General features: G+C 40.8%; 3 protein-coding genes across 10 annotated transcripts in view; 2 read left to right on the top strand and 1 right to left on the bottom strand.

Moving 5' to 3' along the window:
• The first annotated feature begins 41,880 nt into the window (after positions 1–41,880).
• LOC132537561 (sorting nexin-3-like) lies at positions 41,881–43,038 on the top strand. The gene has a single exon (XM_060188159.1). The coding sequence runs from the start codon at positions 41,900–41,902 to the stop codon at positions 42,386–42,388; it is 489 nt and encodes a 162-aa protein (XP_060044142.1). The 5' UTR covers positions 41,881–41,899; the 3' UTR covers positions 42,389–43,038.
• Positions 43,039–54,985: 11,947 nt separating this feature from the next.
• Positions 54,986–106,263, top strand: UBE2K (ubiquitin conjugating enzyme E2 K). 4 transcript variants are annotated; one of them, XM_007526984.3, is made up of 7 exons: positions 54,986–55,259; positions 79,536–79,629; positions 86,908–86,966; positions 91,823–91,905; positions 100,318–100,417; positions 102,469–102,597; positions 103,587–106,263. In XM_007526984.3, the coding sequence occupies exons 1-7, from the start codon at positions 55,197–55,199 to the stop codon at positions 103,659–103,661; spliced, it is 603 nt and encodes a 200-aa protein (XP_007527046.1). In that variant the 5' UTR covers positions 54,986–55,196; the 3' UTR covers positions 103,662–106,263. The 4 variants fall into 4 exon arrangements, with proteins under 4 accessions (XP_007527046.1, XP_016045444.1, XP_060044139.1 ...); XM_016189958.2 differs by lacking the exon at positions 79,536–79,629 and having other exon boundaries at positions 55,076–55,259; XM_060188156.1 differs by lacking the exons at positions 79,536–79,629; positions 91,823–91,905 and having other exon boundaries at positions 55,076–55,259.
• An 11,510-nt stretch (positions 106,264–117,773) lies between these two features.
• The window catches only part of PDS5A (PDS5 cohesin associated factor A), a 140,881-nt gene continuing 114,475 nt past the window's right edge, over positions 117,774–144,179 (bottom strand). For 4 of the 5 annotated variants that reach the window (XM_060188161.1, XM_060188163.1, XM_060188162.1 and 1 more), the window contains 5 exons: positions 140,115–140,177; positions 138,093–138,238; positions 135,352–135,460; positions 134,194–134,546; positions 117,774–120,717 (listed from right to left, as the gene is read on the bottom strand). In XM_060188161.1, the coding sequence (XP_060044144.1) occupies positions 120,714–120,717; positions 134,194–134,546; positions 135,352–135,460; positions 138,093–138,238; positions 140,115–140,177 (675 nt within the window). In that variant the 3' untranslated portion in view covers positions 117,774–120,713. Of the gene's footprint in view, positions 120,718–134,189; positions 134,547–135,351; positions 135,461–138,092; positions 138,239–140,114; positions 140,178–144,179 lie in introns of those variants that run through there. The other variant, XM_060188164.1, reaches the window with a different exon arrangement.

Raw genomic sequence — 144,179 nt, 5'->3', positions numbered from 1 at the left:
GATCACTCTAAAACTCTACAAGAATGGTGTTAAAATGTCTTCAGTCTTTGATATCAATAAATGTCAATGGCCTGAATTCACCTATTAAAAGACACAGAGTAGGAAGATGGATCAGAAAATACAACCCAACAATATGTTGTCTACAGGAAACTCACCTAACCCAACAAGACAATCACAGACTTAAAGTGAAAGGATGGAAAACTATCATACAGGCCAATGGCCCACAAAAAAGGGCAGGAACAGCTATTCTCATATCTGACATGATAGACTTTAAAATAGATAAGATTAAAAAAGATAGGAATGGACACTACTTAATGCTCAGAGCATCAGTCAATCAAGAGGACTTAACAATTATTAACATCTATGCACCCAATGAGAAGCCATCTAAATACATCAAATGTCTACTGAAAGAGCTACAACAATATATTAACAGCGACACAGTCATAGTAGGGGACTTCAACACCCCACTCTCTCAACTTGACAGATCATCCAGGCAAAAAATCAATAAAGACATAAGGGAGCTAAATGAAGAGATAGATAAACTACAACTATTGGACATTTTCAGAGTCATTCATCCCAAGAAACTGGAATACACATTTTACTCAAATCCACATGGGTCATTCTCAAGGATAGACCATATGTAAGGCCACAAAGAGCATCAGCAAATTCAAGAGCATAGAAATCATCCCAAGCATCTTCTCAGACCACAGTGGAATTAAACTAACACTTAACAATCAACAAAAGATTAGTAACAGTCCCAAAATGTGGAAACTCAACAGTACACTTCTTAACAATTTCTGGGTCAAAAAGGAAATAAAGGGAGAAATCAAAATGTTTCGAGACTTCAATGAAAATGAAGACACAAGCTATCAAAATATTCGGGACATAGCTAAGGCAGTCCTAAAAGGGAAGTTCATAGCTATACAAGCACACATTAGGAAACAAGAAAAGGCACAAATAAACAGCCTGATTGCACATCTTAAAGACCTAGAAGAAGAACAACAAAGGAATCCTAAAGCAACCAGAAGGACAGAAATTACTAAAGTTAGGGCAGAAATAAATAACATTGAGAATAGGAAAACCATACAAAAGATCAACGAAAGTTAATGTTGGCTCTTTGAAAAAGTGAACAAAATTGACAAACCTTTAGCCAGACTCACAAAACAAAAAAGGGAGAAGACCCAAATAAATCAGATACTAAATGAAAAAGGAGTTATCACAACAGACACTGCAGAAATTCAACATACCATGCGAGGCTTCTATGAACAACTATATGCCACCAAGCTAGAGAACCGGGAAGAAATGGATGATTTCCTAGATACCTACCAACTTCCAAAACTAAGTAAAGAGGAAGTGGATAACATGAACAGGCCCATCACAGCTAAGGAAATTGAAACAGTTATCAAAAATCTCCCCCAAAATAAAAGTCCTGGACCAGATGGTTTTACAAATGAATTCTACAAAACCTTCAAAGAAGTAATACCTCTACTTTTAAAAGTCTTCCAGAAGATTGAAGACACTGGAATACTCCCTGCCAGCTTCTAAGAAGCCAACATAACTCTGATACCCAAAACGGACAGGGACACAACCAAAAAAGAAAACTACAGACCAGTATCTCTGATGAACATAGATGCTAAAATATTGAACAAAAATTCTAGCTAACCGGATACAGCAGTATATCAAAAAGATTGTTCATCATGACCAAGTGGGGCATGCAAGGTTGGTTTAATATACGTAAATCAATCAATGTGATCCACCACATCAACAAAAGCAAGACCAAAAACCACATGGTCATATCAATAGATGCAGAGAAAGCCTTTGACAAAATACAACATCCCTTTATGATCAAAACACTACAAAAAATGGGAATAGATGGAAAATTCCTCAAGATAGTGGAGTCTATATATAGCTAACCTACAGCCAACATCATACTCAATAGTGAAAAAGTGGAAGCATTTCCACTCAGATCAGGTACTAGACAGGGCTGCCCACTATCACCTTTACTATTCAACATAGTGTTGGAAGCTCTTGCCATAGCAATCAGGCAGGAGCAAGGAATTCAAGGGATACAGATTGGAAGAGAAGAAGTCAAACTCTCCTTATTTGCAGATGACATGATAGTATACATGGAAAAACCTAAGGAATCCAGCAAGAAGCTTTTGGAAATCATCAGTCAATACAGTAAGGTGTCAGGCTATAAATTTAACATTCATCTCAGGCAGAAGTTGAAAAACAAGATCAGAAGAGAAAACACAAGTAGAACCTGAAATGGAATTGGCGTATTGCACCAAAGTAAAAGACTCTGGGGTGGGTGGGTGGGGAGAATACAGGTCCATGAAGGATGATAAATGACATAGTGGGGGTTGTATTGTTAAATGGGAAACTGGGGAATGTTATGCATGTACAAACTATTGTATTTACTGTTGAATGTAAAACATTAATGCCCCAATAAAGAAATAATTTTTTTCTTTTTTTTTTAATAAAGAAATAAATTTAAAAAATAATAAATTTAACATTCAAAAGTCAGTGGCATTCCTCTATGCAAACACTAAGTTAGAAGAAATTGAAATCCAGAAATCAATTCCTTTTACTATAGCAACTAAAACAATAAAATAGCTAGGAGTAAATCTAACCAAAGAAGTGAAAGACTTGTATACTGAAAATTATGAGTCACTACTCAAAGAAATTGAAAAAGACACAAAGAAGTGGAAAGATATTCCATGTTCATGGGTTAGAAGAATTAATATCATCAAAATGAATATATTACCCAGAGCCATCTACAAATTTAATGCTATCCCCATCAAGATCCCAAGCACATTTTTAGGAGAATAGAAAAAATGCTACAAATGTTTATCTGGAACCAGAAAAGACCTAGAATTGCCAAAATAATCTTGAGAAAAAAGAACAGAACCGGAGGCATCACACTCCCAGATTTCAAACTGTATTATAGGGCCATTGTCATCAAAACTGCTTGGTACTGGAACATGAATAGACACACTGACCAGTGGAATAGAATTGAGAGCCCAGAAGTGAGCCCCCACACCTATGGACATCTAATCTTTGACAAAGGTGCCCAGACTATTGAATGGGGAAAGCAGAGTCTCTTCAACAAATGGTGTTGGAAACAATGGGTTGAAAAATACAGAAGAATGAAACTGAATCACTGTATTTCACCAAATACAAAAGTAAATTCCAAGTGGATCAGCTACTTAGAGGAAAATATTGGCAGAACTCTTTTTTTTTTAAATTTATTTCTTTATTGGGGAATTAATGTTTTACATTCAACAGTAAATACAATAGTTTGTACATGCATAACATTCCCCAGTTTCCCATTTAACAATACAACCCCCACTATGTCATTTATCATCCTTCATGGACCTGTATTCTCCCCACCCACCCACCCCAGAGTCTTTTACTTTGGTAGCAGAACTCTTTTCCGCATAAATTTTAAAGACATTTTCAATGAAACAAATCCAATTACAAAGAAGACTAATGCAAGTATAAACCTATGGGACTACATCAAATTAAAAAGCTTCTTTACAGCAAAAGAAACCACTACCCAGACCAAGAGACCCCTCACAGAATGGGAGATCTTTACATGCCATACATCAGACAAGAGTTTAATAACCAACATATATAAAGAGCTTGCCAGACTCAACAACAAGACAACAAATAACCCCATCCAAAAATGGGGGGAGGACATGGACAGAATATTCACCACAAAAGAGATCCAAAAGGCTGAGAAACACATGAAAAAATGCTTCAAGTCTCTGATTGTCAGAGAAATGCAAATAGAGACAATAATGAGCTACCACTTCACTCCTGTGAGAATGTCATACATCAGAAAAGGTAACAGCAGCAAATGCTGGAGAGGGTGTGGGGTCAAAGCAACCCTCCTACACTGCTGGTGGGAATGTCAATTGGTCCAGCCTCTGTGGAGAACAGTCTGGAGAACTCTCAGAAGGCTAGAAATGGGCCTACCTTATGACTCTGCAATTCCTCTCCTGGGGATATATCCTAAGGAACCCAACACATCCATCCAAAAAGATCTGTGTACACATATGTTCTTGGCAGCACAATTTGTAATAGCCAAAACCTGGAAGCAACCCAGGTGTCCAACAACAGATGAGTGGCTGAGCAAGTTGTGGTATATATACACAATGGAATACTACTCAGCTGTAAAAAATGGTGACTTCACCGTTTTCAGCTGACCTTGGATGGACCTTGAAAAATTCATGTTAAGTGAAATAAGTCAGAAACAGAAGGATGAATATGGGATGATCTCACTCTCAGGCAGAAGTTGAAAAACAAGATCAGAAAAGAAAACACAAGTAGAACCTGAAATGGAATTGGCGTATCACACCAAAGTAAAAAACTCTGGGGTGGGTGGGTGGGGAGAATACAGGTCCATGAAGGATGATAGAGGACGTAGTGGAGGTTGTATTGTTATTTGGAAACTGGGGAATGTTATGCATGTACAAACTATTGTATTTACTGTTCAATGTAAAACATTAATTCCCCAATAAAGAAATAAAAAATAAAATAAAAATAAAACAGTTAAAAAAAACTGGAGACACTTCAGGCCAATTCTAAAGTTCATCTTGCCTTTGGATTTTTAGTCTAAGCAGGTTTATAGCCAAAATTACTGGTTTATATCACATCTAAATAGGTCCTTTGTGCCTTGGAGCTAGGTCAGCCTGTTAGAACAGAGTACTTTCCTCCTTAAAGGCTTTCCTTTCAACCTCCACAGAATAGTGCAATGGATTCTGCAGGAATGAAAAATAATAACAACAAAGGTAAATTATAGAAAAGGTAGGCTGGAAAGGCAGTATAATGGTTATGCAGAGACTCTCATACCTGAGATACCAAAGGTCCCAGGTTCAATCCCCAGCCCCACTATAAACCAAAGTTGAGCAGTATCCTGGTAAAAATAACAAATGATAGGGGGCTGCATAGTGGTGCACCTGATTGAGCCCACACATCATAGTGCCAAGGACCCAGATTCAAGCCCTATCCCGAAATTCAGGAAGGAAACGTATCAGGTGTTAAAGCAGTGCTGCAGGTCTCTTTCTCTCTCTTTCTCCCTCTCCTCCCTCTACTCTGTTTCCCTTTCAATTTCTCTCTGGTTCTATCCAAGATAAATAAGTATTTAAAAATATTTTAAAACAAACATTTTTGAAATGAGCAGGAGAGATAACATAATGGTTATGCAGTAATAATTATGCCTGAGTCTCCACAGTCCTCAACTCAATCCCCCTGCACCACCAGAAACCAGAGCTGAACAGTGCTATAGTCAAAACAAACAAACAAACAAAAGAGGCAAGGGTTGTACTATCCATGCATTTCTGGAGGAAAAGCACATGAAAATCTTTGAGGATCCTTTAGAATTAAAGGCATTCCTTGGGATTTTCCTGCATCCTGACAGGAAACTCCAGGCCTTTTTTTTTTTCTTTGCCCCCAGGGTTATCACTGAGTCTCCGTGCCTAATCCAGGAATCCACTGCTCCTGGAGGCCATTTTTTTCCATTTTGTTGCCCTTGTTGTTGTTATTGTTGCCATTGCTATTGTTGTTGGATAGGACAGAGAGACATAGAGGAGGGGAAGACAGAGAGGGGGAGAGAAAGATAGACACCTGCAGACCTGCTTCACCGCCTGTGAAGCGACTCCCCTACAGGTGGGGAGCCCTGTCTTTGAGCTTTCCACCACGTGTACTTAACCTGCTGTGCTACTACCTGGCCCCCCAAAACTCCAGGCTCTTATGTGGGCCCCTACCGCTAAACACATTTTCTTCAAGTGCTCACTCCAAAAACCCCACGAGTATCAGAAGCTGTGAAGGGGAGCTCCTACTACTATTCCTACTGGAAGAACTTCTTTTCCATAGACCCTTCTCCCTCTATCTACCCTACTTTAGGCCCACAATTCCTTGCATCACCATAAACCAGAGCTTCTCAGTGCTCTGGTTAAAAAAAAATTTTTTTAATTAAATTAAATTCCCCTTCTCTAATTCAGAGGTGGACACCAGCCTCAATTCTGTGCTTTGGATTCAGACATGTCTTCTTGATAAAAGGTGAAAAGGCCATTGCTAATAGTTAATTTCCCATTATAAGAGCACATCAATGACAACAATAGCTAAAAAGATTAGGAGAGGGAGTCGGGCTGTAGCGCAGCAGGTTAAGTGCAGGTGGCACCAAGCGCAAGGACCTGCATAAGGATCCCGGTTCGAGGCCCGGCTCCCCACCTGCAGGGGAGTCACTTCACAGGTGGTGAAGCAGGTCTGCAGGTGTCTGTCTTTCTCTCCCCCTCTCTGTCTTACCTCCTCTCTCGGTTTCTCTCTGTCCTATCCAACAACGACATCAATAACAAAAATAATAACTATAACAATAAAACAACAAGGGCAACAAAAGGGAATAAATAAATATAAAGTTAAAAAAAAAAGATTAGGAGAAGACAGGGCAGGGGTAGGTAGCATAATAGTTAATGCTCTCATTCCTGAGGCTCCAAAGTCTCAGATTCAATACCTTGCACCTTCACAAGCCAGAGTTGAGCAGTGTTCCGTTAAAACTAAAATAAAGTAAATAAGAAATTAGGAAAAACCATAAATGAATATGTACCAGAGAATGTTTTCATGTTCATCAATTTAACTACCATTTACTGAATGCCTGCTTCATGTCAGGTATGGTGGGCACAAAGGCAAGATGTAAGACCTGATTCTGTGAGAGCTCATATTGAAAAATTGTGGGCTCAGTTTTTTTTTTTTTACTTTCATTCTTTTTTTTTTTATTTTTTATTTAAGAAAGGATTAATTAACAAAACCATAGGGTAAGAGGGGTACAATTCCACACAATTGCCACCACCCAATCTCCATTTCCCACCCCCTCCCCTGATAGCTTTCCCATTCTCTATCCCTCTGGGAGCATGGATCCAGGGTCATTGAGGGTTGCAGAAGGTGGAAGGTCTGGCTTCTGTAATTGCTTCCCCACTAAACATGGGCATTGACTGGTCGGTCCATACTCCCAGTCTGCCTCTCTCTTTCCCTAGTAGGGTGGGTCTCTGGGGAAGCTGAGCTCCAGGACACATTGGTGGGGTCTGCAGTTTAGGGAAGCCTGGCCAGCATCCTGATGACATCTGGAACCTGACTGAAAAGAGAGTTAACATATGAAGCCAAACAAATTGTTGAGCAATCATGGACCCAAAGCTTGGAATAGTGGAGAGGAAGTGTTAGGGGGGTACTCACTGCAAACTCTAGTGTACTTCTGCTTTCAGGTATATATTTTGCAGTAGTTTACGGATACATGTGAACATATGCTCTCTCTCACAGAAACTGGTGTATATCTAGGTTATGGGACTTTGTTAGAAAGTGAACCACCTGAGATGGAATTAGAGTATACTATGAAAGGAAAGGTCTCACCCTAGTAATGAAGTTGAAGGGTTGTCATTCCACACGTGAAGTCTCTGGACACAGTCTGAAGTGAAGCATGTTGAGGTGGCAATCGTTGTGTTGGTTAGGTTGTGATTGGCAGATGCAATATTATTTCATAAGGATGTCTCGAAGTTTTTCAAAACACAAACTGAATCTTTTCAATATATAGGCTGTGTAATTAATATGCAGACTCTCTCAAAAGCCTAGACCAAGTAGATCAGAAGCAACCAATAGCACAGCTATATACAAGATACTGGGTACTGTACAGCAAACCCTAACAAAAGGACTTTTCAAAGTTAACCCAGTTACCAAATAATGTGATGATAACATTAACTATCGATTGTCTTTTTGAACCGTAAGACAGCAGGAACCTCACATCTCCACTAGAGAGCCTCTACTTCCCCCAGTCCTGGAACCCTTGGATAGGGCCCACTTTCCCGTATGCCTCTCCCAATCCATATCAAATAATATTTAACTTTCATTCTAAGGTTCAGTTTGCTGAACAACCACTTTGACTTTCTTTTTTTTTTAATAAATATTTATTTTATTTATTTATTCCCTTTTGTTGCCCTTGTTGTTTTATTGTTGCAGTTACTATTGTTGTTGTCGTTGTTGGATAGGACAGAGAGAAATGGAGAGGGGAGGGGAAGACAGAGAGGAGGAGAGAAAGATAGACACCTGCAGACCTGCTTCACCGCCTGTGACGCAGCACCCCTGCAGGTGGGGAGCCGGGGTTCGAACTGGGATCCTTATGCTGGTCCTTGTGCTTTGCGCCACCTGCGCTTAACCCGCTGCGCTACAGCCCCACTTTGACTTTCTTTTTTTTTTTTTTTCTTTTAAAATTATTTATCTATTTACTTTTTTTTTGCATTATTTTAATTTTTTTTTATTTTTTATTTTTATTTAAGAAAGGATTAATTAACAAAACCATAGGGTAGGAGGGGTACAATTCCACACAATTCCCACCACCCAATCTCCATATCCCACCCCTCCCCCGATAGCTTTCCCATTCTCTATCCCTCTGGGAGCATGGACCCAGGGTCATTGTGGGTTGCAGAAGGTAGAAGGTCTGGCTTCTGTAATTGCTTCCCCGCTGAACATGGGCATTGACTGGTCGGTCCATACTCCCAGTCTGCCTCTCTCTTTCCCTAGTAGGGTGGGTCTCTGGGGAAGCTGAGCTCCAGGACATATTGGTGGGGTCTTCAATCCAGGGAAGTCTGGCCGGCATCCTGATGACACCTGGAACCTGGTGACTGAAAAGAGAGTTAACATACAAAGCCAAACAAATTGTTGAGCAATCATGGACCCAAAGCTTGGAAAAGTGAAGAGGAAGTATTAGGGAGGTACTCACTGCAAACTCTAGTGTACTTCTGCTTTCTTACTTTGGTGCCATACTCCAAACTCAGTCAATTTCTGCTTTGCGTTTCTACTTCTTCTTCTTCTTTTTTTTTTTTTTACATGCATAACATTCCCCAGATTCCCATTTAACAATACAACCCCCACTATTTCATTCATCATTTTTCATGGACCTGTATTCTCCCCACCCACCCACCCACCCCTGAGTCTTTCACTTTGGTGTAATACTCCAATTCCATTTCAGGTTCCACTTGTGTTTTCTTTCCTAATCTTGTTTTTCAACTTCGGCCTGAGAGTGAGATTATCCCGTATTCATCCTTCTGTTTCTGACTTATTTCACTCAACATGATTTTTTCAAGGTCCATCCAAGATTGACTGAAAATGGTGAAGTCACCATTTTTTACAGCTGAGTAGTATTCCATTGTGTATATATACCACAACTTGCTCAGCCACTCATCTGTTGTTGGACACCTGGGTTGCTTCCAGGTTTTGGCTATTACAAATTGTGCTGCCAAGAACATATGTGTACACAGATCTTTTTGGATGGATGTGTTGGGTTCCTTAGGATATATACCCAGGAGGGGAATTGCAGGGTCAGAGGGTAGGTCCATTTCTAGCCTTCTGAGAGTTCTCCAGACTGTTCTCCACAGAGGTTGGACCAATTGACATTCCCACCAGCAGTGCAGGAGGGTTCCTTTGACCCCACACCCTCTCCAGCATTTGCTGTTGTTACCTTTTCTGATGTGTGACATTCTCACAGGAGTGAAGTGATATCTCATTGTTGTCTTGATTTGCATTTCTCTGACAATCAGAGACTTGGAGCATTTTTTCATGTGTTTCTCGGCCTTTTGGATCTCTTCTGTGGTGAATATTCTGTCCAAGTCCTTCCCCCATTTTTGGATGGGGTTATTTGTTATCTTATTGTTGAGTCTGGCAAGCTCTTTATATATGTTGGTTATTAAACTTTTATCTGATGTATGGCATGTAAAGATCTTCTCCCATTCTGTGAGGGGTCTCTTGATTTGGGTAGTGGTTTCTTTTGCTGTGAAGAAGCTTTTTAATTTGATGTAGTCCCATAGGTTTATACTTGCCTTAGTCTTCCTTGTAATTGGATTCGTTTCATTGAAAATATCTTTAAAATTTATGCGGAAAAAAGTTCTGCCAATATTTTCCTCTAAGTATCTGATAGTTTCTGGTCTAACATCCAAGTCCTTGATCCACTTGGAATTTACTTTTGTATTTGGTGAAATACAGTGATTCAGTTTCATTCTTCTGCATGTTTCAACCCATTGTTTCCAACACCATTTGTTGAAGAGACTCTGCTTCCCCCATATAATAGTCTGGGCCCCTTTGTCAAAGATTAGATGTCCATACGTGTGGGGCCTCATTTCTGGGTTCTCAATTCTATTCCACTGGTCAGTGTGTCTGTTCATGTTCCAGTACCAAGCAGTTTTGATGACAATGGCCTTATAATACAGTTTGAGATCTGGCAGTGTGATGCCTCCGGTTCTGTTCTTTTTTTCTCAAGATTGTTTTGGCAATTCTAGGTCTTTTCTGGTTCCAGATAAACATTTGTAGCATTTTTTCTATTCTCCTAAAAAATGTGCTTGTGATCTTGATGGGGATAGCATTAAATTTGTAGATGGCTCTGGGTAATATATTCATTTTGATGATGTTAATTCTTCCAACCCATGAACATGGAATATCTTTCCACTTCTTTGTGTCTTTTTCAATTTCTTTGAGTAGTGACTCATAATTTTCAGTATACAAGTCTTTCACTTCTTTGGTTAGGTTTATTCCTAGATATTTTATTGTTTTTGTTGCTATAGAAAAAGGAACTGATTTCTGGATTTCAATTTCTTCTAACTTAGTGTTTGCATAGAGGAATGCCACTGACTTTTGAATGTTAATTTTATAGCCTGACACCTTACTGTATTGCCTGATGATTTCCAAAAGCTTCTTGCTGGATTTCTTAGGTTTTTCCATGTATACTATCATGTCATCTGCAAATAAGGAGAGTTTGACTTCTTCTCTTCCAATCTGTATGCCTTTAATTCCTTGCTCCTGCCTGATTGCTATGGCAAGAACTTCCAACACTATGTTGAATAGTAATGGTGATAGTGGGCAGCCCTGTCTAGTACCTGATCTGAGGGGAAATGCTTCCACTTTTTCACCATTGAGTATGATGTTGGCTGTAGGTTTGCTATATATAGACTCCACTATCTTCAGGAATTCTCCATCTATTCCTATTTTTTGTAGTGTTTTGATCATAAAGGGATGTTGTATTTTGTCAAAGGCTTTCTCTGCATCTATTGATATGACCATGTGGTTTTTGGTCTTGCATTTGTTGATGTGGTGGGATCACATTGATTGACTTACATATATTAAACCAACCTTGCATGCCTGGGATAAACCCCACTTGGTCATGATGAACAATTTTTTTGATATACTGCTGTATCCGGTTGGCTAGAATTTTGTTCAATATTTTTGCATCTATGTTCATCAGAGATATTGGTCTGTAGTTTTCTTTTTTGGTTGTGTCCCTGTCTGCTTTTGGTATCAGGGTGATATTGGCTTCATAGAAGCTGGCAGGGAGTATTCCAGTGTCTTCAATCTTCTGGAAGACTTTTAAAAGTAGAGGTATTAGTTCTTCTTTGAAAGTTTTGTAGAATTCATTTGTAAAACCATCTGGTCCAGGACTTTTATTTTTGGGAAGATTTTTGATAACTGTTTCAATTTCATTAGCTGTGATGGGCCTGTTCATGTTATCCACTTCCTCTTTACTTAGTTTTGGAAGTTGGTAGGTATCTAGGAAATCATCCATTTCTTCCAGGTTCTCTAGCTTGATGGCATATAGTTGTTCATAGAAGCCTTGCATGATATGTTGAATTTCTGCAGTGTCTGTTGTGATTTCTCCTCTTCCATTTACTATCCAATTTATTTGGGTCTTCTCCCTTTTTTGTTTTGTGAGTCTGGCTAAAGGTTTGTCGATTTTGTTTACTCTTTCGAAGAACCAACATTTACTTTCATTGATCTTTTGTATGGTTTTCCTATTCTCAATGTTATTTATTTCTGCCCTAACTTTAGTGATTTCTGTTCTTCTGGTTGTTTTAGGATTCCTTTGTTGTTCTTCTTCTAGGTCTTTAAGATGTGCAATCAGGCTGTTTATTTGTGCCTTTTCTTGTTTCCTAATGTGTGCTTGTGTAGCTATGAACTTCCCTCTTAGGACTGCTTTAGCTGTGTCCCAAATATTTTGATAGCTTGTGTCTTCATTTTCATTGAACTCTCGAAACATTTTGATTTCTTCCTTGATTTCCTCTTTGACCCAGAAGTTGTTAAGAAGTGTACTGTTGAGTTTCCACATTTTGGCACTGTTACTAATCTTTTGTTGATTGTTAAGTGTTAGTTTAATTCCACTGTGGTCTGAGAAGATGCTTGGGATGATTTCAGTGCTCTTGAATAGGCTGATGCTGTCTTTGTGGCCTAACATATGGTCTATCCTTGAGAATGATCCATGTGGATTTGAGTAAAATGTGTATTCCAGTTTCTTGGGATGAATGACTCTGAAAATGTCCAATAGTTCTAGTTTATCTATCTCTTCATTTAGCTCCCTTATGTCTTTACTGATTTTCTGCCTGGATGATCTGTCAAGTTGAGAGAGTGGGGTGTTGAAGTCTCCTACTATGATTGTGTTACTGTTAATATATTGCTGTAGCTCTTTCAGTAGAAGTTTGATGTATTTAGATGGCTTCTCATTGGGTACATAGATATTAATAATTGTTAAGTCCTCTTGATTGACTGATCCTCTGAGCATTAAGTAGTGTCCATTCCTATCTTTTTTAATCCTATCTATTTTAAAGTCTATCATGTCAGATATGAGAATAGCTGTTCCTGCCCTTTTTTGTGGGCCATTGGCTTGAATGATAGTTTTCCATCCTTTCACTTTAAGTCTGTGTTTGTCTTGTTGCGTTAGGTGAGTTTCCTGTAGACAACGTATTGTTGGATTGTGTTTTCTGATCCATCTTCCTACTCTGTGTCTTTTAATAGGTGAATTCAGGCCATTGACATTTATTGATATCAAAGATTGAAGATATTTTAACGCCATTCTTGTAGAGTTTTAGAGTGTTTTGAGATATGTCCTATTTGTGGTGGTCTGGTTGTTTATAGGAGACCTTTCAGAACTTCTTTCAGGGCAGGCTTGGTGATGGTTGCTTCCTTCAACTGTTGCTTGTCTGAGAAGGTTTTGATGCTTCCATCTAGTCTGAATGACAATCTAGCAGGATATAGTATTCTTGGCTGAAAGCCTTTCTCATTGAGCACTCGATAGATATCTTGCCATTCTCTTCTGGCCTGTAGTGTTTGTATGGAGAAGTCTGCTGCTAATCTTATGGGTTTTCCTTTGTAGGTGACTCTTTGTTTTTCTCTTGCAGCCTTGAGGATCCTTTCTTTATCCTTATTCCTTTCCAATCTAAGTATGACATGTCTTGGTGTCTTTAGGTCTGGGTTAATTCTGTTTGGGACCCTCTGGGCTTCTTGAATCTTTATGTCTTTGGTGTTGTCTAGACTAGAGAAATTTTCAGCTATTATGGCCTGGAGAACGCTTTCTTCCTCCCCTTCTCTTTCTTCCTCTGGTAAGCCAATAATGCGTATATTGTTTCTTTTGAAGTCATCCCATAGGACTCTGTTGTTGTTTTCAGTATCTCTTAATCTCTTTTTGAGATCTCTTACTTCTTTTTTAGTTGTCTCTAATTCATCCTCAATCTTGCTAATTCTGTCTTCAGCCTCATTGATTCTATTCTCTCTGCCCTCTACTGCTTTCTGGAGTTCATCTATTTTGTTGCCCTGCTCTGATACTGTTTTAGCTTGTTCAGCTAGTTGCCTTCTTAGCTCAGCGACTTCAGCTTTCAGCTCTCTAATAACCATGAGATAATTAGAATTTTCTTACATATTCTCATTTGTTGTTCCTGCATTTCTGATTACAATTTTTTCAAATTCTTTACTCACTCCTGTTATTATTTCCTTAGCTAATGTTTGGATGTTGAACTCGTTGTTTTGTGCTTCACCCTCTGGAGGACTTTATCTGGACTCTTGTCCTGGTTCAAGTCTCCAATATTTTTTCTTGTTGTTTTAACCATTTTATATAAGTTAACAGTTTTTTCAATCCCTGAGTTGGAGTTCAGTGGTGTAAAAGCCTTTTTTTTTCTTTTCCCCTGTAGGCTATGGGAGCCTGAGGGCTTTTAAACTATCAATAGGCTTCTTAGCTTAATCACTGACTCCTGACCAAGAGATAAAGCAGGGTGTGGCAGAGATAATCCAGTGGTTATGCAAAGAGACTTTCACAGCCCCTCAGCTATGCCACCGAGGTATAGGTCTTCTCCTGAGTTTCCCGGTTAGATCTCTGTACCCTGGTGTCCCTCCCTGTTGCTGCTCCAGATTCTGAGGGTAGTAGCAATGGAGACTCAGAGTTGCACTTGGTGAGTCTCTGGGGAGTCCTTTCCTCCCATTAGCTGTCCCCTTGTTGGTGGAGCAGACTGGAGGTGGTGTCTCCACTGACAAACTGTCGAACTGTTAGCAGTCACTTAATCTCTCCTTAGGCCCCTCTCTCCTCTCTGTCACCAGCCACGCGTGTTTGTACTCACGGGTGATTTACTGGGTTTCTGTGGTCATTCTAGTCCTGTCTTGTTTCGGTCCGGGTGTTCTCCTTTGGTATTCCTAGTTGATCCGGGAGAGGAGAGGAGACCACTTTGACTTTCTTATCCTCAAAGCACTGTTAGTAAAATTTGCGGAGTCTTGAGGCACAGTTTGACAACTTGAAACCCTAAGTATTCTGAGATGCAGTTAACAAACATGAAGTACTTGGTTTGGGACAATCTGTGATTTTCTTTCTTTCTTTCCTTCTCCCCTAAGTTCTCTTAGTGAAAGAGAGAAAGAGAAAGAAAACTAGGTCGACAGCCATACCACCCTGAACACACCCGATCTCTTCTGATCTCAGAAGTTAAGCAGGGTCGGGCCTGGTTTGTACTTGGATGGGAGAAAACCAGAGTATAACTGTGGCATATGTGACATCAGGGTGAACTCAGGAACGCTGCTTGAGTCTAGCACATTATCCACTATGCCACCTCCCAGGCCAAAACAAACACACTCATACAAAGAGATCTATGTTTATAGCAGCCGTTTACGTTGGAGACTTTAATAGTCATCACCAAGACTGGGGATATTCCTCCACTCGTGCTGACGGCTCTATCTTAGCCGACTGGGCTTCAGCGAATGACCTCTCCCTATTATACGATCCCAAACAGCCAGGCTCTTTTCACAGTGCTAGATGGAATAAAGACTCGTCACCCGACCTGTGCTTGATTAGCACAGTCAACGGCCAAGCCTTTCCCGCTACGAGACAAGTTCTCAAGATCTTCCCGCACAGTCATCACCGCCCAGCTATCATCCACATTGGTCTCCACCTCCCACTGATTCTGTGCTCGGAGAAACTAAGATGGAACTTTCAGAAAGCAAACTGGCGTCTGTTCAGTGATCTTACCAACAAATCTATTCCTGCAATTCCAATTAACTCTATCCCCTCTGAAGATTCCTACAGGCACTTCCGCCAAGCCATCTTCAAAGCAGCTTCCCAAGCCATTCCTCGTGGGAGACGTGCTAACTATACGCCTTGTCTTGATGCTGAATGCGAGCAACTACTAAAGCAGTATGATGAGTCGGGCGACCCAGATGTGGCTGACCATCTCATTGCCTCCCTGGATGCAGCACGCCAAGCCCGCTGGCAACAACTCACGGAAAGTCTGAACTTCACCCACTCAAGTAGAAAGGCCTGGAAGCTTCTTCACAGACTGGGTGCTGGTAGCCAACCCCCTTCCGTCTCCCATCCTCCCGTATCTCCAAACTCAGTGGCCAGTCACCTAACTCAAGTTGGACGTGCTAAGATCCACCCAGTCTGGAAAAGAGAAATTTCCCATGAGTGGTCATCCCACTTCCGGTTATCTTGTCCATCTCCAAAAATCTCTCCCTTTACACTGTCTGAACTGGAAGACGCTTTGAAGAGGGTTAAACTGGGAACAGCTGCTGGCTATGATAACATCACCCCAGAACTCATTCTTAACCTGGGCCCCGCGGCAAAGAAGTGGCTCGCTTCATTCCTGTCCCACATCTTGGAATCTGAGTCTATGCCCAAAGTTTGGCATTGTGCGAAGATTATAGCGGTTCTGAAACCAAAGAAAGACCCAACACTGGCTGCCAGCTATAGACCAATTTCTCTCCTCTCCGTGTGTTACAAACTCCTTGAGAGGCTGCTTCTGTCACGTATTTCTCATCTTACAGAGAAATTCCTATCACCCACCCAGGCTGGTTTCCACCCAGGAAGATCTACCTGCGAACAAGCCCTGGCCCTCTCAACTTACATTGAAAATGGATTCCAGAAGAATTTAAAGACAGGTGCTGTCTTTGTTGATCTCACAGCAGCCTATGACACGGTCTGGCACCGTGGTCTCCTGGTCAAGATCTCAAGATGCCTGCCCCCATGGGTGGCCAACACTACATCGTTTCTTCTCCAAAACAGAAGATTCCGGGTACATCTGGGTGACAAGTCTAGCAGATGGAGACTTGTCTCAAGTGGCCTCCCCCAGGGCTCTGTTCTGGCTCCTACGCTATTTAATATTTACATCAATGACCTCCCAGAAACTTCTTCAAGGAAGTTCATCTACACCGATGACATCTGCTGTGCAACTCAGGCATCAAAGTTCGACATCCTTGAGGAAACACTCACGAAAGACATGTCTCTGATATCTGATTACTGTAAAAAATGGCGACTAATCCCTAGCACTGCAAAAACGGTATCATCTGTTTTCCATCTACACCATGCCTCGGCCTCACGTGAGCTTAATGTGCAGCTTGGCGATACGAGAATCCGGCATGAAGCCCAGCCAGTCTATCTTGGCGTTACTCTCGATCGCACTCTGTCATTTCACGAACATCTCATAAAAACTGCAGCAAAGGTGGGTGCGAGGAATAACATCATTGCAAGACTGGCCAGCTCCTCATGGGGCGCGAGCGCTTCCACACTACGATCATCCTCTCTGGCATTATGCTATTCCACTGCAGAATACTGTGCCCCAGTATGGTTCCGTAGCCCCCATGTCCACTTGGTCGATTCCAAATTATATTCCTCCATGAGGATCATTTCTGGAACCATCCGTTCCACCCCGGTTCCATGGCTGCCAGTTCTTAGCAACATCGCCCCGCCAGATATTCGTCGGGATGCGGCATCATCTAAGTTCATTTCCCACGTCTACTCTCAACCGGACCTGCCAATATACATGGATATCTTCGCCCACCCTGTTCAACGCTTGACGTCTCGTCACCCAATCTGGTCCCCTATGCCTACACTGAACTTCTCTGTTCCAGTCTCTTGGAAACAGAGTTGGCAGTCAGCTGAGGTAAAGAACAAACACCTCATCACAGACCCCTGCAAGCGTCAACCCGGCTTTGACCTAGCACGTTATGATTGGGCCCTCCTCAATCGCTATGGAACAGGCCATGGCCGGTGCGCCGCTATGTTCCATCGCTGGGGAGCCAGAGACGACCCGAACTGCCCCTGCGGCTACAGACAGACTATGACCCACATAGTCAACGACTGCCACCTCTCCACATTCAAAGGAGGTCTCGAAACTTTACATCAGGCTCAACCTGATGCTGTTGACTGGCTATGGAAGAAGGGCAAATGCTAGAAGAAGAAGAAGCAGCACAATTTGTAATAGCCCAAACTTGGAAGCAACCTAGGTGTTAAACAACAGATGATGGCTGAGAAAGTTGGGATATATATTACTCAGCTATTAACAATGATGAAATCACCTTCTTCAACTCATAATGGATGGAGTTTAAAGATATTATGTTGGGGGGGACAGGCAATAGCGTAGCAGCTCAAACGCACGTGGTGCAAAGTGTAAGGACCTGTCTAAGTATCTGGGTTCGAGCCCCTGGCTCCCCACCTGCAGAGTCTTCGTTTTACAAGCAGTGAAGCAGGTCTGCAGGTGTCTATCTTTCTCTCCCCCTCTGTCTTCCCCTCCTCTCTCCATTTCTCTCTGTCCTATCCAACAACAAGACATCAACAATAACAATAATAACCACAACAAGGCTACAACAACAAGGGCAACTAAAGGGGAAAAAATGGCTTCCAGGAGCAGTGGATTCATGGTGCAGGCACTGAGCCCCAGCAATAACCCTGGAGGCAAAAAAAGGGAAGGGGTCTCCAGTAATGGAGTCGGGCAGTAGCGCAGTGGGTTAAGTGCAGGTGGAGTAAAGTGCAAGGACCCGCACAATGATCCTGGTTTGAGCCCCTGGCTCCCCACCTGCAGAGTCTTTGTTTTACAAGCAGTGAAGCAGGTCTGCAGGTGTCTATCTTTTTCTCCCCCTCTCTGTCTTCCCCTCCTCTCTCCATTTCTCTCTGTCCTCTCCAACAATGATGACATCAATAACAACAATAATAACTACAACAATAAAACAAGGGCAACAAAAGGGAATAAATAAATAAATAAATATTTTTTAAAAAGATATCATGTTAAGTGAGATAAACCAGAAAGAGGAGGATGAATAAGGGAAGATCTCACTTATGGGCAGAACTTAAGAACAGAGTGGTTTGGGAGGTGGCATAATGGATAAAGCACTGGATTCTCAAGCATGAGGTCCTGAGTTCAATCCCCAGCAGCACATGTATCAGAATGATGTCTGGTTCTTTCTCTGTCTCTCTCCTTCTATATTCCTGAAAAATAAATAAAATCTTAAAAAAAAATGAAAAGAAACAAGAACAGAAAGGGGAAACACAAAACAAAATTCAGACTAATTTGGTGTATTGCACCAAAGCAAAGGGCTCTGAGGAGGGAGGATAGGGGTGAGAGGGGGAAGGAGAGAAGGGGGCTTTCATGTCTTTATACATGATGGTGGAAATGGACCCAAGTTGAGGGTGAGAGTGTTTTGCTGACACCTATTATGTTCAGATGAGAAATTGTACCCATGTGTCAAGAACTGTACTGTAAACCATTAAGCCTCTCAATGAAAAAATAAATAAAATAAAAAGAATTAAAGGTGCAGGAGGCATTTCTTCAGAGAAAGAAAGAATAAGAATTACTGAGGGCTGGGGAGACAACATAATGGTTATGCAAAAGATTTTCACCCTTGAGGCTCTAAAGTTCCAGGCTCAATCCCCAGCACCACTATAAACCAGGGATGAGCAGTGTTCTGGTCTTGCTAACTTTCTCTGTCTCTCTCTGATCAAAATACAATACAGTACAATACAATACAATATTTTTTAAATGAATTCAAATTATTGTTTCAAAGTTTTAAAAAGTCTCTAACCCAGTGCAAGTATCCTGATTTGAGCCCCAAGTTCCCCACCGTTAGCAGGGTCATTTCACAAGCAGTGAAACAGGTCTGCAGGTATCTGTCTCTCCCCCTCTCTGTCTTCTTCTCCTCTCTTGATTTCTCTCTGTCTTATCCAACAACAAAGAGCAATGACAACAACAATAAAGATAAACAACCAGAGCATTAAGAGGGAGAAAATAGCCTCCAGGAGCAGTGGATTTGTAGTGCAGGCACTGAGCCCCATTGATAACCCTGGAGGCAAAAAACCCAGAGTCTCTAACCAAAAAGTGTAGGTCAATCTAGTTCTCTATCACTCAGAATCCCTTTCCTTCCTTCCTTCCTTTCTTTTTTTAAATTTTTAAAAAATATTTTATATTTTATTTTTGAGAGCGGTGCAGAGAGAGACAGAGAGAAACACCAGAGCACTGCTCAGCTCTGTTTTATGGTGGTGCGAGGGATTGAACCTGGGACTTAGGAGTCTCAGGCATGAGAGTCTGTTTGCATAACCATTATGCTATCTACCTGCCCTCTTTTTTAAATTTAAATTTTATTTATTTACTATTGAATAGAGACAGAAATTTAGAGGGGAGGGGAAGCCAGAGAAGAAGAGAAACAGAGACACCTGCAGCCCTGTTTCACCACTTGTGAAGCATTCCTGCTTCAGGTGAGAACTAGGAACTTGAACCTGGTTCCTTATGCACTGTACTGTGTGAGCTTAACCAGGGGCACCACCGCTGAGCCCCCAAATCCCTTTCCTTTCTAGGTTTCATTTAGGCAGGGCATATGTCTACTTTTCTTCTTACTATCAAAGCAGCATTTTTGTTTCCATGGCAGCGCCCATCTTTGACCATTGTCTCCCTTTACTATGGATCCTGCTGCTTTCCCAGTATCTTCCCTACAAGGTAGAGTTGGAAGAAATGGGATGGATTAGAAGGTTGGAAAGGAAAGTCAGTACAGACTTTGAGAACCACTGGTTCATTGGTTCATTATAAATTAGCAGTTTTCACTATAACAAAGAGCTACAACGTGGAAAACAATTCCCAAGTTTTTTGTATTATAAAAAGAAACAGGGGGTCGGGCGGTGGCGCAGTGGGTTAAGCGCACGTGGCGCAATGCGCAGGGACCGGCATAAGCATCCCGGTTCGAGCCCCCGGCTCCCCACCTGCAGGGGAGTCGCTTCACAGGCGGTGAAGCAGGTCTGCAGGTGTCTATCTTTCTCTCCCCTCTCTCTCTGTCTTCCCCTCCTCTCTCCATTTCTCTCTGTCCTATCCAACAACAAAGCAACGTCAACAATGGCAATAATAACCACAACGAGGCTACAACAACAAGGGCAACAAAAAGGGGGGAAAATGGCCTCCAGGAGCGGTGGATTCATGGTGCAGGCACCGAGCCCAGCAATAACTCTGGAGGGAAAAAAAAAAAAAAGAAACAAACTGGGAGTCGGGTGGTAGCGCAGCAGGTTAAACGTATGTGGCGCAAAGCGCAATGATCCGGCATAAGAATCCCGGTTAGAGTTCCCGGCTCCCCACCTGCAGGGGAGTGGATTCACAGGCAATGAAGCGATCTGCAGGTGTCTATCTTTCTCCCCCTCTCTGTCTTCCCCTCCCTCTCTCCATTTCTCTCTGTCCTATCCAACAACAACGACAACAATAAAACAAGGGCAACAAAAGGGAATAAATAAATAAAATTTAAAAAAAAGAAAAAACATACTTTGACCTCATTTCCTTTCTCCTTTATCACTTTTTGTAGTTTTTGGTTTCTGTCTTTTATTGGATTTACATTTTTCATTGTGTTCTTTATCTCACTTTCCCAGTCTCTTTACACTTTTCAGTGCATTAATAAAATGTATGTTTTTAGGACAGGGGTAAATAGCATAATGGTTATGCAAAGAGACACTCATGCCTGAGGCTCACAAGTCCCAGATTCAATCCCCTGTACCACCATAAGCCAGAGCTGAGCAGTGCTCTGGTAAAAAAAGAAAAAAAAATGTATGTTTCTAAATTTGTCATGCTTCACTTTTTGTTCTTGAGTAGGAATTGGACAAGAAAAAAAAAGTGTGTTATAGTAACTTCCTGCCTCAGTAGAGAAATAGTGCCTTCTAGTGTTTGCACTAACACTCTGTATTTACATTTCCATTTTTCTAAAACTTTTGTAGTTCTTCTTCTACATATATTAAATATACACATATCATTATCCCTATTTAGAGATTTGAAAGTCAAAGTGATAAAACATCTATTTAATGATGAGTTGATGATAACACTTAATGTTTACATGGAAGGTTTAGAAAAACATATTCCTTTGATGTATTGAACCAAAGAAAAAGACTCTGGGGTGGGTGGGGAGGGAGAGTACAGGTCCAAAAAGGATGACAGAGGACCTTGTGGGGGTTGTATTGTTATGTGGAAAACTGAGAAATGTTATGTACAAACTATTGTATTTACTATCAAATGTAAGACATTAATCCCCCAATAAAGACATTTTAAAAAAGAAGGAAAAGCATATTCCAATTAATGCATTCTCTATTCAGTAGTCATTAGTCACTGAACAATGAAAGATCATAAAAATATGATTCAAGGACTGGGGAGACAGCATAATGCTTCTGCAAATGGCTTTTATACCTGAGACTCTGGGCTCCCAGGCTCAATCCCCAGCTCCCCAGCACCACCATAAGCCAGAAGTGAGCAATGCAAAAAATTATATATAGATAATTATTCATGTGGTCCAGGAGGTGATGCAGTGCATAAAGTGGTAAACCTTTTTAAAAACATTTTATTTATTTATTTTAATGAGAGAGACGTAGAGAGAAAAAAACAGAGATACCAAAAGTGGTATATCTTCAAACATGAGATCCCGAGTTGAATCTTGGACAGTGCATGTGCCAGAGAAATACCTCACAGGGAATCAGGCGGTAGCACAGAGGGTTAAGCGCACTTAGCGCAAAACGCAATGGCCGGCAGAAGGATCTCGGTTCAAGCCCCCGGCTCCCCACCTGCAGGGGAGTCCCTTCACAGGCGTTGAAGCAGGCCTCCAGGTGTCTATCTTTCTCTCTCCCTCTGTCTTCCCCTCCTCTCTCCATTTCTCTCTGTCCTATCCAACAACGATGACATCAGTAACAACAATAATAACAACAACAATAAATAACAAGGACAACAAAAGGGAATAAATAAATATTTTTTATTAAGAAGTACTTCACATAGATAGAGTGTGGCTTTGTCATGAAAAACAGCACATTGAAGAAAACTTTGATGCTTTCCCCCTCTGCCTCTAAAACAGTAAAAGAGAGGCTGCGATAGCTTAATGGTTACACAAAGAGACTCTTCGGCCTGAGGCTCTAAAATTCCGGGTTGAATCCCCCACACCACCATAAACCCCAGCAGATCAGTGCTCTGGTAAAAAAAAAAAAAAAGAGAGAAAAAGATTCCTTAGCTTGTCAAGTCTACTATAAAGATGCCATAGCTAGAGAATTGCAAAAGTTGATGGATTGCAGGCACTATGAACAAGAAATGCTACTTAAGAATTGTTTAGGGGGCCAGGTGGTGGCGCACCTGGTTGAGCGCATGTATTACAATGAACAAGGACCCGGGTTCGAGCCCCCGGTCCCCACCTGCAGGGGGAAAGCTTTACGAGTGGTGAAGCAGGTCTGCAGGTGTCTCTCTGTCTCTCTCCCTATCACCCTCCTCCCTCTTGATTTCTGGCTGTCTCTATCTAATAAATAAAGATAATAAATAAAAAAATATATATATATATATATAATTTTTTAAACTTCTACAACTCAAAGTCAACACTTGTTACTTATGTTAATTTCTTCCCTTCCTTTCTCTCTCTTCTCCTTCTCATCCTCCTCCTCCTTCCCCTCCCCACTTCCTGTGTCAAGGATTTACCTCCTCAGTAAGATAGATCTCTTTTAAAGGTGATTTGGTTGGTCTCCGCCTGCAGCAGGGAAGCCTCATGAGTTATGAAATAATACTGCAACTCTCTCTCCTTCCTTCACTCACTCTTTTTAAAGATTTATTTTATTTTATCTTCATTGCCACCAAGGTTATTGCTGGGGCTCAGTGCTTGCACAAGGCATCTACCACTCCTGGAGGACATTTTTTCCTTAAAAAAAAAAAAATCCAGGGATTCGACTTCCGGAGGCGGAGCTACGAGCAGCAGATCGCTTTCTCTCCTCTCCTCTCCTCTCCTCTCCCGGATCAACTAGGAATACCAAAGGAGACCACCCAGACTGAAACAAGACAGGACTAGAATGACCACAGAAACCCAGTAAATCACCCGTGAGTACAAACACGTGTGGCTGGTGACAGAGAGGAGAGAGGGGCCTAAGGAGAGATTAAGTGACTGCTAACAGTTCGACAGTTTGTCAGTGGAGACACCACCTCCAGTCAGCTCCACCAACAAGGGGACAGCTGAAGGGAGGAAAGGACTCCCCAGAGACTCACCAAGTGCAACTCTGAGTCTCCATTGCTACTACCCTCAGAATTGGAGCAGCAACAGGGAGGGACACCAGGGTACAGAGATCTAACCGGGAAACTCAGGAGAAGACCTATACCTCGGTGGCATAGCTGAGGGGCTGTGAAAGTCTCTTTGCATAACCACTGGATTATCTCTGCCACACCCTGCTTTATCTCTTGGTCAGGAGTCAGTGATTAAGCTAAGAAGCCTATTGATAGTTTAAAAGCCCTCAGGCTCCCATAGCCTACAGGGGAAAAGAAAAAAAAAGGCTTTTACACCACTGAACTCCAACTCAGGGACTGAAAAAACTGTTAACTTACATAAAATGGTTAAAACAACAAGAAAAAATATTGGAGACTCGAAGCAGGACAAGAGTCCAGCTAAAAGTCCTCCAGAGGGTGAAGCACAAAACAACGAGTTCAACATCCAAACATTAGCTAAGGAAATAATAACAGGAGTGAGTAAAGAATTTGAAAAAATTGTAATCAGAAATGCAGGAACAACAAATGAGAATATGTAAGAAAATTCTAATTATCTCATGGTTATTAGAGAGCTGAAAGCTGAAGTCGCTGAGCTAAGAAGGCAACTAGCTGAACAAGCTAAAACAGTATCAGAGCAGGGCAACAAAATAGATGAACTCCAGAAAGCAGTAGAGGGCAGAGAGAATAGAATCAATGAGGCTGAAGACAGAATTAGCAAGATTGAGGATGAATTAGAGACAACTAAAAAAGAAGTAAGAGATCTCAAAAAGAGATTAAGAGAGGCTGAAAACAACAACAGAGTCCTATGGGATGACTTCAAAAGAAACAATATACGCATTATTGGCTTACCAGAGGAAGAAAGAGAAGGGGAGGAAGAAAGCATTCTCCAGGCCATAATAGCTGAAAATTTCTCTAGTCTAGACATCAAAGACATAAAGATTCAAGAAGCCCAGAGGGTCCCAAACAGAATTAACCCAGACCTAAAGACACCAAGACATGTCATACTTAGATTGGAAAGGAATAAGGATAAAGAAAGGATCCTCAAGGCTGCAAGAGAAAAACAAAGAGTCACCTACAAAGGAAAACCCATAAGATTAGCAGCAGACTTCTCCATACAAACACTACAGGCCAGAAGAGAATGGCAAGATATCTATCGAGTGCTCAATGAGAAAGGCTTTCAGCCAAGAATACTATATCCTGCTAGATTGTCATTCAGACTAGATGGAAGCATCAAAACCTTCTCAGACAAGCAACAGTTGAAGGAAGCAACCATCACCAAGCCTGCCCTGAAAGAAGTTCTGAAAGGTCTCCTATAAACAACCAGACCACCACAAATAGGACATATCTCAAAACACTCTAAAACTCTACAAGAATGGCGTTAAAATATCTTCAATCTTTGATATCAATAAATGTCAATGGCCTGAATTCACCTATTAAAAGACACAGAGTAGGAAGATGGATCAGAAAACACAATCCAACAATACGTTGTCTACAGGAAACTCACCTAACGCAACAAGACAAACACAGACTTAAAGTGAAAGGATGGAAAACTATCATTCAAGCCAATGGCCCACAAAAAAGGGCAGGAACAGCTATTCTCATATATGACATGATAGACTTTAAAATAGATAAGATTAAAAAAGATAGGAATGGACACTACTTAATGCTCAGAGGATCAGTCAATCAAGAGGACTTAACAATTATTAATATCTATGCACCCAATGAGAAGCCATCTAAATACATCAAACTTCTACTGAAAGAGCTACAGCAATATATTAACAGTAACACAATCATAGTAGGAGACTTCAACAACCCACTCTCTCAACTTGACAGATCATCCAGGCAGAAAATCAGTAAAGACATAAGGGAGCTAAATGAAGAGATAGATAAACTAGAACTATTGGACATTTTCAGAGTCATTCATCCCAAGAAACTGGAATACACATTTTATTCAAATCCACATGGATCATTCTCAAGGATAGACCATATGTTAGGCCACAAAGACAGCATCAGCCTATTCAAGAGCACTGAAATCATCCCAAGCATCTTCTCAGACCACAGTGGAATTAAACTAACACTTAACAATCAACAAAAGATTAGTAACAGTGCCAAAATGTGGAAACTCAACAGTACACTTCTTAACAACTTCTGGGTCAAAGAGGAAATCAAGGAAGAAATCAAAATGTTTCGAGAGTTCAATGAAAATGAAGACACAAGCTATCAAAATATTTGGGACACAGCTAAAGCAGTCCTAAGAGGGAAGTTCATAGCTATACAAGCACACATTAGGAAACAAGAAAAGGCACAAATAAACAGCCTGATTGCACATCTTAAAGACCTAGAAGAAGAACAGCAAAGGAATCCTAAAGCAACCAGAAGGACAGAAATTACTAAAGTTAGGGCAGAAATAAATAACATTGAGAATAGGAAAACCATACAAAAGATCAATGAAAGTAAATGTTGGTTCTTCGAAAGAGTAAACAAAATTGACAAGTCTTTAGCCAGACTCACAAAACAAAAAAGGGAGAAGACCCAAATAAATCGGATAGTAAATGAAAGAGGAGAAATCACAACAGACACTGCAGAAATTCAACATATCATGCGAGGCTTCTATGAACAACTATATGCCACCAAACTAGAGAACCTGGAAGAAATGGATGATTTCCTAGATACCTACCAACTTCCAAAACTAAGTAAAGAGGAAGTGGATAACATGAGCAGGCCCATCACAGCTAATGAAATTGAAACAGTTATCAAAAATCTTCCCAAAAATAAAAGTCCTGGACCAGATGGTTTTACAAATGAATTCTACAAAACCTTCAAAGAAGAACTAATACCTTTACTTTAAAGTCTTCCAGAAGATTGAAGACACTGGAATACTCCCTGCCAGCTTCTATGAAGCCAACATCACCCTGATACCAAAAGCAGACAGGGACACAACCAAAAAAGAAAACTACAGACCAATATCTCTGACGAACATAGATGCGAAAATATTGAACAAAATTCTAGCCAACCGGATACAGCAGTATATCAAAAAGATTGTTCATCATGACCAAGTGGGGTTTATCCCAGGCATGCAAGGTTGGTTTAATATACGTAAATCAATCAATGTGATCCACCACATCAACAAAAGCAAGACCAAAAACCACATGGTCATATCAATAGATGCAGAGAAAGCCTTTGACAAAATACAACATCCCTTTATGATCAAAACACTACAAAAAATGGGAATAGATGGAAAATTCCTGAAGATAGTGGAGTCTATATATAGTAAACCTACAGCCAACTTCATACTCAATGGTGAAAAAGTGGAAGCATTTCCCCTCAGATCAGGTACTAGACAGGGCTGCCCACTATCACCATTACTATTCAACATAGTGTTGGAAGTTCTTGCCATAGCAATCAGGCAGGAGCAAGGAATTAAAGGCATACAGATTGGAAGAGAAAAAGTCAAACTCTCCTTATTTGCAGATGACATGATAGTATACATGGAAAAACCTAAGGAATCCAGCAAGAAGCTTTTGGAAATCATCAGGCAATACAGTAAGGTGTCAGGCTATAAAATTAACATTCAAAAGTCAGTGGCATTCCTCTATGCAAACACTAAGTTAGAAGAAATTGAAATCCAGAAATCAGTTCCTTTTTCTATAGCAACAAAAACAATAAAATATCTAGGAGTAAACCTAACCAAAGAAGTGAAAGACTTGTATACTGAAAATTATGAGTCACTACTCAAAGAAGTTGAAAAAGACACAAAGAAGTGGAAAGATATTCCATGTTCATGGGTTGGAAGAATTAACATCATCAAAATGAATATGTTACCCAGAGCCATCTACAAATTTAATGCTATCCCCATCAAGATCCCAAGCACATTTTTTAGGAGAATAGAAAAAATGCTACAAATGTTTATCTGGAACCAGAAAAGACCTAGAATTGCCAAAACAATCTTGAGAAAAAAGAACAGAACTGGAGGCATCACACTGCCAGATCTCAAACTGTATTATAGGGCCATCAAAACTGCTTGGTACTGGAACATGAACAGACACACTGACCAGTGGAATAGAATTGAGAGCCCAGAAATGAGGCCCCACACATATGGACATCTAATCTTTGACAAAGGGGCCCAGACTATTATATGGGGGAAGCAGAGTCTCTTCAACAAATGGTGTTGGAAACAATGGGTTGAAACATGCAGAAGAATGAAACTGAATCACTGTATTTCACCAAATACAAAAGTAAATTCCAAGTGGATCAAGGACTTGGATGTTAGACCAGAAACTATCAGATACTTAGAGGAAAATATTGGCAGAACTTTTTTCCGCATAAATTTTAAAGACATTTTCAATGAAACGAATCCAATTACAAGGAAGACTAAGGCAAGTATAAACCTATGGGACTACATCAAATTAAAAAGCTTCTTCACAGCAAAAGAAACCACTACCCAAATCAAGAGACCCCTCACAGAATGGGAGAAGATCTTTACATGCCATACATCAGATAAGAGTTTAATAACCAACATATATAAAGAGCTTGTTGTCAACAACAAGACAACAAATAACCCCATCCAAAAATGGGGGAAGGACTTGGACAGAATATTCACCACAGAAGAGATCCAAAAGGCCGAGAAACACATGAAAAAATGCTCCAAGTCTCTGATTGTCAGAGAAATGCAAATCAAGACAACAATGAGATATCACTTCACTCCTGTGAGAATGTCACACATCAGAAAAGGTAACAGCAGCAAATGCTGGAGAGGGTGTGGGGTCAAAGGAACCCTCCTGCACTGCTGGTGGGAATGTACATTGGTCCAACCTCTGTGGAGAATAGTCTGGAGAACTCTCAGAAGGCTAGAAATGGACCTACCCTATGACCCTGCAATTCCCCTCCTGGGTATATATCCTAAGGAACCCAACACATCCATCCAAAAAGATCTGTGTACATATATGTTCTTGGCAGCACAATTTGTAATAGCCAAAACCTGGAATCAACCCAGGTGTCCAACAACAGATGAGTGGCTGAGCAAGTTGTGGTATATATACACAATGGAATACTACTCAGCTGTAAAAAATGGTGACTTCACCGTTTTCAGTCAATCTTGGATGGACCTTGAAAAAATCATGTTGAGTGAAATAAGTCAGAAACAGAAGGATAAATACGGGATGATCTCACTCTCAGGCCGAAGTTGAAAAACAAGATTAGAAAAGAAAACACAAGTCGAACCTGAAATGGAATTGTAGTATTACACCAAAGTAAAAGACTCGGGGTGGGTGGGTGGGTGGGGAGAATACAGGTCCATGAAAAATGATGAATGAAATAGTGGGGGTTGTATTGTTAAATGGGAATCTGGGGAATGTTATGCATGTAAAAAAAAAAAAAAGTAGAAACGCAAAGCAGAAATTGACTGAGTTTGGAGTATGGCACCAAAGTAAGAAAGCAGAAGTACACTAGAGTTTGCAGTGAGTACCTCCCTAATACTTCCTCTCCACTTTTCCAAGCTTTGGGTCCATGATTGCTCAAAAATTTGTAAAAAAAAAAAAAAAAATCCCTTCATTTGACAGGACAGAGAGAAGTTGGGGGAGGAGAGGAGATAGAGAGGGAGATAGACAGAGAAACATCTGCAGAGACACTGGACATGAGGAGCAAGGGCTCAAACCCGGGACTTTGTGCATGGTAACGTGTGCTTAACCCTGTGCAGCACTGCCTGGCCCCCTCTATCTCCCTTTCCTTTCAACTTCTCTCTGTCAGTGTTATCTGCTTTGTCATGTGAATGACCCAGGTTCAAGTCTAGCCCACACAACCCCAGGAGGAAGCTTCTGTAATGTGTATGTTTCCTTCCCTCTGCCTCTTTCTCTCTTTATCTGAATAAGTAGGCCGGGAGTGGTGAAGAAACAAAAAGAAAGAGAAAAGTATTTTTGAAAGTTTGTTGTATTTAACTTGCATTCTGACCATGGAGTAGTAATTTATACTGAACTAGCTCTCCTACTGAAAGCAACTCTAAAATTGTATAACACACAATTGCTTTCAGACAGTATACAGTAAATACGGCAGATTGCAGTTTCAGAGAGAAAGGCAGCTCATAAGGTAAGTCCTGTGACTAGTCAGCTCTCTGCCTGTTGACATTTTCCTCAGTACAGTGCAGAGAACTTGGGTTTGAGCAGAGCGATCCTATTGAACTGAGGAGGCAGATACATGGGTCTGGTTCAGATCCAAGTGGCCAAAGTCCCTAGAAGAAAGCAAGATGTGCAGAATTAAGTCAATACTGGAAGACAGACACCTGTTGTGGGGAGATGTAAAACTGCACCTCTGTGACAGCAATCCTATAAATCAACATTTCCTTAATAAAAATTATAAAAATAAACTAATCGTTAATGTTTTTTTAAATATTTTATTTATTTATTAATGAGAAAGATAGGAGGAGAAAGAGAGAGAAAGGACCAGACATCACTCTGGTACATGTGCTGGGATTGAACTCAGGACCTCATGCTTGAGAGTCCAATGCTTTATCCACTGTGCCACCTCCCAGACCACAATGTTTCGTTTTTTTAATATTAAAAAATTTAAAGGAGCGCAGAAGAAGTATTATGAAAGATCTGTCTCGCTGTCTATATATATACATATATATATTTAGTATATATAGCTATATATCCCCTAACAAAATTTAAAAAATCACTTGACAAAATTCCGTAACTAATAATAGAAGAAAACTTTTTGTCTGAGTAGAAACACACACACACACACACACACACACACACGTTTTTTAATTGCCACTAGAATTATCACTAGAGCACTGTATTTGCATGACAAATCTACCTATCCCTTGGCCATTTTTTCCTTTCTTTTCCTTTCCTTTTATTTGATAAGACAGAGAGACATTGAGAAGGAGAGGGGAATAGAAAGAGAGAGAGAGAGAGAGGGAGGGAGGGAGAGAGAGAGAGAGAGAAACCTGTAGCCCTGATTCCTTTCTCATGAAGTTTCTCCCCTGTAGGTGAGGACTTGGGGACTTGAACCCAGTGTGCCTGGTAACATGTGCTCTCAACCAGGTGCACCAGCACCCTACCCCAGCTAATATCCTACTTAACAGAGATGTAGTAAATGCTTTTCCTGGAATATTGGACACAGGGGCCAGGAGATGACTCACCCAGTAGAGCACACTCTTTACCATGTGTAAGGACCCAGGTTTGAGCTCCCACCACCACTTAGGAGGACCTGCATGGAGAGGCTTCAGGATCAATGGAGCAGGTCTGTGGTGTCTCCCCTTCTTTATCTGTCTCTATTTCTTTCTTTTTCCTTGTCTCTCAGCCTCTATAAAATAAAATTTTAAAGAAAGGGAGAAGAAAGAAAGACTGCTCATGAAGTTAGATTCCACATCTACTGGTATTATAAGGGAAGGCTTGCTTATACAACGTAGCAAGAAATAGAAGTTCAAAAGGAAGAAAAAAAACCTGTATTTGTAGATCCCATTGACTACTCACATTGAACATTAGGTAAAATACAAAAACTTGTACTTACTAAATTTATCAGGGAAGCTGGATTTTAAAAAATGGGTTCTTAGATGTCAAATTATTAGAAAGTAAAACTTTTATTTTTCTTATTTTTTTTAACTAGAACACTGTCCAGCTCTGGCTCATGGAGGTGCTGGCAACTGAACCTTCAACTTTTGGTGCGTCAAGCATGAAAAGCTTTTTGCAGGAGTCAGGCGGTAGCGTAGTGGGTGAAGCGCATATGGCTCCAAGCGCAAGGACCAGCTAAGGATCCCATTTCGAGCTCCTGGATCCCCACCTGCAGGGGAGCCACTTCACAAGTGGTGAAGCAGATCTTTAGGTGTCTTCCCCCCCATCTTCTCCTCCTCTCTCCATTTCTCTCTGTCCTATCCAACAACAACAACATCAATAACAACAACAATAATAACCACAACAACAAAACAAGGGCAACAAAAAGGAATATATAAAAAAAAAATAGGGAGTCAGGCGGTAGCACAGAGGGTTAAGCGCAGGTGGCGTAAAGCGCAACCACCGGTGTAAGGATCCTGGTTCAAACCCCTGTCTCCCTACCTGTATGGGAGTCGCTTCACAAGCGGTGAAGCAGGTCTGCAGGTGTCTTTCTCTCCCCCTCTCTGTCTTCCCCTCCTCTCTCCATTTCTCTCTGTCTTATCCAACAACAACATCAATAATAACTACAACAATAAAACAACAAGGGTAACAAAAGGGAATAAGTAAATAAATAAATAGATAGATATTTTCAAAATAATAATAATAAAATTAAAGCTTTTTGCATAACCATTATGCTATCTCCCCAAGCCCTAAAAAGCAAAACTTTTAAAATACTATGTATTGGGAGTCCGGCAGTAGCGCAGCGGTTTAAGCGCACGTAGCGCAAAGCGCAAGGGCCTGCAGAAAGATCCCAGTTTGAGATCCTGGCTCCTCACCCGCAGGGGAGTCGCTTCACAGGCGGTGAAGCAGGTCTGTTTACTCTCTGTCTTGCCCTCCTCTCTCTATTTCTCTCTGTCCTATCCAACAATGACATCAATAACAACAACAATAACTACAACAAGGGCACCAAAAGGGAATAAATAAATAAATAAATAAATAAATAAAATAAATAAATAAATAAATAAAATTTTTAAATCTTTTAAAAAATACTATGTATTTTTAAGTGGTGGTTGGGTGGTGGTTCACCTAGTAGAGCACACACATTACCATGAGTGAGAACCCAGGTTTAGGACCCCAACCTTCCACCTACAAGGCAAAAGCTTCACAATAAGCAGAGGAGTTCAGCAGGTACCTCTGCTTTCTCTCATTCTCATTGTCTCATTCTCCCTCTCTGTTTCTCATCTCTATCCAAAAAAAAAGAAAGAAAGAAAGAAAGAAAGAAAGAAAGAAAGAAAGAAAGAAAAAGAGACCACTTGAAGTAATAGAATTGTTGTACAGAGATAGTACAAGAGATAACACTAGTGGGGAGAAAAAACAGTTTGGGGGGAGGGTACTGGGAAGACAGTAGAGTTGTTATTGCAAAAGACTTTCATGCCTGAGAGCCTGAGGTCCCAGGTTCAATCCCCAGCACCACCACAAATCAGAGCTGAGAACTGCCCTGGTGTCTCTCTTTCTTACTCTATGTATATATCTCTCTTTCATTAAAATAAATAAATAAAATATTTTTTTAAAGATAAAAACTGGTGTTCTCTTTAAAGGTACTAATACTCTGACAGGTCTTAGGCTAGTACAACAATCTTCTTATTTGTCAAGCTCTCTAAAAGTCATTCTTCCCGTTGCTGTCAAGATAATCTTCAAAGATCTTTGGGGGGGAGGCACAGTGGCTCACTTGATTATGTGCACAGGTTATCATGTGCAAGTTCAACATGTAAATCTGTGTTACACATCTCTCTCTCTCTCTTCTTCTCTTCCCCTTCTTTCAATTTCATTCTGTCCTATTAAATTAAATAAATAAAATATTTAAAATATTTCTTATGGGGGGTCAGGAGGTAGCACAGTGGGCTAAGCACACATGGCGCAAAGCGCAAGGATCGCAGTTCCAGCCCTTGGCTCCCTACCTGCAGGGCAGTTGCTTCACAGGAGGTGAAGCAGGTCTGCAGGTGTCTTTCTCACCCTCTCTCTGTCTTCCCCTCTTCTCTCCATTTCTCTCTGCCCTATCCAACAATGAGGACATCAATAACAACAACAATAATAACTACTTCAACAATAAAAAAACAACAAGAGTCAACAAGGGCAACAAAAGGAAACAGGATCGACCTCAGAACCTCATGATTGAGAGTCCAATGCTTTATCCACTGTGCTACCTCCCGGACCACAACACTTTATTTATTATTTTTTTTAACCAGAGCACTGCTCATTCCTAGCTTATGGTGGTGCAGGGAATCGAACCTGAAACTTTGGAGCTTCAGGCATGAGTGTCTGTTTGTATAACCCTTATGTATCTAACCCCACTCCCTGTGACACTTTACTAAAACTCATGGCGAGAATATTTTCTGTGGCACTATTTCCCTCCTGTTACGTGCTTCAGTTGTTTCGCAATCACACATTTCTATATTATTTATTGACATGACTACCCTCCCAACTAGACTATGAGTTCCTTGAAAGCAGAGAATGGTTTGTCATTATCCAATGCAAAAAACATGGGCCATATGCAGTAGTTGTTATAGTATTGCTCACTGCAGTCACCTGAAACTCCTGCCACATTAAGAGAAAATTCAGGAAGTGAGAGAAGGGATGAAATGGTGAAAATGGTATGTATACACTTTACAGTGGCTGGATTCTAAAGTGATTAAAAAGTCAATCTTGCTTGAGTCATCTTTGTTGAGGCTTGAAAAAACATAAATGAAGTAATTGAAAACTGATTGAAGAGGATTTATTGCTAGCTACTTAGAGAAATACAAAATGAGGAGAGCTGAGGAGATAGCACAGTGGTTATGCAAAAAACCTGAGGTACCAAATGTCCCAGGTTCAATCTCCAGCACCACCATAAGCCAGAGAGGAGCAGTACTCTGGTTAAAAAAAAAAATGATGGGGGCTTGAACCGGGATCCTTGGAGTGGTCCTTGCACTTTGTGTTATGTGCGCTTAAACCAGTGTGCCACTGCCTGGCCCCATCCATTCTATTCCTTATTATTATTTTTATTTTATTTACTGTTATTTTTTTTGCCTCCAGAGTTATCGTTGGGGCTCCGTGCCTGCACTACGAAGCCACTGCTCCTGGAGGCCATTATTCCCATTTTTTGTTGCCCTTGTTGTATTTATTGTTATTGTTGTCATTACTGTTGTTGTTGGATAGGACAGAGAAATTGAGAGGAGGGGAAGACAGAGAGGGAGAAAGACACCTGTAGATCTGCTTCACCGCTTGTGAAGCGACCTCCCCCTGCAGTTGGAGATCTGGGGGCTCGAACTGGGACCCTTACACCAGTTGGTGCACTTTGTGTCATGTGTGCTTAACCCACTGCGCTACCGCCCAGCCCCCTTATTATTATTTTTTTTATTACAGTAATGTTCAACTCTGGCTTATAGTGGAACTTAAGATTGAACCTGGGATCTTAAAGCTGCAGGTATGAAAATCTGTTACATAACCACTGTGCTATCTTTCCCATCTTAGTCTACCATTTATAAACACCTTCATATAGGGGAGTCCGGTGGTAGCGCAGTGGGTTAAGCATACGTGGTGCGAAGCCCAAGGACTGGTGTAAGGACCTGGGTTCAAGCCCCGCTCCACACCTACAGGGTAGTCGCTTCACAAGCAGTGAAGCAGGTCTTCAGGTGTGTATTTTTCTCTCTCTCTCTGTCTTCCCCTCCTCTCTCCATTTCTTTCTGTCCTACCCAACAACGACGACTACAATAATAACTACAACAATAAAACAAGGGCAATAAAAGGAAATAAATAAATTTTTTTGGAAATAAATAAATATTTTTAAAAGCCTTCATCTAGATACAGACGCACTAGTTCTACAAGATATATACATCCTTGAGTTCATAGATAGTATCATTATTTACAATAACCCTATTAGTTAAATACTCTGAACCAAGCCAGTTTTCATCTCGATCACTACAAAGATGACTGTGTGATGTGACATTTAATAACCAAGTATGCATTAGGCTTTATAAATGCTGATATTGATATGTAAGTAACTACTATGGGAGGCTAATAATAGGTGGCCTAACTTAATCTAGGGGTATACAGAAAAGGAGGAGGAGCAGAACACAAGATGAGAACAGAGAAGCAGGCAAGGAACAGAACATGTATGCTAAATACAACATGATAACCTGTACATTATCACAATGCCAATCCTTTTTAAAGAATTTATTTATTTATTTGTTTATTTTTTTATGAGAAAGGTAGGAAAGGAAGAACCAGACATCACTCTGGTACATGTGCTGCGGGGGATCAAACTCGGGACCTCATGGTTGAGAATCCAGTGCTTTATCCACTGCACCACCTCCCGGACCGCACAATGCCGATCATTTATATAATTATCTGCTCATGGTCTTCTACTCCCTGAGACAACAAACTTATTTAGTAAAAAAGCAATGCAAGAATAGGGATTTTAAGTGTTTGCTATCCTTGAGTACAGAAAATGATCTAATTTTGATTAAATAAGTGATTTATCCTCTACAGAGAGAATATTCTCTGGCAGGAGGAAGATAACATAATGCATAGAGGCTCCAAAGTCCCAGGTTTAATCTTTACACTACACTATAAACCAGAGCTGGCAATGCTCTGGTAAAAGAAAAAAAAAAGCGGATTCAGGTGGTAGCGCAGTGGCTTAAGCGCAGGTGGCGCAAAACACAAGGACCAACGCAAGGACAGGCGTAAGGATCCCGGTTGGAGTCCCCACTCCCCACCTGCAGGGGAGTCGCTACACAAGCGGTGAAGCAGGTCTACAGGTGTCTGTCTTTCTCTCCCCTTCTCTGTCTTACCCTCCTCTCTAGATTTCTCTCTGTCCTATTCAACAACAACAACAACAAAACAACAACAAAGGCAACAAAAGGGAATAAATAAATAAAAGATAAAAATCAGAAAAAGGGACAACTATGTATAAATGTGGACAGATAGTTATAGAGAAGATGGTTGGCCCATGTCTAAAACTTTAGGGAAACTGTGGTGGATTGGATCTTTTCTTCTCTTCTCTTTTTTTTTTTCTTTTTTGCCTTCAGGGTTATCGCTGGGACTTGGTGCCTGCACTACAAATCCACTGCTCCTGGAGGCTGTTTTCTCCTTTTGTTGCCCTGTTTATTGTTGTTGTTGTTATTGCTGTCGTTGTTGTTGGATAAGACAGAGAGAAATCGAGAGGGGAGGGGAAGACAGGGGGGGAGAGAAAGACAGACACCTACAGACCTCCTTCGCCGCCTGTGAAGCGACCTCCGGCTCTAACCAGGACCCTTCAGTCCTTGTGCTTTATGCCATGTGCACTTAACCCACTGAGCTACAGTCCGACCCCAACTCCCTCCTTTTTTTTTTTTTTTTTTTTAACCACAGCTATGGTTAGCTCTGGTTTATGGTGGTGCAGGAGATTGAACCTGAGACTTCAGAACCTCAGGCATGAAAGTCTCTTTGCATAACTTGCCCAGGTGTCAATCCTTTCAAAAAAGGATGCTTGGGAAACTGGATATCAACAAGCAAAAGAATGAAATTGGACCATTATCCCATGCCATATACAAACAATTACTCAAAATGGGTTAGAGAACTAATTGTAGCAGCTAAGAATATAAAAGTTGGTGCCTGGGACAGTGGATAGAACACTGGACTTCAAGCAGAGAATCTCAGGTTGGATCCCTGGTATTACATATTCTGGAGTGATACTCTGGTTCTCTCATAATTTCTTTTCTTTTTTTAAATTTTCATTTTTATTTTGTCTCCAGGGTTATCGCTGGAACTCAGTGCTTGAACTACAAATCCACTATCCTGGGAGCTATTTTTTCCCTTTTGTTGCCCGTGGTGTTTGTCGTTGTTGTTGTTATTGTCATTGTTGTTATTACTCTCGTTGTTGTTGGACAGGACAGAGAGAAATCGAGAGAGGAAGAGAAGACAGATGGGGAGAGAAAGATAGACACCTGCAGACCTGCTTCACCGCTTGTGAAGTGACCCCCCCACAGGTGGGAAGCTAGGGGCTGGAACCAGGATGTTACACTGGTCTTTGTGCTGCGTGTCATGTGTACTTAGCCCACTGCTCTACCACCCAGCCCTCCTCATAATTTATGTTTCTTCAGAGAACTATTTAGTGCTGACTTACAGTGGTGCCGGGAATTGAACCTGAGATTTTTGTGCCTGAGGCCTGAAAGTCTTTTTATATAAAACATTGTTATCTTTCCAGCCCTAGACAAATAAAACTTTAAATATTAATTATACCAAATGGGCTAACATTTTCACTGTGAGGTGTATAATCAAGAGAATTAAAGCAAGTTCATGAAGAAATAGTTGACATATTTATGTTCATTACTGCAGGCCGCTCTGGATCCCCCGCCTCCCTGGCCATTGGGCAATGGAGGTCAGAGTGGCCCCCTGGGAGTCCTAGGGTAGCTCTGTCTGCTGAGGGAAAAGTGCTCAGAGAGACAAGCAGTCAGCTTTGGGAGAGTCTCAGTGGGGCAACTCATTTATTGAAAGAGAACACAAGTATATATACCCATTATCCAGGGAGAACGTCAAGGTATCATTAACCCAAACACAAAGCAACACAATTAATAATGACGTTTTGACCTGCAAACTATTTGATCACAAGTAGAAAGTTGCCATACAAAGTTTGATCACAAGTTTCACAATGCATATTTCCCCGGGGGGGGGGGTAAATTATAGGGACCTCAGGGAGGGGGAAGGAGGAAGGGGTTGTTGAGTAACAGGAGTTTGCAGTGGTTTTCAAGTTTGGCCAAACACAATGTACATGGTCTTTAAGGGGACAGGATGGGCATATGCAGAAAGGTAGTCCCCATTCCGGAGAAGCCATCCATCATTAGTGCATGAGGTTGGGGGAACCTGCCCTTGTCTTGACCCGGAGGAAGAGCCAGAGGTCAATTCACTCAGACCTTATGGAAACAACAGCCTGGACTTTGCAGGACAGTGGGCCTATCTTCCAACACATTACAGATTTTTTAAATGTTAATTAATTAATTAATTTATTTATTTATTTTTAACCAGAGCACTGCTCAGCTCTGGTTTATGGTAGTGCGGGGGATTGAACCTGGGACTTTGGAACCTCAGGCATGAAAGTCTCTTTGCATAACCATTATGCTATCTACCCTCCGCCCAGTTTTATTTATTATACATGAAAGAGTTTCACATGAGACACAGAAATAGAAGGGAGGGAGACAGAGAAACTAGTGCATAGCTTTGGTACTTGTGATCTCAGGAACCTTATTTGGAGTATCAGGCATATATGTCTAATGCTCAACCAGTTGAGTCATTTCCCCAGTCATAGAATTATGATTTTATTTATTAATTTTAATGAGAGATATATAGAGGCCGGAGCATTGCCCAGCTGTGACTCCTGGGGAGTGAACCTGGGATCTTTGAGCCTCAGGCATACTAATACTGTACTCTAACACACTGAGCTATTTCCCCTGGCCCAGATTATGATTAAAAATTTTTTTTTCATGGTCTGGGAGGTGGTGCAGTGGATAAAGTATTCTCAACCATGAGGACCTGAGTTCAACCCCCAGCAGCACATGTACCAGAGTGATGTCTGGTTCTTTCTCTCTCTCTGCTTATCTTTCTCATGAATAAATAATTTTTTTAAATTAAAATATATATTTATCTGGGGGTCGGGTGGTAGTGCAGCAGGTTAAGCGTACATGGCACAAAGCGCAAGGACCAGCATAAGGATCCCAGTTCGAGCCTCCGGCTCCTCAACTGTAGGGAGTTTGCTTCACAAAAGGTGAAGCAGATCTGCAGGTGTGTATCTTTCTCTCCCCATCTCTGTATTCTCTCCTCTCTTGATTTCTTTCTGTCCTATCCAACAACAACATCAATGGCAACAATAACAATAACGGCAACAAAATGGGAAAAAAAGTGGCCTCCAGGAGCAGTGGATTCATAGTGCAGGCACCAAGCCCCAGCAATAACCCTGGAGGCAACAACAACAACAACAACAAAAATTCTCTTATTTTAGTGAGAGAAATAACAATAAAGAACAGAGCACTGCTCAGATCTGTTTTATGGTGGTTTTGGGAATTGAACCAGGGACCTCATGCCTCAGGCAAGACAATCTTTTTACATAACCATTTTGCTGTGTCCCCACATTGGAATATATATATATATATATATATATATATATATATATATACATTTTTTTTTTTTTGCCTCCTAAGTTATCACTGGGCTCTGTGCTTGCACTATGAATCCACTGCTCCTGGAGGCCATTTTCCCCATTTTGTTGCCCTTGTTGTTATTGCTGATGTTGTTGTTGGATAGGACAGAGGGAAATTGAGAGAATAGGGGAAGACATAGATGGGGAGAGAAAGATAGACACCTGCAGACCTACTTCACTGCTTGTGAAGTTGTGAAGCGACCCCCCCCCAGCTTCTGTGCTACTGCCTGACCTCCAGATTATAATTTTTAAAAAATATTTTTAAATATTTATTTCCTTTTTGTTGCCCTTGTTTTTATTGTTGCTGTAGTTATTATTGTTGTTGATGTCGTCGTTGTTGGATAGGACAGAGAAATGGAGAGAAGAGGGGAAGACAGAGAGGTGGAGAGGAAGATAAACACCTGCAGACCTGCTTCACCGCCTGTGAAGCGACTCCCCTGCAGGTGGGGAGCTGGGGGCTGGAACAGGGATCCTTATGCCGGTCCTTGCACTTTGCGCCACGTGCGCCTAACCCTCTGCGCCAGATTATCATTTTTTTATATGCCTCTGTAGCATCTCCTGAGAGTACCTAGCCTTTGGTGTTTGCCAGTTTGAGAGAGTAAAGGCTTTTGTATATGCTCCCCTGATCTCTGGGAGGAAATAGAGCCTGATTGTTCACCCTAAACAGGAGTGATTATAGGAATGTTACAAATAGTTGGCTAAAGAGAAGCGAAGTGGGCACAAATCTTAAGGAAGCATATACTTATCTATTATTCATAAGATACGGCAGGGGACACAGCATAATGGTTACGGCTACACAGCAAAAATGTTCTCATGCCCAAGGCTCTAAGGTCCCAGGTCCATTCCTCATTGCTACCATATACCATATGCCAGAGATGAGCAGTGCTCTGGTCTCTCTCTCTCTCTCATTAAAATAAAATAAATAAAATATAAAAAAGTAAGAGGGGGGAGTCGGGCTGTAGCACAGTGGGTTAAGCGCACGTGGCGCAAAGCACCAGAACTGGCATAAGGATCCCAGTTAAAGCCCCTACTCCCCATCTGCAAAGGAGTCGCTTCACAGGCGGTGAAGCAGGTCTGCAGGTGTCTGTCTTTCTCTCTCCCTGTCTCCTCTCCTCTCTCCACTTCTCTCTGTCCCATCCAACAACAACTACAACAAGGGCAACAAAAGGGAATAAATAATTTTTTTAAAAAAATACTTGAAAAAAAGAAGAGGGATTTTTAAAATATTTATTTTATTTATGAGAGTAGAAGAGAGAAAGCATCACTCTGGCACATGTGATGCTGGGGACTGAACTCAGAACTTCATGTTTGATTAACTGTTGCTTTATCCACTGAGCCACTTCCCAGTCTACCAAAGAAAAATACTACAGTTGACCTTTCAGAATTTGATCTTTTTATGTATTGTTTGAGTAGAGACAGAAATCCAGAGGGGAGTGGGGAGACAGAGAGGGAGAGACACAGAGAGACACCTGCAGCACTGCTTTGTTACCCCTGAAGCTTACACCCTGCAGGTAAGGTCTTGAATCTGGGTCCTTGTGCATTATAGCATGTGCACTAAACCAGATGTGCTACCACCTGGCCACCAGAATTTGATCTTCACTCTAGTGGAAAAAATGATAACTTGGAGCTCCTCTGAGTAATTCTATTTTTTCCTCAATATTTTAATTTATTTATTATTGGATAGAGAAAGAGAGAAATTGAGGAGAGGGGATACAGAGGGAGAGAGACAGAGACACACCTGCAGACCTGCTTCCCCACTTGTGACACTTTCCTCCTTCAGGTGGGGACCAGGGGCTTAAACCTAGGACTTTGTACACTGTAATGGGTGTGCTTAACCAGGTGCTCAACCACCTGACCTCCTCTCTGAGTGATTCTAATTCAACACAGAAGGCACAGAGCAGAAAAGAGTAGTAATTGTCCTCTGTAGTAGCAGCTCAAGCAGAACCAGTAATTATGTCTACACCTTGGTGTATCACACAGGATCTTGGAGGAAGCAGGTTGTTAAGAGTTTGATGAACACGCTATTTATTGGCTGGGGAGACAGCATAATGGTTGAGCCTGAGGCTCAGAGTTCCCAGATTCAATCCCTAGCACCACCATAAACCAGAGCTGAGCAGTGTTCTGGTTTTTCTCTGTGTGTCTTTCTCTCTCTCCATATATATATATATCATTTAAAAAATAAATAAAGACATTATTTCTAAAAGTCATATAAAAACTGATCAAGGGGGGGTCGGGCGGTGGCGCAGTGGGTTAAGCGCATGTGGCGCAAAGCTCAGGGACCGGCATAAGGATCCCGGTTCAAGCCCCCGGCTCCCCACCTGCAGGTGAGTCGCTTCACAGGCGGTGAAGCAGGTCTGCAGGTGTCTATCTTTCTCTCCCCCTCTCTGTCTTCCCCTCCTCACTCCATTTCTCTCTGACCTATCCAACAACGAACAACATCAACAATGGCAATACTAATAACCACAAAAAGACTACAACAACAAGGGCAACAAAAAGGGGGAAAAGAGGGGCGGAGGGAGCCCGCGGACATGGCGGAGACCGTAGCGGACACCCGGAGGCTGATCACCAAGCCGCAGAACCTCAATGACGCCTACGGGCCCCCCAGCAACTTCCTCGAGATCGACGTGAGCAACCCGCAGACCGTGGGCGTCGGCCGGGGCCGCTTCACCACCTACGAGATCAGGGTCAAGACAAATCTACCTATTTTCAAGCTGAAGGAATCCACTGTTAGAAGAAGATACAGTGACTTTGAATGGCTGAGAAGTGAATTAGAAAGAGAGAGCAAGGTCGTGGTCCCCCCGCTCCCTGGGAAAGCATTTTTGCGTCAGCTTCCCTTTAGAGGAGACGATGGAATATTTGATGACAGTTTTATTGACGAAAGAAAGCAAGGGCTGGAGCAGTTTATAAACAAGGTCGCTGGTCATCCCCTGGCACAGAACGAACGTTGTCTCCACATGTTTTTACAGGACGAAATTATAGATAAAAGCTATACTCCGTCTAAGATAAGACATGCTTGAACTTTAACAAGAAGAAGCAAGGAAAGAAAAGAAAAAAAAACTTTCTGTGACTGTTATTGATTGATGTGCACCAGTGAAGAAGTCCTAGCTGACTGCATGCAGCACAGAGACTGGTATAACACGCCTTCCGTATACTAACACTCATGCGCTCAAGTTTGCTTGGTTTGCTTCTGGCAGTTGCCGAGAAGTTCATTTGCTTTAGTGAAAAACCCCTCATTCTAGCCTTCCTGTCCGAATAGCTCCTCCTCACACTTTCATTGTAGCGCACACCATAACCTCACGAACCTGTTAGCCCAGCGTATTCAGCAGTGTCCTAACTAAAGCTACTGACGTGGTCTTACCTGCACAACTTTCTGTGTCATGTTTGCTTCTTGAATCCGACTAGACTTTCTCCCCTCACCCCCTTTCTAAGGTGTGATGGGTGCAGGAGCACCACATCACTGGTTTCCAGTACCCGGCTGTAAGATACATGCTGTGTGCAGAAAGTATCTTCCTTCAGGCTTGGCATACCCTTCACATGAGAGATCAATGAGGGAAATCTTTATATTCTGTAAAAAGGAAAAAACAAAAAATCAAATTTATATACTAAAATCATTTGTCTAAAAATTTAAGTTGTTTTCAAATAAAAGGCATTTCTGACAAAAAAAAAAGGGGGGGGGGAAATGGCCTCCAGGAGCGGTGGATTCATGGTGCAGGCACCGAGCCCAGCAATAACCCTGGAGGGAAAAAAAAAAAAAACTGATCAAGGGCAATTAGAACTCATCCCATCTCCATACTTGAAGGGCTAGGAGAGCAAATTACCTGAATGTTGGAAGAGTTACAGCAATAGCTGTAACTGAATAGGAACTTGGCCTGTAGTCAGGATATACAGCTTTGTTAACTCTTAGCAATATTCCCTGTGAGAGCACTGGTCATACTCTCAACTGGAATCTATAAGGTGAGGAAGTCTTGTTGACATAGACACAACATTGTAGATTGTTTTCTAGTACTTACAGGATAGAATACAGAAGAATGAAGAGTAAATTTGTAGGGACAAAGAATATTTGGGCAATTAATTGTATTTATTTTAACCAGATCACTGCTTAGGTTTGGCTTATGGTGGTGTGGGGGGATTGATCCTGACTTGGGCAATTTAATAATGTTTATATAATGTGTGAACAATCTGTATTCTAAGAGAACAATTAATTATTAACATTAATGGAGGGGCTTGGTAGGTAGAAGCTTATTATGGATTGTACTTAGGGAGAAGTTCTCACACTAGTCATTTCATGAACATTAAGATTATCATAGGTGGGGATTGTTGAAGCGAGGTTTCTGGAGGATTGGGATCTTTGCACTGAGACCCCAGTAGTTATAATTTCTAGAGAACCTGATTTAAAGAAGAGAAAGGAATTAATCACTCAGCAACAACATTTTTTAAATTTTATTTTACCAGTGCACGTATCAGTTCTGATTTATAGTGATGTGGGGGATTGAACCTGGGGCTTTGGAGCTTCAGGCATATGAATCTCTGCATAACAGTTATGCTATCTATCCCCACCTGCAACAAAAATTTCCAGAGAGCAGGTTTTTTTAATAATTTCTTTTACTGGGGGATTAATGGTTTATAGTTGACAGTAAAATACAATAGTTTGGGGGCCAGGTGGTGACGCACCTGGTTGAGCTCACATGTTACAGTGCCCAAGGACCCTGGTTCGAGCCTCCGGTCCCCACCTGCAGGGGGAAAGCTTCACGAGTGGTGAAGCAAGACTGCAGATGTCTCTCTATCTCTCTCTCCCCTCTCCATTTCTGACTATCTCTATCCAATAAATAATTAAAGATAATAAAAAATACAATAGTTTGTACATGTATAACATTTCCCAGTTTTCCACATAAAATTTATCCCCCACTAGGTCCTCCTTTGCCATCATGTTCCAGGACCTGAACCCTCCCGCCAACCCCAGAGTCTTTTACTTTGGTGCAATACCCCAACTGGAGTTCAGTATTTTCCCTTCTGATCTTGTTTTTCAACTTCTATAAGTGAGATCATCCCATATTCATCCTTTTGTTTCTGACTTAATTCACTAGCATGATTCCTTCAAGCTCCATCCAAGATAGGGTGAAAATGGTGAAATCACCATTTTTAGTAGCTGAGTTGTATTCCATTGTGTATAAATACCACAACTTACTCTGCCACTCATCTGTTGTTGCTTCCAGGTCTTGGCTATTACAAATTGTGCTGCTATAGGTATGCACAAATCTTTTTGGATGGGTATGCTTGGTTCCTTAGGATATATCCCCAGGAGAGGAATTACAGGGTCATAGGGTAGGTCCACTTCTAACCTTCTCAGAGTTTTTCAGACTGCTCTTCACAGGGGTTGGGCCAATTTACATTCCCAGCAGCAATGTAGGAGGGTTCCTTTGTCCCCATAAGCTCTCCAGCATTTGTTGCTTCCTTTTCTGATGTATGATATGCTCACAGAAGTGAAGTGGTATCTCATTGTTGTCTTTATTTGCATTTCTCTGACAATGACTTGGAGTATTTTTTCATACGTTTGCTGGCCTTTGGAATCTCTTCTAAGAAGAATATTCTGTTCAAATTCTTTCCCCATTTTTGGATGGAGTCATTTGTTTTCTTGTTGCTGAGTTTGGCGAGCCTTTATATATTTTGGTTATTAGCCACTTGTCTGATGTATGACATGTAAAGATCTCCCATTCTGTGGGAGGTCTCATTGTTTGACTGATGGTTTCTTTTGCTGTGCAGAAGCCTTTTAATTTGATGTAGTCTCATTAGTTTATTTTTTATTTAGTCTTCTTTATAATTGGATTCGTATCATTCAAGATGTCTTTGAAATTTATTTATTTATTTTTATTTTAAAAAATATTTATTTATTCCTTTTTGTTGCCCTTGTTGTTTTATTGTTGTAGTTATTATTGTTGTCATTGTTGCTGGATAGGAAAGAGAGAAATGGAGAGAGGAGGGGAAAACAGAGAGGGGAGAGAAAGATATGCCGGTCCCTGTTCAGGCGCCAGATGCCGGGCAAGATGCCGGGCAAGATGCCGGGCTAGCTTCGTGGGCGGGAGAGAGATGACCAGGAACTCATGGCTGAGCGGGAATGCAATCCCTCGTTTATTAATCAGATACATTGCCTTTTATGCATCTCTTCACCAGAAGTGACAAGGGGAAAGGAAATGACTAGGAGAGGGGGATGAGCAAAAAAAAGAGTTCGAACAGAACATAGAAAGCTTCCATCTAACCAGTGGGGATTAGACCAATACCCTGCAGGCAGGGCGGGTCTCAGGCAAAACAGTGATTATGTAAATAGACCACAACATCAAGCAATGCAGCAGACCTGGCGTAATGAACAACAAAATAGACACCTACAGACCTGCTTCACCACTTATGAAGCAACTCCCCTGCAAGTGGGGAACCAGGGCTCGAACCAGGATCCTTATGCTGGTCCTTGTGCTTTGCATCACCTGTGCTTAACCTGCTGTGCTACAGCCCGACTCCTGATACCTTTGAAATTTAGCCAGAAAAGAATTCTGCCAATATTTTCCTCTAAGTATTTAATAATTTCTGGTCTAACATCCAAGTCCTTGACCCATTTGGAATTTAGTTTGTATTAGTGAAATATAGTGGTTCATTCTTCTGCATGTTTCAAGCCAATTTTTCCAACACCATTTGTTGAAGAGACTCCCCTTCCCCCATTTACTAGTCAGGGCACCTTTGTCAAAGATTAGATGTCTATAGGTATGGCACTTATTTCTGGACTCTCAATTCTATTCCATTGCTCAGTGTGTCCATTTATGTTCCAGTACCAAGTAATTTTGATTACAATGGCCCTATAGTACAATTTGAGATCTGGGAGAGTGACGCCTCCAGTTCTGTTCTTTCTTCTCAAGATTGTTTTGGCAATTCTAGGTCTTTTCTGATTCCAGGTAAACATTTGTAGCATTTGTTCTATTCTCCCCCCCAAAATATGGTTGGGATCTTGATGAGGATTGCATTAAATTTGCATATGGCTCTAGGTAGTACATTCAGTTTAATGATGTTAATATGAAGCAGGTCTGCAGGTATCTGTCTTTCTTTCCCCCTCTCTGTCTACCCTTCCTCTCAATATTTCTCTCTGTCCTATCCAATAACAACAGCTATGACAACAATAACAACAACAAGAGCAACAAAATGGGAAAAATGGCCTCCAGGAGCAGTGGATTCATAGTGCAGGCACTGAGCCCCAGAGATAACCCTGGAGGCAAAAAAAAAAAAAAAAGCCACAATGGTGGAGAATCTAACCTGTACTCTAAATTTGGAATATGCATTGTACAGTAAGCAATACCATAGTACCCACTGGCCTGGAGCCAAGTTTAGAAGTCTGACAGTGATTCTAAATGCTGCTTTCCAGTGATGTTGCTTAAGTTCTTTATGTGGGTAGAGGAAAGAAACAAACAACAGGAGAAGGGCAGAATATAATGAAAGAAACATTAATAAAAAAGATTATTTTAAAGTTATGACACTGTTTCAAAAAGAGTTAAATGAAAAGTTTGTATAGTCTAGTCAGTGGTGAGAGGAAGAAAAAAAAATCTCAGAAAGCTGGAAAGCAACAGGGTCAGGAAAGGGTTATAGAAAAAAAAATTCTGTCCTTTGAAGAACAGATAATGGGCATCTGAAGAGCAGTTACCAGTGCTAGCCGGAGCTACAAAAATGAAGACTTACACATTTCAGATGCTGGCAATTATTATCAGAGGTCAGCAATGTACTATTACATCTTGCCACATTTTGTTTGTTTTATATGAATCAAACAACAAAACACTTTGTTCCGGGGACTGGGCAGTGGCACACCAGGTTATGTGCGACTGGGCAGTGGCACACCAGGTTATGTGCACATACTACCATGTACAAGAGGAGCACTTCCTGAGCAGTGAAGCAGGACTGCAGATACCTTTCTTTCTCCCTCTCTGTTGCCCCTTCTCCTCTCAATTTCCCTCTGTCCTATCAAATAAAAGAAAAATAAAAGAAAGAAAAATAAATAAATAAATAAATAAATAAATAAAATACACAATGTGGGACTATGTGAAAGCTTAGGGAAAACTCCCCCTATCCTTGGATGGAGGTCTGGAAAGACACCCCCTTGTTAGCCTCTCATAGAGATGAGCCAAGGGGAAAAGTCTCCCAGACTCAGTTTCCCCTTGTTAGACTCTCAAGCCCACAGAAATCTCACAGTTTCTCCCTGCTAGCAGCAGGCCACATGGCTGCCTGCTTTAAGGTTCATTCAAAGTTCACATAGTCACCCAGAGTTCACACAGCCACCTCACTTTTGATCACAAAAGAGAACACACTCCATCAAACACCTCCCCAACACCAGACAGTGAAGCCCCAAAATGCTATTTCCTTATGCTTTTTGATATCTATGATTTACATCAAGCCTTATTTATCTTCTCTCTATCTCACCCTACTGCTTTAACCCCTATGCTTCTCTCACATGCCTTTAGATAATTAACCTGTTTGCATCATGGAGAATAATTGTCTTGACCTATATGTATCACATCAATTCTTGTCATATCAGCCCCCTACCATAGGAGCAAGCTGACCTTTAAGAAACCTGTAATTTCTGACATATTTGAAAGATGTTCTTTGTTTAATTTTCTATATATACCCAACCTGAATAAATCAAGTGTTCGTATTAGAATTCTCCTTGGTGTCCCTTGTTTATATCGCTGAGCCCTTGAGCTATCAAGGGGGAACCGGTAAGCTTACCTTCCTGGCTGGAGTCACTCCATGTGAGCCCCAGCAATACAAAAAGGGAGGGGGGATGAAATTGGCTGCTAGCAGCAGGGTATTCATAGTGCCAGCACAGACCCCCAGAGATAATGTTGGTGGCAAATAAATAAATAAATAAATAACACATTGTTCTGTTAGGGACAACAGAAGGGTTGCCAGATCACCTTTGTTTTATCAGTCTAAAACCAATTTTATACTTTCACATATATTATGTTTATGTAAATTGTATATTCTGAAAGAATGGCCTTTTAGGTTAAAACAAAAAATCCTGTTTAAGCATTATATAGCATACTCAAAAGTACCTCACATTCATAAAAATAATGAGGGTGATTTGGGGAGTCCTGAGATTCCCAAACAGACATGATGGGCCTAGACCTCAAATAAACCTCTCTCTCCATTGTTACAGGTCATCTCTTTCAGGAAGAATAAAAAAGACCCCTTTGTGGGCCCCCTTTGTTGACCTAGCCCTTAATTTGGATCAACAATGGTAGAGAATGTTCCATCCTCCGAAGGGAGGATGGACAACATACTCTATGCTACACCTGAGGAAGATGGATCGATATTGGGGCAGCTTGTAATGTTCCCACTCATAACCACAGAATGTGAGCTCAGATCTACAGGGATGCAGAGGTCACATTGGCTTCTAAGCTGAATATGGGCCCCAGACAAAATCAAATTGATGGAGTTTACAGTCAACAATATTTATACCCCTTCCCCTAAGAGAGCTACTCTCTTCCCTAATCCAGTTTTCTGTCCTTTTCCAGCCATGACATCACCTCCCCAGACAATAACTTGGATCTACCTGCATATCAGATTTCAGGCTCAGAGAAAAAAAAAATCTAGTATAGTCACAGGCCCTTTGGAATAGAACTAAAATATGCCTACTAGCTATCTACAAAATGGAGGACCCCTCAACACTTCATCTGCACTATTCCAGCCTTTAGGTCCATGATTGTTCAACAATTTGTTTGGCTTTGTATGTTAACTCTCTTTTCAGCCATCAGGTTCTAGATGCTAGCATGATGCCGACCAGACTTCCCTGGACAGACAACCCCACCAATGTGTCCTGGAGCCCCACTTCCCCAGAGCCCTACCACTAGGGAAAGAGAGAGACAGGCTGTGAGTCAACACCCATGTTCAGCGGGGAAGCAATTACAGAAGCCAGACCTTCCACCTTCTGCATCCCACAATGACCCTGGGTCCATGCTCCCAGAGGGATAAAGAATAGGAAAGCTGTCAGGGGAGGGGATGGGATACTATGATCTGGTGGTGGGAACTGTGTGGAGTTGTACCCCTCTTATCCTATGGTTTTGCTGATGTCTCTTTTTTCAAAATAAATTAAAACATTTTAAAAATAAAACAAATAATAATTAAAAATGAATCAGTAAAAAATATTGAGGGTGGGGGCCAGGTGCTGGTGCACCGGTTGAACACACAGGTTACAATGCACAAGGACATGGGTTTTTCCCCATCTGAAGGGAGAAAGTGTCACAAGTGGTGAAGCAGTGTTACAGGTGTCCTCTCTCCTCTAATACCCTCTTTCCTGTTGATTTTGGGCTGTCTTTATCTAATAAAGATAATTTAAAAATTAAAAAAAAATACTGAGGGTGCAGTGCATAAAGTGTTGGACTCTCAAGCATGAGGCCCTGGGTTCTACCTCTGGAATCACATGTGCCAGAGTGATGCTCTGGTTCTCCCTACTTCTCCCTTCCCCTGCCCCTTCCCTTGCTCATCCTCCCTTCTCTCATTAATAAATAAGTCTTCCCCCCCCCAAAAAAAGAGAAAATAATTGAGATAAAAATTTTTAAGTAGTTTTGAGTGGGTAAAATATCTAACAAGGTACATGATAAAGTCTTCCACTCTACTTTCTTTAAGGCACTTAAGAGCCATTCTCAGACATAACCATTATTGTCAGTTTCTTGTGTATTTTTCCAGAAATATTTATGGATGCATAAGCATTATATATACAAATACACAATAATATTATTTTCTTTCCTTCATACTTAGTCATCTACCACATAGATGACTAAGTACTTTTTAAATTTATTTATTTATTTTTTTATTATTGGCTAGAGAGAGAGAAATTGAGAGGCTGGGAAAGATAAAAAGGAGAGAGACAGAGACACCTGCAACCCTGCTTCACCACTTATTAGCTTTCCCTGTGGAGGTGGGGACCAGGGTTTTGAACTGGGGTCCTGGCACACTGTAATGTGTGCACTTAACCAGGTGTGCCATGGCCTAGGCCCCTAAGCACTTCTTTAAAACAAACATTTTTCTTTTAGAGTACTTGTAGATTTACAGAAGTTATAATTTTACTGTCTAATGTAAACCTTTAATCCCCCAATAATATATATAAAAAGTTACAGTGGTCCAGGATGTGGTGCAGTGGCTAAGGCACTAGACTCTCAAGCATGAGGTCCGGAGTTCGATCCCCGGTAGCACATGTACCAGAGTGATGGCTGGTTCTTTCTCTCCTATCTTTCTCATGAATAAATAAATTCTTTTTAAAAAAAATAAATTAATTTATTTATTCCCTTTTGTTGCCCATGTTGCTTTTTTTTTTTATTGATGTAGTTATTATTGTTGTTGTTATTGACGTTGTTCATTGTTAGATAGAACAGAGAGAAATGGAGAGAGGAGGGGGAGAGAAAGAGAGACACCTGCAGACCTGCTTCACCGCCTGTGAAGCGACTCCCCTGCAGGTGGGGAGCCGGGGGTTTGAACCAGGATCCTTATGCCGGTCCTTGGGCTTTGCGCCACCTGCGCTTAACCCGCTGCGCTACCACCCGACTCCCGAATAAATAAATTCTTAAAGAAAAAATAGTTACAGACATTCTTGTACACTATTCATTTCTGCCAAAGCTAATGTCTTAATAATTATAGTACCATATGAAGACTAAGAATTTAAGAATACTACTAAATAGATTACAGAATTTATTCAGATTTCACTAGTTATATCCTTTCAGTTTGAATATTCAGTCTGGAATATTTCAGTTTGAATATTCAGTCTACCACATTCAATCTGGGATACCACATTTAGTGTAGTGCTCATTTCCCCTTAAAATGTTTTTTGAGAATTGTCTTATGTTAGTTAATAAGTTATTGCATTCGCTGGATGAGAATGACTCCTTAGAAGTGAAATTTCATGGTCAATGAAGATGTGCATTTGAAAATTATTAAACCGCTTCCCTACACCCTAAAGAAATTACAAACACCAATAGCATCGCCTAATTTACATTATAACAATAAGACATCCTACTTGACCCTCATGTTTCCTTTTACGACCACTAGGGGGCTCTGCTGTAAGGGTTTTTATAATTTGCCCACGTAGGGTATTTGGAGACAAAGTATGAGAAATCGGGAACTCTTAAAATTTGCAATAGGTTTTCCAATCCAGAGTCCTTATTTTTCAGGCAAGGAAGCCAAGGAAGCTGGTGTGTAGATGAACTGGAACAAAAATTGCCTTTTGGCTTATAATATAGGCGTTCAAGAAACTCTGACATCTGCCTCGATTGTATGATTAACTCAGAGGCAATTCCCCTTTTTGCTGCCATACATTCAGTAGTTTTTTTTTTTTCTAAGACCCTGTCTTTTATGACACTTTTTCTTATAGGATATTTTACTAATTGATTAGGCAAAATAAGTACAGGAAATGGGGGGTCGGACGGTAGTGCAGCAGGTTAAGTGCACCTGGCGCAAAGCGCAAGGACCGGAGCAAGGATCACAATTCCAGCCCCCAGCTCCCCACCTGCAGGGGCGTCGCTTCACAAGTAGTGCAGCAGGTCTGTCTTTCTCTCCCCTTTTTGTCTTCTCCTCCTCTCTCCATTTCTCTCTGTTCTATCCAATAATAAGGACATCAATAACAACAATAATAACCACAACAATGATAAAACAAACAAACAAAAAACAAGGGCAACAAAAGGAAAAAATATAACCTCCAGGAGCAGTGGATTCATAATGTAAGCACCAAGCCCCAACAATAACCCTGGGAGCAAAAAAACAACAAAACAAAAACATAAAATATAGACCTAAAAATACACATTATTAAAAAAGAAAAAAAGTTCTGTTCAAAGCATCAAGAACCAAAACCACATTACTTACTGTGAACTCTAGTTAGCACTTTCAAATTACCTTTAGCCTGAGTTTTTTTTTTTTCCCCTACAGAATTATTGCTGGGGCTCAGTGCCTGCACTATGAACCCACTGCTCCTGGCGGATAGTTTTTCCATGTTATTGAATAGGACCGGTTGAAATTGGGAACGTAGGGGAAGATAGGGAGAGACAGACACACACACCTGCAGACCTGCTTCACCACTTGTGAAGCGACACCCCTGCAGGTGGGGAGCCAGGGGCTGGAACTGAGATCCTTGTATGGGTCCTTGCACTTCGTACTATGTGCACTTAACTCAAGTGAACCACCGCCTGGCCCCTTCAGCCTGACTTTCCACTTAAAACATTTTCCTCTTATCTTTGCTCATTTATTCATTCATTATTTATTTATTTTTAATTTTAAAATATTTATTTATTCCCTTTTGTTGCCCTTGTTTTATTGTTGTAGTATTGTGTTGTTATTGATGTCGTCGTTGTTGGACACGACAGAGAGAAATGGAGAGAGGAGGGGGGCGACAGAGAGGGGGAGAGAAAGACAGACATCTGCAGACCTGTTTCACCACGTGTGAAGCGACTCCCGTGCAGGTGGGGAGCCGGGGGGCTTGAACTGGGATCCTTAGCCGGTCCTTACGCTTTGCGCCACGTGCACTTGACCCACTTTGCTACCGCCCGATTACCTTCATTCTTTATTGAGTGCCAACTGATGCCAGACGTCATTGTAGGCCCTACACTTAGAGAAGGCTGCTCTTAGCATACACACACACACACACACACACACACTTCCTCCTCTAATATTTATTTAATATTATTTTTTAATTACCTTTTTTTATTGGGTAGACACACCCAGAAATCGAGAGGGAAAGGGGAAATAGAGAGGAAAAGAGACAGAGAGACACCTGCAGCATTGCTTCACCACATGGAAAGTTTTCCCCCTGCAGGTGGGGACTGGGGGCCCCAATCTGGGTTTTTGAGCATTGTAACATGCGCGCCACTACCTGGAACCTGTTTTTTTTTGTATTTATTTATTATTGGATAGAGACAGACAGAAATTGAGAGGGGATGTGACACGGGAGGTGGTGCAGTGGATAAAGCACTGTATTCTCAAGCATGAGGTCCTGAGTTCAATCCCCCGCAGCACACGTACCAGAGTGATGTCTGGTTCTTTCTCTCCTATCTTTTTCATTAATAAATACATTATTTAAAAAAAAAAAGAAATTGAAGGGCAGAGGTAGATAGCATAATGGTTATGCAAACAGACTCTCATGCCTGAGGCTCCAAAGTCCCAGGTTCAATCCCCTGCACCACCATAAGCCAGAGCTGAACAGTGCTCTGGTAAACATAAATAAATAATAAATAAAATATTTTAGGGCGGAAGGTAGACAGCGCAATGGTTATGCAAACAGACTCTCATACCTGAGGCTCCAAAGTCCCAGGTTCAATCCCCCGCACCACCATAAGCCAGAGCAAAACAGTGCTCTAGTTAAAAAAGAAAAGAAAGAAATTGAGAGGGGAGGGAAAATAGCAAGGAGGAAGGACAGAGGGCCACCTGCAGCACTGCTTCACCACTCACGAAGCTGTCCCCCTTCAGTTGGGGACCTGGGATTTGAACCCAGGTCCTTGCGCACGGTAGCGTACCTTTACCAGGTGCCCCACCGCCTGGCCCCAATCTTATTAATTTTTTTTTTCCCACCGGGGCACAGCTCACCTCTGGTGGAAGGTGGTGCAGGGGACTGAACCTGTGCCCCTGGGTGCCTCTGGCTTTCAGGAAAGGTTGCATATCCATTATGTCTTCCCAGCCTCCCATCTTTTTTTTTTCTTTAATCACTTTAATATAGAAACTATCCTCACAAGTCTCAGTTCAGTGGTTCTCTCAGGGCATCCTTGAATTCACAGAAGGATCCACGACCCCGCCTGGGAGCCCCTCAGAAATGCAAAGGAGGCTCGCCCCCAGCACCCTGGAGAGGCGGCCCAGCAATTTGTTTTTAACAAGCTCTTCTGGGATTCCCGTGTACATTCAAGTCTTTTTTTTTTTCTAAAACAAAAACAAACAAACAAAAACCCCACCAACGCCGGTGTCTGTACTGATGGCCTCTGTAGGTCAAAGCTGCAGAGCCCACCTCCGGCTTCGCCCTCAGAACCAGCCGACACACCGCCAGGCCCCCACGACGGCCACACTGCATTCGGGGCTTGGCGGGGCATCTCTGGGCGCCGGGATCGGCGCGGCGGCGGCGGCACCGTGGCCCCCGAACAAAAGCCGGCCGCGGGGAGTCGCCAGGCCTGCGCGGACACTGCGCGGGCCCCGCCGCACTTGCGGGGTCGGGTCTTGTGTTCACACCCTGGGCACTGCCCGCCGCACTGAGCCCGCGCTGCCGGGTGTAGCTGAGTCAGGGCGGCCCTCCGAGCGAGCTCAGAGCGACCTCCGACACCGCCGGCTCGGCCTCCGTTCTCCGGGTGGAGGCCAGGGGCCGGGCGTTCTCGACGAGCCACCTGAGTTTCCATCGGGGAGCGAACGCCGGCGAGAAGCCGCGAGCGCCGGGTTGAGCCGGCCAGCGCGGAAGCCGCACCCTCCCCGCCCCCAGACGCCGGCCCCCAGACGCCGGCGGGGCGGAGCCACGCGGCCGCAGCTCCGGCTGGAGACGCGCGGCGCGGCGCGGGCTCGCGGCAGAGGCGTATGGGGCTACAACGGGAGCGGCTGCGCCGCCCTCCCGGGTCAACGTCCTGCGCATGCGCGGACCCGGCGCCATTTTGGTGGCCGGGCGCGGAGGTGATTCCACACTGAGGAGAGCGCGGCGGCCGGGCCGGCAGTGTCTGCGTTCGTGTGCTCAGCTCTAAAATCGCCGTGGGAGGAGACGGTAGAGGAAGAGGTGGCGGCGGTGGCGGTGGTGGTCGTCGTAGCGGTGGCGGAGGAGGCGGGTACGGCTCAGCTGCGGGAGGAGACATGGCCAACATCGCGGTGCAGCGAATCAAGCGGGAGTTCAAGGAGGTGCTGAAGAGCGAGGAGGTCAGAAATGAACTCCCGGGACGTCCCCTGGGCGGGAGGCCCCTTCCAGCAGCGGCCCCGGTCTTCCCCGGTAGCCCCCGGCCGGCCCTGCTGGCGGCCGCCCTTCTACTCGCGGGGAAGCAGCCGTCTCCCCCTCCTTCCGCCGCCCTCCCCTCCCCTCCCCTCCCCTCCCCTCCGCTCCGCTCCCTCCCGGGGCCCTGGGATGGACGGGTTCGCGGGCGGGGGTCTGGCTGCGGAGGGAGGGCACGCTCTGGGGGGGCCAGGTGGAGACCGGGGGCCCCCGGTGGCGGGGGATGCGCCCCCGGCAGAGCCCGGAGGGTGGGGAGCGAGCAGGCCGAGCCGGAGAAAACCCGGGAAGTGGGTTGGGGGAAGGGGAAGGTGGTGACTGGATCTGGAGAGCCGCGCCGCTGCCGGGCCCGCGGCCGCACGGCTGAGGGGTCCTGGGCTACCGCAGCCGGCCCGGCCGCCGCCGCCGCCCTCTCCCCGAGACGCTGGTGAGAGAAAGGAGAAGGGCAGCGGGGAGTCCACGTCCTTGGGTCTTGCACGGGAAGGGAGAAGAAAGGGAGCCCTCTTATTTGGGGGTCGTCCTCTTATTCGGCGGGGGCGGGTGGGGGGACGACGGAATTTTCATCGGAGACGGGAAACTCATTCCACGTTAGGACACTGTCTCTCTCTCACACACACACACCCCAGCTACCCCCCCCAAAAAAAAAAAAAAAAACGCCTCGGCCTCTTTTATTTTATTAAGTTTTCTATTAACATCCCGAGCTTTAGGACGAGGTAAAAGGCACGTTGTTTAGGTGTGCCAGAGGCATTTCGATATTTGGCTTAGGAAATTGATGGGGTGTGTGAGTAGCGACTTTGAAAATAATCATTTTCAAGTTACATAGCAAGAGAGTCTGTCCTAAGACAATGCCTCAGTGACTGTTGTGTTGGGCCATAAAACTTGATTATGATGTCCCTCATTGTTAACTTGGTCGTTGCTTTTTGAAAAACAACCCCAGTAAAAACGTGGGATCTCAACCAGTTTGATATATTTTTAGACCTCCTTATAAAACGAGTAAGATGATCTCAACGTGTTCTAAGATGATTAAATTTTTTTTTTTTTTTTACTCAGGCTACTCTTGAATCTTGCAGAATTAGATATTCTTTCGACCACGTTTAAGATGCTGGAAATGGTTAAGTAGTTTGACTCAAAACTATACAGTTAGCAGTTTTTCCAGTACAAAACCAAGAGCCTTATGTTTCTTTTTTGGATTTAATAAAAAGATTCAAAAGTAATACTGAAATGGCTATTATTTTCAAGATCACTGCTGTTTTACTTTTGTGTTGGTGCCTTGATATAGTCTCAAAGATTTGTGAAATTCAGTATTTTATTGGATGAGTAGTTGACATAAGTCTAGTATCATTTGGGCTTTACTTGTGCCCAGGTACTCAGTATTTATATATACCAAGTCTATAAGGCTTTTTTTTTTTTTTTCAGGTAGACATGAAGAAATTTTTTTTCAGATTATTCAAAAATAAAAGTTAGCAAATGTATTGAATACAATAGTATATAAGTAATGATCTGCTTTACAGAGCATGTATATGAACTTTGACCTCTGTTTTTGTTCAAGAGCCAAAACTGAATAGAAGAATGACTTTGTGTTTTTTGTGGTACAGTGCAGAAACAGCCGTGAATGTCTTTATATAAAGTAAAGTGATTCACTTAATAAGAAAATGTATTCTGGGGTGGGGGTAGGTAGCATAATGGTTATGCAAAGAGACTGTCATGCCTGAGGCTCATGCCATCAAGTCCCAGGTTCAATCACCGTATGCCAGGTTCAGTTAGGTTCAATCACCATAAGCCAGAGCTGAGCAGTGCTCTGGTGTTGAAAAAAAAAAAAGTCTAAAAAAATGTATTCTTGATAAGTTGACATGTATTTCTAATGAGAGATGGCCTGCCTAGGAATTGCTGCCAGCAGCCTAAAACTGTTTTTCCCTGACCCTCCCTTTTTTTTTTTTTCCTATAATGAGGATATACAAGCTTGAAACTTTAATACTTATGCTGATGCTTTTTTATTGCTTATAGTGGTTACTTACTGCTAATTCATATATCTCTGAGGCAACAATGGATATATCAAATACTTAAAAGATTGTGTGTTGCTCTAGTAATGCAAACTGTAAAAATTGCTTTCTATATGTAAGATGTAATGAAGCCTTGTTTCAAGTAGGTATCCAAGTGGTTCAGAGTAAGAAAGCAAATGTAAACACTTTATAAACATGACATTTATAAATCTGGAATATGTTTTCCTGAAAGTAAGTTGCAAAGAACATATAGGAAACAGTTAGATAATTTACTCTTGAACAAAACCAGTAGGTAATTTTTGTCAGTTTTCAACATTTTAGTTAATTGGCTCAACTCATTGGACAACTCTTGTATACAGTAATCCATGTACTTCCTGTTTAAGTGTAAATGCAGTATTTTGATTAATTTTCACATAAGTATTTCAGCTTGTCATTAATTAATGTTAATCTTACCAAGGTTTATTGTATATGCATATTCATTAAGAACATTGGTCCACTTAAGGGCTCCTCCACCTCAGTGCTTTCATAAGTATGGCTTACGTTTACTGAGTTCTTACTAGAAGTGGCTATTCTTGGAGTGTATTGTTAATTAAACTATAGTCTCCAAGATAAGTCAAATGTGAAGAAGTAATATGTATAAAAATGTGAAGGAGCACCACTTGAGCAGAAAGGGGGAAATAGGTTTATTTGTATAGGTGAACAAATTAATGAGGAATTAGTAAAGATTGATTGCTTCTGTGTTTAGGGATATGGATATCTGCTTGCAGTAGGTATGAATTTTGAACAATGAATGCTTTTTTATGCAAAATAAATAAAAGAATAAAGGCACCCATCTAGCCCTTTTTAATTTTTATTATATATTTTTAAAATATTTATTTATTTGGTAATGGGAGGAGAGAAAAGCAGAGCACCACTCTGACATTTATTAGTGGAAGAAAGAACCAGAGTATTGCTCTGACATTTGCAGTGTTGGGTACATATGTGAAGTCATGAGCTCCTGCTTGAGAGTCCAACACTTTGTCCAGTGTGCTATTTCCTGGGCCACTAGGAATTTATTTTATTTATTTATTTTTTTACCAGAGCACTGCTCAGTTTTGGCTTATGGTGGTGTGGGAGATTGAACCAAGGACTTTGCATTAACCATTATGCTATTACGATATTTATCCCTGCCTGCCACTAGGACTTTTAAAAAAGATTTATTTACTATATATAATAAATTATATATATTGTGTCTATGTGCGCACACACAGTTTCACATAAAAGAGGAAAAGATTGACCTTTTTTATTGTTATTTATTCCCTTTTGTTGTCCTTGTTCCTTTATTGTTGTAATTATTATTGTTGTCGGTCTGTTGTTGGATAGGATGGAGAGAGCAGGGGAAGACAAAGAGGAGGAGAGAAAGATAGACACCTGCAGGCCTGCTTCACCGCTTGTGAATAGTCTCCCTTGCAGGTGGAGAGCTGGGGGCTCGAACCGGGATCCTTCCGCCGGTCCTTGCACTTTGCGCCACGTGCGCTTAAGCCGTTGCGCTACTGCCCGACTCCCGATATTGACTTTTTTTAAAGGATTTATTTAATGGGAGACTGATACACTGCTCAACTCTGGCTTGTGGTGGTTTGGGGGGACTGAATTTATATCTTCAGGCTTGAAAGTTGGGTGGGCTAAAGCTTCATTGTCTCCGTGGCCTCCATCTAGGACATTTCTCCCTCTTGACATAGCTTTGAAAATCTGTCTTAAACTGTCAGATAATAATTTTTAACTCGTTAATTTCATTTAAATTATGACTAATACTGTAGAGTTGCTAAGAGTGGAAAATGGATTCAAAGTATAGTGATGTAAAGATATAAATAACACGTGATCTGGAAGGTAGGGTGGTGGACAAAGTATTGGGCTCTCAAGCATGAGGTCCAGAGTTTAATCCCTGGCAGCACAGGTACCAGAGTGATCTGGTTCTTTCTCTCTGTCTATCATTCTTCATGAATAAATAAAATATTTTTTAAAAAAGATATAATAGTACAATGCTTTAGTCATAGCATTTTATCATTTATTACTAATTGTTGCTATTACCAATTAACTGCCTTTTAAGAAATTTTTGATAACATTTATTTGTCCCCTCATATTAATTAGTGATTTATGAGACTATAAGTTAGTAGGAGTGTATATGAACACTGTTCCCACCACTGTCCGTCCCCCCGCCAAGCTAAACACCAAGCTAAACACCTACCGACACTCTCCACCCAAAGATTTTTACTTTTGTGCCCTACTCCAAACTCAGATGCTTTGAGCAGAATCTGACTAACTGCCTCTTGTATAGTGACTCTCTGCCTTTTGTTTATACTTTATTACTAATTCTCAAGAACAGGTCTGTAAATTAGATTTTCTGTTCCATAGATGAGAAAATTAATACATCTAGAGTTTGTATTTGAATCTGGGTCTGCTGGTGTTATGTCTTACACAATCAGTGCCTTAGTAAAAAATATGTGTTATTTTAATAGTAAAAATAGATAAACCAGGGTGGGCGTTAGCTCATTGGGTTAGGCGCACATGGCTCAAAGCTGCAAGGACCGGCTTAAGAATCCTGGTTTGAGCCCCTGGCTCCCTACCTGCAGGGGGGTCGCTTCACAAGCGGGGAAGCAGGTCTGCAGGTGTCTGCTTTTCTCTTCTCGTCTTCCCCGTCCCGTCTTTCCCTCTTGATTTCTCTCTGTCCTACCCAACAACAGCAATAACAAGGGCAGCAAAATAGGGAAAATGGCCTCTAGGAGCAGTGGATTTGTAGTGTAGGTACTGAGCCTCAGTGGTAACCCTGGAGGAAAAAAAAATAACTGAATCAGTGTGCGGGGCCGTAGCACATAAGGTTGAACACACACATGAACAAGTATCCAAGTTAAAGCCCCCCAGTCCTCAGGGGAGAAGCTTCATGAGGGGTGATGCAGTGCTGCAGTTATCTCAATCTCCTCAGTCAATTTCTTTGTCCTATCAAGTAAAGAACAAGGGGAAAGGGTATGAATGGCTGCTAATAGCCTAGAAGTCACTGTATAGGCTTGAGCCCCAGTGATAACCCTGATGGCAAAAAATAAATAAAATAAAATAGTTTAACCTGGTAACTGGTTCGTGGCACATTACCATCATCAAGGATTCAGGGTCAAGCCCCTCGCCCCCACCTGCAGTTGGGAGGAAGCTTCATAGTGCTGAAGTTATCTCTCTCACTCCCTCATTTTATTTAAATTTTTTTCCCTTTATTGGGATTGATGGTTTACAGTTGACAGTAAAATACAGTAGTTTGTATGTGGGTAACATCTCAGTTTTCCACATAACAATTTCTCTAGGTCCTCCTCTGCCATAATGTCCCAGGACCTGAAGCCCCCCCACCACAGTCTTTTACTTTGATGTAATACACCAATTCCAGTCCAAGTTCTGCTTTATGTTTTCCCTTCTGTTCTAATTTTTCTATTCATCCTTCTCTTTGTAGAAGGTGGGTTTTTTTGTTGTTGTTGTTTTGTCAGAGCACTGCTCAGTTCTGGTTTATGGTGGTGCGGGTAGAGGGGTTTGAATCTGGGACTTTGGAGCCTGAAGCATGAGAGTCTCTGCGTAACCATTATGCTATCTACCCTCGCCCCCATCCTTCTCTTTCTTTAATTTTTTATTTTTATTTTTTTTTATTGTAGTCGTTGGATAGGACAGAGAGAAATGGAGAGAGGAGGAGAGAAAGATAGACAGACACCTGCAGACCTGCTTCACCGCCTGTGAAGTGACTCCCCTGCAGGTGGGGAGCCGAGGGCTCGAACCAGGATCCTTACATAGGTCCTTGCATCCTTCTGACTTATCTCACTTAACATGATTCCCTCAAGCTCCATCCAGGATAAAGTGAAGAAGATTAATTCATTGTTTTTATTTTTTAATCAGAGCACTGCTTAGCTGTGGCTTACTATGGTGGTACGGGGGATTGAAGCTGGGACTTCTGATGCTTCAGGCATGAAAGTCTTTTTGCATAAGCATCACACTATTTCTCCACCTCCCTATTTTTGTTTCTTCCCTGTAATGGAAAAAAAAGTGCTGGGAAGCATGGGGTCATGCAGGCATTGAATTCCAGTGATCACACTGGTGGCAACATAAAATAATAGAACTGGCTTTGTATTACTGGGTAATTCTCTCTCTCTCTCTCTCAGTGCACTGTTCAGCTCTGGCTTATGGTGGTGCAGGGAATTGAACCTGGGACTTTAGGAGCCAGGTTTTTGGAGTCAGTTTGTATAACCATTATTTTTTCTACCCTCTGCCCTCTTAGGTATTTTTTATTTCCAGTGGATCTTTTGAGTATCTTCAAAGGGCTTTCTTTTGATTGCTCTGATTCTGACTTTCTCATCTTATGACCTCTAATACTGCCCTTTATAAGTCATTGACTTCACTTTTCATTTCTTTTGCCAACTGCTCTGTTAGGTTTTCATTTTTTTTCTCTAGGGATTTTTTTTTACATTTTATTTATTCATTTATTTACTTACTGAATTGAGACAGCCAGAAATTGAGAGGATAGGGGAGAGAGACAGAGAGACACTTGCAGCCCTGCTTCACCATTTGCAAAGCTTTCCCCCTGCAGGTGGAGACTGGGGGCTCAACCTCTGATTTTGTACATTGTAACGTGTTCTCAACCAGGTGCCGCCACCCAGCCCCAGGTTTATATTTCATGTGGATTATTTTATTAAGATAATTTGCCCATGTCACTGGATATAAAGTCTTTGCTACCTATTGCATAAAGTCAAATCTTTGTATTGTTATTCTAGATTACCTTTCTTGACTGTTGTCAAATTTCAACACAATTGACTGCCCACACATACCTCAAACTCTAACTTGTTCTGAGATACTTCTTTTCCGTTTTATTTTTTTAAATTTTATTTACTTGTTCATAAAGAAGATAGGCAGAGAGAGAACACCAGGTACAACTCTGGTACATGTGCTGCTGGGGATTGAACTCAGGACCTCATACTTGAGAATCCAATGCTTTATTCACTGCACCACCTTCAGGACCACTCTGAGCTCTTCATCCTCTTGGTGTTCATTTTTTCATATATAGACTGACAGCTGATCTTTCATGTTTAGTTATTTCCAATTTTTTAAATTTATTTATTTTTACTTTTGTTGCCCTTGTTTTTTATTGTTGTAGTTATTCTTGTTGTTATTATTAGATAGGACAGAAAGAAATGGAGAGAGGAGGGGAAAACAGGAGGAGAGAAAGATACCTGCAGACCTGCTTTACCACTAGTGATCTGACTCCCCTGCAGGTGGGGAGCCGGGGCTTGAACCGGGATCCTTACTCCAGTCCTTATGCTTCGCTCCACGTGTGCTTAACCCCGCTATGCTACCTCCAGACTCCCTATTTTATTTATTTTAATATTTATTTATTCCCTTTTTGTTGCCCTTGTTTTTTTATTGTTGTAGTTATTGTTATTGATTTCATTGTTGTTGGATAGAACAGAGTGAAATGGAGAGAGGAGGGGAAGAAGGGGGGGAAAGAAAGACACCTGCAGACCTGCTTCACTGCCTGTGAAGCGACTCCCTGTTGGTGGGGAGCTGGGAGCTCAAACCGGGATCCTTATGCCAGTCCTTGGCGCTTTGTACCACATGTGCTTAACCCGCTGTTGCTACCACCTGACTCATTGCTCAGCTCTGGGTTATGGTGGTGTGGGGGATTGAACCTGGGACTTTGAAACCTCAGCCATGACTGTCTCTTTGTATAACCGTATGGTATTTTTACTACCCTATTTCCAGTTTCTTCTTTGAGCACATGCGTACAATTTTTTTGTGCGTCTATAAGACTGGAAGTATGCCATTGGAAAATTGGATGGCATTTTAAGTGGTTATATATGTGTCACCATTTTTTTTTAATTTATTTTATTTTGTTTTATTTATTCCCTTTTGTTGCCCTTGTTTTATTGTTGTATTTATTATTGATGTTGTTGTTGGATAGGACAGAGAGAAATGGAGAGAGATGGGGAAGACAGAGAGGGGGAGAGAAAGACAGACACCTGCAGACCTGCTTCACTGCCTGTGAAGGGACCTGCCTGCAGGTGGGGAGCCGGGGCTCGAACCAGGATCCTGACGCCGGTCCTTGAGCTTAGCGCCACCTGCGCTTAACCCGCTGCGCTACAGCCCGACTCCCACCATTTAAAAAAAAATTTTTTTTTTAATATTTATTTTTTTATTCCCTTTTGTTGCCCTTGTTGTTGTTGTAGTTATTATTGTTGTTGTCGTTGTTGGATAGGACAGAGAGAAATGGAGAGAGGAGGGGAAGACAGAGAGGAGGAGAGAAAGATAGACACCTGCAGACCTGCTTCACCGCCTGTGAAGCGACTCCCCTGCAGGTGGGGAGCCGGGGTTCGAACCGGGATCCTTATGCTGGTCCTTGTGCTTTGCGCCACCTGCGCTTAGCCCACTGCGCTACAGCCCGACTCCCTGTCACCATTTTTTATGCCTTTGGGCTTGGTCATACATGGTCTTTAGGGATTTGCTTAGGTGCTTTATCTCTATACCATAGGAACTGTGTGAATCATGGAGTTCAGAGATCTGTCTGTTGACTTTTAGTTTTCTGTTGCTGAGCACATGAGCACATTGTTGGCTAAGAATGAGGCATGTTTTCCAGAGTGACTTGAAGGATTTTTTTTTTGGTCTCCAGGGTTATCACTGGGGCTTGGTGCCTGCCCTATGAATCCACTGCTTCTGGAGGCCATTTTTCCCCTTTTGTTGCATGCGCTTGTTTATCATTGTTGTTTTCATCGCTGTCATTGCCATTGTTGTTGTTGGATAGAACAGAGAAATCAAGAGAAGAGGGGAAGACGGGGAGGGAGAGACACCTGCAGACCTGTTTCACCACTTATGAAGCCACCTGACTCTCCTGTAGATGGGGAGCTTGGGCCTTGAACCAGGATCCTTACGCCAGTCCATGTGCTTTTAGCCACCTGCGCTTAACCCACTGCACTACCGCCTGGCCCCCTGAAAAATTTTCTTAAGCTCAGGGAAACTAGTTCCCAACTGCTATGAAAATAATACTTTTTTTTTTTTTTTTTTTTTTTGCTGCTTCTGGAACTAGAAAGTTTATATGTTGATGAACATGATCATCAAATGAATGAAGTTGAGATTCTGTTTTGTTTAATTATTGATAATTCAGGGTGATGCAAGCCAAGAATGGGTAAAAGGTGAGAATGTAATCGTGGTGTGTGTGTGTGTGTGTGTGTGTGTGTGTGTGTGTGTGTGTGTGTAGTTTTATAGTTTTCTCCTGAAAATCCTCAAGGAATATATGTAGTATATCTAATGTCATCTGTGTCCTTATGGTTTAAATCTTTAGCTCTATATTTTTCTCTATCCTCTCTCTCTCTCTCTATATATATATATATACATATATATATGTATATATATATATATATATGAATTGTCTGCCTCTTATGTTAATAAGATAGCCATGATCCATGCAGTGATGAAGTAAATAATTGCTTGGTAAGGCAGTGAAATATAAAACAATCATGTATACTTATTGAATTTAGGTAAAGAAAAAACTGGGGGTGGATAACCTGGCCTCAGGGAAAAGAGTTCCTTGGGAATTACCTTAACTGAAACTGGGAGGGTAAATTGGAATTAATTTAGTCATATATTAGATCAGGTCTTACGCATGTAGAAAGCTAATGATCATTGTATAATCGAATGTAGAGGTGTATGCACTGTATTATGCATTAGGCTATGGTTCAAACCCATGGAAGCACCAGCTTCATGGATGGGATGGTAAGAGCTCCTGTGTGTGCGTGTTCGTGCGTGCGTGCGTGCGTGTTAGAACACTGCTTAGTTATGGTGTATGGTGGTGCTGGGGATTGAACTATCATGCTTGAGACTGTTTACATTACCATTAATTATGCTATCTCTCCTGCCTTAAATTTTAATTTAAATGTGTTGAAAAAATTGGCTTTTTATGTGCTCTACTACTGAGCTACATGTACCTTGGCCCATAAAAATGAATGAACCAACCCAGGATCTCATGCGTGATACTGATGATTCCTCTCCCTCACTTTGTTTGTTTTGTTTGGATCTCATGCATGTGTGATTTCATGGGGCCCAAGCAACTTCTGCTTTTCTTATTCAGATCAAGAGACAGAGAACTACCACAGCCCCAAAGCTTCCTTTATTGCTATTGCACTTCCCATGTAGTTCTGAGGCTTGAAGCTGGGCTGCATATGTGACAAGGCACTTATTCTACCCACTGAGCAGCCCCAGGCCCCCCCCCCCCATATTTTATCTTTGCATACTTTATAGAGAGTAAAACACCAAACTACTGCTTCATCTTCCATGGAACTCCTTTTAATACAGTACATTATGCTCACATGTGATGCCAGAGTTCTAACCTACGACCTTAGAAATTGTAAAGTGTGTGCTCTATCCATTGAGCTATCTTCTGGCCCTGAAAATTTCGCAGTTTTTAAAAAAAATACTTTAGTTATTAACAAGAAAGATGAGAAAGAAAAAAAAAGGGAACCAGACATCACTCTGGTACATGTGCTGCTGGAGATTGAATTTGGGACCTCCTGCTTGAGAGTCCAATGCTTTATCCACTGTGTCACCTGCTGGACCACAAAATTTTGCAGTTTTAAAAGACCAGTTTAACTGTTATGTGGAGAATGAATTGAGACAGATATAAGAGTTAGATTGCATGTGACAAATTAGGAAGTCAGGAGAGCGTTTTGGAATTGATTGTTTAGGAATTGATTGTTAATTTACCATTTCTAAGAGTTTGACTTGTTCCAGATTATCAGTGTCAGAAATCCACATAACATGCTTGAGTTTCAGAGAAGGAACAGCCAATTGAATCTACTACACCTTTTTTTTTTTTTTTGCCTCCAGGGTTATTGCTGGGGCTGGGAATTCACTGCTCCTGGAGGCTGTTTTTTTCCCTTTTGTTGCCCAGGTTGTATTATTGTTGTTATGGTTATTATTGTTATTGATGTCATTGTTGTTGAATAGGACAGAGAGAAATCGGGGCGGGGGGCAGAGAGGAGGAGAGAAAGACACCTGCAGACCTGCTTCACCACTTGTGAAGCGACCCCCCTGCAGGTAGGTGGGGGGCTGGGGGCTTGAACTGGGATCCCTGCTCCAGTCCTTGTGCTTCGTGCCATGTGCACTTAACCGGCTGCGCTACCACCCGACCCCCTCTACTACACCTTTGAAAGTGCTTTCTGAGAATTTTTTTAATTTCTTTATTGGGGAATTAATGTTTTACATTCACCAGTAGTGAGAATTTTTTTAAAAAGAAGTCTTATTTAGTTACATTTTTCCCCCCTCATGCAAGGTACAGCCATAACATCATCTTAGTTTATGGAGGTTACTTTTTTATTTTTGCTAAGCACATTGCTCCTCAGTTTAAAAATTATGGTTTCATTAGTAAGGAGAAAGGAAGTTGGTTAGGCAAGTGTGCCACATGGGAGTGAGAAAGGGACAGGAATAAATTTAGCAATATCCTTTGGGACACCTTTCTGGGTAACAATCATGTATTGTAGTAAGTTATGGGTTAGAGTTGAATAGGCTGGAGAAAAGTGAAAATAGGATATGCTTTAAAGAGACTAGAACTTTTTGATTGTGCAGTGGAAAATGAAGAGCTAGAAAGATAATCTAGGTTTTTGTCTGAGGTGGAAAGAGTGGATGTCTATGGAGACCAAGATTTTTACTTTGTTTTTGTTAGGTTTTAAGGGGATAATAACAATCAGTTGATTATAGGAATTTGAGGTCAGAACTGGAGAGGTTACTAGGCATAATGAATATATAGTGTGCTTGAAATAGGGATTGGCAGCCAGGCAGATGGCGATAGGATAAACTGTTCGTAGTAAGTATGATGGAGTCCTGAGCTTGGTCCCCTGCATTTTATATGCCAGAATGATACTCTTGTCTCACCTCCCCTCCTACCTTTCACCTCCCATCTCACACTCATAAATAAATAAATTAAAAAAATTAAACATATATTGGGTGATTTAATTATAGGAGAAGTTGGTAGGAAAGAAGTCATATGTTTGAAGTTGAATTGAAGCTAACAAAAGATTAGTGAAAATGGATGATACAGTGATATATTAGGAAAACTTGAACAGCATGGTATCAGTTAACAAGACAGTTTCTGGGAGAAATCACCTTTCTTATGGTACTGAATGGGACGTAAGAGCAGTGAATTAAATTTGTATTGTGGTGATCATTGATGATCTTGACTGGAATCTTTTCATTGGAATAATGAAAGTGAGTATCTTGAGTGGAATGAATTGTTAAGAGAAAGGCAAGAAACTGACCATTATTCTTTTTTTGACTTAGAGAAAGAGAATCAGAGTATCACTCTGGCAGATGTGATTCTGGGAATTACATTGGACTTAATGACTAAGTCCAGTGCTCTGCCCATGGTGCCACACATGGGCCACTGGTCAGTTCACCTTCCCTTCCTCCTTCCCTCCTCTCTCTCTCTCTCCTTTTTTTTTTTTTTTAAGATTTTATTTACTTACTGAGAGATAAAGAACCAGACATCACTCTGGTATATGTGCTGCTGGGGATCTCACACTTGAGAGTCTAATGCTTTATTCACTGCCTCCAGGACCACCCTTTTCTTCCTTCTTACCTTCTTTCTTACTTCCTACCAGAGCACTGGCTTATGGTGGTTCCAGGCACTGGACCAGAGACCTCAGAGCCTCCAGTATAAAAGTCCTTTGTATAACCATTATGCTGTCTACTCACCCGCCTGGTCAACTTTTTTAAATGGAATTTTACTTTGATGAGAGGGAAACTGGAGAAGAATGTGAATTCAGGTGACTTTTTAAAAATTCTGATAGAGGGGCTGGGCAGTAGTGAAGCTGGTTAAGTGCACGTGGCTTGAAGCACAAGGATTAGCTTAGGGATCCCAGTTCCAGCCTCCAGCTCAGCAACTGCAGAGGGTCACTTCAAAAGTGGTGAAGCACGCCTGCAGGTGTCTTTCTTTCCCCTTCTCTGTCTTCCCCCATTCTCTTAATTTCTCTCTGTCCTATCCAACAACAGCAGCAATGGCAGTGACAGCAATAAAAATAAGAGCAACGAAGTGGGAAAAACGGCCTCCAGGAGCACTGGATTCGTGGTGCAGACACCAAGCCCCAGAGATAACTGGAGGCAAAAAAAAAAAAAAATTCTGATAGGTGTTAAAATTATGTGTTAAGTTAATGTTGGAAGAAACTGATTATGCTAGAGAAAGGAATAGTTGGTGTAGAGACAATCCTTGAAAAGAATGGAAGGGTAGTATTCCTAGCATAAATAGGATAATTGATCTTTAGTAGGATCTGGGCAATATTAAGCTTTCAGTTGGGCTTTGTGATCTGCACTAATCATGAGACCAATTAATGTATGGTTTCCATCCCAGAAGTACAGCTTGGAGCAGACACAAGAAGGTTTTTGTTGTTAATTGGAAAACAGGTTAGTTAGCATTGGGTCTTTGCCTTTTGAGTACTGTAAAGGAAGAAAATACCAGGGTGTCAGGAATGTTTGAGAGATTATAGTGACTATCCATGTAGTCTTAACTGGTTAGGAAGAAAAGTGACTACTTTAGAGGTAATTAAGAGTGAGGGAAAGGGGGAGTCGGGCATTAGCGCAGCAGGTTAAGCGCAGGTTGGTGCAAAGTACAAAGACCGGCGTAATAATCTGGGTTCGAGGGAGTCGGGCTACAAGGACCCGCGGAAGGATCCTGGTTTGAGCCCTTGGCTCCCCACCTGCAGGGGGGTCGCTTCACAGATGGTGAAGCAGGTCTGCAGGTGTCTTTCTCTCTTCCTCTCTGTCTCCCCCTCCTCTCTCCATTTCTTTCTGTCCTATTCAACAACAATAGTAACTACAACAATAAAAAGAAACAAGGGCAACAAAAGGGAGGGAGGGAATAAATAAATTAAAAAAAAAAAGAATCTGGGTGGGTTCGAGCCCCTGGCTCCCCACCTGCAAGGGAATCGCTTCACAGGCGGGGAATCGTTTCACAGGCGGTGAAGCAGGTCTGCAGGTGTCTTATCTTTTTCCCTCTTCTCTGTTTCTCTCCATCCTGTCCAACAACAACAACATCAATAATAATTACTACAACAATAAAACAAGGGCAACAAAAGGGAATAAATATAAGAAAAAGAAGAGTGAGGGCAGGAGGGCAGTGGCACACCAGGTTAAGCGCACATATTATCAAGTCCAAGGACCTGTTTGAGCCTGCGGCTCCTCACCTACAGTGTGTATGTGTGTGTGGGGGTGTTACTTCAGGTGAAGTGGTGAAGCAGGTCTGCAGGTGTCTTATCTTTCTCTCATCCTCTCTATCTTCCTCATCTCTCAATATCTCTGTCCTATGCAATAAAATGGGGGGAAGAAGTCTCCAGAAGCAGTTGACTCTTAGTGCAGGCCATAAACCTGGATGCAAAAAAAAAAAAAATGAGGGAAGGGTAACAATGTTTCAGTGATGCCAGCCAATAGTTAACATCGTTGTATTAAAGAAGTTGGGACTCAGACACTTCAAATGAATTTTGGAGGTGTAAGTTATGGTGATAATAAAATCAAGGATATGATGACCATGAGCTATAAGAACTTAGATATGTTTATTTATATATATATATATATATAGAGAGAGAGAGAGAGAGAGAATATTTTCTCCTTGCTCTTCCTTAAGAATATAAAAATAAACACATCATATATATATATATAATATAGCTAATATTAAGATCCAGGTGATTATAACTACTTTGTTGCTAGTGCTTACATTTTAAATCTGCATAAATTAGGTTACTGTTAGCAAGGACTCAAGTTTAAGTCCCTAGTCTTCATCTGCAGAGCTGACACTTCAGGAGGAGGGAAGCAATGTTGTAAGTGTCTTTCTCCCTGTCAGCCTGTTTCCCCTGTTTCTCTGTCAAAAAAGGGGGAGGGGCTGTGGGATAGTGTACCTAGTTGGGGCACGAGAGTTGAAGCAGTGTGCCAGTGTCTACAGCTCTACTCCCGTACCCCCCAATTTCTCTATCAGAGAGGAAGAAAAGATTTTAGACAAATGTACAAGATGGCAAAACTAAGTGAAAACCTCTCATTAATCACAGAGAACTATTGATATTAATATCCTTTTGTCTTCCTTTATTTAAAAAAAATAATTTTTTGTTGCCATCAGGGTTATTGCTTGGGCTTGAAATCTGCACAAATGAATCTACTGCTCTTGGTGAACATTTTTTTCCTTTTCCATTTTTCTTTCATTTGATAGACAAAGAAAAATTAAGAGGGTAGAGGAAGAGAAAGGGAGAAACCTGCTTCAGTGTTTGTGAAGCTTCCCACCTGCAGCTGGGGAATAGTGGCTTTTGAACCCTTGTCCTTGTGCTCCCCCTCCTTTTTTTTTTTTCCTCCTCCTTTTACCAAATCAAGATCTTAGCATGCACATCTTCTCCCCCCCGCCCCCCCGGGACTTTTTTGTGCCACCGCTCCTTTTAGTTTCTGAATCCAGGCCTTACCGCATAATAAGCTATGCATCAGGGCTGGGTGGTGGTGCACCTGGTTAAGTGCGCATGTCATGGAGAGCAAGGGCTTGAACTCAGTTTCTTGCTCATGATATTAATGCACACTCAACCAGGCATGCCACCACACAGCTCCTCAAATTTTCCTTTAAAGTATTTAGTGATTAAATAGTACAATTAGTAGTCAGCTCAAGTGGTAGAGGACTTTAGAATCCTATTTATCCCTACCTCTGCATGTACTAGAATAGTAGTCTGACTTTTCTTTCTCATGAAACTTTCTATCTCATGAGATAAAATGAAAGAATCTCTGAAATTTAATATAATACTTTTTAAAATTTCCACCATAGTTATTGCTGGCACTTAGTGCCTGCTTGAATTCACCACTCCTGGCAGCCAGCCAACCTTCTTTTCATTCATTCATGTTTATTTATTTTTAATTTTTAAAATATTTTTATTCCCTTTTGTTGCCCTTGTTGTTTATTGTTGTAGTTATTATTGATGTCGTTATTGTTGGCTAGAACAGAGAGAAATGGAGAGAAGAGGGGGAGAGAAAGACACCTACAGACCCGCTTCACCACCTGTGAAGTGACTCCCCTGCAGGTGGGGAGTCTGGGGCTCGAACTGGGATCCTTATGCCTGTCCTTGTGCTTCGCACCATGTGCACTTAACCCTGAAGCTTTCTTCAATGTGGTATAGGCTGGGCTTCAACCTGGGTTGTGCATGTGTCAAAGTGTACACTATTAAAAAAAATCCTTATACAGTCTAATCAAACAGACCTTGACTCTATCCTTCCTTAAATGTCCAGTGATTTATTTATTGGATACAGAGAGATATTGAGATAAGAAGGGGAGTTAGAAACAGAAATTTGTTTGAGAAGCTTCCCCCTTGCAGGTGTGGATCGGGGTTTGAACTTGGGTCTTTGTGCACTGTAACATGTGCACTCAATAGGGTGTGCCAGCACTGGCTGTCTAATGATAAGTTTTAAAGTACTGACTTATGAGCGTAAGAATAGGACAGAGAGAAATGGAGAGAGGAGGGGAAGAGAGTAAGAAAGACACCTGCAGACTCCCTTATTTATTTTAACAAAAGAAAGAAAGGGTCTGGGTGAGGTACACTAGATTACTACTCAGCTCTGCCTTATGGTGGTACTCGGACCTCAGCCTCAGGTATGAAAGTCTCTTTGCTTAACCAATATGCTATCTCCTTAGTCCCCTCTTTCTTTTTTTTTTTTTACTAGATAGGACAGAGAAATTGAGGGGAAGGGAGAAGGGGAAAGAGGGAGAGAGACCGGCTTCACTATTTGTGAAGCTTCCCTCCCACCCTGCAGGCAGGGAGTGGGGGGCTCAGATCTGTGTCCTGGCCCATGGTAATGTGTCTGCTCTACCAGTTGTGCCACCACCCAGTCCCTACAGTACTTTTTTCCCTTTATTTTTTCTTAAATATTTTATTTATTCCTTTTTGTTGCCCTTGGTTTTTTTTATTGTTGTAGTTGTTTTTGTTGTTACTGATGTCGTTGTTGGATAGGACAGAAAGAAATGGAGTGAGGAGGGAAGACGGGGAGAGAAAGATAGACACCTGCAGACCTGCTTCACCACTTGTGAAGCTACTCCCCTGCAAGTGGGGAGATGGGGGCTCGAACTGGGATTTTCACTCTGGTCCTTGGGCTTTGTGCCATCTGTGCTTAACCCGCTGCACTACCGCCTGACTCCATTTTTTTTTTTTTTTTTTTTTAGATATCCTGGAGTTGTCGAAGTCAGGGCACTGGAATCTCAAGCTTGAGGTTCTGAGTTCCATCTTTGCCGCCCTCCCCCAAATCTTGCATTAATAAATAAATTATTTGATAGCGTGAAATTGAGGAGTGGGAGAGGGAGACATAGAGTACTGCTTCACTGTTCCTGAAGCTTTCCTCCTGCAGGTAGGACCTGGGCCTTGACTCTGGGTCCTTCTTGGCTATAGTGAAAAGCAGTTTTTTGTTTAAGAATTATTATTATTTATTTATTTTTAATTTATTTTAGTGAGAAAGAGTAGATACAGAGGGAAAGATACCATGAGAGAGGAAGAGACCAGAACACTGCTCAGTTCTGGCTTATGGTGGTGCAGGGGATTGAACCTGGGACCTCAGAGCCTCAGGCTTGAAATGCTTTTGCATAACCATTATGCTATCTCCCAGCCCTTAAGAATTATTTTATTCATATGTTTATTTGTTTTTGGAAGACTAATCTGCATTTGCTCCAAATTTGATGACTTATTAAATCTCAGACATTGGTGAAAATTTCCTACAATTGTCTCCTTTGGGTTGAGGCTTTGGGAACAAAATGGAACAACATTCATATTGTTTAGACATGGAGAAGGAAAAAAGCCAAAAAGACTAGATTGTGTGAAGAATCCATCTTAGTATCAGGAGATACAGTGTAATGGTTATGCAAAGAGATTTTCATGCCTGAGGCTTTGAGGTCCTAGGTTCAGTTCCCAGCCCCACCATAAACCAGAGCTGACCAGTGCTCTGGTGTTTGGCCGCCCGCCCGCCCCCCCCCCCCAGTAGTGCACCATGTTAAAGTGCACATAGTGCAAAGTTCAAGAATCTCGGTTCAAGCCCCCAGCTCCCCATCTTCGGGGTTGGGTCGCTTCACAAGTGGTGAAGCAGGTCTGCAGGTGTCTTATCTTTCTCTCCCCCTCTCTGTCTTCCCCTCCTCTCTGTCTTCCCCTCCTCTCTGTTTCTTTCTGTCCTGTCCAAAAACAATAACAGCAACAACAACAGTGGAAAAAAGATGGCCTTGAGGAGCAGTGGATTCGTCGTGCAGGTGCCAAGTCCCAGCGATAACCCTGGAGGAAAATAAAATCAATAAAATATTTAAAAAAAGAGAGAAATAAGGTCTCCAGTTAAAAAAATATATCACCACCACCCCCACTCCACCCTACCCCCTCAAAAAAGTGACTTATCCTCCATGGGAGCCAACCTGTCCAGTCTATCAAAAATCTAGAAAATGTTTATGTTTTTTTTTTTTTTTTTTCACTACATACCATATATATGTCTCCATTGCCTTATTTCCCTTCTTCCAAGTCTCACATCAACCCTGTTTTGGGGGTGTGATGTATCCCAAGCTTCAGAATTTAAATGCATAGAAGGTTGAAATCCTTATTTGGGGGAAAAGTAAGTCACTTAAATTATGAGAAAATGGTGATAGCAGTTGCATTTTTTTTAAAGGAGAGATTAATTTATTTGGATGGGAATTATAACTAAAGCATCAGTCTAGCACATGTGATGCCAGAGATTGAACTTGGGATCTCATGCTCAAGAGTTCAGTGCTTTACAGTAGTACCTCCTGTGCAGTTTCCAACAAGTTGGGTTTGAGAGTCCAATACTTCATCCACTGTGCTACCTCGAGGCTTCTAACAAATTAGGAATAACTGAATTTCACATTAGTATATTAGTGATAAGCAATGCTCCTAAATTTTGGTAGCTGTGATTTGACTAGGAAACAGTTTCTTTTTTTTTTAAAGATGCTTTTAAAAATATTTTTATTCATTTATTATTTGATAGAGAAAGATTGAGATAAGAGGTATGGGCGGAGGGTAGATAGCATAGTAGTTATGCAAGCAGACTCATGCCTGAGGTCCCAAAGTCCTAGGTTCAATCCACCACCACCACCACCACCACCACCACCACCACCACCACCACCACCACCACCACAAGCCAGAGCTGAATAGTGATCTGGTTTAAAAAAAAAAAAAAAGCCAGAGAAGAGAAGGGGGAGAGAGAGAGAGGGAGAGCCCTGCAGCCCTGCTTCACCACTTGTGAAGCTTTCTCCCTGCAGGTGGGGGCTGAGGGCTTGAACCTGGGTCCTTGTACACTGTAACATGTTCGCTAAATCAGGTGTGCCACCACCCAGCCCCAACATACAGTTTCTGTGTGGCATTATGTATAACTTTAGAGATTATTTAAAATTACATTTTTTCAAGTCCCCCCAACATCGTATGTGGTTGTTGCTTTTTAAAATATTTATTTATTTATTTACCAGAGCTCTGCTCAGCTCTGGTTTATGGTGGTGCTGGGGATTGAAACTGGAACTTTGGAGTCTCTTTGCATAACCATTATGCTATTTACCTCTGCCTGTTGCTTTTTCAATATAAAATATTTTCTTTATTTTGTTGGATAGATACAGAAATTGAGAGGAGAGAAAGATAACCTGTCTTATTTACCACCTGTAAAACTTCCCCTTGGAGGTGGGGACTTGGGGCTTGAACCTGGGACCTTGTGCATTGTCGCATGTATACTCAACCTGGTCTGCCACCGTCGGATCCCTCTCTGGTTATTACTATTATAATTCCTAATTGACAGGATGAAATAGAACGACTGTATAACTTAGAGTTATTTTGTAATTTGTAAACAGCAGTATACATTATACTTGGTGCTTACAATCAAAATTTTTCAAGTTTGGTTTTAGTCTTTCAAGTTTTTTTTCCAGTAGAGTGTATGCTCCAAGTCGGCAGGGACTAAAATTTATTTGATAACACTTAGACTGCTTGGCATATATTAAATCCCAGTTTATTTGAAATGATGATGCTTTCAGTCCACCTACAAATTTGGCTTTGGAAAACTGTTAAGCTTGCTTTAAATTTTACACTTTTTTAAATAAATCAATGTTTATTTAACACATTCAAACTAGGCCTACATTGTATGCTATTTGGTATGCTTTGTTATATCTTAATAAAATAGTTTATTTTAAAATTGCTCATTGGAGTTGTAGCTTCTGTCCTTTTGAGTGTTAGAAATACATTGGAACCACAAGAGATTATCAGGAAAAACAAGGCTACTAGAGGTCCTGCTATATATTTAGCTATGTTGGGACAAAAAGGGTAGAAAAGTAACTTTGCAGCTGTTCTTACAAAACTGTAGGTTAGTGATAACACTATTCATTGAGGTTCACAAAAGGCTCAGTCTCCCTGGACGATGTTATTTATTTTTAGAAATTTCATTTCAGACTGGAAACAATTGCAATAACTCTTATAGAGAAATTTTGATTAGGGGAAATGTTCTGTCCAAGAGACTCCTTTAATTCTGAGATAGAGATAGATATTCTCATTTTATAATAATGAAGTTGAGAATTAGATGTTTAGGGGCATAGCTGAATTAATTTCACAAGAAAGCAGCAGAACTAGGATTCAACTCACTTAAGACTCCAAAGCCCATTTCTAGAACCCTGTCATTTTTTGCCATTTTCCATGCTTTCTTACAGTTAGTGTCTGTTCAGCAGGAAGTTTAAGTTTCTTAGAGGAGTAAGGAATTAAAGTTTGGGGTTGTGAATAAACTGGATATTTGAATTAAATTTTATAGGTGTAAAGGATAATGATGTGGCCAGTTGGTGGCACACCTGGCTAAGTGGACAAACCCAGGTTTAAGGATGTAAGTGTCTCTCTGTCTCTTTCTCTCTCCTCAATTTCTCTGTCTCTGTCCAATAATAAATAAATGAAAACAATTTTTTAAAAAGATAATTATGTGGTGGAAAATTACTGTGAAAAAAATATTTAGCTTTCAAATTTCTACCTACACCACCCCCCCCCCCCCACACACACACACAAGCACACGGCACACCAGAGCACGGTTCAGTTCTTATGGTGGTGCTAAGAATTGAACCTATGACCTTTGGAGCCTTAAGCATGAAGGTTTTGTTTGTTTTTGCATAACCATTATGCTGTCTTCCCAACATCTAATTTCCTTCTCATTATCTTCATTTAAAGATCTTACTGTAGACTTTAGAGTGCTCTTTATAATGTAATTCACCATAGTGATTATATTTTCTTGAGCTGATTTAGTAAATTTTTGTTATACTAGTAATAGTATTTCTCAAGAATGAAAAAAGTGGGAGTCGGGCGGTAGCACAGCTAAGTGCAGGTGGCTCGAAGCGCAAGGACTGGTAGAAGGATCCAGGTTCAAGCCCCTAGCTCCCCACCTGCAGGGGAGTCGCTTCACAGGCGGTGAAGCAGGTTTGCAGGTGGTCACAATAACAATAACAGTAATAGTAATAATAGCAACAAGGGCAATAAAAAATGGGGGGGGGTAACCTCCAGGAGCAGTGGATTCGGATTGCACTGAGTCCTAGCAATAACCCTGGAGGCAAAAAAAAAAAAAAGAATGAAAAAAGTACCCATTTTCTTTTGAATTATAATTGGGGTAATGACAGGTATAAAATTATTCACTTAGCTTATTTTTTCCCTTTTGTTGCCCTTGTTTTATTGTTGTTATCTTGATGTCGTTGTTGGGTAGGACAGAGAGAAATGGAGAGAGGAGGGGAAGACAGAGAGGGGGAAAGACACCTACAGACCTGCTTCACCGCCTGTGAAGCGAATCCCCTGCAGGTGGGGAGCCATGGGCTTGAACAGGGATCCTTAGGCCGGTCCTTGTGCTTTGCACCATGTGCGATTAACCTGCTGGGCTACCGCCGACTCCCTTACTTAGCTTTTTATTAACTGAACAGTTAGGACAGTTTATGAGGCAGCTTTTCTAACTTACACTTCTGTTGCCTCCTATCTGTTTATTTGTCTCCAGGGCTATCACTGGGGCTTGGTGCCTGCACCATGAATCCACTGCTCCTAGAGGCCATCTTTTCCCATTTTTGTTACCCTTATTGTTATTGTTACTGCTGTTATTGCTGTTGGAAAGGACAGAAAGAAATCGAGAGAGGAGGGGAAGACTGAGGGGGAGAGAAAGATGGCGAAGCAGGTCCTCCTGCTTCACCGCCAGTGTAGTGACCACCTGCAAGTGGTTGGCAGGGCTTGAACCTGGATTCTTGCACCATGTGCACTTAACTGGCTGCGCCACTGCCAGGCCCCCAGAACTTGTCTTTAGAAGTATGATATTTTAGGGCTTTTTTTTTTTGTTTGCTTGTTTGTTTGTTTTTGATATAGAGAATTTAGCTCTGGCTTTTGATAGTGCTACTGATTGAACCTGGGGTGGAGTTTCAGAGCCTCAGGCATGAGAGATATTTGCATAACCCATTATACTGTCTCCCCCATCCCTTTCTTTCTTTCTTTCTTTTTTTAAGTATTTTATTTATTTTATTTTTGAGAGAGATGCAGAAACACCAGAGCAGTGCTCAGTTCTGGCTTATGGTGGTGCAGGGGATTGAACCTGGGACTTTGGAGCCTCAGGCATGAGAGTTTCTTTGCATAACCTTTATGCTATCTACCCCGCCCACTTCTTTTTTTTTAAGGCAGTATTACAGTAACAAAACTTCAAAAGCATTGTGGATTTGCAAGATCTAGTTACTCTGGTTCTGTTCTACATATCGTAGGGAGAGAAATGAAAATGGTGTAGTTACACTTGTAAGCTTCTTAAATTGTTATGATGTCTCTGGTTTCATTTCAGCATTAGTCATACTGGACATATATCAGTAGTTATTGTTACTATTACTAGAATTGTACATTTCATCCTCTATTACACGTCAAAAGGAGGGTGATAATGATTTTCTTAGGACACAGGGAAAAGTTTTCCATTATTGCTTATTTAGAATTAGGTATATTGATAAAAATGTAAAATTTAATTGGGTTCTGTCAAAGCTTCAGTGCTCTAAAGTGGGGAGAAGAAAAAGGTTAAAAGAAATGAATTCTTCCAAGATTGGGTTGTAAGTTACGTGTTGTTCCTGCACTTAAATTCTGTACTGTTAAAACTACTTTGTGGAAAGCTGTTTTGTGTATAAAAAGTAAAAATGGTATCTTTTGGGCAGAAAGCCAAAGACCCTAAATGATGCCCTGTTCCATATAGTAAGCAGGTTTAGAAAGTGAGTTCAAAAATGAACACTTATTCTTGAAATCAATCCTTACAAAAATGAAAACATAATTTTTTACTAAAGATTTATGTATCCTTAAATTGAGAAAGCTGAAAAATTCATTGTACTAGAGATTAGGCCAGTAAAGAACTAGGTAAGTATACATTTGAAAATATAAGTGAAAACTCTTTTGCATAAAGCTGCTTTTGAAGGTAAATATATAAGGAGAGTTGACTCAAATAAGATTACAATTTACTCTGAGAATGAATTATCACAGATTGTGAGATATTCAAATTGTATTATGCATATGAAAGTGCAATGTGCAGAATAAAGATAAAATATTTTTGATTAGTTGCAATTGAAATAAACTAAATAGAAAAACAAATTGACGAGGTGTTAGAAGATTATAGTGAGGCAGTTATCTTTCATGAATTTTCATAGAAAAATTATAATGATTGTAACTTGCTGTTCTAGTATGAATGGTTTAATATTTCAGTTAAACTAAATATTTGCACTTGTGGTTAGTTGAAGGTATAGAACCTTTTTTCTTCTTTTTTTGTAACCATTAATTTTCCATTTATTATGTGGGTAGAATCACTGCAACTTTATTATGCCACTATTTATCCACAGGTGAATAGATTTATCACTTCAGATCTAATATGAAGAGTTAACAATAAATGTATATTGTTTTTCTTTTAGTATTCCTATGAAGTTAACAGACCATTGTACTGTTGGTCAGACTGGTGTTGTTTTATTAAAACCATGGAAGTTAAAAGTTATTTGTTTTTGTTTTAATTATACTTTAACATGGCTGAATCCCTGAAAGGGACAAACTTGTTTTTATTAGAGTAGACAGTCAAGCTTGTGAAAGTAGGGCATCAAACATTTTATAGGCAATATTTAAAAATTGGCTTTTCCCCCAATGATATAACTAACATTTATTTTCTGTTTATTTTTTAAAGACAAGCAAAAATCAAATTAAAGTAGATCTTGTAGATGAGAATTTTACAGAATTAAGAGGAGAAATAGCAGGACCTCCAGACACACCATATGAAGGCAAGTACATTTTTGTGTATTAAAATATTGTGCATATTAAACTTGACTGAAACATTAAATCAGAATAATCTTGATCTTAGGATCAAAGAAGTTAAGTAACTTGTCAGAGGGCAAACATCTAAGTGGCATTGCTGGAATTTGATTCCTAATAGCCTTAATTTCAAAACCTATGTTTCTAATCATCATTCTGCTTAAGTAAATAAGTATTGACTGAACATCAAAAGTTGTGAAATGAACATCTACCCAAAATTTTTGAGAAAATTTCAATATTCTTGGAACATTTTTATTCACATTTTAAAAAATACCCCAGAATTTTTTTTAGCATATTATACCAAATCTTAAATGATGTTTATTTTGTTTCATTTCATATGAGCCATATAAAAAGTATTTTTATGAGAGTGAGAGGGACTAGAGCATCACATAGTCTCTGCTATATATAGTGCCAGGGACTGAATTTAGAACCTCATGCATGAAGTCCTTTTGTTTTTCATCATCTCTGGGGCTTCACAGCTGTGAGGGTGGGGTGAATAAGATAACAGCACTAAAGCTTCCTTCTAAAGTGGAGGTCAAGCTTAAATCTAGGCTGTGCACTAAGGATCCTATCTAATTAATCTATTATTATTTTTTATTGCCACCAGGGTTATTGCTGGGCTCAGGGCTGTCACTACAAATCCAGTGCTTCTCCAGCTCCCCACCCCCCACGTTTTTATTATATAGGACCGAGAAATTGAGAGAGGACAGTGTTGCCCAGGTTCAATCTCTCTTAGCATCATAAACCAGAGCTGAGCAGTGCTCTGGTTAAAAAAAAGTGTGTGTGTGTGTGTGTGTGGGGGGGGTGTCCAGTGGTAGCACAGCGGGCTAGCACAGTGGGTTAAGCACATACGGTGCAAATTGCAAGGACCAGCATAAGGATCTGATTCGATCCCTTGCTCCCCACATGCAGCGGCGTCACTTCACAGGTGGTGAGCCAGGTATCTGTCTTTCTTTCCTCTTCTCTGTGTTCCCAGTTCTCTGTCTTGTCCAACAATGACATCAATAATAATAACTACAACAACAATAAAACAAGGGCAATAAAAGGGGGAGAAAAGCAAATTTTATAAAAGCTTAAGAAAGAGGGAGAGGCACTTGCAGTCCTGCTTTACCACTTGCAAAGCTTTCCTCCAAGGGACCAAAGGCTCAAACCCAGGTGTCCTTGCACTCAACCAGGTATGCCACCACCCCGGCCCATTCTTAGCTATCTTACAGGTAGTGAAATACTAGCTTCTTGATATAAATATTCTTAGTGATTTATTTATTTATTTATTTATGAGAAAAATCGTGGAAAGAACCAGACATCATTCTGGTACATGTGCTGTGGGGGATTGAACTCAGGACCTCATGCTTGAGAGTCCAATGCCTTATTCACTATGCCATTTCCCGGACTGCATAAATATTCTTGAATTGCAATTTTAAGCTACTTATATGTGTTTTAAAAGTCATTGTGTTTGAGCTCCCGGCTCCCCACCTACAGGAGAGTCGTTTCACAAGTGGTGAAACAGGTCTGCAGATGTCTATCTTTCTCTCCCCCTCTCTGTCTTCCCCTCTCCTCTCCAGTAATAACTACAACAGTAAAACAACAAGGGCAACAAAAGGGAATAAATATTTTTTTTTAAGTCATTAGGTAGGGCTGGGGATATAGCATAATGGTTATTGAAAAAGCCTTTCATACCTGAGGCACCAAAGATCCCAGGTTCAATCCCCATCACCACCACAAACCAGAGCTGAGCAGTGCTCTGGTAAAAATACAGAAAGAAATACTGTGTAATACCCTTATCCTCAGCCAGTTGAAATTTATAAACAAAGTATCTTCCCTTTCATCTTTCTTTCTTTTTTTTCTTAATCAGAGCTCAAACCCAGCTTTTGCTTATAGTGGTGCCTAGGATTGGGCCTGGGACTTCTGGTGCCTCAGGCATGAAAGTCTGTTGGCTATAGGTGCTGGTATCTCTTAGGGTGGCAAGGTACCTTCTGACTAAATTAGATAGAATATTTGATACCATTTTAGCAATACTTAATAAAAGTAGTTTTTTTTTTTTTTTTTTTTAATACCGGAACACTGCTCAGCTCTGTTTTATGATGGTGCAGGGGATTGAACCTGGGACTTGGGAGCCTCAGTCATGAGGGTCTCTTTGCATAATCATCATGCTATCTACCCCCATCCAAAGTAGATTAATTTTTAAAAAAACAAGTATAATATGTACTTATAGGCTAGGCTATAAATATAACACCTTTCTATTAATTAGAAAAAGATGGTTCATTTAAAATACCTATTCTCTTGCTACCAATATTAGTTTTGATGGGCTTTTGTGGATATATATTTGAAATTGATTAAAGTTTAAATAGCATTCTTTTTATTACAGAACTGTTGGGGAAGTGGCATAGAATGTGAAAGCATGAGTTCCTGAATTCAATCCCCAGCATCCCATGTGCCATAGTGATACTCTGGCTTCTCTTCCCAACCCCATATTGTGTTAATAATAAGAACATAAAGCCTTTGTTTTTGCCTCCAGGGTTATTGCTGGGGCACAGTGTCTGCACTATAAATCCACTGTTCATGGAGGCAATTTTCCCATTTTTTTGCCCTGGATTTTGTTATCCTTGCCATTGCTGCTGCTGTTAATGGATAGGACAGAGAAATTGAGAGAGATGGAGAAGACGGGGAAAGAAAGACACCTGCAGAACTGTTTCACTTGTGGGGAGCTGGGAGCTCAAATCAGGATCCTTGTGCCAGTCCTTGTGCTTCGCACCATGTGTGCTTAACCTGCAAAGCTACCACCTGGCTCCCCACAAAACCTTTTATAAAAAACTAGTGGAATGACCCAAGTGGTGGCACAGTAGGTGAATGGAGTGTTGGACTCTTATGCTTGAGTTCCTTAGTTCCTTCTTAGGAACTATATGCCAGAGTGATGCTCTCGCTCTGTCTCCCTCTCCCTCTTACCTTCTCGCTAGCAGGTAAATTTTTAAAAATGAAAACAAAACAAACAACAAAAAATGAGAGGTTACTCGTTTTGACCTTCCATTCCATCTTGTTTTCCTTTCTCTTCTTGTCTCTGGGATTTTTACTGGGGCTCGGTGCTTGCACAACAAATCTCTCCTGGCAGCCCCATCTCACCCTTTTTTATTATCTATGACAAATTGAAAGGGAAGGGGCAAAATAGAGAAAGACAGACACCTGCAGACCTGCCTCACTGGTTGTGGAGCTTCCCTGTAGATGGGTGTGAGGGCTTAAACCCAGGTCCTCGTACATGGTACTATGTGAGTTCAACCATTTATATACCACTGCCAGTGATGAATTGTTTTTAAGATTTTAAGATTTCATTTATTAATGAGAGATAAATGGAGAGAGAAAAATAGAAACAGACATTACTCTGGTACTTGTGCTGCCAGGGATCAACTTGGGACCTCATGTTTGAAAATCTAGCACTGTATCTACTGCAGCACATCCTAGACTACAGGGCATGAATTGTTGATAATTTTTTTAAAAGATTTTATTTATTCGGGGGTCGGGCGGTGGCGCAGTGGGTTAAGCGCATGTGGTGCAAAGTGCAAGGACAGGCGTAAGGATCCCTGTTTGAGCCCCCGGCTCCCCACCTGCAGGGGAGTCGCTTCACAGGCGGTGAAGCAGGTCTGCAGGTGTCTATCTTTCCCTCCCCCTTCCTGTCTTCCCCATCTCTCTCCATTTCTCTCTGTCCTATCCAACAACGAATAGGGTCAACAATGGCAATAATAATAACCACAATGAGGCTTCAACAAGGGCAACAAAAGGGGGAAAAAATGGCCTCCAGGAGCGGTGGATTCATGGTGCAGGCACCGAGCCCAGCAAGAACCCTGGAGGGAAGAAAAAAAAAAGATTTTATTTATTCATATGAGAGAGAGAGAGAGAGAGAGAGAGCGTGCAAACATGAACCAGAGCATTGCTATGACATACAGGATGCTGGGGATTGGACTTGGGACCTCATGCTTTCAAGTTCAGCACCCTAATTAGAGTTAAACCTCCTGTGGCCTGAACTGACTTCCTTCTTCACTCTTAATTTTTTTTTTAAAATTTCTTTGTTTTGTATACAGATAAATAGACAGGGAAGGGGGAAGAGAGACACCTACCACAATTTCACCACTCAAGTCCCCTTCCCCCCCCCCCCCCCCCCGAGTGGGGACCAGTGTCTTAAACCTATGTTCTTGTGTATAATGTGCCTGCTCAACCAGGTGTGCCACTACCCAGCCACAGGACCTTGAACTTTTAATATTTTAAGAGATATTAGTAAAATATTTCAAAGAATTATTGCAAGACCTTGCTAATTTTCAAATTTTTCAGTACTTAGGCAAAAGTTACATGTGTGACATCAAACTGTTTATAATATCATTAAATAGTGTGTTGATATTATATAGTGTTAAGAACAATCAAATTGAGGGAGTCAGGTGTAGTATAGCGAGTTGAGTGCATGTGGCGCAAGGACTGGAATGAAGACCCTGGCTCCAGCCCCCGGCTCCCCACCTGCAGGGGGGTCACTTCACAAGTGGTGAAGCAAGTCTGCAGTTGTCTTTCTCTCCCTCTTTCTGTCTTCCTGTCCTCTCTCCATTTCTCTCTGCCGTATCCAGCAACAAGGGCAACAGAAATGGGGGAAAATAGCCTCCAGGAGCAGTGGATTGATAGTGCAGACAATGAACCCCAGCAATAACCCTGGAGGCAAAAAAAATAGTCAAATTGAAAAGAAAGATACTTTTGGGAAAAATGACTTGCACACTACTTTGTTCTTTTTTCTTTTTTTCTTTTTATCAAAACACTGCCCATCTCTGGCTTATGGTGGTACTGGGGATTGAATTTAGGACCTTGGAACCTCAGACATGGGAGGCTGTTTGCATTACCACTATGCTATCTCCCCAGCCCATTGCTTAATTTTCTTCTTTTAAATTTAATAGCTCGGTGGTAAAGGAATAGTTTAAGTCCTGAACCTTTTTTCTTAGGACTTCATAAAAGATAAGGGATCACCATTTTTTTTTTAAATAATCTTATCTCTCCCTCATCTTCCCTTTGGATTAAGTTATAATTAGGCATTATAGGTTTTTAAGGAAGTTTCCTTAGGTGAATTAGTCTGATAGATCCACTGCATCATCTCTTGGTCGTGTATATGAAACAATGCTATGGCTGCTGTGCAGTGGCTATATTTTAATAGACCAGGGACATCAATCAGCGTGGGAGTAGAAATAGAATTCGTTGGACCGTAGGGCTCACTCAACTTTACTTTTTATCTCTGGGTTTTCATCCAGTTTGTAAGATTGTTTTCATCCTTCAAAAAGGAAGACGAATGATTTGTAAAGGCAGTAATAAAAAAATTAGTCATAATGAATGTAAAGCCTTAAGAAAAAGAATATAATGTGTATGCTTAACCAGGTGCACCACCGCCCAGGCCCCAAGAAAAAGAATATATTTATTATTCATTGCAAATTTATTAAACCTGTGTTTGAAGCTAGCATTTATCACTGAACTTTAAACAGTTGTCTATACATAAAATTTCATCAGCTACTCTTTTTTTAAAACCTGCTTTGTTTTGCTTTTTTTTTTAATCTTGATATCTTTGTTATTATTTAATTTATTGGGTAGAAACAGCAAGAAATTGAGAAGGAAGGGGGGATAGGGAGACAGACACCTGCAGCCCTGCTTTGATTACTTATTATTATTATTATTATTACCAGAGTACTGCTTAGCTCTGGGTTATGGTGGTACAGGGGATTAATCCTATAACTTCAGAGTCTAAAGCATGAGAGTCTCTGAATAACCACTATACTATCTACATTGCCCTATTTTCTTTTATGTTTCACTGTTTGTTATGCTCTGTGATTCAAGCATCTAGTTCAACTCATGCATCAGTTACTATGGGATTCCATTATAAAGAATTAATAAAAACAGAAGAACTGGGACATAAAGGTGCTTGAAAAAGTGTTACCAAGTAATTGCTATTTTGATTTTTCTCCCGGGCCAGTCATCTATTCATAACAGTAGAGCCCATGGATTGTGAGAGGATTTACTTCAACATTTGTTGAAGTTAATGCAACTAGTACACTTTTTAAAAATGTTTATTTTACTTTTTATTATGGACATTTAAAGATGTAAACAGGAAGATTTAGTGAAACTTCTTTATATTCTTCAGTCAGCTTCAGTAATTTTATCTCATGACCTTTCTTTGATTCAATCATCCTTTGGTTGTTTTGAAGTAAATCTTAGGCATAATTTCAAATATAAATATTTTAGTTGCAGTTTTATTGACTATAAGTTGGAATAATTTGTATTCTGTGTTGATAGACTATAAATCTTATAATTAGAAGGTTCGTTAGAATTCAAATGCTACGTATGTAGCAGTTTTTCCCTTCAAGACTTTAAATATACTGATTATGGAATACTAGATAAAAAGTAGGGTTTTTGTTTGTTTTAATACTAGTGCACTGCTGCTCTGGTTTATGGTGGTTCTGGGCATTGAATCTGGGACCTCAGAGTTCCTTACATGAAAGTCTTTTTGCATAACCATTATGCTATCTCTCTGTTGCTCAAGATAACTTGAGAACAAAACAGAATATTGCCTTCTTTTTGTCAATGGTTAAAACAACTTTTCTTGTAAAGCTTTATCATATGTGTGTGTGTGTGTGTATATATATATATATTGCCTTTTGTTTTATGCTTCCCTCTTATGTTAAATTTTATTCTTAAGATTTTACTAAGAAATGTTGACACTTAATTTATGACTCATATGTGAAAAGTGAGGATCAGCAAAATTTGACCCTGAGTTTAAGAATTAGATTTTTAAGTTTATGGCATAGTCTTTTATACTTCTTTTCTCTACCTTCTGTGCTTTTATACCTTCCTCCTTTCCTTATTGTTTCTTTCTGTCTTCTCTGTTATTTAGCAGAGCAGGGCAGACTGGAGGAAAAAGAAGAGACCTTTACTACTAATGTGCTCCATTGAAATCTTTGGCAGTGGATTATGTGTTTAAATGTTTCATTTATCTCTAGCCCTGCTGCTCATTAATAAGCTAATATCGTACTGCTACCAACTCGGTTATTAGTATGCTCTAAATAACCTTTAAAAACTAGCCTTTTGATTATTTCCTTTTTGAACTTCAGTGTTAACAATGAATTTATGGTTATTGGCTATAACATAGTATGTAGTTTGAAATTTTTCACCACTATATTTGGCTTCATGTATTTGAGGTACACAGCATTTTTTAACTTTCTGTTTTTTCTATTTTTTAGGAGGAAGATATCAACTAGAAATAAAAATACCAGAAACATATCCATTTAATCCCCCTAAGGTATTGTAAACCTATTTTTATGAATAAACTTCTAAAGTGAATTTCAAAATACTTTTTTTAGGTTTGAGTCCCTGGCTCCCCACCTGCAGGGGTGTCACTTCACAAGCGGTAAAACAGGTCTGCAGGTATCTTTCTCCCCCCCCCCCCCCCCGTGTCTTCCCCTCCTCTCTCCATTTCTCTCTGTCCTATCCAACAGCAATAATAATGACAACAAAAAATAAAACAAGGGCAACAAGAGGGAATAAATAAATATTTTTAAAAATACTTTAAAAAATACATTCCAAGTACTTTTTTGAGTTGTTTACTATATAAATGTAAAAAGTATATAAATTTAATGTGGACAAGATTCCAGGTAATGGTAGATGGTAGCTAGGAACATTGTAGGCTGCGCTCTTTGCAGGACCCATCTTCCTCAAGTGGCAGAATATGTTAACCCAACCTCCCTTTAGAAAATGGGGAGTCCCCACCAGTGGTGACCTACATTGGGGGCAAGGTCCTGTAGAGGCCCACAAGAGGGTCTGCTGTGTTGTTCCTGATGGAGATGACCAGTGACAATTGAGAGAGGGATTTGTTAGAGGTCTAGGCCCAACTTGTCTGTGTGGGAAGTGACTCTCCTGAGGTGACTCTCCTGAGGTGGGGAGCCGGGGTCTTGAGCTGGGATCCTTAACGCCAGTCCTTGTGCTTTGCACCATATGCGCTTAACCCGCTGAGCTACCGCCCGACATGTTTTTCTGTATAAACATTTGTCATGATTTTTCTGACAACCGAGTAGTAAGCAAGCTGTTGAAGATAAAATTACAGGTGATGGTGTGCTAATATAGATAATGTAAGAACTGTTGGCCGCCTTCATTTCAGTTTGGTAGATAATGTCAAGATTTTTTATTTCTTTGTTCCTCAAAGCTAGTGAGTTTTACTCAGATGGTGGTCTATTAAAATTTTTGATTATAAAAATAAGGGATTTGAAGTTATTGGGAGCTGGTGAAATGTTAGAACACAGGACCTCTGAGTGTGAGGTCCTATCTTTTAATTCTTAGCTTCAGAAATGTCACAGCAATACTGTTTCTCTTACTTGTTCTCCTTTATAAATAAAATTATTTTATTTTTTCCCTTTTGTTGCCCTTGTTTTATTATTGTTGTTATTGATGTCATCGTTGTTGGATAGGACAGAGAAATGGAGAGAGGAGGGGAAGGCAGAGAGAGGGAGAGAAAGATAGACACCTGCATATCTGCTTCACCACTGTGAAGCAGCTCCCCTGCAGATGGGGAGCTTGGGGCTCGAACCGGAATCCTTAGGCTGGTCTTTGCACTTCATACCATGTGTGCTTAACCTGCTTTACCGCCTGACTCCCATAAATATTTTTTTTAAGTGTTTGCTTTTTCTTAACATTTATTTACTTATAACAGAAGTAGAGCATCATAGGCACATGAGATGTTGGGGATCAGACTTGGAACCTCATGCATAAAAGTTTGGTGCTCTACCCAGTGTTACCTCCCCAACTGCATTTATTAATTTACATATTTGACTCTGGGAAAGTAACTATGTAAATTGAATGTGTCTGTCCTCTAAAGTTGCATATGCACATGTAGCTGAGTCACCTCCTTGGCCTAAATAAAAAAGAAATTATTCTCAGAGTGAAAGAGATAGAATGTACTGCTCCACCATCAATGGAATTTTCCCCTTCTTAGTTCTGTCCACTACTCTCCCATACCTGTTTTGTAACCAGTAAAATATGACTCAAGTCCGTTAAAAACATCATTGTATTGTCTACTTATGCTCATTCTCCATCTCTTCCAAGTTCTTCTGAGTTTATATTTTATATTTGTACAATTGCAACATTCTGTGGAAGAAAGCAATTGATATGAATTGGGTATGGAATAGTAATACAAAATTCTGGAATTCAAAGTCAATAATGCTGCTCTCTTGAGTTAATTGAAACGTGGTATGGTTACTTTATATCTAACTCAGGAACATTAAGATGTGAATATTGTAGTTATGTTTGTATGGATAAATGCTGTCTTATTGATCCTCATTATTTTTGCAACCACGACTTCCTGCAATGACAAACTATAGTGATAATAATTGCATCTTCCTTCAGTGTGAGGATCTGTAAATATTGAAGATACTCAAGTAAGCTGATAGTAGCTATACTTTTTAGGGAAGGCCAGGCAAATATAAAAGAGATCGTAGAAGAGTGATCCACATTGGCAGGGTGCTGTAGGGTACTGTGAGGGAGTCAGTAAACGATATGTAGGTTGAAACTTGATGGCTAAGTAGCCTTTAGTGCTAGGAAGAAGGTGTAGAGATATCTTACTGCAATAACAACATATATGAAAGGCCCTCAGGTAAAACTGTGTTTTTGATTGTGGGATGTTGAGCAAGTGCATGTAGAATGGGGTGTGAGACTTGAAGTCAAGTTGCTTCCCATATTCTTTGGCTTTGGGTCTAGGAACATGTCACTGGTTTTGAGGTGACATGAGTATTTTGTCCCCATTCCTCTTTTTTTCTGTTTTCTTACTGTGTGCTTCTAAATTATTTTACCATCCTGGTAGTTGAATTTTCCTCCCTAGCCCATTTACTCTATGCATTTGATGTAACCCTAATGAATGTACTTCCTTCCCCCTTAAAAACAAGAGTGGAGGGGTAGGCTGGGATCACCTTAGAGAATATGGGCTTGTACAAAATGAGTGAGTTGGTTTTATTGAAGTAGGTGAATGGAGACAAGTGGTGTAGGTAAATCATAGTTGAAAGCTGTGAGTGTCTTTCTGGAAATAGTTTAGATTTGGAACATAGTAAATTTTTGTGGAGTACTTAGAACATTACTTTTCATAGTGATCAAAGTTTTAAAGAATTTTGACTTACGGTCCAGGAGCTGGCACAGTGGATAGATAAGGCTTTGGGCTCTTTTGCCTCCTGGGTTATTGCTGGGGCTCAGTGCTTTCACCATGAATCCACTGCTCCTGGAGGCCATTTTTCCCCCTTTTGTTACCCATGTTGTTGTAGCCTTGTTGTGGTTATTACTGTTGATGTCGTTTGTTGTGGATAGGACTGAGAGAAATCGAGAGGAGGGGAAGACAGAGGGGGAGGGAAAGACACCTCCAGACCTACTTCACTACCTGTGAAGCAAGTCCCCTGCAGGTAGGGAGCGGGGGGGCTCAAACTGGGATCCTCATGCCGGTCCATGTGCTTTGCGTGGCCACGTGCGCTTAACCCGTTGCACCACCACCCGACCCCAAGGCTTTGGACTCTTAAGCATGAGGTCCTGAGTTCAGTTCCCGGCAGCACATGTACCAGAGATGTCTGGTTCTTTCTCTCCTATCCTTTCTCATGAATAAATAAAATCTTTAAAAAAAATTCAACTCATAACTATCCTATTTGAAATGTAGAAACTACTGCTAGTTAACATTCTCAAGAAGCTCATAAGATCATTCACTAAATTTCGCATCATGGAAATCTAACTTTTTTCTTTGCCTCCAGGGTTATCGGTAGGTCTCGGTGCCTGCACTACGAATCTACTGCTCCTGGAGGCTGTTTTTTTCCCCTTCTGTTACCCTTGTTTGTTTGTTTTTTGTTTGTTTTTTATCGTTGTGGTTTTTATTGTTGTTACTGCTGTCTTTGTTGTAGGATAGAACAGAGAAATGGAGAGAGGAGGAGATGGGGAGAGAAAGATAGACACCTGCAGGCCTGCTTTACCACTTGTGAAGCAACCCCCCTGCAAAGTGGCTCGAACTGGGATTTTTACGCAAGTCCTTGCACTTTGAGCCATGTGCGCTTAACCCACTGCACTATTGCCCAACTCCCAATATTTGTAATTCTAAATAAATTGCTCTATGAAAAAAAAGTATTTGCTATCTGTATTTTTATTTTTTTAATTTATTTTTTTACCAGAGCACCGATCAGCTCTGGCTAATGATGGTGCAGGGAATTGAACCTGGGACTTTGGAGACTCAGGCATGAGAGTCTCTTTGTATAACCATTATGCTATCTACCCCTGCCCTATATTTTGATTTTATATACTGTTTGGTTGTTGGAAAAGTCATGATGCAGTTTTTGCATTGAAAGATACATCATGACTTTTCTGACCACCCAGTACTTACTCCATATATGGTTTTCTGACAATTTTGCCTTTTTCATAGCATCTAACATGATACTAGGTAAACTTTAAACACCTATTAATTGTTGGGCTTCCTAAGAGGCAGGGTATTTAAAAGGTTGAAAAAGTGTGTGTCACAATAATAGATACATTTTTTTAAAGGTGGGCGCTTGAACATACACATTACAGTGCACAAAGACTTAAGTTCAAGTCCCAGTCCCTACCTGAGGTGGAGTGTTGGGAAACTTCATAACTGGTGAAGCAGTGTTGCAGATTGATCTGTTTTGGGGACCGGGCTGTGGCTCACTCGGTTAAGCATACATGGTACAAATGCAAGGACCTGGGTTTTAGCCCTTGGCTCCCCTGCTGCAGGGGTAACAGTTCATAAGCAGGTGTTTGTCTGCGGGTGTTTCTCTCTCCCTCCCCTTTCATATTCTCTCTGACCTTCCTATCCAATAAAATGGAAAAAATGGTTGCCAGAAGCAGTGGATTCATAGTGCATGCACTGAGCCCCAGCAGTAAGGCTGGAGGCAAAAAGGAAGAGAGGATGGGATCTCTCTCTCCTCTCAATAATTGAAATACATTTTCAAAAAACAGTGTGTCCCAGGTTACTGGATTTTTTTCCTTCATAAACACATTCCTTTACCTAGGCAAACTTATATAAGTGTGAACTTATTTTTAATCTGGGGATTTCATTTTCTTGTAGTTCAGCTTAAAGAACATATCTTTCATTTGTGTTACTTAAAAATGTTCTTTATATTCTAGGTCCGGTTTATCACTAAAATATGGCATCCTAATATTAGTTCTGTCACAGGGGCTATTTGTTTGGACATCCTGAAAGATCAGTGGTAAGAGATTTTCAGTTCATCTTCTCTCCTGTTACATAAATTTCAAAACTATAAAGTGTTAAATGTATACATGTGATACGTTACATGAAGTCTCTTATGTACATAATTGAAAGTGTGTTATGAATTGACACAGTATTTTAGATGGTGGCTTGTTAGGTAATAGTGGGTGCTAGTTTTACACTTTTCAAAGTATTATTATTTTGGTAAGTTAATTCTTTGTTAGCCCAAGAATTTATTTGTGAAGTAACTAAGGCAAATGACATATCAAAGTTATCAGATCTAACTCGGATGGGATCTGTATTCCATACAATACAGTAAAACTTGTATCATTTGAGCACTGAGGTTACTAACTTCCCAAAAGTCTCTAAAAGTGATCATTTGCATAGCACTGTATTCATATGTTTTGTCTGATTTGACTAAATCTTTTTTTTTTTTTAAAGAACTTACTTATTAGAAATGCTAGGAGGAGGGAGTCTGGCAGTGGCGCAGCGGGTTAAGCGCATGTGGTGTAAAGTGCAAGGACCAGTGTAACCATACCAGTTCGAGCCCCCGGCTCCCCACCTGCAGGAGAGTCACTTCACATGGTGAAGCAGGTTTGCAGGTGTCTGTCTTTCCCTCCTCTCTCCATTTCTTTCTTTCTTATCCAACAACGGCGACGTCAGTAATAACTACAACAACAATAAAAAACAAGGGCAGCAAAAGTTTAAATAAATAAGAAAAATGCTAGGAGGAGAGAGAGAAAGACCAGATTCATGTCTGATGATCCGGTACATGTGCTCCTGGGGGTTGAACTTGGGACCTCATGCTTAAGAGTCCAGCTCCTTTCTTTCTTTCTTTTTTTTTTTTTTTTTTTTTAGGTTTTATTTATTTATTAGAAAGAACCAGTCATCAGTCTGGTACACGTGCAGCCTGCTGCCAGGTATCAAACTCAGTACCTCATACTTGAGGGTCCAATTCTTTTATCTACTGCACCACCTCCCAGAACACTGCAGATAAATCTTTAATAGTTCCTATTCTGAAATCATCAAGTTCAAATTCTGGCTCTACCATCAGGGCTATATCCCTGTGACTTAGTGCCAGCACTACAAATATACTGCTTCCAGTGGCCAATTTTTCCTTTTCATTTTGTCTTCTTTTTTATTTAGGAAGACAGAGAAATTGAGAGGGGAGGGAGAAAGACAGACACCTGCAGACCTGTTTTACCAATGTGCTTTCCTCCCCTTTTTTACTTAACTATTTATGAGAGAAGAAGAGACAGAGAACCAGAGTATCACTCGATAATATGTGATGCTGGGGCTTGAACTCAGTACTTCATGGTTGAGAGTTATCTACAAACTGTTAATACAGCATACTGACATAATTATTCAATCTTGTTACTAATGTTGCTAATCTTTCAGAATTTATAAACTATCAAATATGTATGTGTAAGGAAAATTACAGTCTATTACAGATTTTAGTATGAGCCGAAGTTTTGTGCAGAACTTGTTAAGATTGGTAAAGAGGGAATGAAATCTGAACAAAGTTAAATAGGAATAACAAATGTCATGGGGTGGATGGATGTCTGATTGACTTTAATTAGAGTAACTGGACAAACAAGACTAAGATTCTTGTTTTGTTTTTGAATTGAAACTCAGTTGACAGAGCATTATCTTAGTTTCAATATACAACACAATTGTATGTATGCAAAATGATCACTAAGTCTAGTTAATACCTTTTAGTTTTTATGTATAGCTGTGTATTATTTTCTTCTTGCAACAGGAATTTTTAAGCAAAGTTTCGAATGTGGAATACGAATTATTAAATATAATCACTGTGCTTTATAACCTCATGACTTACTTGCCTTATAACAGGAAGTGTATTGCTCTTGACCTCCTTCACATATTTCACCACCACAATCATTCAGCCAGCCTTCTGATACTTTAATTTTTTTTTTTTAATGTAAGAGTATATGAGTGAAATCATATGTTTGTCTCAGTGCATGCTTCTCTACCCCCTCAGTCCCCATAGTGAATTGCCCTCATAAATCTTTTGGGATATCTTTTCTTGATACATATTCCATAATATTAAACATTGAATATTGTGAAATTAAACTATTTACCATCATTGTTTTGATTATGATTGCCCTGCAGTTTCTTTTCTTTCAAGACAAAAGTTATCTCTAAGATGCTTTATAGTTTTTATCATTTAGTAATACTAAAGAATATTTGCAGTAGTAGAGTTGTCCTGTTTTTTTCTTTAAGATTTTATTTATTTATTTATTAATGAGAAAGATAGGAAGAGAGAGAGAACCAGATATCACTCTGGTACATGTGCTACCAGGGATTGAACTCGGGACCTCATGCTCGAGAATCCAATGCTTTATCCACTGCGCCACATCCTGGACCACATGTCCTGTTTTTTTCATTTGGTTTCCAGGACAGGGTTTTTTTTTTTTTTTTTTTTTTAATCTTCCCTTTATGTGACTATTATCAGACAGCTCAGGCCTGTCTTGATCTCTTGTTTATTTTTGTCTGTACTCACTTCCTTGGTGCGGTAATAATTTCACATTTATATACTAGTAACTCACAGTTTTATGTTTCTCAACTCCAGGTTCCTGTTCTGCTGCCTCCCTAACATCTTTTTTTCTCTTTTTTTAATTTCTTTATTGGAGAATTAATGTTTTACATTTGACAGTAAATACAATAGTTTGTACATGCATAACATTCCCCAGTTTTCCATATAACAATACAACCCCCACTAGGTCTTCTGTCATCCTTTTTGGACCTGTATTCTCCTCTGCCTACCCCAGAATCTTTTACTTTGCAATATGCCAACTCCAGTTCAGGTTCTACTTCTTAACTTGAATATATAATAAACATTTTACTCACTTAAACAGAATTTTTAAAATTACTGCCATTATTTACTGGATAGGAACAGCTAGAAATCAGAGGATAGGAGGAGATAACTGAGAGGGACAGAGAGACATCTGCAGCACTGTTTCACCACTCACAGAGTTTTCTCCCTGCAGGGGTTCGAGCCCAGGTCATTGCACATTGTAACATGTGCTGTCAACCAGGTGCACCACCAACTGCCCCCAAAATTTTGAAAACTAAATTAACAGTCTCCTAATTGAAACCTATCTCTTCCTCACCTAAGTATCATAACTACATCTTTGCATTGTAGCATTTTCTGTAGTCCAAGGTTTGTCATGGCACTTGGATTTTCTTTGATACTCTGTCCTTAAATTCTATTGGTAAAACCTCTGAAATGGTGCAAAGCGCAAGGGACCCCGGTTCAAGCCCCTGTTCCCCAATGCAGAAGGAGGTCACTTCACAAGCAGTGAAGCAGGTCTGCCAGGTATCTTACCTTTCTCTCCCGCTCTCTGTCTTTCCCATCTCTTTTGATTTCTCTGTCCTATCCAACAACGACAGCAATAATAACAACAATACACAACAAGGGCAACAGAAGGGTAAAAAAAAAAAAAAAAAGAGCCTCCAGGAGCAGTGGATTTCTAGTGCAGCCACGAGACCCAGTGATAACCCTGGAGGTTGGGGGTAGGGGGCGTGGGGAGAACCCTCTGAAATGTAATTGTTTGCTTATTTGTTTTTTGTTTTTACCAGAGCACTGCTCAGCTCTGGCTTATGGTGGTGCAGGGGATTAAACCTGGGACTTTGGAGCTCCAGGCATAAGAGTCTTTTTGCATACCCATTATGACTTTTTTTTTAAGGAGAGGCAAACACCATAGCACTGCTCTATGAACTTGCCCTTGTGCCGTCTATAGTGTTCCTTTGTGGTGCAAAAGCTGCAACCCATGGTATCATACATAGCAGTACGTGTGCTCTACTAGTTGAGTTATCTTCTGGCCTACCAATTTTTATTTATTTTTGGTAGTTTTGAGAGACACACACAGAGGAACCAGAGCTCTGCTCCAGAGTATGTGGCAACAGGGACTAAACCTGGACCCTTACAAAATTATTTCTACCCACTGAGCCATCTCCCTGGCCACAAACCACAAAACTCTTATCAGGAAGTTCACTTTAGACTTTACTGTCATCTTGCCTAGGTGACTGTAGTAGTCTGACTCCCTGCTTCTGACTTTGCCCTAATCAGGCTATTCTCAGAGTATTCTCCCTTCCCACTCACCTCTTTAAAACAAAACCATAAACTCCAAACACAGAGTGAAACTTCAGAGTACCTGTGGTCTCTGCTGTAGGTCTAAGGACTCTAAATGGGGGATGGGGTGGAAGGGGACAGGGACTTAGTGTCTGTGGTGGCGGAAGATATCCATTGCTGATGGGTAGGCTGGGTATGGTAGAGAGACATCATTAGAGGGAGATAGGAAACTATATATGGGGGCCAGGTGGTGTTGTACCTGGTTGATTGCAAGGACTCAGGGTCGAACCACAGGTCCCCACTTGCAGAGAGAAAGCTTTGTGAGTTGTGAAGTCTGCTGCAGGTCTCTCTGTTTCCTCGTACTACCCTCTCTATTTCTGGCTGTCTATCTAGTAAATAAAGACAATTAAAAAATCAAAAAAGCGGTGGCGCAGCAGGTTAAGCGCACGTGGCGCAAATCGCCAGGACCTGCGTAAGGATCCCAGTTCGAGCCCCCGGCTCCCCACCTGCAGGGGAGTCGCTTCACAAGCGGTGAAGCAGGTCTGCAGGTGTCTGTCTTTCTCTCCTCCTCTCTGACTTCCCCTCCTGTCTCCATTTCTCTCTGTCCTATCCAACAACAATGACATTAATAACCACAACAATGTTAAACAACAAGGGCAACAAAAAGGAAAATAAATAAATAAAAAATTTAAAAAAAGGATACATTTAAAAAAAAATCAAAAAAGAAGAGATTGTACATGTTTGGCAGTTATATTATAAATCATTTTTCAAAATGATTAAAAAATGGTAGGGGAAAGTATATTTTTGACCTTTTGTTAATCATATCAGAATTTGGCAGTCAGACAATGAGTTATTTAACTTTTTAACATCCTAAATAGAATCTTCCACTAACTTTCTGTTTACAACTACCAACACTACCAATCTTTATTTTCTCACGTATGGGCAGTTGTAAAATTAAATATAGGGAAATTGAATTTTGTACCAATGCAGTTTATGTCAACTATTCTTGCTTCCTAAGGCAGGTGAAAAATAACTATTTAGTCTTGTGAATGTAGAATTTGATGTGCCTATCTGTTTATGGGATAGTAATCTTAGGGAAAAAATTTGTAGATTCTGAGTAATTTGGAGCATGCATTCTAGAAAATAATTTACTGTTGTCATCTGGGAGGTGGGGTGCAATGGATAAAGTATTTGACCCTCAAGCATGAGATCCTGAATTTGACCCCTAGCATTCCATCTCCTGCATGGGTGATACTCTGGTTGGCTCATGTCCCCTCTCTGTCCCAATTTGCTGATCTCTTCTTTTACCTATATGTGTAAGCAGATACTTATTTTTTACTAATTTGTGAGACTAAGAGGTTGTTTCACATGAAGAGAAAAGATTTGAGGCCAGCTCATCACTGTTACATGTGGAGCTGGGAGCCTTGAGCATGGCATATGAGTTCTGTTCTCTACCAGTTGTGTTATTTTTCTTTTCCCTGGCCCCTCCTTTATGGAGCCCTCCCCTCACCACTTAAATGGTTTCCTCTGCAAACGAGGTTAGGGATGTGATTCAGAACATTAACTACGGGGACAGGGTTAAGCGCACATGTTACAAAGCACAAGGATCCTGTTTCGAGCCCCTGGCTCCCCACCTTGCAGGGGAGTCACAAGTGGTGAAGCAGGTCTGCAGGTGTCTATCTTTCTCTTCCCCTCTGGTTTCCCCTCCCCTCTTAATTTCTCTCTGCCCGAGCAAAAAATAATAGTCACTTGCCTGTGATGCCTTTGGATTGAACTTGGGTCCTCCTGCTTGAGAGTCCATTGCTTTATCCACTGCACCATCTTCTGGACCATACCAAGATAATCATTTCCAAATCCAGTGTCATAAAGCTTTCCCTCTACGACTTGGAAAGTTACACTTTTATTGATATGAACTTGCTAAAAAAAAAAATTAAAAAGAGTGAACTATAATCCACTTAATCACAATTTGTTAGTTTGACATTCATGTCTGTGCTTTTGATATCTAATTGAAATTTTTGCATGTGGCATAAGGCCAAGGTCCAACTTCCTTCTTTTCAAAGCACATCAAATTTTAGTAAAAAACTTGTATTGCCCTACTGGTATGTGGAGTGCAAGCTACAGGAATGTGCTCCCTCACATGCCTTTTGCACCACAGAACTTAATGATCATGGAGTGGTGCTTAGGTCTCTCTGTCTTTAATTATAATAATAGAAAAGAGGATTGGGTAAAAAAAGAAAAAAGGTTCATTGGTGATGTGCATGCGATGCCTTTGGTTCTGTCATCTAGCATCTCCTTTTAAAAAGCCTAGGTTGAGTGCACACATTATACTGTACAAGGACCCAAGTTTGAGCCCGTAATCCCCACCTGCATGCGGAAAGCGTCACAAGTTGTGAAGCAGGGCTACAGGTGTGTTTCTGTCTCTGTCTCTCTCCATATGTGTCCCTTCTCTCCTCTCATCGATTTCTGGCTGTCTCTATCCAGTAAACAAAGATAATTTAGAAAAGTTAATTCAGTAGGAAAAGACTGTTTTGGAATGATTTTATTTGTATGGCAAAAATGGTCATGTTTAATATTATTCAACATTCATAATACATTACTATCAGGTTAATAATACAGATATTTCTGTATTGGTTGGAAAAAGTTAATATAAATATTAAGAATCGTTGCTGTTTAGGCAGATACCATTTTCATTTTATTTTATTTATTCCCTTTTGTTGCCCTTGTTGTTTTATTGTTGTAGTTATTATTGTTGTTGTTGTTGGATAGGACAGAGAGAAATGGAGAGAGGAGGGGAAGACAGAGAGGAGGAGAGAAAGATAGACACCTGCAGACCTGCTTCACTGCCTGTGAAGGGACTCCCCTGCAGGTGGGGAGCCGGGGTTCGAACCGGGATCCTTATGCCGGTCCTTGTGCTTTGCGCCACCTGCGCTTAACCTGCTGCGCTACAGCCCGACTCCCCAGATACCATTTTCTATATATTTGCTTTACATAAGTATACTTTGTCTGAATGAAGTGATATATTTAAGCTATAAATTGCCTTATTTTAGAATGAGGTGGGAGAGATACCATAATGCTTATGTAAAGAGACTCTCATGCTTTAGGCTGTGAGTTCCTAGGGTCAAGCCCCTGCACAACAAGCCAGAGCTGAGCAATGCTCTGGTTTGGAGGGAGAAAAAAAATTCTATGAAATTGGCGGTCAGGCAGTGGTGCAGCAGGTTAAGCGCACACGGCGCAAAGCACAGGAACTGGTGTAAGGATCCCGGTTCGAGCCCCCAACTGCCCACCTGCAGGGGAGTCGCTTCACAGGTGGTGAAGCAAGCCTGCAGGTGTCTATCTTTCTCTCCCCCTCTCTATCTTCCCATGTCTCTCCATTTCTCTGTCCTGTCCAACAGCGAACGGCATAAACAACAACGATAGCCACAACAAGGGCAAGAAAGGGGGGGAAAATGGCCTCCAGGAGCAGTGGATTCGTGGTGCAGGCACTGAACCCCAGCAATAATCCTGGAGGCAAAACAAAATTATATGAAATTGATAGATTTTCTTGCAAGTAAATATTTGTTGTTGGTGATATCTTACTTGTCTTTAGAAAAGTATCATTGAAAGAAAATTCTGAATGTTAATCCCTCCCTTTGTATTTTATTTTTTTATTTGCTTGGCTCAGGCTTATTATGGTGTTGAGGGGGGAATTGAACATGGGACTTTGGAACCCTAGGTATGAGAGTCTCTTTGCATAACCATTATGCTGTCTACCCCTGCTATTTATTTGCTTTTGATGAAAGAGAGATATACAAAGACCAGAGCACTGCTCAGCTCTTGACTTATAGTGGTGCTGGGAAGTGAACCTGGGACCTCATAGCCTCAGGCATGAAATTCTATTTCTTGACTATTATGCTGTTTCCCCAGCATAATCTAATCTCTCCCTAACCCTGTCTAGTCCTAATCTTTCCCTGTTGATTTTGTATCTGGAGAAATGAAGGATAGATTTAGTGAATATAGCTGACGAGGATGTTGTTGTCAACAGTATGAAAAAGACAACGTGAATTGTCCTAAGAGATAGTATTTTTTGATAAAGATTTTACTTATTAATGAGAAAGATAGGAGGAGAGAGAAAGAACTAGACATCACTTTGGCACATGTGCTGCCAGGGATCGAACGCAGGACCTCATGCTTGAGAGTCCAAAACCTTATCCCTGTTCCACCTCCCAGACCACAAGAGATAGTATTTTAAATGTCTTTTTTCTCTTCCCCCAGAAAACACTTCTTTGCTTTTGTCATGCAGAGAGTGTGGTTAAAGATAATATTTTTCTATTTAAATTTCAGGGCAGCAGCAATGACTCTGCGCACGGTATTATTGTCATTGCAAGCGCTACTGGCAGCTGCAGAGCCAGATGATCCTCAAGATGCAGTGGTAGCGAATCAGGTAAGTCTTCAAAGGCATCCAGATACACACCTGGAAGTCCCAACGTAGTGACTTGCATTTGTAACTTACGACCTTACTTGGATTAAAACTAAATTTGTAAGTGGTTTCCTTTCTTTACAGTAAGGTAAGAGGTGGCACATCTAGTTGGGTGACACATTATAGTGCGTGAGGACCCGGGTTCAAACCCTCAGTCTCCGCCTACATGGGAGAAGATTCTCAAGTGGTGAAATAGTGCTACAGGCAACTCCATATCCCCCTCTTCCCTCTCAATTTCTCTTTTCTGTCCAAAATAAATAAAATTTTAAATTTTACATAAGTCTTTTTAAAAGTAAGTTTTAATGAAAATCACAAACATTCAGTATTAAGAATTAACACAGTAAATACCATATACCATTTAGATTCTGTGGATGGTACTTATATAAGGATTAAAAATTTTTTTAATATATTTTATTTATTTTCCCTTTTGTTACCCCTGTTGATGTCCATTGTTGTTGTTGTCATTATTATTGTTGTTCTTGATGTCGTTGTTGTTGGATAGGACAGAGAGAAACGGAGAGAGATGGGGAAGACAGAGAATGGGAAAGAAAGATATACACCTGCAGACCTGCTTCACCACTTGTGAAGCGACTCCCCTGCAGGTGGGTAGCCAGAAGCTCGAACCAGGATCCTTATGCCGGTCCTCGCGCTTTGCGCCACGTGTACTTAACCTGCTGCGCTACCACCCGACTCCCATAAGGATTTGTTTATGAGAGAACCAGAGCATCACTGTGGCAGATGTAATGCTGTGGATGTAACCAGGACTTAATGCTTTCTCAGTGTTTAGTTATCTACTGCCCCATCTCTCTTGCTGCCACTGATGAATTATTATGTGATTCCTCTCTTCCTCCATTTATTCCCTCATGTGTGGGTTTTCCCTTCTGCCATATTAGTTTTAACCAGCTCTAACAATAGTTTTCAGTTTTCAATATTTTATCTCCAAGGCAGAAGCCAACAGATTACAGCCAGAATTTACTTTTTTATAAGCAGCTTTATTGGAGTGAAGCCTTGCATGTTTATTTCACCTAGAAATGGACAAATTGAGTATCTATGACAGAGACATTATTCAAGTATTCCCTTGTTACCTTACATAATTGTAGTCCCTACAGTCTTTTTCATTCTTTTAAAAACATATTCTGGCTCTGGCTTATGGTGGTCCTAGGGTTTGAACTTAAGACTTTGGTACCCCAGGAATGAGAGTTTCTTTGTATATAACCATTATGCCATCTACCCCTCATAATATTCTTTTAATTTCAACTACATGTTCTCCCTGGATGATCATGTACACACTTTTAAAAAAATTTTTTAATCTTTATTTATTGATTTTGAATAGAGACAGAGAAATTGTAAGGGGAGGGGATATAGTGCGGAAGAGAGAGAGACACCTGCAGACCTGCTTCACCACTTGTAAAACGTTACCCCTTCTTGTAGGGGCCAGTGGCTCGAACCTGTGTCCTTGCACACTGTAATGTGTGCACTTTACCAGATGTAGCACCACCTCCCTCCCACCCACCCCCAATATGCTAAATCTTTTAAACAGTCTATTCAGTGAGAAAGAGAAACCGAGCACCACTCCATTCCATGTAGTGCTAGGGGCCTCCTGCTCACCAGTCCTGCACTATATTCATCTGTGTCACCTCCCTTGTCACCATCTGAATTTTTACCATTCATCAGGGTGGGAGATAGCACAGTGGTTGCACAAATATTTTTTTCCCACCTGCGCTATTGCTGGGACTTGGTGCCCCCTTGACATAACTGCTCCCAGCAACTACTTTTCCCTTTATTTTTGATAGAAATGGCAACGGGTCCCCCTGCTGAAGTCAAGTTCTTAGGCAATTAAAAGCTGAGCAAAGCTGTGCTCAACTAGAACAAAACTTGCCTAGAGCCTTCTTGGTCTCTGCCTGACAGTGCCTCTCTTCATGTAAAATTCCATCATGAAACAAATGAAAACAACTGAGTTAAGTATTAGCAGTTGTAACTATTTTCATGCCAATACCCCCCCCCTTTTTTTACAGTACAAACAAAATCCTGAAATGTTCAAACAGACAGCTCGACTTTGGGCACATGTGTATGCTGGAGCACCTGTCTCTAGTCCAGAATACACCAAAAAAATAGAAAACCTATGTGCTATGGGCTTTGATAGGGTAAGTATATACAGGCATGCTTTAATATGTTTCTTACTGCAAATCTTTGACCTAGAAAAGTGATTCAAATAATCTAAATCTGGTTTCAGTAAGTAGAATTTGTTATTAAAATCAAGATCTTTTGGTGTACTGCACTAAAGTAAAAGACTCTGGGGTGGGGGGGGGGGGGAGAGTACAGGTCCAAAAACGATGACAGGACCTAGTGGGGTGGTGTGTTATGTGCAAACTGAGAAATGGTGTGCATGTGCACACTATTGTGTTTACTGTCGGATGTGAATCATTAATCTTCCAATAAAGAAATTTTTAAAAAATGCAAAAAAACCCAAACAGTTAAATCAAGGACTTTATTTTAGTTGTTCCATTCATTTTACATTCTCTTTTTTTTTCCCCCCTTGGGTTTTTGTTGTTGTTGTTGTTGTTTGTTTTTGCCTCCAGAGTTATCCACTGCTCCTGGAGGCCGTTTTTCCCCTTTTTGTTGCCATTGTTTAATGTTGTTGGATAAGATAGAGGGGAGAGAAAGATAGTCACATGCAGACTAGCTTCACTGCCTGTGAAGCAACCCCCCTGCAGGTAGGGAACCGGGTCCTTGAACCTGGATCTTTATGCCAGTCCTTGCACTTTGCACCATGTGCGCCTACCCAATGCGCTACTGCCAGAACCCCTCTTTTTTTTTTTTTAAAGCAACTTTATTGACTACAAGTATAAAGCAACTTAAAGGGGAAATGTGCTTTTTGTTTTTGTTTTAAAGATTTTATTTATTTATGAGAAAGAGAGAAAGAACCAGACATGACTATGGTACATGTGCTGCCAGGTATTGAACTCATGACCTCATGCTTGAGAGTCCAATGCTTTATCCACTGTACCACCTCCCGGACCATGGGATGTGATTTCTCATTATGAAGACACAGTGAACAATTCAGATTTTATTAATTATTAATACTCTTCTTATGTTTTCCAATTTGATATATGTCCCCATTTCTTCTTTACAGAATGCGGTAATAGTGGCCTTGTCTTCAAAATCATGGGATGTAGAGACTGCGACAGAACTCCTTCTGAGTAACTGAGACCTAGGGAGCTGCTGCTGTATCCAGGCCTGCCCCTCCTTGAGGAGCATCAGCACCTGTCATTTTGGGGATTCTGCATAGATTTCTTTTCAACTGGCATTCTTGCCTAATGATGTTATCTGGGCACCATTGGAGACTGAGAAACAAAAATCTCTGCTCTGTAAATAAAGCTAATTAAACGTCTGTGTAAATTTTAAAAGGGGAAATACTTTAATTTTTTTTCTTACTAGTGTAAAAATTCTTTGAGCTAAGCTAAAACCATGGAAAAAAACATGTTACTTTAGTGTTTAGCAGTGTACGAAGACTAGCAAGAGTTTGCTTCAGGATTTTGTTGAATGAGATACTATTTTGAGTGTGTCAGGGCCATTCAAACTGTTGGTGTTGCATCACAGCTACCTTAACTGTTTTTAATATGGATCCTCTGTGCCTGTGAATTTACTTGCATGCTTGTACTTGACTTACTAGAATGGGTAGCTGAAAAGATCACCATTTTAAGCATTTGAAAATTCTTAAATAGAAGATTTATCCAGAATTGAAAATGGTGACCTGTTCAGAGCCTTTTGATCCTTGTCAACAGACTGGGACACCATATCTATTTTACCCCTCTTAACAAACACAGCTAATATTCTGATAGTAACTTTCTCTATATTTGGTGGGGAAATGTGCTGAGGAACAGTATCCCTTGCTCCATTTTTAGGTTGTCATCGGGAATGTTCTGTCATAGTTTTCACCCATAGAGCTTTCCTATATAGTAATACTATAAAAATGGAGCTGCCAATTTTTTTCTCTTGCAAAAACAGTAAATACCTGATGTTCCATATTCCCAGATTTAATGAAAGAACCCAACTTAGCTTTTTGATGAATTTGACATCTATTTTTAAACTGATGAAATTTTTTCTTTCAGAGCAAGTATGAAAATTAACTGTTTTCAGTTTTCTAGCCTAATTTTGGCTTTATAGAGAATGCTTTATTGGATACTTAAACAATCACTCTTGCTTGCATTTACCCCTATTGACAGACACATAAAAGCTGTGTTGGTGTTTTACTGTACATACTTCAGATGCACATAGGAATAGAAGTGTGTTATAAATCTAGCTTTCTTTATGATGTTTCTGATATGAGAATTGAAAACTTTACCTTTTCTTGTACATAGTCAGACTTTCTATTCATATTAAAGTTACATTTCATCCTAAGTTAAAAAGTTTGAAAATTATTAGTTTTGCAAGCTCAAACACTAATGTGACCATTTTATGAAGGCTGAAGTTGACTTAATGCAGGCAGTTCTATACATAGGAGCAATAGTTCTTAATTTTGTAGGACCAGTGCACAGTATCAAAATGTGCCGGAATCAGAATGAATTAAAGCAAGACGGTATACCGAAAGTCATAGTATAAAAGGTTTTTTTTTTTCTTCAAGTGTTCCCCTAAATTATAAGCATTAAGTGTTTGGGAAACTATTTTGAACCATTCAACATAATTTTATTTAACTCAATCTTAGAAGCAATAAAAGAACCATTATTAAATAATATTGTAACGTTAAAGATGTGAAGGTTCTTCCAAACACGTGAGGCTTTCCTAATTGACAGTGAGCTCTTAGAGTTGATATTATTGCATATTAAACACAAGTTGCTATGCTTTTTGCCCTATGTTTGCTTATGCATAAACCTACAGTCACCTCCTTTAATTGTTGTAGTTTAGTTACTTTCTAAAGATGCCAAAGGAAACTAGATTTTCTTTATTTATTAAATAGTTAAGACCTTGTACTTTTTTATATTTTGAAATAAGGTGGAATTGTGTGAACATGTGGACAGTTATATTTCATCGTTGGTTAAAATTTTATTTTTTTAGTGACGGGCAGCTTGGTAATATTTGGATTATTTGAAATGTATCAACTGCATATACCCAGTTTACTGCTTGCCTACATTGTCAGGGTATATTTAGTTGTCCTGTAGTCCAGAGAGAAAAAATTCAAGGTTACTAAAGATAAAGCATTTCCATACACCCTTTCGGAGCCAGCTATACCATGCCTTTTGACTTATATGCCCATCAACCCCATAAGATAAGTACTCTTCTAAGTATGTTGTTACATATCCAGTGCCCATGGATACTGAAAAATATAATATTTGGTGAGGGGTTCTTCATAATGAATTTTACATTTACAAATTTATTTACCTCACTTGCATTGAGTGTAATACTCTTTCTTCTGGTATTTCCCAGTGTCATGTGATGTCTTGTTTTGCTCTAGTGGGGGCTGTGCCCGTGACCAGACCAAGGGTTTCATACATAGGAAGCATGCACTTGACCACCTAACGACACCCCTCCTCTACAGAGATGGGGAGGTGGTGGTGTTTTTTTCACTTCTTATAGGTAGATTTATTTCTCTACATATAGAAATCAAGGCAAATTACTTTTTCTCTGTTCTTTTTTTTTTTAATTTTTTTATTTATTCATGAGAAAGCTAGGCAGAGAGAGAAAGAACCAGGTATCACTCTGGTACATGTGCTGCCAGGGATCGAACTCTGCACCTCATGGCTGAGAATTCATTGCTTTATCCACTGCACCACCTCCTGGACCACTTTTTCTCTGTTCTTAAATATGTCTGGGGGGGGGGGGGAACACTAAAAACAGGTCTGGGGAAAGGTATTCTGGTTCAAAATGTGATTTGTCCGTTTTAATAACCTCAAAAATTTGAACTAAAATGTATATATATATAGTGATAATCCCACATAAGGCAGGCATGTTTGCTCCACGTTAACTAATATGCCATTAGGCTTTGACTGCAATTGGATTTATTTTGAGAATGTTACATTTAAAAGAACCAAGGCCTAGTTGCATATATGATACAGTGTTTTAACACAATAAATAATTTATGACCTAAATAAGTATGCAGTAGGTAGTACATAAATTTATACGAAGAACTTGGTACTAAATTAGATGCTCTGAGTTGTCTCATCTAATGTTTGGATTCTGAATATTTTGCTTTTGAGAGTAATCTATGAAGTAGAAGTAAGACGAAGTTTTCGTTGGGAAGATTTTTCATATCTGTGATGGTTGGTGGCACTTAACTATGCAAAATAATTTTTAGTACCTTTAAGAATTGGCAGATGAGTGAATAGCGCTTATTTATGCATTTGTAAATGCAGCATTTTATGTTACTGTTTAGGCTGCTTAATCAGTTTATCAATGTGAAAAGCAGGTTTGGGCTGCAAGTGTATGCCCATTTTGAACTTTTAAAGAAATTTGGTATGTGAATGTTCTAAAGCTCTTGTAGCAAGACATAACACTTTTTTTGTTGTTGTTCTGAAGCTTTTTAAAGATGGATTCAGGTAGGGAAGAGTTGGAGCCAGGCATATTGTTTTGTATATAGGTGGAAACAGTGGGTATCAAAAAGGAAACTGTTTACAGTTTATTTTATGGACTTTAACAGTTGATGTAATAATTCACTTTTTATAGTTCGTGAAATTGCAATTCTAGGATTCAAAACCATTGATTTTTTTTAAAAAATGCATTTACATTCTTTTAGTACCAGTTTAAAAAGCGTAACATCAGTTATTTGCTGTCACTTGGGGAAGAAGGCAACTTGAAGTATTTGCTCATAAACATTAGCCTTTTCCCAAAGTGTGACTTCTCTGCAGTGTCTACATGTCATGTCACCATCTTCTATTTGCACTGTTGCAATATGGATCAAAAATGTTGTGGCATGGGGGGAGGGGACTGTTCAGTCTCTCCCTTGTCCCATTTGCTCTCGTACTGCTTTATTAGGCTGATCTACCCTCATAAACCTGTGGTCATCACCTACATGTAAGTCCTGAATGTATCATCTTTGGCTTGCTTAGTTCAGCCATGCTGCTAATAGATAATCAAGGTGTGGCACAGTTTTATCAGTTTGGTTCTAGGGGTGAGTGGGTACAGATCATTGCACTGTGCTGTCAGAATGATCCTTGTGTGCTTGCTGTCACCTACAGGCATCATAATAAAAGCTAGACTATTTCTTTGGGGGGGGAAGAGACTTATTTAATGTAATTTAAAGATTTTTCCAATAGAAAATGAAATGCTATTGAAAATATCTATTTTTTAGCTTTCAGCAACTGATGGTGCTTTGTTGTGGTGTCTGCTGGAAGTCTACTGCCATTATATAGGGATTCTCATTAACCTCACGGAGAAAGAACCTTGCTTGTTAGCTTCTATAGATCTCTAAACAATCTGTTAGTGAAGATAAATTCTGTAGGAGGGTCTATTCTGAGCCGTTATCTTCCTGTAAGGGGAAAATGGGTGGGTTTCCAGAAAGACCATTGAAGCAGGGGGTGGGCTTTGGGTGGAGGGTTGGGTATTTGTCTTGAGAATTAAAAACTACGAAACACTTTTGTACACAACTGATTTTTTAAAAAATAAACACATTTTTAAAAATGTTGAATTTCTTTTCCCCCCTTAGTGGGAATTCTTAAAAATAAATGCATGCATATTTTCCCCCTTTTAGCTTCTTTCTGGATACCTCTCTATGAACAGAAAGTTAAGCCTTAACATCAACTTCAAACAAGAGAACCAACTAGGTATTCTAGAAGATTTTAATAGTCATGAATGTATGATGACAAATGCAATAAAATAGAAAAGATCTTTGAGTTGAAAAGAGCGTTTGTGGAGACTAATCCAAAGTATAACTTAAAAGTTACTGGTACTGAAAGTAGCACTACTTACTATGCCTGCACACAGATCTTTCTGGAAATAGTGTCTGATGCCTTGCAAAATCTTCTGAGTAATATTGCCCCAACACTAGTATTAGTACCAATGCCAGAGTTGGATTGATACATGGAGAAGAAAACTTAAATGAACTGTTGTCAAAGATAACGCATTCAGAGTCTACTGGGGCCAGCCTCTTGTCTGGTGTGCCACTTTCACCTGGAGTATGGGATTCAGCTGGGGAAAAATAAAAGTGAAATTTTTGGCTGGAAAAATGTATGCAATGGTTGCTGGGGAGATAGCATAATGGTTCTGCAAAAGACTTTCATCTAATGTCCTAGGTTCAATCCCCTGTACCACCATAAGCCAGAGCTGAGCAGTGCTCTGTTAAAATACATACACAAGTACACAATAGTTTTGTGTTACAGGAGGACCTGTAGGAGCTGGACTCAACACTGGTCTGTGTGCATAGGACAGCAGCATAGTATCTAAACAAGCTGGTTCATCTTAGACAACACTGCACACTACCCCAGTGAGCTGGGTCCTGCCTCCCTGCTATGCATCTTGTAATGAGGTGATTTCTTGTGATCAATAAGAGCTCTGTAAGTGGAGAGAGTGAAAGTAATGGGATCTCTAGGTTCAATCCTTAGTTTTGAGGCAAGATTTTTTTTTTTTTTAAAGTGGGGATATCCACCAATGTGTCCTGGAGCTCAGCTTCCCCAGAGACCCACCCTACTAGGGAAAGAGAGAGGCAGACTGGGAGTATGGACCGACCAGTCAACACCCATGTTCAGCGGGGAAGCAATTACAGAAGCCAGACCTTCTACCTTCTGCAACCCTCAACAACCCTGGATCCATGCTCCCAGAGGGATAGAGAATGGGAAAGCTATCAGGGGAGGGGGTGGGTTATGGAGATTGGACGGTGGGAATTGTGTGGAGTTGTACCCCTCCTACCCTATGGTTTTGTTAATCCTTTCTTAAATAAAAAAAAAAGTGGGGGTAGGGGGAGAGACTGAAAGACCTGCAGCACTGTTTCGCCACTTGCAAAGCGGTTCCCCCAGCAGGTGGGGACCAGGAGCTCAAACCAGGGTCTGTGGACACTGTAATGTGTGCATAACCAGGTGCCACACAACTGCGCCTTGCTTTAAAATTTTGTCTACAGGCCAGGGCAGTGCTCAGTTCTTAAGGAGGTGCAGGGGGTCGCACCTGGGCCCTCAGTCAAGAGCTCCACATGTTCACTCCTGCAAGCAGGGAGATGTCAGCAGACAGCACAGGCCTTGTGTGATACGCTTACTCCATAGCAAGACCTAAATGAGGGGTGCTCTGGCTTCTCACCCAAAACTTTCATCAAAGATTTTTAAATTTAAGAGAGAATTCAACTCTAGTACATGTGGTGCTGAGAATCACACCAGGCTCTTCAGAAATGGGTGTTCTGTCTTCCACCACTGAATAAAGGAATCTCAGTAAAGTTAAGAGACCACAAGTAAAGGCTGTCAACAGCTCACCTGGAGAGTGCTTTGCCATGGGCAAACCAGGGTGGCTTTTCCTCTGTCAGGAAAAAGTTAAGGTGGCCTAGGAGGCAGCATAGAGGGAAAAAGAAAATTTTTAAAGATATTTATTCCCTTTTGTTGCCCTAGTTTTATTGTTGTCATTGTTGGATAGGACAGAGACAAATGGAGAGAGGAGGGGAAGACGGCAGGAGAGAAAGACACCTACAGACCTGCTTCACCGCCTGTGAAGGGATCCCCTTGTAGGTGGGGACCCGGGGGCGAACCGGGATCCTTAGCCGACCCTTGCACTTTGCGCCACGTGCGCTTAACCCACTGCGCTACTGCCCGACTCCCGAGGAAAAAAGAATTTATGCCGATCATGAAGTCTCAAGTTTGATCCACAGCACTGCATATGCCAATGTGATGCTCTCCTTCAAATTAAGAGTGGTGAAGCTTGGCAACGACACACACACAGCCTCTGGGGTCAGAGTGATGAAACTGCTGCACCACTTCCCTCTACCCTTTCCCTCTCAATTTCTTTCTGCCTCTGTCCAAAACTAAAAATAGTTTTTAAAAAGGTCTCCAGTAGTAAGCAGGTCTGCAGGTGTCTTTCTCTCCCCTTCTCTGTCTTCCCGTCCTTGATTTCTTTCTGTCCTGTCCAATGACAAGGACACCAATGACAATAATGAAAACAGTGGTAACAATGACTAATGATAAACAAGGGGGAAGGGATGGCCTCCAGGAGCAATGGATTCCTGGTGCAGGCACCAGCCCTTGATAACCCTGGAGGCAAAAAAAAAAAAAAAAAAAAAAGTCTCCAGTAATGTAATGGTCATGATTTTAGGTCTTAGCCTCTAGTCTCTGTAGCTGACCTCTCTCCAATGAATCAAATAAGGAGAAAGTGAATGATGAAACTGCCAAGGCCTTCTCGAAGAAAAGGGTTGCGTATTTGGAGGTGGGATTTGTGGCCATTGGAGTATCTTCTCCATAGGCTCAGAACTAAAAAACGGCGTAAATATCGAAGATAATGTGCATGTCACATGTAGTGAGGCCTTGGGCTTAATCTTTAGCACCAAACCCAATGGAATTTACAGGTAACTGTTTCCTGGGACCAAGCAGTGGCACACCTGGTTAAGCGCACACATTACAGTGCACAAGGATCTGGGTTCAAGACCCTGGTCCCCATCTTCAGGGGAAAAGCTTCACGAGTGATGAAGAGGGGCTGCAGGTATCTCTTGTCTCTTCCCTCTGTCTCCCTCTCCCCTCTCAGTTTCTCTCCAATAATAAATAGAAATTTGGGGAGTCGGGTGGTAGCGCAGCGGACTAAGCGCATGTGGCGCCAAGTGTAAGGACAGGCATAAGGATCCCGGTTGGATGCCCCAGCTCCCCACCTGCAGGGGAGTCGCTTCACAGCCGGTGAAGTAGGTCTGCAGGTGTCTTTCTCTCCCTCTCTGTCTTCCCCTCCTCTCTTTCTATCTTCCTCTCTCTGTCCTATCCAACAACAGTAATAACTACAACAACAATAACAAGGGCAGCAAAAGGGAATAAATAAATAGTAAAAAATTAATAAAAATTTGAAAATAGTGGCCGGGTGGTGGCACACGTTAACAATGTGAAATGACCTGGGTTTGAGCCTTGGTCCTCACTTGCATGGGGAAAAGTTTGCAAGAAGTGGAACAGGGCTGCATGTTTCTCTCTGTGTCCCTCTCTATCACCCCTTCCCTCTTGATTTCTGGCTGTCTCTATCCAATAAATAAATAAAGATGGGGGCCAGGCAGTGGCACACCTGTTTAAGCGCTCATATTACAGTGTGCAAGGACCCAGGTCCAAGTCCCTGGCCCCCACCTACAGGGGGAAAGCTCCACAAGTGGTGAAGCAGGGCTTTCGGTGTTTCTTTGTCTCTCTCCCTCTTCCTTCTCAATTTCGGTCTCAATCAAATAAGTAAAATAAGTCACAACATATTTAAAAAATAGAAAATATCAAGAGCTACCTTTCGTAGAAAATAAACGCTTCTTGGGCTGGAGAGACAGCATACTGATTACGCAAGTGACTTTCATGCCTGGGATTCCTAGGGCCCTTAACCTTGTTTAATTCCCAGCACCACTATAAGCCAGAACTGAGCAGTGCTCTGGAATAAAACCTTGAAGTCTACTAAACTGTCACATGTTCAAAGAAACCATAGGAATTTGTGCCTGTGATAGTGGTGCCTTCAGAAAGGTGGGTGAGAAAGGCGAGGGGCGGGACCAGGTGCTAGTTTGAAAGTTTTTTTTTTTTAATATTTCCTTTTTTTTGTTGTTGTTGCCCTTGTGTTTATTTTACTTTATTCTTGTTGTTTTGTTATTGATGTCATCGTTGTTAGGACAGAGAGAAATGGAGAGGAGAGGGGAGGGGGAAGAGAGAGACACATGCAAGTCCGGTGGTAGCGCAGCGGGTTAAGCTGCGCAGGACCAGCAGCGTAAGGATCCCGGTTTGAGCCCCCGGCTCCCCACCGGCAGGGGAGTCGCTTCACAGGCAGTGAAGCAGGTCTGCAGGTGTCTGTCTTTCTCTCCCCGTCTTCCCCTCCTTTCTCCATTTCTCTCTGTCCTATCCAACAATGACGACATCAATAACAATAACTACAACAATGAAACAAGGGCAACAAAAGGGAAAATAAATATAAAAAAAGAAAAAGATTGACACCTGCAGACCTGTTTCACCGCTTGTCGAGTGAGTCGACTCCCCTGTAGGTGGGGACCGGGTGTCTCGAACCGGGTCCTTGTGCCATGTGCACTTAACCCGCTGCACTACCGCCCAAATCCCAGGTGTTAACAGTTTGAATAGAGAAATGCTCGCTTTATCCATGGAAACCCTAGTGTAGTGTTTCTGATGCTGAGCCCACACTTGCTCACTTCAATTGGACAGAGAATTTTATTTTAATGAGAGAAATACACAGTAAACACAGGTATCAGAGCACTGCTCAGCTCTGGTTTATGGTGCATTGAACCTGTGACATTGGAGTCTCAGGAATGAAAGTCTTGCCGTCTCCCTAGCCCCTGTGAAAAGCTTCTCAAACTCCCCCCAACCCCAGCTGAGGCACTGAAGGGACTGTGTATGCTTAGCCCAGTGTGCCACCACTGGGCCCCTTCCTATCCTTAAGGCCAGCCACCTTCTTAGCAGATGCAGGTCATCCTGAGGCGGGCAGCTTGCCAAGCCCAACACCTCCTTGAAAGAAAGGCCTGTTAGCTCACAAGAGTTCTCAGAATGGCTGTTCGGTATTTTCTGCTTTCTAAACCACTATCAGGAATGTGGATGAGAAAGGGCAGTTTGGTTTTCCTGAATTAGCTTGCTGCAGGCCCCCATTATTACAATGAAGTTAGCATTTATTTTTTAAAATTTTTATATTTCTCTTTTGTTGCTTTTTTATTGTTATAGTTGTTTGTTGTTAAAATTTCTGGAGGCTCTTGCCGGGCTGGCTTGCTTCACGGTGGTGAACAGAGACGCGGAGACAACGGCTGGGCAGGGAAGCTGTATTTCTTTATTCAGGAACAACGATTCACAAACTAAGACAAACTAATCACCAAACAGAACTCTGCTGTCTCTTTGCGGCGGCGCAAGCACTCTTTCTTTTTCTCTCGAACTCAGGAACCCTCTCCCTTACTCTCGAACTCAGAAACTCTAGCACCCTCGCACTCTCGAACTCCGGAACTCAGGAACTCGGTCACTGGGGAACTCAGGAACTCTGGCTAACTCTGGCACTCTCGAACTCAGGAACCCTCTCCCTTACTCTCGAACTCAGAAACTCTTGCACCCTCGCACTCTCGAACTCCGGAACTCAGGAACTCTGTCACTGGGGAACTCAGGAACTCTCGGGGGGCCAAGCAGGCCCGCGAAATTAACAGGACTCATCCAATTCTCTTGGAGGGGGAGGGCTAGAACAAGCCAATGTAAAGCATACGACAGTTGTTATTTATGTCTTTGTTATTGGATAGGACAGAGAAGTTGAGAGGGATGGTTCCGGAAGACACCTGCAGACAGATTTCAACGCCTGTGAAGCGACTCCCCTGCAGGTGGGGAGCCAGGGGCTCAAACCCGGGTCCTTACGCCTGTCCTTGCGCTTTGTGTCACGTGCGCTTAACCCGCTGTGCTACCGCCGAATTCCCGAAGTTAAGGAGGCCTTGTGGTCCGGGAGGTGGCGCAGTGGTAAAGCTTTGGACTCTCAAGCATGAGGTCCTGAGTTTGATCCCCGGCAGCACATGTGCCAGAGTGATATCTGGTTCTTTCTCTCTCCTCCTATCTTTCTCATAAATAAATAAAATCTTTAAAAAAAAAAAGAGGCCTTACACATTGTAGTATATGCACTCTATCAGATGTGTCACCACCCAGCCCTGGAATATTTACATTTTTTGTGCTATTTGCTCTAAGTGCTTTTATTGTCAGCCCCTAGGTTTGTGCCTACTCTACAGATTTTAAAAAGTATCAAATAGAGGAGTTCACGGTATAGCAGAGGGTTAAGCGCAGGTGGCGCAAAGGACAAGGACCAGCGTTAACGTACGTGGTTCGAGCCCCCGGCTTCCCACCTGCAAGTAGGTTGCTTTGCAAGTAGTGAAGCAAGTCTACAGGTGTAAGTATTTTTTAAGTCTCAGGAAAGAAATAGTCATAGATCATAATCTGAAATGGTGTTAGGTGATGCCTGATTTAAACATCGCCAGGCAATGCCACCATCATCTACTGCGCTGTTGGAAAAGTCGTAACACGTTTCTGCAAAAGATGCCATCTATTTTAAAAAAAATATTTATTCCCTTTTGTTGCTCGTTTTATTGTTGTAGTTATTGCTGTTGTTATTCATGTCGTCATTGTTAGGGATGGCATCTATTTATTGCTATGTCAATTGACAGGTGAAGGTTCTTCATTAAAAAAAAAAATTGAGGGTCGGGTAGCGCAGCAGGTTAAGCGCACTTGGCGCAAAGCGGAAGGACCGGAGTGAGGGCCCCGGTTTGAGCCCCCGGCTCCCCACCTGGAGAGAAGTCGCTTCATAGGCAGTGAAGCAGGTCTGCAGGTGTCTATCTCTCCCCCTCTGTCTTCCCCTCCTCTCTACATTTCTCTCTGTCCTATCCAACAACGAACAACATTAACAATAATAACCACACAAGGCTACAACAAGGGCAACAAAGGGGAAAAATGGCCACTAGGAGCAGTGGATTCATGGTGCAGGCACTGAGCCCAGCAATAACCCTGGAGGGAAAAAAAATTTTAAGCAGAGGCAAGGTGGTGGCATAACTTGGTTAAACACACACATTAGTTTGCTAGGATGCAGTTTCAAGCCCCTGGCCCCCACCTGAAGGGGGAAGCTTCACATTGAAGCAGGGCTATAGGCGTCTGTCTCTTTCCCTCCTCCCTTCTCAATTTCTCTGTACCAAATAATAAAATTAAAAAAGTAAAAATTGAGTTGGTTGTTTTGAAGATCTTACAAGTTGAAGATGGTAGACCAAACTGAATTATCACCATATTTTACTGTTTTACTTCATAAAGAGTAAGAAAGAGTCAAGCTTATGAAAAGTTGTGCAAAGTTTATACTCCACAAGCACGTTAATGCTAACAGTGGTTCACAAAACCTGTGCTGATGATTTTGATTTCAGTGACATTCCTGTCAGGGAGGCCAGCTGTGGTTGACAAGGACAAAATAAAATCATTAAGTAGAGCCACGCTATAGGACACGAGAGACTGCAGAAACAGCCAACACCCATCCTTCAGGCGTTTATGACCACCTGGAGAAGTTGGGCTACATCAGCAAGGTTAGCATTTGGCTTCCTCATGAACTCAAGGAAGTTCATTTGACAGTGTAGCAACAACATCTGTGATATGCTCATTAAATGTGAGGGAAATGATCCTTTTTTGAAGTGACTGGTAACGAGTGATGAGAAGTGATTGCTTGATGAACTAGTGATTGTTTATAACAATGTAGTTTACAAATGGTCTTGGTCCCAATGATTTGCTTCAAACGATTGAAAGCAAACATTCATCAAAGCAAAGTTATGCTCTCAGTGTGGTGTGACTTTAAAGGTGTGTCCCCCCAACCCCCGTTTCACTGCTTGTGAAGTGACCCTTCTGCAGGTGGGGAGCAAGGGGCTCAAACCTGGATCCTTACATGGTCCTTGTGCCTTGCACCATATTCACTTAACACGCTTGCTACCGCCCAACACCCACCCAATCAATTTTAATGTGTTTTTGGCAGCTGAACAGTTTGAACCAATCCATCATCCACAAACATCCAGAATTTGTTAACTGTAAAGGAGCTGTATTCTCCTATAGTCCAAGACTACACACAAGTCTGACCATCTGTCAGAAAGTATTGGAACTTGGATGGGAAGTGTTACCACATCCACCATACTTGCCAGAGTCAGAGACCTCAGACTCCCTTTGTTTCGCTCCTTCAAAACCCCTTGTGTGGTGTGATGTGTTGATTCAGATGAGGCTGTAAATCAGCAACTTGTTGAGTTTTTCACTAATAAAGGCAGGTCTTTCTACAGATGAGAATTAAGGAGCTCACTGACATATGGCAATAGGTTATCAAACAAAATTGGCAATATTATCACTGACGTTTTTATTTTATTTTATTTTTTTTACCAGAGCACTGTTCAGCTCTGGCTTATGGTGGTGTGGGGGCTTGAACCTCAGGCATGAGAGTCTGCTTACATAACCATTGTGCTATCTACTTTTAGCCCTGATTTTTTTTCTTTACACAATTAAATGCCCTTTGAAAAATAGAATACAGCCAGGGAAACAGCACAATGGTTATGCAAACAGACTCTCATGCCTGAGGCTCCTAAATCCCAGGTTCGATCCCCCACACCAGCATAAGCCAGAGCTGAGCAGTGCTCTGGTGTTTGTCTCTCTCTAAAAAATAAAATAAAAATAGAATATACCATGATGTTTCCAACAATCCAATAGTCCAGATGAGTCTCCTGTGGCCTTCTTAAGTCTATACCAACAGTAAAATATACTGTTATAACAATGTGTAGAATGCCAAAGCTATTCAGCATGAAATACAGAAACACACATGACAGCTTATTATGTCATTTGCACCACCTCTTATCTCATGATAATATGAAGCTTACTTTCAATCTCCAAGTTCTAAGTTAAGAAAACATTGGGGGTCGGGCGGTAGCACAGAGGGTTAAGCGCACATGGCGCAAAGCCCAAGAACCAGCAGAAGAATCCCGGTTCGAGCCCCCGGCTCCTCACCTGCAGGGGAGTCGCTTCACAGGCGGTGAAGCAGGTCTGCAGGTGTCTATCTTTCTCTCCCCCCATCTTCTGCTCCTCTCCATTTCTCTTTGTCCTATCCAACAACGACATCAATAACAATAATAATCACAGCAATGGTAAAACAACCAGGGTAACAAAAAAAAAAAAAAAAGGGAGGGGATGGCCTCCAGGAGCAGTGGATTAGGCAATAACCCTGGAGGCAAAAAAAAAAAAATTAAGGGGGCCAGGTGGTGGTGCACCAGGTTAAGTGCACATAGCATGAAGTACAAAGGACCCTGGCTCTCCACGTGCAGGGGCTGCTTTACAAGCAGTGAAGCAGGCCTGTATGTGTTCGTCTTTCTCTCTTACTTTCCCCTCCTCTCTCAAATTTCTGTCCTATCCAAAAAAATAAATATATATCCACAGGAGTAGTGGATTTGTAGTGCAGGCACCAAGCCCCTGTGATAATTCTGGAGACAAAAACAAACAAAACCCCCAAAACAACTTAAGTTTCTCAAATCTCCATCCACCAGAATTTATCATCTATTTTTTTTTCCCCTCATGCACTCAGCATGTGAGTCATATGAATATATCCTCAGGATGAAGAAGTGGCTTTTTTTTTTTTACTTTTACATGAGGATATGCAGACTAAAATATAAACAGAACATAACATTTTATCAGCTGTGACACGAGGGTGTGAACATTCAGGTCGCCACACTACTATATAATGCTGCATTTCTTGGTTTTATTTGAAACAATGCATATTTCTTAGCACTTTATGGTAGGATTTTACACTTGTCATTTACACAAATTACAAGGTTCTGCTTCAAGTCTTAAAAAAAGTTTGTTTTTTTTAAAAATTCAGCCCATGTGCAGCACAAGAATATGCAAAACTACTTTACATTATCCACACTTTTTTTTTTTTTTATCAAAGGAGATACAAAATTCTGGCTTGTAGTTTTAGACAAATACAAGAAGCTTCAAACTAGACACAAAGGGTTTAAAATTAATTCTCAAATATAAGTCTGCACTTCGTGTTGTTCTCTGAGATATGAATACCAAATTCCTAAGCAGTTTTTCTTTCCCCGTTTTCAAAGGGAAAATTTGTAGACTTCCCTTCCACAAGCCCCTCCCCTTCAGCTTAACCTGTCACCCTCCTCTCCCTTCCCTTAGTGCCAGACACTTGCATATCACAAAACTGTGATTGGGTAATTTATATATGAGGAACAAATACTTTTAAAGTAACTTCTCTTGCAAAAACCCATGCATGTCACCCAGGTTCAAGGCTGGCCACCACTGCACTGGCAGAAGCTTCAGATCTGTGGTGTCTTCCCTCTATCCTGCTATCGGTCTCTATCTAAAAAAGTCTAATGGGAGCAGTGAGGAACGAAAGAAAAAAAATTAAGCAGTCTCAAAGGGAAATAAATGTTTCTGCTACATTACGTTCAATGACTTATCAGTAGGTGATCTAACCAGCTGATGCTGAGCAGTTTGACTAAAGGACTTAGAGCAAAAAAGTCCTACTGGTATGCTTATTGGTGGCCTTAAGCAGCAAGTTGTCTGATGCTAAGAGAACTTAATCTTTCCAAACAGAAAATGCCCACAGACAGGGTGGGGAACTTTCCAGATGTTTATACATAAATACTATTTAGCATACTGGAAGCATTATTTCAGACTTTCCTTCAAAAGGGAGATTAAGTGACAATAAAGAAGAGTAGGCTTTGGGACCAGGTGGTGGTGCACCTAGTTGAGTGCACACGTTGCAAGGATCAGAGTTCAAGCCTATACCCACCACCAGCAGGACAAAAGTTTTTTGAGTGGTAAAGCAGTGCTGCAGGTGTCTTTGTCTCCCCCCCAACTCACTATCTTCCCCTTCCTCTCGACTTCTGGCTATCTCTAGCCAATAAATGAAGGTTAAAAAGAAGAGTAGGGTTTGAGCTGTCCTTTAAAAACTTGCGTTTTTATCACTGGAATTCATTGTTCCCTAATCACCATTTGCTACCTAAAGGTGTCTCGTATTTAAAACAATTACCCATCTTTCACTCAGAATCAATATACAGTCAACTCTTTATCTGAATGTATGAGATTTACGCTCAGCAAATTTTACATGTAATTGTTTTCTTCTTGAACAGTTAACTGTTTTCACTCACGTAGACTACTGCCTTTCAAGATCAACTTATACAAATGTGTACAAATATCACCTAACCCACGTTAGGCTACTACGTACAATGCCTGAACAGGGGAATGAGAAAGGCTATAATTGTGGCCATGAGAAAGGACAAACTCAAGCTTTTTGAGTTAGCTCTTACAATAGGCTTTCCTTATTATAAGTTTAGTTTACTGCAAAATTCAAAGTCTCCTTTATATAGATAAAGGAGAGTTGACTGTAATCATATTCTTTGACTTTAGCCCTTTTCACAATAAAAAAAACTTCACAATAAAACCGGGTAAAGATTGAAAAAGACTACCATCTGACATCTAGAAGCATTTATTTTAGGCAAAAAATTAAATATGATTATGTGTACACAAAAATGTACACATCACCTATGCTGAACAATGCCAAGAAACAATATATTGATGCAACAGTTGTCTTCTAAAATAAACAAAAAAATGAGCCTAGACTGGTGGACAAAAGCAGAACACTTGTTTTCCAATAGCACAATGCTGAAAATTGATAGCAATCCTAAACATCTCCAGATCTTCCTTACAAAGCTGCCAAAGTCCAACTATTGTAAAAAAAAAAAAAAAAAAAAGTTTTTTTTTACATCATCAATAATAAAAATCGGTGACAAACATTATAAAATCAAATGATGGATAGTCCTTACTCCTTTAGAATTCCAAATATTCCAACATAATTAAGGGAGTAAAGACCATTTTAAAGTGATATGCTTTATGAAACAAAACAATATGTACATTTATTGCAAATTATATTACGATAAAATGGAGGGAAATCACAATATGAAGTGATAGGAAATCAATAATAACTTTAATTATTTTCTCACTCTGATAAAAATCAGAAAGCAACATTTATAAAATTGCCACCACATCACTTTTCATAGCAGGGAACTGAAATCTGTACATCTCATTTTTGCAGAAAAGTAGACAGGCAGAAAGAATTATACATAAAAGTTTCCAAAAGGAAAAACAAAGAAATATTTAATCTGATCTCTTTTCTAAACAAATCACTTCAGTAGACTTCTATTATGTCTCCTCGTGTGACATGGGGAGATGCCTGGGACTAAACCTGATGAACGCTCAGTGTCAGTGCGAGGATATTCTTTTTCTTTCTTTGAAATAAAAACTGCAGCATGGACATTAATGGTGCATTAGGCCTTTCAACTCCAGATATGCAAGAACTGGAACCAAGTGTTAAGCAATTTGCTTAATTATTGACTTTTTCAAAAGAAAAGTCTGGGGAGGGGAGCTTGGGTAAGAATCGAGTTGCTTTTAGCTTCTCAAGAGTTTCTGCTGTACATTTCCACCAAAGGACTTGGGGTCGTGTGAAAGGAAAGGAATAGTATCTTTCAGTTTTCAAGGCAGAAAGTGTGTATTATAAAGTTGACTCCATTTTCTGTTCAGGGACACTGTAAATCCAACTTTATGCAGAAGCTGAAGTCTGCTTCTGTTTGGTCTTCATTATATCCCTTTGCAAATCAGTTTTCTTTTTACCTTTGTGGACAGGAATAAAAGAAAAGAAGGTTAGGAAAAAAAAAAAAAGTCAATAGGTAAGCAAAACAACAATCAGAATCCATTTCTGATATTTTTTAACCTGGTTTAGAAATCTTTACCTACATTATAAATGCCAAAGAAGCTTTATTATTATTTTTATTTATTTACTGGACAGAGACTGCCAGAAATTGAAAGGGAAGGGGTGATAGAGAGGGAGACATATAGAGAGACACCTACAGTACTGCTTTACCACTTGCAAAGCTCTCCCTCTGTAGGCGGGGACTGGGGGCTCAAACGGGTCCTTGTGCATTCAACCACCCAGCCCCAGAAGCTTTATTATTATTTTTTTAAATATTTATTTATTCCCTTTGTTGCCCTTGTTTTATTGTTGTTATTGATGTCATCATTGTTGGATAGGACAGAGAGAAATGGAGAGAGGAGGGGAAGACAGAGAGAGGGAGAGAAAGACACCTGCAGACCTGTTTCACCGCCTGTGAAGTGACTCCCCTGCAGGTGGGGAACCAGGGGCTCGAACTGGGATCCTTTTCCTGGTCCTGCACTTCGCGCCACGTGCGCTTAACCCGCTGTACTGCTGCCCAACTCCCCAGCAGCTTTATTATTATTATTATTATTTAATTTACTATCTTTACTTATTTATTGGATAGAGACAGTCAGAAATTGAGAGGAAAATAGAGAGGGTGAGAGACAGAGAGACACCTGCAGCACTGCTTCACCACTTGTGAAGCTTTCCTCCTGCAGGTGGGAACTGGTGGTTCAAACCCAGGTCCTTGCACATGTTACAACCAGGTGTGCCACCACCGGGCCCCCAGCAACTTTATTTTTAACCATTAAGTGATTGTACTTTCAAAATTACTAGGCATTAAATGTTATGCATGTACAAACTATTGTATCTACTGTCAACTGTAAAACATCCCCCAATGAAGAAATAAAAAAAAAAAATTACTAGGCACTACAGCAAAATAAGTTCTGAATTCTGAAATAAGTACACACATTTCTTTAACAAACACACACACACACACCCTAATATAGGGAAGTATGAGAAGTGGGATACTTTCCTTTTTTAATTTTAATATTTTATTGGGTATAGACAGAAATCGCGAGGAAGGGGGAGAGAGCGACACCTGCATCACTGCTTCACCGCTCTGAAACATCCTTCTTCAGGTGGGGGCTGTTTTCTCCTCCTCCCCCTCCTTGCACCAAGTCTGCCTTGGGAGATAGAAAAACTCATCGAAGACATAATGGTAGTAGGTGGGGTGGGAATGGAGCAGATAGGGTTCGGTCTAGATTTATTCAATTTTGCTTGGAATATATTCTGCTTTGCCTATGGTTGTTCCACTTAGGAGCAAAGGCATTAATGACTCACAGGCCTGTATCTTTATTCAGCCTTATCAACCAGTAGTAAGAGTATTTCCTCAATAATTCTAAACTTGAGAGAAATAGCAAAGGAATTGTTTCCTAATGCTCAAAAAAGGGTAGGTAATTAATGTTCCTGAGTATCAAATCGTTATTCAAACCATTTAATAATAATATGTCAGTGAATCCCCCCAAGCTGCCTGAAGCAGATCTACTAGCTCGGAGCCCTCAGCATCTCCCTGGCTGCTCTCAAAGACTTTGAAAGGATCCAGATCATCGTGAGAACTTGCTGGGCGTGAATCTATGTCCCAAAGTGAATCACCATCACTCCCAAGCACGTGGTTTCTGAAAAATTTCATATTGTTTTGGTTTAAATTAACTTTTTTCCAGAAAAATTCTCACAAAAAACCAACATGTTTAAAGTGGGATGGTAAATTAGGGGGTATTTTAAAAAACAACGCTGTGACATCTGGAACAGAGGACCTAGTGGGGGTTGTATTGTTGTGTGGAAAACTGAGAAATGTTATGCATGTACAAATTATTGTATTTACTGTTGACTGTGAAACTTTAAACCCCCAATAAAGAAATTGAGAGATCACTTTCTCTCCTCTCCCGGATCAACTAGGAATACCAAAGGAGACCACCCGGGACCGAAACAAGACAGGACTAGAATGACCACAGGAACCCAGTAAATCACCCGTGAGTACAAATACGTGTGGCTGGTGACAGAGAGGAGAGAGGAGCCTAAGGAGAGATTAAGTGACTGCTAACAGTTCAGCAGTTTATCAGTGGAGACACCACCTCCAGTCTGCTCCAACAACAAGGGGACAGCTGAAGGGAGGAAAGGACTCCCCAGAGACTCACCAAGTGCAACTCTGAGTCTCCATTGCTACTACCCTCAGAATCTGGAGCAGTGGCAGGGAGGGACACCAGGAGACAGAGATTTAACCAGGAAACTCAGGAGAAGACCTATACCTCGGTGGCATAGCTGAGGGGCTGTGAAAGTCTCTTTGCATAACCACTGGATTATCTCTGCCACACCCTGCTTTATCTCTTGGTCAGGAGTCAGTGATTAAGCCTATTGATAGTTTAAAAGACCTCAGGCTCCCATAGCCTACAGGGAAGAAAAAAAAAAAAGAGGCTTTTAAACCACGGAGCTCCAACTCAGAGATTTAAACACTATTGAAACAACTGTCAACTTCCACCACTGTGAGCCCTTTAATTAACTTACTTAGACACAAGTGAATCCAGGCAATAGTGATCAATAATTTGAAAAGTACTGATAAAGGGAACTCATAACATAATATATAAAATGGTTAAAACAACAAGAAAAAATATTGGAGAATCGAACCAGGACAAGAGCCCAGCTAAAAGTCCTCCAAAGGGTGAAGCACAAAATAACGAGTTCAGCATCCAAACATTAGCTAAGGAAATAATAACAGGAGTAAAGAATTTGAAAAAATTATAATCAGAAATACAGGAACAACAAATGAGAACATGGAAGAAAATACTAATTATCTCATGGTTATTAGAGAGCTGAAAGCTGAAATTGCTGAGCTAAGAATGCAATTAGCTGAACAAGCTAAAACAGTATCAGAGCAGGGCAACAAAATAGATGAACTCCAGAAAGCAGTAGAGGGCAGAGAGAATAGAATCTATGAGGCTGAAGACAGAATTAGCAAGATTGAGGATGAATAAGAGACAACTAAAAAAGAAGTAAGAGATCTCAAAAAGAGATTAAGAGATGCTGAAAACAACAACAGAGTCCTATGGGATGACTTCAAAAGAAACAATATGCGCCTTATTGGCATACCAGAGGAAGAAAGAGAAGGAGAGGAAGAAAGCATTTTCCAGGCCATAATAGCTGAAAATTTCTCTAGTCTAGACAACATCAAAGACATAAAGATTCAAGAAGCCCAGAGGGTCCCAAACAGAATTAACCCAGACCTAAAGACACCAAGACATATCATACTTAGATTGGAAAGGAATAAGGATAAAGAAAGGATCCTGAAGGCTGCAAGAGAAAAACAAAGAGTCACCTACAAAGGAAAACCCATAAGATTAGCAGCAGACTTCTCCATACAAACACTACAGGCCAGAAGAGAATAGCAAGATATCTATCTAGTGCTCAATGAGAAAGGCTTTCAGCCAAGAATACTATATCCTGCTAGACTCTCATTCAGACTAGATGGAGACATCAAAACCTTCTCAGACAAGCAACAGTTGAAGGAATCAACTATCACCAAGCCTAACTGGAAAGAAGTTCTGAAAGGTCTCCTATAAACAATCAGACCACCACAAATAGGACATATATCAAAACACTCAAACTCTACAAGAATGGCGTTAAAATATCTTCAATCTTTGATATCAATAAATGTCAGTGGCTTGAATTCACCTATTAAAAGACACAGAGCAGGAAGATGGATCAGAAAACACAACCCAACAATATGCTGTCTACAGGAAACCCACCTAACGCAACAAGACAAACACAGACTTAAAGTGAAAGGATGGAAAACTATCATACAAGCCAATGGCCCACAAAAAAGGGCAGGAACAGCTATTCTCATATCTGACATGATAGACTTTAAAATAGATAAGATTAAAAAAGATAGGAATGGACACTACTTAATGCTCAGAGCATCCGTCAATCAAGAGGACTTAACAATTATTAACATCTATGCACCCAATGAGAAGCCATCTAAATATATCAAGCTTCTACTGAAAGAGCTACAGCAATATATTAATAGTAACACAATCATAGTAGGGGACTTCAATACCCCACTCTCTCAACTTGACAGATCATGCAGGCATAAAATCAATAAAGACATAAGGGAGCTAAATGAAGAGATAAACTAGAACTATTGGACATTTTCAGAGTCATTCATCCCAAGAAACTGGAATACACATTTTACTCAAATCCACATGGGTCATTCTCAAGGATAGACCATATGTTAGGCCACAAAGACAGCATCAGCCAATTCAAGAGCATTGAAATCATCCCAAGCATCTTCTCAGACCACAGTGGAATTAAAGTAACACTTAACAATTAACAAAAGATTAGTAACAGTGCCAAAAGGTGGAAGCTCAACAGTACACTTCTTAACACCTTCTGGGTCAAAGAGGAAATCAAAGGAAGAAATCAAAATGTTTCGAGAGTTCAGTGAAAATGAAGACACAAGCTATCAAAATCTTTGGGACACAGCTAAAGCAGTCCTAAGAGGGAAGTTCATAGCTATAAAAGCATACATTAGGAAACAAGAAAAAGCACAAATAAACAGCCTGATTGCACGTCTTAAAGACCTAGAAGAACAACAACAAAGGAACCCTAAAGCAACCTGAAGGACAGAAATCACTAAAGTTAGGGCAGAAATAAATAACATTGAGAATAATAAAACCATACAAAAGATCAACAAAAGTAAATGTTGGTTCTTCGAAAGAGTAAACAAAAACCTTTAGCCAGACTCACAAAACAAAAAAGGGAGAAGACCCAAATAAATCGGATAGTAAATGAAAGAGGAGATATCACAACAGATACCGCAGAAATTCAACATATCATGTGAGGCTTCTATGAACAACTATATGCCACCAAGCTAGAGAACCTGGAAGAAATGGACGATTTCCTAGATACCTACCAACTTCCAAAACTAAGTCAAGAGGAAGTGGATAACATGAACAGGCCCATCACAGCTAATGAAATTGTAACAGTTATCAAAAATCTCCCCAAAAATAAAAGTCCTGGACCAGATGGTTTTACAAATGAATTCTACAAAACCTTCAAAGAAGAACTAATACCTCTACTTTTAAAAGTCTTCCAGAAGATTGAAGACACTGGAATACTCCCTGCCAGCTTCTATGAAGCCAACATCACCCTGATACCAAAAGCAGACAGGGATACAACCAAAAAAGAAAACTACAGACCAATATCTCTGATGAACATAGATGCGAAAATACTGAACAAAATTCTAGCCAACTGGATACAGCAGTGTATCAAAAAGATTGTTCATCATGACCAAGTGGGGTTTATCCCAGGCATGCAAGGTTGGTTTAATATATGTAAATCAATCAATGTGATCCACCACATCAACAAAAGCAAGACCAAAAACCACATGGTCATATCAATAGATGCAGAGAAAGCCTTTGACAAAATACAACATCCCTTTATGATCAAAACACTACAAAAAATGGGAATAGATGGAAGATTCCTGAAGATAGTGGAGTCTATATATAGCAAACCTACAGCCAACATCATACTCAATGGTGAAAAACTGGAAGCATTTCCCCTCAGATCAGGTACTAGACAGGGCTGCCCACTATCACCATTACTATTCAACATAGTGTTGGAAGTTCTTGCCATAGCAATCAGGCAGGAGCAAGGAATTAAAGGCATACAGATTGGAAGAGAAGAAGTCAAACTCTCCTTATTTGCAGATGACATGATAATATACATGGAAAAACCTAAGGACTCCAGCAAGAAGCTTTTGGAAATCATCAGGCAATACAGTAAGGTGTCAGGCTACAAAATTAACATTCAAAAGTCAGTGGCATTCCTCTATGCAAACACTAAGTTAGAAGAAATTGAAATCCAGAAATCAGTTCCTTTTACTATAGCAACAAAAACAATAAAATATCTAGGAGTAAAGCTAACCAAAGAAGTGAAAGACTTGTATACTGAAAATTATGAGTCACTACTCAAAGAAATTGAAAAAGACACAAAGAAGTGGAAAGATATTCCATGTTCATGGGTTGGAAGAATTAACATCATCAAAATGAATATATTACCCAGAGCCATCTACAAATTTAATGCTATCCCCATCAAGATCCCAAGCACATTTTTTAGGAGAATAGAAAAATGCTACAAATGTTTATCTGGAACCAGAAAAGACCTAGAATTGCCAAAACAATCCTGAGAAAAAAGAACAGAACCGGAGGCATCACACTCCCAGATTTCAAACTGTATTATAGGGCCATTGTTATCAAAACTGCTTGGTACTGGAACATGAACAGACACACTGACCAGTGGAATAGAATTAAGAACCCAGAAATGAGGCCCCACACCTATGGACATCTAATCTTTGACAAAGGGGCCCAGACTATTACATGGGGAAAGCAGAGTCTCTTCAACAAAGGCTGTTGGAAACAATGGGTTGAAACATGCAGATGAATGAAACTGAATCACTGTATTTCACCAAATACAAAAGTAAATTCCAAGTGGATCAAGGACTTGGACGTTAGACCACAAACTGTCAAATACTTAGAGGAAAATATTGGCAGAACTCTTTTCCACATAAATTTTAAAGACATTTTCAATGAAACGAATCCAATTACAAAGAAGACTAAGGCAAGTATAAACCTATGGGACTACATCAAATTAAAAAGCTTCTTCACAGCAAAAGAAACCACTACCCAAACCAAGAGACCCCTCACAGAATGGGAGAAGATCTTTACATGCCATACATCAGACAAGAGTTTAATAACCAACATATATAAAGAGCTTGCCAGACTCAACAACAAGACAACAAATAACCCCATCCAAAAATGGGGGGAGGACTTGGACAGAATATTCACCACAGAAGAGATCCAAAAGGCCGAGAAACACATGAAAAAATGCTCCAAGTCTCTGACTGTCAGAGAAATGCAAATCAAGACAACAATGAGATATCACTTCACTCCTGTGAGAATGTCATACATCAGAAAAGGTAACAGCTCTCAATTCTATTCCACTGGTCAGTGTGTCTGTTCATGTTCCAGTACCAAGCAGTTTTGATGACAATGGCCCTATAATACAGTTTGAGATCTGGCAGTGTGATGCCTCCGGTTCTGTTCTTTTTTCTCAAGATCGTTTTGGCAATTCTAGGTCTTTTCTGGTTCCAGATAAACATTTGTAGCATTTTTTCTATTCTCCTAAAAAATGTGCTTGGGATCTTGATGGGGATAGCATTAAATTTGTAGATGGCTCTGGGTAATATATTCATTTTGATGATGTTAATTCTTCCAACCCATGAACATGGAATATCTTTCCACTTCTTTGTGTCTTTTTCAATTTCTTTGAGTAGTGACTCATAATTTTCAGTATACAAGTCTTTCACTTCTTTGGTTAGGTTTATTCCTAGATATTTTATAGTTTTTGTTGCTATAGAAAAAGGAACTGATTTCTGGATTTCAATTTCTTCTAACTTAGTGTTTGCATAGAGGAATGCCACTGACTTTTGAATGTTAATTTTATAGCCTGATACATTACTCACATTACTGTATTGCCTGATGATTTCCAAAAGCTTCTTGCTGGATTCCTTAGGTTTTCCCATGTATACTATCATGTCATCTGCAAATAAGGAGAGTTTGACTTCTTCTCTTCCAATCTGTATGCCTTTAATTCCTTGCTCCTGCCTGATTGCTATGGCAAGAACTTCCAACACTATGTTGAATAGTAATGGTGATAGTGGGCATCCCTGTCTAGTACCTGATCTGAGGGGAAATGCTTCCAGTTTTTCACCACTGAGTATGATGTTGGCTGTAGGTTTGCTATATATAGACTCCACTATCTTCAGGAATTTTCCATCTATTCCTATTTTTTGTAGTGTTTTGATCATAAAGGGATGTTGTATTTTGTCAAAGGCTTTCTCTGCATCTATTGATATGACCATGTGGTTTTTGGTCTTGCTTTTGTTGATGTGGTGGATCACATTGATTGACTTACGTATATTAAACCAACCTTGCATGCCTGGGATAAACCCCACTTGGTCATGATGAACAATGTTTTTGATATACTGCTGTATCCGGTTGGCTAGAATTTTGTTCAATATTTTCGCATCTATGTTCATCAGAGATATTGGTCTGTAGTTTTCTTTTTTGGTTGTGTCCCTGTCTGCTTTTGGTATCAGGGTGATGTTGGCTTCATAGAAGCTGGCAGGGAGTATTCCAGTGTCTTCAATCTTCTGGAAGACTTTTAAAAGCCCAGAAATGAGGCCCCACACGCATGGACATCTAATCTTTAACAAAGGGGCCCAGACTATTATATGGGGGAAGCAGAGTCTCTTCAACAAATGGTGTTGGAAACAATGGGTTGAAACATGCAGAAGAATGAAACTGAATCACTGTATTTCACCAAATACAAAAGTAAATTCCAAGTGGATCAAGGACTTGGATGTTAGACCAAAAACTATCAGATACTTAGAGGAAAATATTGGCAGAACTTTTTCCGCATAAATTTTAAAGACATTTTCAATGAAACGAATCCAATTACAAGGAAGACTAAGGCAAGTATAAACCTATGGGACTACATCAAATTAAAAAGCTTCTTCACAGCAAAAGAAACCACTACTCAAATCAAGAGACCCCTCACAGAATGGGAGAAGATCTTTACATGCCATACATCAGATAAGAGTTTAATAACCAACATATATAAAGAGCTTGCCAGACTCAACAACAAGACAACAAATAACCCCATCCAAAAATGGGGGGAGGACTTGGACAGAATATTCACCACAGAAGAGATCCAAAAGGCCGAGAAACACATGAAAAAATGCTCCAAGTCTCTGATTGTCAGAGAAATGCAAATCAAGACAACAATGAGATATCACTTCACTCCTGTGAGAATGTCACACATCAGAAAAGGTAACAGCAGCAAATGCTGGAGAGGGTGTGGGGTCAAAGGAACCCTCCTGCACTGCTGGTGGGAATGTCAATTGGTCCAACCTCTGTGGAGAACAGTTTGGAGAACTCTCAAAAGGCTAGAAATGGACCTACCCTATGACCCTGCAATTCCCCTCCTGGGGATATATCCTAAGGAACCCAAAACAGCCATCCAAAAAGATCTGTGTACACATATGTTCTTGGCAGCACAATTTGTAATAGCCAAAACCTGGAAGCAACCCAGGTGTCCAACAACAGATGAGTGGCTGAGCAAGTTGTGGTATATATACACAATGGAATACTACTCAGCTGTAAAAAATGGTGACTTCACCGTTTTCAGCCGATCTTGGATGGACCTGAAAAAATCATGTTGAGTGAAATAAGTCAGAAACAGAAGGATGAATACGGGATTATCTCACTCTCAGGCCGAAGTTGAAAAACAAGATTAGAAAAGAAAACACAAGTCAAACCTGAAATGGAATTGGAGTATTACACCAAAGTAAAAGACTCTGGGGTGGGTGGGGAGAATACAGGTCCATGAAAAATGATGAATGAAATAGTGGGGGTTGTATTGTTAAATGGGAATCTGGGGAATGTTATGCATGTAAAAAAAAAAGAAGTAGAAACGCAAAGCAGAAATTGACTGAGTTTGGAGTATGGCACCAAAGTAAGAAAGCAGAAGTACACTAGAGTTTGCAGTGAGTACCTCCCTAATACTTCCTCTCCACTTTTCCAAGCTTTGGGTCCATGATTGCTCAACAATTTGTTTGGCTTTGTATGTTAACTCTCTTTTCAGTCACCAGGTTCCAGGTGTCATCAGGATGCCGGCCAGACTTCCCTGGATTGAAGACCCCATCAATGTGTCCTGGAGCTCAGCTTCCCCAGAGACCCACCCTACTAGGGAAAGATAGAGGCAGACTGGGAGTATGGACCGAGCAGTCAACGCCCATGTTCAGCGGGGAAGCAATTACAGAAGCCAGACCTTCTACCTTCTGCAACCCACAATGACCCTGGGTCCATGCTCCCAGAGGGATAGAGAATGGGAAAGCTATCGGGGGAGGGGGTGGGATATGGAGATTGGGCGGTGGGAATTGTGTGGGGTTGTATCCCTCCTACCCTATGGTTTTGTTAATTAATCCTTTCTTAAATAAAAAAGAAAAAAAAAATAATGACAACAACAAGGGTAACAGCAAGAGCAACATGATGGGAAAAGTGGCCTCCAGGAGCAGTGGATCCAAGCCCCAGTGATAACCCTGGAGGCAAAAAAAAAAGTAAAGCATACATGCTGCTCTATACTGTCTATCAGTGGAAAAAAAAAGAAAAGGTAACAGCAGCAAATGTTGGAGAGGGTGTGGGGTCAAAGGAACCCTCCTACATTGCTGGTGGGAATGTCAACTGGTCCAACCTCTTGGAGAACAGTCTGGAGAACTCTCAGAAGGCTAGAAATGGACCTACCCTATGACCCTGCAATTCCTCTCCTGGGGATATATCCTAAGGAACCCAACACATCCATCCAAAAAGATCTGTGTACACATATGTTTTTGGCAGCACAATTTGTAATAGCCAAAACCTGGAAACAACCCAGGTGTCCAACAACATATGAGTGGCTGAGCAAGTTGTGGTATATATACACAATGCAATACTACTCAGCTGTAAAAAATGGTGACTTCACCGTTTTCAGCCGATCCTGGATGGACCTTGAAAAAATCATGTTGAGTGAAGTAATTCGGAAACAGAAGGATGAATATGGGATGATCTCACTCTCAGGCAGAAGTTGAAAAACAAGATCAGAAAAGAAAACAGAAGCAGAACCTGAAATGGAATTGGCATATTGCACCCAAGTAAAAGACTCTGGGGTGGGTGGGTGGGGAGAATACAGGTCCATGAAGGATGATAAATGACATAGTGGGGGTTGTATTGTTAAATGGGAAACTGGGGAATGTTATGCATGTACAAACTATTGTATTTACTGTTGAATGTAAAACATTAATTCCCCAATAAAGAAATAAATTTAAAAAAAGAAAGAAATTGAAAGAAAGAGAGAGAGAGAGAGAAATAAGAGTTGACTGTCGGACCAGGAGATAACTCATTCAGTCTAGATACAAGGAGCTGGGTTCAAATCCATGGCAACACACAGAAACACTATGCATGACAGGTGATGGGGTGTAATAACAGGAATCCAAAGTGTAGGATGTATCTGTTCGATGTTTCCTAACTTCATTTTGTCACTGTTGGTGTTTCCTTGCACCAGGCTGACTTTTTCACTGAGCAAAATCTCAGGACCAAAGCATCCTCAATATGATTGGAGGCTGGGCTTGAATCCAGTTACACACACAGTAAAAAGGGGTGCTACTCAGGTGGGCTATTTAGCTGGCCCTGTGTGTCTATTTTTTCCTTGTGTTTGAAAGGTAGCCTTTTAGTGCTGGCAAGATAGCTCACCTATCTTGCTTTGTCATGTATGTGACCCTGGCTCAAGTCTAGCATCCGCCTCACTGGGGGATGTTTCCATGCTGTGGTTCTTTCCCTAGCTGACCAAAAAAGCAGTAGCCATTTCACATCATGTAAACCAGTGAAGGAGAGCAAGCAAAGGATAACACTGTTCTTGCTAGTACACAATTAAAAATTATATTTTTTAAAAAAAGTGTCTTTACCAGAAAACTAATCAGCTATGGCTTATGGTAGTTTGGAAGGACTGAATCTGAGACTTCAGGGCCTCAGGTAATGAAGAGTCTATCTGCACAACCATTCTGCTATCTACCCCCACCCCAAACACTGTACTTTAATTAAGGATTAACCAGTACGGGAGGCAAACCAGTAGAGCACACAAGTTACCATGTATGAGGATCTGTGTCCAAGCCCTGGTTCCCACCTGCAGGGGGAAGTTTCCTGAGCACTGAAGTAGCTCTGCAGGTGCCTTTCTCTCTCCCTCTTTTAATTTTTGTCTCCAGGGTTATCACCGCGGCTTAGTGCCTGCACGAAGAATCCACTGCTCCCCCCCTTTTTTAAATAGATTTTTCTTTAATTTTTTTCATTATTTTCCCTTTTGTAGCCCTTGTTTTTTATTGTTGTTATTGATGTCATTGTTGTTGGATAGGACAGAGAGAAATGGAGAGAGGAGGGGAAGACAGAGAGAGGGGGAGAAAGACAGCTGCAGCACTGTTTCACCGCTTGTGAAGCGACTCCCCTACAGGTGGGGAGCCGGGCGCTCAAACTGGGGTATTTACGTGGTTCTTGTGCTTTGCGTCATGTGTGCTTAACCCGCTGTGCTACTGCCTGACCCTCCTTTTTGTTGTTGTTGTCCGTGTTGTTACTGTTAGTAACAACACTGGTGGCAATAAAATAAAATAAAAATTGGTCCAGGAGATGGCACAGTGGATAAAGTGCTGGCCTCTCAAGCACGAGGCCCTGAGTTCAGTCCACGGCAGCGCATGTGCCAGAGTGATGTCTGGCCCTTTCTCTCCTCGTATCTTTCTCATTCATAAGTAAGATATTTAAAACAAACCATTGTGACCCAGTTAAGAAATACAGGGGTGGGAGAGTTGGGCGGTAGCACAGCCGGTTAAGTGCACATGGTGCAAAGCACAGGACCAGCACAATGATCCCTGTTCGAGCCCTGGCTTCCCACCTGTAGAAGTGTAGCTTCAAGGCAGTGAAGCAGGTCTGCAGGTGTCTTTTTCTCCCCGTCTTCCCCTCCTCTCTCCATTTCTCTCTGTCCTATCCAACAACGACATCAGTAACAATAGTAATAACTACAAAAATAAAACAAAGACAACAAAAGGGAATAAATAAATATTAAAAAAAAATACAGGGGTGATTTTTACTGTCAAATGCTTAGGTGAATGGAACACAGTGACAATGAATGTCTGCTGTGCCTCGAACCTCTGACGTGTGAGTTTAAGTTTCTGAGTTTGAACCCCAGGATTATATATGTCAAATGACAGTCTGGTTCTCTCACTAATAAACACAACAATCAATCAAACAGAATTTTTAAAAATATATTTTTCCTGTCAGAGCACTATAAAACCAAGCTTATGGTAGTACTAGCTGGGAATCGAACCTGGAACCTTAGACCTCAGGCATGAAAGTCTTTTGCATAACTATTATGCTATCTCCCTCACCCAATAAATAAAATTTTTTAAAATGTCTACATTTAAAGTTCAGCAGTCCAGGGTGAGGATAGACAGCATTATGGTTATGCAGACACTCATATCTGAGGCTCCCGAAGTCTCAGGTTCAATCCCCCCGCACAACCATAAACCAGAACTGATCAGTGATAGGGTTAAAAAAAAAAAAAAAAAGAGTCCAACAGTTCAGGAGGTGGAAATGACCAACTTAAATAATACAAAAGGTTGTGAGTTCAACCCCCAGCATTGCGCATTTTTGCTCTTTTCATTTCTCCCAGAATAAGTACACGTGTCTAAAACTCCCACTATGATGATAAATGACGAAGGTCAAAACAATGGTGCATATTACCTTTGTAAGTCAATCTGTCTCTCTGCTGGTGCTGCCTTTTTGGCTCCATCTTGCAGTTTAGGTGCTTTGGCATTCCCTCCTTCCAAACTCCCAGGGCTTTCCTGACCACCTGCAGCTCTCTTTCTTCCCTTGCTAAGGGGTTTATTTACATCATCATTTTTGGTTGTGTTGCCCTGAGTTTCAGACTTGGGTCGACGTCCTCTCCTGGGTTTTGAAGGGGTTGGTGGTCCTGATTCATCGATTTTCTCATCTGCTTTTTTTTGAATGTTCTCTGTACCAGCTGCAGTTACTGTTCGCTTCTTTCCCCTGTCAGTGCTGATGCTGCCTTGGGTAGCCTGATCAGAATTAATCTCCTGAAAGAGTACGAACAACTAAGTTAACACAAATCCCCGGGAAAAAGATGCAGAAAGCAGATACATCACAGTACTTACTGATAGACTGTTAGTGGAGCTTCTTTTGGTAAAGTATTTATTGTGCAGGGTGAACTATTGCCTGACTCCTTATATACTAGTTTTCTGATCAGACCCTGAGAAGAAATGATCATGCTGGGGCAGGGGGGCAGGGGCAGCTAGCAAAATGGTTATGCAAAAAGAGTCTCATTCCTGAGGCTCCAAAGTTTGTTCAAGCCCCCATGCCATCAAAAGCCAGAGCCGAACAGTGCTCTGGTACTGGTGTAAAAAGAAAAAAAAATAGAAACTGAGAGGGAAGAGGGCTAGGGTAAGAGACACTTGCAGCTCTGCTTCATCACTCATGAAGCTTCCCTACAGGTAAGGACCAGGGGCTTGGACCTGGGTCCTTGCACACTGATGTGTGTGCTTAAACAGGTGTGCCACCCCCCCCCCCCGAAACCAGAGCACTGATCAGCTCTGGCTTATCATGTTTGTAGACAGGAGCCTCAGGCATGTAAGGTTCATAGTTAGTGGGGGTTGGATTGTTATATGGGAAACTGGGGAATGTTCTGCATGTACAAAGCATTGTATTTACTGTTGAATGTAAAACATTAATTCCCCAATTAAAAAAAAAAACTTATTTATTTTTTTGGAGAGAGGAGATATTTGAGAGGGGAAGGAAGACAGGGAGAAAGGCACCTGCAGACCCCTGTGCCCTGCAGCGCATGTGCTCAGCCAAGTGCTCTAGCACCCATCCCCCAAACTTTACCTTATTCTTTACTGGGTCAATATTCTTCACAGGTGTGACCGAAATAATTCTCACGGGGTTTTCTTCATTTTCGCTAACTCCAGTTTCAGCTGCCTCTGCATTCTGTTCCCTATTGAATGTACCAAAGTTTATTTCATCATAAGAATGGAAAATTTACTATTTTACTATACTAATATAGAAACAGGCTCAGGCTGGTTTAGAAACTTCACTAAGAATAATGTCAACAAGATTCTAATTTGTGGTAAACTACTGCTTTATTATGATATTGATTTCTATTTCTAAAAAGTTATTTTATTTCCCTATTGATACGAGAGAGGTAAGAGAACCAGAGCAACACTTATGCACAAGAAATAGTGAATTCAATTTTCTTTTTTTATTTTTTTAAAAGATTTTATTTATTTATCAATGAGAAACATAGGAGGAGAGAGAAAGAGCCAGATATAATTCTGGTACATGCCCTGCCGTGAAATGAACTCAGGACCTCATGCTTCAGAGTCTGATGCTTTATCCACTGCACCACCTCCCGGACCACAGGAATTAAATTTTCTAGTCACTCATCTACCACCGCCCAGTGGCCATCCCCTAACTGCTGGCCAATATGATTCCAATTTTTGTAACTGCCATCGGGGTTGTTGCTAGGGCTCCATATCTTCTGCATGATGACCCAGTGCTCCTGGTGGCCGTTTTTCCTTTTTTCCCTCCTTTCTTCGCTTTGCTTTATAGATAGGACAGAGAGAAATTTAGAAGGGACAGGGAGAAAGGTAAGAGACCTGCAGACTTGCTTCACCACTTAAAAAAAAGAAAAATTTATTTATTCCCTTCTGTTGCCCAAGTGGGGAGAGGGATATTACAGAACCTGATATGGAACTATAACTGTGCAATCCTTTTCTTTTTTTTAAATTAAAAGTATATTATTTTATTTTTTTGCCTTCAGGTGTTATAACTGGGGCTTGGTGCCAGCACTATGGATCCACTGCTCCTGGAGACCATTTTTCCCATTTTTTCCCTTTTATTTTCCCTGTTGTTGCCCATTTTATTGTTGTTATTGATGTCGTCGTTGTTAGATAGGACAGAGAGAAATGGAGAGAGGAGGGGAAGACAGGGAGGGGGAGAGAAAGACAGACACCTGCAGACATGCTTCACTGCCTGTGAAGCAACTCTCCTCCAGGTGGGGAGCCGGGGCTAGAACCAGGATCCTTATACCGATCCCTGCGCTTGGCACCACGTGTGCTTAACCCACTGAGCTACTACCTGACTCCCTACATTATTTTATTTTACCAGAGCACTGCTCAGCTCTGGCTTATGGTGTTACTTGGGATTCAACCTGGGACTTCAGTCTCAGGCATGAGAGTCTCTTTGCATAACCATTATACTATCCCCCCATCCTAACCCTGTGATTTATCATCTTGTAAACCAATCTCTAATACATCAAAAGCGAAAAAAAAGAGATCCTGAATTCCACACCTGACATTTGCATGTACCAAAATGGTGCTGTGGTCTTCCTCCCCCCCCTAACTAAACACTGCTCATTTCTGGTTTATAGTTATACCAGAAAATGAATGCAGGACTGCTGGACATGTGGCATGATGTCTTCTGCATAATTTGTTCCCCCCTTTATTTATGAGAGAGAGAGAAAAAATAGAGTGTCATTTCTGGTGCATGTAATGCTGGGGATCAAAATTAGAAGAGTTCAATACTTTATTTTTTTAATATTTATTTCCCCTTTTTGTTGCCCTTGTTTTTTTGTTGTAGTTATTATTGTCGTCATTGTTGCTGGATAGGACAGAGAGAAATGGAGAGAAGAGGGGAAGATACAGAGAGGGGGAGAGAAAGATAGACACCCGCAGACCTGCTTCACCGCCTGTGAAGTGACTCCCCTGTAGGTGGGGAGCCGGGGGCTCGATCAATACTTTATTAATGACTCACCTCATGGGCCACTTATTAAGGTTATGCTATCTCTCTAGTCTGTGGTAGAAATCTGTGTGTAATATATCAAAATATGATATTTTACATATACACTTTACTCTTATAAGACATAGGTATTCATTTCCATAAAACTGGCCATAGGGGGAGTCGGGCAATAGCACAGAGGGTTAAGCGCAGGTGGTGCAAAGCGCAAGGGCCCACGTAAGGATCTCAGTTTGAGCCCCCCGATCCCAACTTGCAGTGGGGTCACTTCACAAGCGGGGAAGCAGGTGTCTAACTTTCTCTCTCCCTCTGTCTTCCCCTTTCTCTCAATTTCTCTCTGTTCTATCCAACAACAATGACATTAATAATAACTACAACAATAAAACAAGGGCAACATAAAGGCATAAATAAATACTAAAAAAAAAAAGGGAGAGAAAACACACACACACACACACAAAAAGTGGTCCAAGAGGTGGCACAGTGGATAAACCATTGAATTCTCAACCATAAAGTCCCAATTTTGATCCCTGGCAGCACATGTACCAGAGTGATATATGGTTCTTCCCTCCTCCTTTCTCATGAATAAATAAATTCTTAAAAAAAAAAAAGGTCATAGTAAAAATTATTTCTTTCCTTTGACTATTCTACATTCAGAACACTAAATTTCAAAATCTAGAGTATGAAAAGCATCATCAATTATACCAAAATTAAGTAAACTGTTACTTTGTACCAAAACATTTCCATTTTTGTGTTTTAAGACCAAAGTAAAGAGATTAAAAGATGAGCTAAGAAATAAGTGATAGTTAATAGAAACAAATGAAGAAAAATATTGCCTTGTTCGATTTCCAGCTGAAGGGTTCAGTTCTGAATTTACATTAATATTGCTTCCAGTCTCAGCTCCAGTGCTTCTAACATATGGTTTCCTTCCTGTTGCTGATAAAGGCTTGTTTACTGCACCTAGCACTCCAGTAGGTTTTGGCTAAAAATTAAAACACATGTTAGTTTACACTATATTGAAGGGAATATATATTAATTTAGATACACAGAAGTTAGTCTAAGTCAAGGAAGTGTTACTTTGATAGGTTAAATCCTAAACAAGAAATTCTATAAAATTGTGTTCGACACTAAGGAGAACTTGAACTGGAGTTGGTGTATTCTATACTGAAGTAAAAGACTCTGGGGTGGGGAGGGGAGAGGGTTCAGGTCCTGGAACATGATGGCAGAAGATCTAGTGGGGATTGTATTGTTATATGGAAAACTGAGAAATGTTATGCATGTACAAACTATTAATCGCTCCCCTCGTGTACAAATTTTTCTTAAACACAAAACAAAAAACATTAATCCCCCAATAAATTTAAAAAACTGTGTTTGGATATAAATACAAGCTCACAGCATTACTTATATTAGTAACTAAGAAATCTTTAATAAATGTTCAATAAAAACAAAAACTTAATACATTAATGAATAAAAATGAAGACATTAATAAAGTATTCCACAAGCAATTAAATGTATTTACTGATAGTTTAAATAATGCTTATAAAAAATCAGTTTCCTCTTGCACTTTTATTTTATTTTTTTTAAAGATTTTTTATTAATATTTCTTTATTCCCTTTTGTTGCCCTTGTTGTTTTATTGCTGTAGTTATTACTGATGTAGTTGTTGTTGGACAGAACAGAGAGAAATGGAGAGAGGAGGGGAAGACAGAGAGGGGGAGAGAAAGATAGATACCTGCAGACCTGCTTCACCACCTGTGAAGTGACTCCCCTGTAGGTGGGGAGCCGGGAGCTCGAACCAGGATCCTTATGCTGGTCCTTGCGCTTTGTGACACGTGCACTTAACCCGATGCGCCACCACCCGACTCCCTCCTCTTGCACTTTTAGATGTCACATAACTTAAGAATATACATGGTCGTGGTCCGGGAGGTGGCGCAGTTGTAAAGCTTTGGACTCACAAGCATGAGGTCCTGAGTTCGATCCTCGGCAGCACATGTGCCAGAGTGATGTCTGGTTCTTTCTCTGTCCTCCTATCTTTCTTATAAATAAATAAAATCTTAAAAAAAGAGTTAAAAAAAAAAGAATATACATTGTCAGGCAGGGGTAGATAGCATAATGGTTATGCAAACAAGACTGTCATGCCTGAGGCTTTGAAGTCCCAGGTTCAATCCCCTGCACCACCATAAACCAGAGCTGATCAGTGCTCTGGTAAAAAAAAAAAAAAAAAAAAAGAATATACACTGTCAGGAGTCGGGCGGTAGCACAGCAGGTTAAGCACAGATGGCATAAAGCAAAAGGACCAGTGTAAGAACCCCAGTTTGAGTCCCTGGCTCCCCACCTGCAGGGGTGTTGCTTCACAGCCAGTAAAGCAGGTCTGCAGGTGTCTATCTTTCTCCCCCCCATTTCTATTTATTTATTCATTCATTCATTCATTTATTCATTCATTTATTTATTTATTTATTTATTTATTTCCTTTTGTGGCCCTTGTTTTATTGCTATAGTTATTGATGTTGTCATTGTTGGATAGGACAGAGAGAAATGGAGAGAGGAGGGGAAGATAGAGTGGGGAAGAAAAGATAAGACACCTGTATACCTGCTTCACTGCTCATGAAGTGACTTCCCTGCAGATAGGGAGCCTGGAGCTCAAACCAGAAGCCTTGGTCCTTGTGTTTTGTGCCATGTGCGCTTAACCCGCTGTGCTACCACCTGAACCCCCCAGAACACAATCTTTAAGACCCAGAATAATAGAATCTAGGAAGCATGATAAAATCTAGGGAGCACAAGATTATACTTAGTGATAGATTAAATAATATATAAGACAAAAAAATTCAAAATTTTCATAAAAGGCATATAAAGTAATACCTTTCCGGTTAAGAGAAGTACTCTGGTTTCTTCTGAAATATAACTCTTATCATTAGAGAAGTCCTATATATATTTAAAAAAAGAACAATGTAAGTGAACATACATATTATTAAACATTTCAGGGATTGTACCTTATAATATTAATTACATTTGAATTGACATACATGCTGATTCATCAAATGATCAAATTGCATTCAATTAATTATACTAAAAGTCTAGTATTAAAATTAAACCTTGATATCTGGGTGGTGGAGCAATGGATATGATGACTGACTCTGAAACTGATGGCATTGCATGTGCATTATGATGGTCTGGTGTTTGCTCTCTCTCTAATTGTTAGACAAATTGCAAAATAAAAAAAATAATCCAAATCAACTATCAAAAGTAAATAAATAAATAAATAAATAAATAAATAAATAGGGGCCAGGCAATGGAGCACCACTTTGAGAGCACATATTACTAGGCACAAGGACCCAGATTCAAGCCTCTGGTCCCTACCTGAAGAGGGAAAGCATCCTGAGCAGTGCTGCAGGGCTGCAAGTGTCTGTCTCTCTCCCTCTCTCCTCCTCACCTCTTGACGTCTCTATGCAATAAAGTTTCCACACCTACTAATGGCAGAATTAAACCAGACCCCTACATTTGACCATGCACAAAAGTAAACTCCAGATGGATCAAAGATACGGATATTAAACCAGAAACTATGAAATAACTAGAAGAAAACATTTCCAGAACTCTCTGATGTCAGCTTTAAAAACAACTTTGAGGACTCAGATCCAATTACACAGAAAACAAAAGCAAAAATAAACCAATGGGACTACATCAAGTTGAAAAGTTTCTGCACAGCAACAGGAACCAGGCCCCAAACAGAAAGAATCTCTATAGAATGGGAGAAAACCTTTACAAGCCACACATCAGACAAAGGGTTGATAACTAACATTTAAAAAGAATTCACAGGAGTCGGGCAGTAGTGCAGCGGGTAAGTGCATGTGGTGCAAAGGGCAAGGACCAGCATAAGGATCCCGGTTCGAGCCCCCAGCTCCCCACCCGCAGGGGAGTCGCTTCACAGGCAGTGAAGCAGGTCTGCAGGTGTCTTTCTCTCCCCCTCTGTCTTCCCCTCCTCTCTCCATTTCTCTCTGTCCTATCCAACAATGACATTAATAACAACAACAACAACAATAAAAAAACAAGGGCAACAGAAGGGAATAAATAAATATATTAAAAAAAAAAAAAGAATTACTACTCACTGGTCTGGGTGGTGGCACAGTGGATAAGGCATTAGGTTCTTAAGCATGAGTTAGTGAGTTCGTTCCCTGGCAGCACATGCACCAAAATGATGTCTAGTTCTCTCTCATCCCCACTCACCCATCTTTCTCATAAATATTCATTACTCAGAAAAAAAAAAAAAACTAACTTCAACCCAGGTTCAAGCCCCTGGTGCCAACCTGCAAGGGGAACGCTTCACAAGTGGTGAAGCAGGGCTGCAGGTGTCTCTGCAGGTGTCTCTATTTTCCCCATGCTCATGATTCCTGGCTATCTTTATCCAAAAAATAAAGATAATAAAAAACAAATTAAAAAATGGGAGGGTTACTATCGAATGTAAAACACTAATTCCCCAATAAGAAATTAAAAAAAAAGGGATTATAAACGGAATCTTCACCAAAAGAGATACAAAGGGCCAACAGATTAAAAAAAAAAAAAAAGCTCAGTTATTAATTGTAAGCGAAATGCAAAGACAACAACCATGAGAATTTCATACAGTAACAACAAATGTTAGCAAAGGTGTGGGAAAAAGAAACCTTTCTATATCATTGGTAGGAGTGCAAATTGGACCAACCCCTGTGGAAAACAGTCTAAAGTGGATGATGGTATTTAGCATAATGGTCATGTAAAGAGATTCTTTTTTTTTTTCTTCTTCCCCCAGAGGGGTGAACCACTGGCTACCGGTGAGAATGTGGTTTGAACCTGAAGCTCTATCTGCCTCAGAGCCCATATGCAGAGACACTACACCAGGTCAGCACGCTGCTGTAAAGAGCGGTGAAGCAGGTCTGCAGGTGTCTTTCTCTCTCCCCTCTCTAGATTTCTCTGTCCTACCGACAACGACAACAAAAAGGGGCGAAACGGCCTTTAGGAGCAGTGGATTTGTAGCGCAGGCACCGAGCCCCAGTATCTATCTTTCTGTACCCGTCTTCCCCTCCTCTGTCCATTCTCTCTGTCCTATCCAACATTGATGACATCAATAACAACAATAAAACAATAAGGGCAACAAAAGGGAATATTTTTTTTTAAAAATGAAGAAAAAAAGAAAATGAATCACCTCCTGATGATTGATAATCTTTAAACCAATTCCCTTCATTTCTAATATTTCTTTTTTTTTAAATCTTTTTTCCACCTTGTTTTATCATTGTTGTGGCCATTATTATTGTTATTGATGTCGTCATTGTTGGATAGGACAGAGAGATATGGAAAGAGGAGGGGAAGACAGAGGGGGAGAGAAAGATAGACACCTGCAGATCTGCTTCACCGCCTGTGAAGTGACTCCCCTGCAGGTGGGGAGCCAGGGGCTCAAACCAGGATCTTTACCCCAGTCCTTGTGCTTTGTGTCATGTGCACTTAACCTGCCTGACTCCCAATTCCCTTCATTTCTAACAAGAACTTTATAATATGTCAGTGAAAACTGGACAAATTAATAAATGAACTTGCCACCAATTTATATTGAATCAAAATTAGTTATGGTGATGAGTGTTTCCTTAAAATAAATATTTAATAAATGAAAAAAAATTATTGCCTCAATTGTTATCTTAATTTACCTAATCTTTAACTGTCTAAATTTATACCAAATTAAAACCTACATAGTAGAAAAGGAAATGAGGAAAGTTTCTTCATGAGAAAAGGGAAAGGGTTAGTAGCTCACCAGGTTAAGCACAGGTGGCGCGAATTGCAAGGGCTGGTGTAAGGATCCCGGTTCGAGCCCCCCAGCTCCCCACCTGCAGGGGAGTCGCTTCACAGGCGGTGAAGCAGGTCTGCAGGTGTCTTTCTCACCCCCCTCTGTCCTGTCCAGCAATGATGACAGCAATAATAACAGCAACGATAAACAACAGGGACAGCAAAAGTGAAAATAAATAAATGTAAAAAAAAAATAAATAAAAAAAAAAGGAAAAAGGGAAAGGAACTAGGGAAAAGTGATACTTTTCAAGTGATAGAGTGCATGCCTGGGTTTGTGGCTCTATGTCAGGAACTACATGTACAAGAGTGGTACTCTTACCTGCTCCCACACTCGCATGTCTCTCACATGAAACTCCCATTTGTAATGAAAGAATCTTAACTAACAACTAACAGAACCTAAGTTATTATCAAGAAGGCAAAAAACTTATTTCACACACCAAGTAAGGGACAACCAAAATTAGGTATAGAAACAAGGGCAATTCAACTTTTTTAAAATGATAATTTAATTCTTGGTGATTGGATCACCACTGTATGAAGATTTTGACCAGGAACTATTCTAGTCATAACAGCCCTGAGTCAATCACAATGTAAATTTAAATTCATTTTAAATTGAGAGGCAAGGCACACCTAGGACAGTGCTCATGTTACTATGTGGAAGGACAGGCTCAAATCCCTGGACCCCATTGCTGGTAGATGTTTCATAAGTGGTGGAACAATGTTCCAGGTCTCTCTCTTTTTCTCTCCCTCCTGTCTCAATCTATATATAATAGTAGATAAAAAGACAAAGTATCTTTATTCCTATAATTTTTTTAACATAGTTCCAAATCTTATTTTTAGCATTTATTATTTCAGTAATTTATTTATTCATGAGAAAGAGAAGAGAAAAAGAACCAGAATCATTCTGATACGTGTGTGGTTGGGGGTTGAACTCAGGACCTCATGCTTCAGAGTCTAATGCTTTATCCACTACGCCACCTCCTAGACCACTATTATTATAGTTATTATTATTTTTTAATTTGCCATCAGGGTTATCAGTGGACTCAATGCCTGCACTACGAATCCACTGCTCCTGGAAGCTATTTTTTCCCTTTTGTTGCCCTTGTTGTTTATCATTGTTGTTGT

Source organism: Erinaceus europaeus, chromosome 3 (assembly GCF_950295315.1).
Source record: "Erinaceus europaeus chromosome 3, mEriEur2.1, whole genome shotgun sequence".
In the NCBI taxonomy this organism is placed as follows: domain Eukaryota; kingdom Metazoa; phylum Chordata; class Mammalia; order Eulipotyphla; family Erinaceidae; genus Erinaceus; species Erinaceus europaeus.
The sequence above is the reverse complement of the archived record's forward strand: the minus strand, read 5'-3'. Positions and strand labels throughout refer to the sequence as shown.

Coding starts and splice junctions, on each gene's coding strand:
- LOC132537561 (XM_060188159.1), top strand. CDS start 41,900: ATGGCGGAGACCGTAGCGGACACCCGGAGGCTGATCACCAAGCCGCAG.
- UBE2K (XM_007526984.3), top strand. CDS start 55,197: ATGGCCAACATCGCGGTGCAGCGAATCAAGCGGGAGTTCAAGGAGGTG. Junction 55,260..79,535: donor AGGTGCTGAAGAGCGAGGAG/GTCAGAAATGAA, acceptor TATTTTTTAAAG/ACAAGCAAAAATCAAATTAA. Junction 79,630..86,907: donor TCCAGACACACCATATGAAG/GCAAGTACATTT, acceptor TCTATTTTTTAG/GAGGAAGATATCAACTAGAA.